The following is a 144,179-nucleotide window of genomic DNA, read 5'->3' as shown; positions in this document are numbered from 1 at the left end:
GTACAAATTTTCTCTCCCCGCTTCAATCTATACACGTAAGACTGTATCTGTATGAGACCAAAAAATTCTCTGAAATTTTATTTGTATAAGTACCTGTACCTGGATTTCAGGCTGTATCTTCCATTAACATTAGACGCTGAGGTGCTACTCCAGAACATTTAGAGCCTCGGCAGTTCTGTTCGTGTGTAAGGAGGAATTTCAAGTAGACTGGGACAACAGTAAGAATTTGGATCGAGGAGGGAGGCATGACGGGGTCATCTATGCAGTTGTAAAAGTTTATTTATCTTCCGTATGCAATGAAATAAATGAAAAAAGTTAAAGAAACGAATCTGAAAAGCCAGTGTCATGATCGTGTCTTTAAAAATGAAAGTAAACAAAAATTTGCAGTGTCGTTAGAAAGAAGTGTACATCCAGTCAGACAGTGACAGTAGTGTGGCGTTGAATCATACGTGATAATCGCATTTATTTCTTTTCCTTTGATGATCATATAAGTTTAGCATGTTACTTGAAGAATCACTAGAGATGAACTCACAACAGTCATGGAACGTTTTCCATGCTGGTCCACTGGACTCATTTTGAAACGACCTTTTTATACATAAAAAGGCTCTAAAAACAGCGGTGGTCACTTCTTACCACCTGTGTGGTACAGTTGACGATTGATGTGAAGGGGGTGATGTTCTGAGTGACTACCGTGCTCCAATCGACCATTATATGTAGTGCCACGTAAAACAAACTGTATATGCACAAGATCCAGCGGATCCAGATCTTATTCCATCTTTCATCAAGTCCTAACGATGCACCAGTGTGAGGTTCTCCTCAGTTTGGATCAAGCATATCATTGTGCTTAGCACATACTCATTAAACGACAGAGTTAATGTTGCTCATCTACACGAAAAAAACACAAAAAAACCTCAGTTCATCGATGAAACAAGGAAGTAGAAAAATGTTCAAGGAAATTCGGGATTACAAAAATACAATTCACTGACGAAATGACTGCATAAAAATATGAAGGATTCGAAAAAGGAATTACTGTCGGCTGTCGGAAGGAATGGCTCAGCATACACAAAAGTCAAAACAACTTTCGGTGAAATTAAGAGGAAGGGTGGTAACACAAAGAGCACAATAGAAATTCCAAAGTTCAATGCAGAGGAGAGAGGAGATTGGTGGACAGAATTCATTGAAGACCTCTATGAGTGTTATGATTTGGTGATGTGACAGAAGAAGTAACAAGGGTGCATTTAGGAGGTATAGGGGATCCATTATTAGAATCTGAATCTAAGAGAGCTTTGGAGGACCTAAGATCAAATAAGGCAGAAGGAATGGATAACATTCCATGAGAATTTCTAAAATCATTGGGGGCAAGTGGCAACAAGACGACTATTCACGATGGTGAGCAGAAAGTATGAGTCTGGTGATATACCATCTTATTTCTGAAAAACGTCATCCACACAATTCCGAAGACTGCAAGAGCTGACAATTGCGAGAATTATCGCGTAACAACTCGTGCATCCAAGCTGCTGATAAGATTAACATACAGAAGAATGGAAAAGAAGATTAAAGGTATGTTTGATGACGATCAGCTTTGCTTTAGGAAAGCTTAAGGCACCCGAGACGCAATTCTGATTATGGAAGCAAGACTAAAGAAAACTCAAGTCACGCTCATGGCATTTGTCGACCTGGAAAAAGCGTTCGACAATGTAAATGTTGCATGATGTTCGAAATTCTGGGAGAAGTAGAAGTAGGCTGTGTGGAGGGAAGGGTAATATACAATATATACAAGGGTCAAGACAGAACAATAAGAGTGGACGGCCGAGGACGAAGTGCTCGGATTAAAAAGTGTGTAGAACAGGCATGTAGTCTTTCACCCTACTGTTCAATCGGTATATCGAAGAGGCAATGACGGAACTGAAAGAAAGGTTCAGGAGTGAAATTAAAGTTCAAAGTTAAAGGGTATCAATGATACGATTCGCTGATGACATTGTTATCCTTGCTGAAGAAGAATTACATGAATATCAATCACATTCCTTAAATTAAGGACGAAAGTTCTGAGAATATACGTCTAGAGTACAGCATTGTATGTTAGTGAAACATCGACTGTGGGAAAACCAGAACAGAAGAGAATCAACGTATTTGAGCTGTGGCGCTACAGGCGAATCTTGAAAGTTAGGTGAACTGATAAGGTAAGGAATGAAGATGTTCCGCGCAGCATCGTGCAGGAAAGGAATATGTGGAAAACAGCGACTAGGAGAAGGGACAGATGAGAGTACATCTGCTTAGATATGAGGGACTTATTTGTACGTCACTAGAGGGAGCTGTAGAATTCAAGAACTGTAGAGGAAGATAGAGATTTGAATACATCCTGCAAATAATTCAAGGCGTAGTTTTCAAGTGCTACTCACAGATGAATAAGTTGCCACAGAAGGGGAATTCGTGGCAGATCGCATAAAATCAGTCAGAAGACTGATGAATCAATGAAAAATAAACTGAAAAGTCCAGAGGAGCTCCAGTTCTTAGAAACGACACAAACAATCTTTTCGAGGTCGAAATAAATGGAGCAGTCTTCAGAAAAAATTGTGATGCCCAATCATATCGAAGATAATAGTAATAAAAGAAAGACACACACACTCGTGCACACTGTACCTACGTCTGACTGAAACTACCTCACGGTTGGGCAATGTGCGCCACAGCATCTAGGAATATGCCTCTGAAAAATAAGTTGTTATAATGTGTGGGTTCCATTCGGCGGGCATTTTGTACGTTACTCAAAAATTTTGCTGTGTCGAAGTCCGAATCCTCACTCAACCCATGGAACTAATTCATTTGTGGAGAAGAGGAGATTACAGTTTGACTGTAAGCAGGGATAGGCCATACTGTACATATAATATTTTTGAAGTTTTACTTCTTAAATGTTGTCAGAAGTTTCTTTTGTAATTGCAGTAGTGATTGTACAGTTTTTATGCCTTAGAAATAAATGTTAGAGAGAGGGAGGCCTAAAGAAAAATGGCATTAAAAATAAAAATGTTTGTATCTTTATATCTTGCTAGCTTGATACAACTACACAGACGAAAGAGTGAAAGATATATTGAAAGCGGGATGTAACTATAGATGGCGGATAGTACTTGCTGGACTACTGTTTAAAGGCCAAGGCTGTGTTACACTTCGCCATTGTTCCAAAACCTGGAAAGTTGTGGATTATATTTTCGCTTTTTATGACAAAAATGAGGTCTCCTGCGATGTTTAACAAGTTTGCATAAGGTAGTTAGAGTCGTACTGGGCTTTCAGAATTCTGCGAGATCCAATAACATAATTTAATCGAAAGTGAAGCTTTTTAGAACTTTGTTGCAGAGCGTAAACTGTGAACCAGAACTGCACCGAAGAACTATCAGAGGTATCAGTTGCTGAGAATTCTTCCGGGTTGTATGGTCGTGGTCCATGGAACTCTTCTATCCCGACTTGCCGACTGTGGGCAAAACTCAGCACAACCAGGAGTACCTCTGAAGATGTCCAACGCAACCTTGGACGAAACGTCAGGGATAGAAGAATTCCATTTACCACGGCCGTACAACCCGGAAGAATTCCCAGTAGCTGGAACATTCTGTATTGAAAACCTTCACTCTATATCAGAGGTATTCTTAGGATACTTTCTGAGTAGGTTTAAGTGGCTCCCTTCCCCCTGGTAGGTAGTTCATACTATTAATGGATTTATGCTTTATTCTGTTAGCTATCGCAGTCATCACGGTTTGAGTAAAAATACTGATAGGTGTTTGCAGAGAACATTGTTGTAGGATTGAGTATCATTCCCATTTAAGGATACAATATAACAACACCGCATTTACTTCCTTTATTTAGCAGAACATAATAGCATAACAGCACAGCACACTGGTATTAGCACAGATATTGAGACTACAATAACCGGTCCATAGCAGGTAAATTTTATTTAAATAAAATGTAACAATCAAACGAAATACTGAAATAGACAGTATACTGAAATATAACACGCAATAAATGAAGTATAACAAACAATAATTAAAGGCGTAAGTTCTTAAGTAAAATAGAATATTTAGATCCGATTACCTCAGTGTGAACCGTAAACACTCTTGTAAAATGAACAAATAGCCATGGCTAGTGGAATTACACCTCAACCGAATTTAAATTCAGATTCCAGAAAATCGCAGTTCCATAAAAAATTTATCAACACAAGAATAAAACCATTTCTTGTTAAGGGTAGTATATGAAAGACAGAGTTTCACATCATTTAAAGCAACGGATATTAGAGAAAAATAGGAAAAACAAAATCCTTCGAACAGCAATTTTGGTTTGACTATTCTACAGCCTGATGGGCCCAGTACAATCAGTACCCTGCACTCCCTCTTACTTAAAATAGCATGATTGGCAACTAAACTTTTTTCTTAAGGATGGCGGTTTCTCATCAATACTTTGTCGCATTACGGCCTCTTGAGAGAGCGTAGTTCCCACTGACTGCGCCCGACTGCAGAAACACCTAAGACAGACAAACACAAACAAGTTGCACTGTACAACATATGAGAAGACCAGTAAATTTATAAACAAGCGTTGTGGCTCTTGTGAAGTCGTCAGTCTTTTACTCAGCACTAATATAAGACAGCAAATATTGAATTAACCGATCTAATTTCTTCGGTAATTACCACACAGCTCATAATTTGGCTCATATAGATAAACTTTCAGATACGGAAGTAAAGTTCAATAATGACTGTTTACATAACCACAGTGCAAATGGGCAGAATACACAACTCAAGTTATAGAAACACTGTGCGATTAAGAGTCCAGTCTCGGAAATTGACATCGGCCGGGAGAGCGGTGTGCTGACCACACGCCCCTCCATAACCGCAACCAATGACGCCTGTGGGCTGAGGACGACACGGTGGCCAGTAGGTGCAGTTGGGCCTTCATGACCTGCTCGGGAGGAGTTTAGTTTAGTTTTATGCTATTAAGAAGCGTAATTAATCCAAGCAACGCCTTATACCAGTAGCGTGCAGCAAACAGATTTCAAATTTATGGTGTTTATAATGACACCTCACAGACTGAATTTAGTTTAAGATTCATTAACAGAACTATAGGAGCATAGCTTGTTTCAGTGGCTTTAAGTCAAAACATGTAAAATGTACGTACCTAGCCCGACCATATAAAACTCATTTTGAAGGCACTAAAAACGGATTTAAATATGTAGAGCAGCATAGAAGGGTAGAACTCAGGCACTGCTGAGCCAGAAAGTGAAGTAGTCCAGTCACAACATGGAACGGTTTCCAACAAAAAAAAATAAATGCAAAAGCTCGGTATTTCGGAGTACAGATCTTGAAACGGTTCACGCGCTAGAATGGACGCCGTCTGTAACAGCAGCAGGCTGGTTGTCATTGCGTGATGCCACAGGACAGGACACAGCCAAACCCAGGCCTAACCATCGACGGACAGTAACGCGGCCCCACGATGTTCCAGGGCAGGCTGCACGCTGCGACCGCCGTAGCCGTAGCACGCTCGGTACACGTTCATACCGTCCTCTCCCGAACGCGCTCGTAACTCCCTCCAACCTCTCTGGGAACCGACGTGTCATCCCGTCTTAGCCCGCTGCTCGTGGCCAGTCACGCCACGCAAAGCAGGCGAAGGCGAAGAGCTAGCGCCAGAGGTGAAGAGAAGGCGCCGCGGTTCAAATACGTTCACAACAGTGAAGAAGCCGGTAATATGCAATAATCGAAACGTGAAACACCGCACATAAACTAGCGCAGCAAACCTCATCTGCTAAAGTACTGTGATGTGGTTGCCTTCGGTGCGGGAACAGCTCAGTATACCAACGTTAGGCAGCTTTCAGAGGTGCTTATCGGCCACCTGGCCACCTTTTCATCGCTAAACCTTTCTGTAATACTGCTGTGTATCACTGATAACGTGCAACTAGCATCGCCGGTACACAGTAGTCTAGACAGAACCGACCAATACCGATTGCATACTTGAGAAAAGTGAGTTATAGAGGGCATAATGTTGCCACCACGGGGCACTGTGAGCGAATGCAAACAAGACACACAGCACATGCCGTCGACATTTCTATTGTTGAACACTAGCTTCAGTGCAATACACGGAGAGAGCTAACTGTGGCAAAAAATGAGACCTCTAGCAATCACTCTGTAAGTCTTTAGCCCGCATCTCGTGGTCGTGCGGTAGCGTTCTCGCTTCCCACGCCCGGGTTCCCGGGTTCGATTCCCGGCGGGGTCAGGGATTTTCTCTGCCTCGTGATGGCTGGGTGTTGTGTGATGTCCTTAGGTTAGTTAGGTTTAAGTAGTTCTAAGTTCTAGGGGACTGATGACCATAGATGTTAAGTCCCATAGTGCTCAGAGCCATTTGAACCATTTTTGTAAGTCTTTAGGTTGGTTCTTGGCGATGTAAACTAGGATGTAACGACAATGAGGCGCATTAAAGTTATTAATTGACATAAGAAATAGCGAAAGTTACTGTTTATCTGAGACACCCTGCTAAACCCGCAGAATAGGATAGGTACTTTAAATTGTGGAAAGGGACCAAAATAAGCGGTTGTCAGTTACACTCAAACATACAACTTTATTTATTTGACCCAACATTACAGGAGCCAAGAAAATTTAAAAAGACACAGCATTAATTTATGGAACTTAATTATCAGCTGAATGCGCCATACAGTCTCATGCCTTAAGGGCAAGACCACTTTAATTTAACATCGGCGGAAAGTGAATAACTTAGGACTCAAACCAAAATCAGAAATTTTAAAGGCATAAGGCCTCATCTTAAGTCACTTCTTTCAATTAGGTTGAATGCCCAAACAATCTCACACCTTAAGAGCAAAACAACTTTATTTTGAAAATCGGATGAAGGCCCAACACTTAAGACTCAAACTAAAATAAATTTTTGAAGGGTCAAAGGCTTTACCTTAAAACAGTTCTTTAAATTACGCTGAAGCCGTCAACAATCTTATGCCTTAAGGGCGAAACAACCTTAATTCAAAAATCGGCTATAAGCCATACAAATACAAACAACAAGAACAAATAAGAAAAGACAGTACACCCAACGGCGCTCTGAAGTTTTCGTGGGTTGCCTGGAATTCAAAGACTAACTCTCGCTTGGGTGATGAGACATGCAGTCGGCCCAACCCTTCTCGTTCCGACGACAACCCAACCGACAGACAGTCAACGGACCCACTGACAAGATAACTTTTGCTCCACCCGATCAGCACACAACAGGGAGTTCAATGGAACAACGCAGCAGGTATTGGCTCACCAAACCAATTACACATTGGCCGGCCGTGCCGGCCGAGTGGCTCTAGGCGCTTCAGTCCGGAAGCGCGCGGCTGCTACGGTCGCAGGTTCGAATCCTGCCTCAGGCATGGATATGTGTGTGATGTACTTAGGTTAGGTGGGTTTAAGTAGTTCCAAGTTTAGGGGACTGATGACCTCAGATGTTAAGTCTCATAGTGCTTGGAGCCATTTGAATTTGAATATTTCTTGTGGGTATTTTCTCATGTGTGTATACGTATTTCAAATTCTTCAAGCATATTCACTGAAAAGACTTTGGTATTCTGTGCATAATCTGGAGTGTATTTTCGATCGCATCAGCACTGTGCTTTTCATTTTTCAAAGGTAGAAAGAAGCTAGACTGATTATTTTCACTCCCTCTAATGTGTTCCTTGTATATCACGTTATAATTTCTTCTTGTTTGGCCAATGTAAAATCTGTTACAACTGCCACATGTGATTTTATATCGTCCTTGGTTATCATATTTCGATGTTCTAGTGGTGGTGGAACGTAATTTTATTGAGAGGTTTATTATTGGTTCGAAAGACTAGTTCAATATTTGTGGCTTTGAAAAGTGCATTAATTGTGTTGAGATTTTATCAAGGTAGACTGCTGGTGCGTATCTTACTTTCTGTGTAAGTGATGTTTCTCGTGTTGGGCATACTGTATCTCGCTAGGCATTGTGTTCTGGTTTGGTGCTTTACACGTGCAGTATAATTTTATTATTATGTTGGGGTCGAACTCATTTCTATAGGCTGTACAACTAAGTGTGGTAAGTTCATTCTGAATTGCCGTTTTTTTAATGGTACTTTATCTAATCTATAAATCATTTAATGGTAAGTTGCTAGCTTTTGAGCCATTGGACAATAGAAATTAGATTTATAATGTTGTCAGGAGTGGAATTCTTCTTTACTGGAAGTTTAGAACAAAAATGGATACATCAGAAGTAACATAAGCAACAACCAAAGTCAATCGTAATAAATTTTAGTTAATCACTATGCATCTGCATGATCTTTGTAAACATATAGCGTCGTAAGAGTGGAACTGTCAAACTACTGCACACCTAATTTACATGTTATTTTCAACATATTTACTTCATTTACTATCTTATCAAAACAGTGACAGTTATAAGACAGTTCACTAACGACGTAGTATGGATATCACATAACTCCAGACATGAGTATAATATACATATTTTAATATAAATAACAACGACATTGATGCATTTTGTCACGGAAATTGTATTTGCAGTTACTTGACAATGGTGATAAATGCTGAAACAGTCTGTTCGAAATAAAGATTAGTTGTTATAAGCAGATATTTTGGTGCATCTATTTTAATAATCATGTCGTTATAACAAACCTATTACGCTGCTTGGTCTAAACAAGACATTTTTGGCGATATAGACTTGTGACTGTTAGGAATAAGTATAAGTCACCATCAACCAGGAACACAGCTTGGCATGACGCAGTCGCCTGGAAGCAACACATTGGAATTTTAGCATAAGTGGAACTAGAAAACAAGCAGACTGCTGTTGCTTCATCCGAGTGGTGTAGTTCAGCAGAGATACGTATGTATCACAGACTGCATCGACGACGCTTGTACGCAAGGTGCCACAGACTATTACATAGCCAGTAAAATCAAACATGACATGTATCAATGGGCCATCTTTCTAACCGGATTCTTACTCAGATTGGAGGAGCTTGAAGCAGAAATCATCTATGTACCGATTACGCGGATACACATGTAGACACATCGGATCATCAGTGAAATAACTGTACACTAGGACCTGTATACACCTCAATCACACTAACAGATCTCGGAACAGTAATGACACCCAAAGCCCTAAAACACCCACAGCAGAGACGCCAAGATTAAGACCAGAATACAATACAACGACATGTAGACTTTGCATTAAGCCAGTTCGCTTCTCTGATGGATATTTATGGAGGTTCTACACATAGTCGACACATTCAAATACCTGTAAAAGACAGCTCACCAATATGCAGGAGAGCTCACCAATATGCAGGAGAATACAAATAAATCAGAGGTACAAACAACACCAATAACAGTTGAAACAACACTGCATTGGACCTGGCGTAGCAAACGTAATTGATTATGATGACACTCAGATAAACCTACGTATCATTAAGCTGGAAAATACGTTGGTTTCCAAAATTAAAGCAACAAGCTAAAACGTTGCAAGTGGCGTGTATTTTGCACAAAACAGTATAAACAGGAGATATTAAGATAGAAACAATAAAAAGAATACAGATCTTAAAGAACTGCATAATGCTAGACAAAAAAGGTTTCTTTGTTTTTTTTCCCAACTTAACGGATTTGTATGACATTCTGACAACTGGGTAATGCGCTCAGTATGGGATGTGAGCACCTCTCGCAGCAATACGGGCCTGACAACGATGAGACATGCTTTGAATGATGTTCTGTCACTTTACTCCTTTTCACGTTCGTCAGACTTCAGCAAAAACACCTTGTGAGTGCATTAGAGTCATTAGAATAAATTACTGGGGATAGGAGGGGACCCTTGTTCTATGACAGAGCACATTGCTGTTCAGCTCTACAAAATTTGTTAAATTTCTATATTGTTGTCAAAGAAGCACACTGATTTACATAGATTGTGACATGACAGTATCAGATCAGTTGTCAAGTATTACGTCCTGATTAACAGAAATAACACTGAATACAATAATATCATATTTAAATAGAAGGTTCTGTACAAGACTTTTCTTACTTATAGACCGTGAAGCACTGTCTGAACTGGTCAATATTACGACAAATCATCCGATTCTGGTTCTAACTTCGGTACTATTTAGGAAGACAATTAAGTCTACTGAGGATGGTTAGTTTTTGTGAGAAGATGAGCAAAGGATTACTCAAGATTGCTCATGTTCACAGTAGTAGTTCTACTTCCAGTTTTGGTCCTCCATTCCTTAATTACTCAGTGTATATCTCGTCTTCACCACAAGCCTTGTTATTCTTTAATTTCTTTATGGTTTGTTGTGTTTCATTTACTGATAGGGTGCTAACTTGTACATCGACTATATCAGGTTATTCAAAGTTAAGGTAAGACTGTGGATCATTGCAGTTAAGTAATTGTGAAAATTATGTCTTCCATATTTTTTTGTATTGGTCAGTATTTTCCAATGCTGATACTTTATGAACTGTTCTCTTTTAGTAAACTTACCCAATTATTTTTAATAGTTCGATAAATCTGCCTTGCTCTGTGGTGCTTGAAATCAGCGTATGCTTCTTTTACCATATTGTTCTAGTATTCCTTTTTATCATGTCTTAGTGTTCGTTGTGTTTCCTGGTGAATATTGTAATATCTTTCCTTCAGTGTCATATTCTTCCTTTCTGTAATCCACACTTTTCTTCTCTCCAAAACTTTTTCTTGGCACTTTTTGCTAAACCAAATTTTGTTAGGTCGTTTCCTTAGTCCTATAATTTGGGAACATACTTCCTGAATACTTTACTTCAGGTGTCTCCATACGATTTTGATATGTTATTTCCTGTAAGACAGTCTAGTTTTTGTTAGGTTGCTTCCCATTTGTTTGGTAAAGTTTTCTTTTGTAGATTCTTCAGCCCGGTTTCCTAAGTTTTATCAAGTGACTTCCGTTTAATTTTCATTTATTTTTCTTTTTAATTTTATTTTCTTTTTTGGCATGATTAACAAATGGTCAGCATCACAATCAGCTCCCCTAAAGATTCTAATATCTTTAATACTCTTCTGGAATCTGTTTTGGATAGCTGCACAGTCAGTCTGTTTCATTACTTCTCAATCTGGTGATATTAGTGTCCCTAAGTGAATGTCTTTATGCTGAAATATTGTGCTGCTTAGGGTGACATGATTTGTTGTAGCAAAATTCATAAGTCAAACCCTATTATCCTAACTTTTCTCGTGTAAGCTAAAATTACCAATGGCTGGTTGTAAATTTCCTCCTTTCCTACTTTGGCATTAAAATCTCCTAATACTACAATACTTTTACATTATGTCTGCTTATTGAATTGTACAGGGGGTCCAATTTACTGTAGAATTCTTCATTCATATCATTATACTTATGTTCTGTGAGTGCATGTGCAATATAAATGTAATATCTTACCACTGAGTCCTGTAATGTATGATATTCGATTACTGACATGCTGGAATTCTCATATTGAGCCATTTGTATATTTATGAATGTAGAATCCAGTTCCAAATTCATGGCGTTGGCCGCAGTCTCCATACACTATAGTCCCATTTCCTATTTTCAGTGAGGCAGCTCCTTGCTATCTTACTTCTTGGATAGCTACCAGCTATACCCTGTATTTCTGTAGTTCATTTATTAGTATCTGGTCACATCCATGGCGGTATAGACTTCTGATATGCCCAGAACCAAAAGAGAAATCCTTTTAGCTTTGCTAACTTTTGTTCCAGTAGAGTCTGTCCTGTTTCCAATGCATGCTTTGAGTCTCCTGACCGGTGAGCATTTGTACTTGAATGGGTTGGTAGCCCTCAGCACAACCCCCAACATGGAGGGCCAGGAGCCTTGATGTTGGGGAGCTCCACCCCTAAGAGCGTTGCCTTCACTATGGCTTGGCGAACCTCTCCTGACCATGCTAGTTTCGGTCCAACGCAGGTATTGTTTTTCCCCGGAAACCTCCACATCTGTAGAGCTTTCCCCTATCTGCCACCTGGGGAGGCGCCCGTTGAGGGACTAACAAACTCCACACGGACTAATATAAGCAACAAGCTAATGGGTACGGGGATTGTAGGCTCGAAGTTTAAGTGCGCTGGTCATGCACACAATAGCACAACATAACAGCACATATACAACATATATAACTACATCTAGTTACAGTTACACAAATAGTGTAATGGGTACACCTTACATAAGCACTTAAAACACGTAATAAGTAGTACTATTTCCTAATGCAGTAGACATAAATGCACACAGAGTCACTCATGATGTATTTCATTTAGTGATGTAAGAAGACATAATTTTGTACGCTACTTCAGGCTCTATGTTCCTGGAGAAACCCTTCCACCAGAAGTAGCAACATGAAACATAATTTTTATGTTACAGTTTACTTCAAGAGTAAAAATAAATTTCCTTTCGTCCCTTTCCTATCTTTCCATTATTTTCTTCCAAATTGCTAAAATTTATTATTTTAACATTCCGTTTCCTACAACTAATTTAATTTTCTTTTCAACTCATTGTTATTACCCTTATTCTATTGCTCAAAACAAATTTTGCTAGTAATGTGGAACAGTATTCTATTACAGGTAAAACTGTATTATGTACGACCTGCTTCTTAAATTATCGGGCAGCAGGTCTTAAAATATACAGTAAATTAAATGAAATAAATGCACGACAGCTGTCTCGCCGCCGGGTTTGGATAGCGCCGTTTTGCCGTACAGGATATTCTTAAACCAAAGTGGCTAGCGAACTGTTTACAAACTGACCGTTTCAGAAATATACCCTTGGACCGAAAGCCAATGATCATGCCTTTCTTGCATGTCAGAAAAATCGCTCCGTTTCCGCGTTACAACAACTGCACATTTTCTCGTGTCGCCCTCACGTGGTTTTTACACCCTCCACTGCTACTGGTACCACTTCACGTCTGTGAGTGATTATTGCACTTTGAAGTCTAAATAGGCGGTTGTCACATTAATGTGACTGGGCATTGTATGCAAGTACACTGTAGAGACTGGCACTTTTACAGTTTCTGAGTAGCTGCAAACTCATTCCGCGATTTGCCTCCAGAATGTGACCAAAGATTTTGAACTGTGCTTGCTTAGATAAAATAAAAAAAAAATGAGAGCGTCGATAACACAAGACATAACCACATTCATGCTTGTCGTTTAGCGAGTCTTTATTATTTCGTAAGTTATAGGTTTTGCCCAAGTGTCTCCCAAACAGCACTTCAAATCGTACAGCAACACTGTTAGGACTCAGGACAATTTAAATACAAGAGGTTCACGAACTTACGACCAACGGATATGTGTTTGTTAGTAACGATCAGATAAGCAATATTTAGAAAGAAGCGCTAGCTAACATACAGCTATAATTGGACATGCAGTTACGTATCAGGAGTGGTTTTACTTAGCCTCTGAGATATATACATAAGTTCACAATCCTGTCAGGTCTCATCGCGATGTGATCGTGTATTGCTTCGATACTGTAAATTAAATATTGTATCTAGCTGGCAATTTCTCAAAATGTTACTTCCCGAAATGTTATTAATAAACGCTACAAAGTACGTAAAAACCTTAGAAGTCCTGTAATCTAAAGCTATAAATAAAGTACCTCTGTACCCGGTTAAATTTAAAATCCTCAAAAAAATTAAAAAAATTATGAGGCACAGACACTTGGAGGTGAGCCTCTGTCACAGGATACAATCACTGACACATGATAAAGACGCGTTAAGTTTCAGAGGGCTCCATACGACACAGAAGTCTGTTTCAATATGAAATAGACATGCCAGGGTTTTACTAACGGCGATAGACGACTAGTGATCTGTGGACCGGCGAGTTGAGCGTATTCGTTTTGATGTACCTTAATACTGAACAATAATATCTCCCAACTAATTCATTGATATAAACAAAATTCATACGCACTCTGAAACGCTCAAATGAACGTACGGGCCGGGCATCAATTTAATTTGCGACAGGGAAAACGAAATTCAAAACTTAAACTAAGTTCTGGAGTTCTCTGACGCCTTGTGTATTGTATGCTTACTGTAGTGTTTATTGCAGCATCAAACACTAGAAAACTAGCTAAACTCTGCCCTAACAGACCACGGAGGCCCAACGGTACCGGCCGTCCACCGTGCTATCTTCAGCCGAGAGGTGTGATTCGATGCGCATATGGGGGTTCATGTGGTCAACACATCGAACTCACGGTCGTACGCTACTTCTCAGTCAACTAGCTCCTCAGCTTGCCTCACAAGGGCTGAGTGCACCCTACTTGCCAACAGTACTCGGCAGACCGGATGGTCTCTCACCCAAATGCTAAACCAGTCCGATAGCGTTAAACGTCGGTGATCTGAAGGGAACCGGTGTTACCACTGCGGTAAGGCTGTTGGCAGAGAAATAGCCTTTACTCAGTTAAAATTACGTTTCCCTGTTACAAGATGATTCCACCTTTCGCCAGTTTTTAAATTTTTGTCTTTGTGTCTCAGAAAAAATAACTGAACCAAAGATATCTGAACACCGGTGATTCTCAGATGTAATTCTTAATCTTCTTTGGAAATATCCACCCAAATTATTACTACTTATTTTTATCGAAATACAATATTTTTAAAATACAAATTATTGTAACTCACCGTCCGCGATGTAACACCAAAGACACTGGAACTGCATTTGGAAAGAACAGAGTTCGGCATCCCGTCCGACCACCAGAATTTTGGTTTTCCATAGTTTCCGTACATCTGTGAAGCAAAACCTGGACCGGTTACCCTGAAAAATTTTCCTCCGGTTTTACATCTCATCGTTGCCCAAAACAGGCTAGTGAACCGTTTCAGGGGTCCATAAAAACGGAATCCTCATAGGATCATTTTGTTGACCATCGTTATGTACGTTGGTCTGTCTGTCTGACTGTTAAAAACCCTTTCTCTCAAGAAGAGAGAGACGTATCTAGAAATTTATGTCATATATCAAGGTCTCTGGTCCCTTGGCAGTAAAAAATTGAATTGAAGTTTGTAAGTCAATGCCATCTAAAAGAAACGGCCATTTATGTCAAATACTTCGATGCACGCAAACTCACTCATCAGAAGCTATAGGATACTTCCTGTTCACCTAGAGTAATGAACATTGCCAAGAAGCAAGATTTCACACACAAGTAAAGGAAAAATTCCGAATTTTCTTAAACTGTAAAATGTTTTTGTCAAATGTTATTCGACTTCAAACGTAATATTGAAATATTCTTGGAATTCTTGGAATTCCTAGGAGCGATATTTTGTCAGTATCACCCTCGATAACAGGAAGAAATCGTACAGATTCTCGATTCCGTGGATGGACGAACTGTCTATATAGGTATTTAAGTCTTGTACGAAACGCTCAGAGCACGAGCCCTACTCGCGCGTCGCCGATTTTAATGTTTCGTACCTCAACTGGTAAAAACGGAACCCGTGTGGGATCACTTTGTTCTCCGTCCGTCTGCATACCTGTCCGTCCTCTTGTTGAAAAACCCTTTCTTCAAGAACGAGTAAACGTATCAATATTAAATCTAGATCCCATGCTAAGGTCTATATTTCTCTGGCGGTGTCAAAACCTTACGCATCTAAGTCAATGCAGTCATAAGATACGGCCATTTACGAGAGCAAACTCACTTATCAGAACTTGCAGCAAGCAGTATTTCGCAATACTTTGTACTTTGTACGGAATCTCACAGCCCAAGTCCTACGGCACTCGGCCGACTTTTTTAATTACCTCGTCACAGATGACATGTTAAAAACTAATCTTGCATCATTCTAATCGCCAACATACATCACGTCCGTTACCAGAGTCGACTTGTCCATTACATATGGGCTTACATGATTGGATCGTCATTTTACCATCTTCATTACAATACTATGTTGTGTTGTGTCGCGTCTTGTATTGAAAGTATGTATGTGGTCTAGGGGTGGGGTCTTTGATAAATTATCAAAATTTCCTTAATTCCATTTCCGAAGGGAGCCACTATGGGTTGCGATAATGAAGTTGCCAACGCCTTCGTCATACTGAGAATCTGTGGGAAAGGAGACAATGGAACTGCAACTGGCATACAAAATTTACAACCGAGACCAGGGCACCTGCGAGACAAATCGCGGAAAGCTCCGATGTGAAGTATTTGATCTGAAATGCTGGTATGAGACTTCGATGGTCTGACATTCCGACACTCATCATCGATTTTAAATAACTGATGACTACTGTGGTTTTCTGGGCCTCTAGTTTGTTTAGTCTCAACTCATTCAACATTTTCTCCTTCTTGCGCTGATTATGTTATCCGTAAGTTATGTGCACATTCGTTTCCAGTAGAGGTGAGTGATATAGTTACGGCATATCAGAGTAGAAAGAGTTACGCTTCTATCCACAGAAACAGCCGTGATGATGGATCTAAGATTCACAGCCGAAGTAACACATCGGAGAGTTTGCTATTTCTTAAACTTGCCCAAAAATTTACGGAATATTGTATCCGCTGAGAAAACTGCAGTAAGTCTGCCAGCATCATGTCTCGTCGATAGAATATCTCTTGGAAGAGCTGACATCAATTCCAGCCCAGTGGCAATGCGTAGGACATCAAGAGCCATACGCAATGGCTGTGGGCCAACGTGATTCAGCAGACGCTATGGCAGACTTACGGCACCATTTCTGACAAAAATAGTGCCTTCTTTCCAAACTATGCTCACAACGGAAAAAGAGGGCGTTTGTACTTAGCCGGCGTTATTCTTCGAACGTCCTTTCCTAAATTGCGATTTTGCCGTTTCGCATCAGTCCCTAAACTCTTTTCTATTTCGTCCCCCCAAATTTCTTAATCAGCCACTGTTGTTTCAGAAAAATCTGCCATTAAACTTATCCTGTTATTTTCTGATCGGAAAAGGAATGCGAAGCGTCAGCGGTAGAATTACTTGCATGTGCATAAGAAATGTCACCACCATCACACTACACTATTAACGATGATTTGACGTCACACTTTCTCCATTAGGTTTCATATTTTAAACTAACATCATAATTTATGAAGTTTAAAATTTTAGTACTCTTAAATTATTAGAAATATTTGTCGCGTCAAAATTTTTGTAGGGTACTATGCGTGTAGACATTGAAAGAAAGTAAAAAAGTAATTTATTGTGTAGGAATTTAGATTTTGTCAGGAGAAATTGCTGTTAAGATCTCTCGTATACGCTGATTGACACGAGTCATGGGATAGTGATATGCACTTTTAGAAATGGCGGCAGTATAGCGTACAAGAGGTATAAAAGGGCGATGCATTGATGGAGCTGTCATTTGTACTAAGGTGATTCATGGCCACACAACGGGAATAAACAGACTATGAACGCGGAATGGTACTAGGTGCTAGACGCATGGGACGTTCTATTTCGGTAATCGTTGGGGAATTCAGTGAGATCCTCAATGTGAAGCGTATGCCGAGAAAAGCAAATTTCAGGCCAACGCCTTCACATAGTGGCCAACGCCTTCACTTAACGAACGAGAGGGGTTGCGTTCGCGTAGAGTTGTTAGTGCTAGCAGACATGCCACACTGTGTGAAATAACCGCAGACAACAACGTATACGTTAGGACAGTGCTGCAAAATCTGGCATCAATCGGCTATGGCTGCAGACGACCGACGCGAGTTCCTTTCCTAACAGCACGGCGTCAACGGCAGCGCCTGTCTTGGAAGCGTGACCATTTCGATAGGACCCTATACGACTGGAAAACTGTGATCGGCTCACATGAGTCCCAATTTCGGATACCTGGAGCCCCATTATCGTCATTCATGTGCTCCATGTTCCCCAAAAACCATGGCATTTTTATGGATGACAATTCGGTATGACACAGGGCCACAGTTGTTTGCTATTGATTTGAGGAACATTGTGGACGGTTCGGGCGAATGCTTTGGCCACCCTCATCACCCGACACGGAACACCTCAAACACCAATAGCACATAATGAAGAGGCCAGCTCGTGCACAAAATCCTGCACCGGCAACACTTTCGCATTTATGGAGAGCTATAGAGACAGCATGGGTAAATATTTCTGCAGAGAATTTCTAACGACTTACTGGTCCATGCTACGTCGCGTTCTGCTCTACCCCTGGAAAAAGGAGGTCCGACACGAATTGGAGGTATCCCATGAGTTATTTTACCTCAGTGTATATTTCTCATGGTCCTCAAAAACATATACCTGAATTATCACAGGAAAGTGCACCTATTGCTACTTGGGTGACATTTAACGTATTATTTCATTTTATCCGGCTATGCTTATACTAGTATCACTGGAACAACTTCCTAGTTCCGGCATGTATTGATCACATGTTTGCAAGAGATTGCATGGGGCATTGCACCGGACATCCTGTGTCACGTTATTTGATAATTTCAGGACCTATCTGTACGTTATCTGTACACTTATGTTATCAAAACAAGTTAAGGAAACGTGCGATACTGCAACGAAAGATTCACCTCTCGAGTTGTTGTTTACTGTATTCTTTTTTACTCGTCCTGAAGTGGATCATATACTCTTGTCAGACGGCTCTGCCGTAGAACTGCCTACAAAATTTGCAAAGTACTCATAAAAGTATTTTTTCTTATCTGACACAAATTTTGTGTTAAACTGTGTCCGAAATTGAGTTTGTGTTATTTGATCTTTTCACTTTGAGAGTCATTAGTGCTTTTGCCTCTTACATTGAGTTTGTTGGATAAAGAATAAATTGTTGACGGCAAGGTAAAATTTGTCCTTTCTTAATACTTCGAGAATCGAATCTTATGAAGTTTCTTAAATAGATGAAGTATTTACCACCTAAATGTTACTGATACGACAGCGCACAGGGCTCAGGTTATAAGACAGAAAACGTTTTCGGTGCCGAGTTTACCTAGAGGCCATTACGAAGTTTCCCCCTGTCCCGAGGGAGTCGTATCAAGCGTTCAGTGTGGCGGGACCGGATTTGAGCCAGCGGCTGCTACTGCCAAGTTTTTTACCGGTCAGACCCTTCTCCTTCCCCTGTCCTACAGAAATGTTAGGGTCGACTATAGACTGCTCGGAGAGGTAAAACATTTGTCAAAGTTTAAGTAATATGTTAAATTTCGATTACACTGTGAAATGCAGTGTTTTAAAGGCTGTCAGCACAACTAAATTCCTCTAGATTACAACTAGGAACAAGTCAAGAACGACTCAAATTGGAACGATTATATGTACAATGTTGTGGAGAAGGCGAAACAAAGACTGTGATTTATTGACAGAGCACCCATAATATGCTAGAGATCTATTAAATGGACTGCCTGCACTACGTCGTCCTTTCTTTTGTGCTGTACTGTTGCGTGGTATAGAATACTTACCAGATAGGACTTACAGAGGACATCAAAAAAGCTTAAGCGTGGCAGCTGCTTTTGTATTATCATGAAGTGGAGGAGAGAGTGTCACGGATATGATACCCGAGTTTCGGTGGCACTGATTTTTAAAAGGTCGTATTTCGCTGCGGCGAGATCTTTTCACAGCATTTCTGTCACCAACTTCCATCTCCAGTTGTGAAAATATTTTGTTGACACGCCACACCTATAAAGACATAAAGGATCACATTCATAAAATAAGAAAATACAGGTGCTGCAAAACAAGTCAAATCACTTAAGAAATGCAAGTCTTCCGGTCCAGATGGCATACCAATCAGGTTCCTTTCAAAATATGCAAACACAATAGCACCTTTCTTAGCAATGATATACAACCGCTCACTTGACGAAAGATCTGTTCCTACAGACTGAAAAGTAGCACAGGTCACACCAATTACACTGAATTACAGACCCATATCACTGACCTCAATTTGCAATAGGATTTTCGTGCATATACTGTACTCGAACATTATGAATCACCTTGAAGAAAATGACTTATTGATACATAACCAACACAGAGTCAGAAAATATCGTTCTTGTGCAACACACCTAGCTCTTTATTCCCATGAAGTAATGAGTGCTGTCGACAAAGGGTTTCAGATCGATTCCATATTCCTAGATTTCCAGAAGGCTTTTGATACCGTTTCTCACAAGCGACTATAAATCAAATTGAGTGCGTATGGAATATCGTCTCAGTTGTGTGACTGGATTCGTGATTTCCTCTCAAAGAGGTCACAGTTCGTATTGATAGACGGTAAATCATCGAGTAGAACAGAAGTGATATCTGGCGTTTCGCAAGGTACAGTCATAGGCACTCTGCCGTTCCTGATTTACATATTTGATCTAGGTGATAATCTGAGTAGCTCCCCTTAGATTGTTTGCAGATGACGCTGTAATTTACCGTCTAGTAAAAACATCAGACGATCAGTTGCCGGCCGGAGTGGCCGTGCGGTTCTAGGCGCTACAGTCTGGAGCCGAGCGGCCGCTACGGTCGCAGGTTCGAATCCAGCCTCGGGCATGGATGTGTGTGATGTCCTTAGGTTAGTTAGGTTTAATTAGTTCTAAGTTTTAGGCGACTGATGACCACAGAAGTTAAGTCGCATAGTGCTCAGAGCCATTTGAACGATCAGTTCCAATTGCAAAATGATCTAGAGAGGATTTCTGCATGGTGCGGAAAGTGGCAATTGGCACTAAACAAAGAAAAGTGTGAGGTCGTCCACGTGGGTACTGAAAGAAATCCGATAAATGTATACGATAAATCGCACAAATCTAAGGGCTGTCAATTTGACTAAATACCTAGGAATTATAATTACGAGCAACTAAAATTCGAAAGACCACATAGATAATGTTGTGGAGAAGGCGAACAAAGACTGTGCTTTGTTATCAGAACACTTGGGATATGCGATAAACCCACTAAAGGGAAAGCCTACATTACACTTGTCCGTCCTCTGCTGGAATAGTGCTGTTCGTTATGGGATCTTCAGCAGGTAGGATTGACGGAGGACATCGAAAAAGTGCAAAGAAGGGCAGCTCGTTTCGTGTTGTCGCCCAATAAATGGTGAGAGTGTCACTGACATGATACGCGAGTTGGGGTGGCAGTCACCGAAACAAAGGCGGTTTTCTTTGCTGCGAGATGTATTTAGGAAATTTCAATAACCAACTTTCTCTTCCGAATGCGAAAATATTTTGTTCAAACCCACGTACGTAGAGAGAAATGAGCATCGTAATAAAATAAGATAGAATCAGAGATCGAACGGAAAGATGTAGGTGTTCTTTTTTCCCACACGCCATTCGAGAATGGAATGTTAGATAAGTAGTATGAAAATGGTTCGACGAACCCTCTGCCAGGCACTTAAGTGTGAATTGCAGAGTAACAATGTAGATGTAGAATTCGCACGGGAAGGTTGAAGTATTAATTTTTCCCGAGATGTAATCTGAGGATGGCTCAATGGACTCTCTGCCAAGCACTAAACATGTCTGGAGATAATTAAGTAGCAGGTACAACATCAGCCACATTTAAAGCTCAAGTAATAATTTATCATCTTTGTCTCAAACGTTCCAGGAGAAAGCTACTGCTAAGCTCCTTCCAGTTTCATAATCAGTATATAGACGTTTTGTATGTAATGAAGAGGATATAACTCCTATTTTTACATTATGAGCTCGCATCTACCTGCATTTATTTTCGGTAAGTAACAGAGCCCAAACGTATTTACTTAATCAGATGGCTCATTTTACATATTACACTGATATAATCTTCTTAGTTAAGGCAGTGTTGTACAGACATGATGGTCCACGGTTTCATTGGGAGTCTGAGGCTATACTACGGTTCCTTACCAAAATGTTCGTTCTACCGCAAATAAAAACATGTGCTCCACCGATTTACTGACTTTTGATACTAGTATGCTGCTATCAACCAGTTATTCAAAAAGATATCTGAAATTAGACTCACTCCTCCGTTTTGATACTAGTATGCTGCCATCAACCAGTTATTCAAAAAGATATCTGATATTAGACTCACTCCTCCGCCCTCTTTGACACGGCCGATAGCATAACGGGGATGATTCCTAATAGCGGTAGTCTCCTGCCGCTACTGCTGATGAAACGGAAACGCAAGCCAGGACCGATGCAGATTTGCAAGGCTGCGGAAGATACATGTACTGTTGGTGTTCGACGCACACTTATTATACAGTACGTGTTGTATGTACTATATAACGAATATCACGCTGCTACCTAGGGACATACATTGCCAGACAAGAAAAGTGAAGGACCCAGAAGACCTGGTCAGGTGTCAATGAAACATCGTAAAAGTACACACCAATGGCAGATATATTATTTATTTATCTTATGGCAACAACAGCAAACAATGTCAGGTACATCAAGTTGAATTTTATATGTATACCTAGTTAAGTATTTACATATAGCTTAGATTTACTTTTTGGCACAAATTTTATACACATTTTTAAATTGTGAAAATTACTAACTCTGTATTACTGACTACTTTAACTGATATAATCGCAAGTTAAAAAAAGTTAAAATTTAATCATAGTTCAATATCTAATGACTGAAGCGAACTAACAGCAGACGGAGTAGCATTAATAAATTCGCTATAAGATCCAGTATACTTCCTCTGAAGACAGTCTCTAACGATATATTGAACAGTTTGTTCTTGGGCCCCACAATCACAAGCTGGAGAATCTCGGAGGCCCCATTTGTGCGTCATAGTGTTGCACCTGGAGAGGCCAGTTCTTCTTCTGTTCAGCCTTGTCCGCCCACTTCTCGACAGATGAAATCCTGATAGGCTGGCAGGTGTGTCTTGGATACCTTGATGTGCTGTTGTTGCATGATTTCCACCTCTTGCGCAGTGGTCGGGGGAGAGTAGCTTAAGACTGTATGAATTGGGAGGTCATGTGGATAGATGGTGCAGTTTCCTCCATTCTAGATATGTAGCTAATTACATATGTAACTAATTAGAAGTGCAATCCTCTGTGGCAGGTAGAGCAGCAACCGGAGTATATTTTGACATGCCCGCTTAACCCGCTGGGCAGAACAGGTGATTAGGATTGTGGAAAGGGCCTAATAATGTTGGGGTCAGTTTCACCTTCCAGCTGTAATTTATTGTAATTTCATAACACTTTTACAACCAAAGCGTCACAAAGCTGGACCTTTACCGAATGCAACTCTTTCACGGCTGAAGGCCTCCAAACAAGAAATCTTAACAAATCAACAAGTAAAAAATCCAATTAAGACAGGAATAAAATAATTAAAAAACATCACAGCAAAACAGATAGAATAAACATATGCAAGGTGCAATGGCAAAGGCTGAAGGCCACAATTAAGTTTCGAAAATTTTAAAATATATTACCATAATCTTTTAATGGCAGAAGGCCACAATGTTTATGCTTGAAAGATAAATTAAAGAATCAATTTTGCAAAAGTTTTAAGAAGAAAGAAAATAATAACAGTAAGCCTTAAATTTCAAGTAGCTGAAAACAGGTCCGGACTGCGATCTAGACGCGTTCCAACTGACTGGCCGACCGGAACTCGCGACCCGAACTCCTCACGACAGACAAAAAAATGGCTCTGAGCACTATGGGACTCAACTGCTGTGGTCATTAGTCCCCTAGAACTTAGAACTACTTAAACTTAACTAACCTAAGGACATCACACACATCCATGCCCGAGGCAGGATTCGAACCTGCGACTGTAGCAGTCGCACGGTTCCGGACTGCGCGCCTAGAATCACGACAGACAACGAACAGGAAGTCGTAGCAGTCGAGCAAAGATGCTACGAGAGGGCATACATCGATACGCGCTGCTAGCGCCGCTCACGATCAAGCAAAGCAGCAACTCAGTGACAGTAGTAACTTAAATTAACGTAGTGAGGTGGAAGTAGGTTAAAAACAGGGTGTAAAATACACGACGTGCGGCAAATGAGCCACGCATGGCTCATGTTTGTGTTGTTCGTGTTTTGTGTCGTTACCAGACATCGTAGGGTATTTAAGGGTCGCGAACATTTTCAGTGATCACTATGAAAGACACCGATTTTCCACGTACTCATTTGAGACGAATTTGCGCTTAACAGAGTTTAATGGGAACCTAATCGTGTGTCCCCATTTGGCCGGATGATCGGATCGTGCAACATCGAGATATTTGATTCATTAAGATGTGACAGTGGCCCGTCGGTCCACTGCATGGGAACGTGCGGGCAGGCACACTCGTCGTCATCGTTCCGGTCGACCACGTTTACCCACCACTTGATAGCGTCGCGTGTTGTGCACCAAGCACATCATATCCTCTTCGCATTCCCGCCTGCCATCTGATAACAAGTAATGGGCTAAAATGAGATTTTCACTCTGCAGTGGAGTGTGCGCTGATATGAAACTTCCTGGCAGATTAAAACTGTGTGCTGGACCTAGACTCGAACTCGGGACCTTAGCGTTTCGCGGGCAAGTGCTCCACCAGCTGAGCTACCCAAGCGTGACTCACGACCCGTCCTCACAGCTTCAATTCTGCCAGTAGCTCGTCTCCTACCTTCCAAACCTCACAGAAACTCTACTGCGAACCTTGCAGAACTAGCACTCCTGGAAGAAAGGATACTGGCAGAATTGAAGCTCTGAGGGCGGATCGTGATTCGTGCTCGGGTAGCTCAGTTTGTAGAACATTTACCCGCGAAAGACTAAGGTCCCGAGGTAGAATCTCGATCCGGCACACAGTTTTAATCTGCCAGGAAGTTTCAAGCAATTGACTCCTTGCTACATTCTGTCATGCCGCGCCCTGGGCGAGAGACTAACGGGACCTGGACTAAGGAATTACCGTCCCATACTTAGTGTGTAAATGGTGCCGTGACCGAAAAGCAAAAGGTACTGATGAATGGAGCCTTATTGTGTTCAGTGAATTGTGCTCCTGACTGTCCTCTGCTAGCATAGCGGCGACAAGCAAAGAGGCACAGTGGTGTTACTTCTGGCATAAAGGTGTGATTTGAGGACACAGGTGGTAGTGATTGAAGGTGTTCTGATGGCACAACGGTACCTCACGGATATGTATCCTCGTGTGATACCTCCCGTACGAAAGAATTATGCAGTCACTTTTCCAGAGGATAATGCTCGTCAACACATGCCACGTGTCTCTATAAACTGAGTGCGTGATATTGAGATTCTCCCGCGGGCAGCAAGATCTGTCGCGATTAGTACTTGTGCATACCTGCTCAAACGGAATCTCCGCCTCAGTGTCCCTACCCAGGACATGAAGGACCAGTTACAGGAGTTGTGGTCCATTTGGCCTCTGCAGATGCACCCTTAGCCACCGAACCACTACATGCATCCAGGCCAGAGGCGGTGCAGGGTCATGCTGATAAGACGGCTCGTATTGGCAAGTTCCTTGTAATTGTGACTCGATTTTGAAATCAGCGAAAGAACCTCACACAGATTCTCAATCCACGAAGTATTATTTCATCCCCTCTAATCCCTCTGATTTTTCTTGTCAGGCAGTGTATGTTCTCACGTTTTGTAGAAGGAATTCCTCATAGTTGTGGTAATTTCTGAAGAAAAATTCCCCACATAGATTAGATAGGAAGTGAATGCATCTCTTTCCTGCTCATTAGGGAGTGTCGTTTTAGACTGCACAGCTCTCTTGAGATAATTTGTATATTTACCTTTCCTGCCCTAATCCGTCCTAAAGGTTGTGATCGTGGGAACTTTAATTTTAAGTACACTTAAAGTTAACGAAGAACCGTGACAGTAGGATGCCAGCAAACATACATCAGTCTGGAAAGGCTGACGCCACATAGAATTCTCTCTAAAGTCATCTTTCATCCATAGCCGATATTGGTCAATCGAGTCCTTCAGCCTCATCCATTTCAATCAAAGGGACGCTTACCAAGCGTGCACGACCCTGTCGTGTTGAGTGTTGGTCTTATGTTACATTTTAGTGACAGGTAACATATGACGGTGCAGGATATCTGACGTAAGCTACAGTCGTTAGGATATGTTAATTCTCTACCAGTTGTGCCCTTTTGTCAAGCACGACAGCTCCTAACACCAGTGTGTTGCTTCCTGAAACGGATGCGTTGTTTCCTCCTTGCGGCCACTGCTATATTCGCAGACGTAGATCATCCGAAGTGATCCCCTACTTGGATTCCTCATTGTACATTATACACACTCACAAAATTTCACGCTTTCAGGGTACGGTGCAACTCCATAACCATTCGTCCATGCTGTGTTGTTAACGGCAGCCTGCAGTGATTCATTAGTCAGACAGCTGGAACATTTGACGAATTCAGCGGGACGATATGGGCTTCTGTTGTGAATTACCTGCGGATGGATGGCAGACATAGATGTCTGTTAACCGTATAACTTGTTAACAATGTAACAGCGATCGTGTTTTGGTGTGGTCGCAACTAGCGAAGTGGAACTTGACGGATTGCCTCACGATCAGTCAGTCAAGCATACTGGATACTCTCGCATGAAAATGTTCCACAGTAACAGATACTCGACTACTCCACTAACAGGCCCCAGCAAGCCCCTAATAGGTCTCTTTCAGACTGAGAGTGTCGCTAATGTTTTCTTTTTCAAAACTTTTCATTGCATTATCGGTGAATCTTCACCGTACACACTGCTTGTTAAACTCTGCGACCACCTGCCCTATCTGATAACAATAGTTTACTCTGTTAGGCTTTTTAGACGTCACATAAATATCTGATAATGCTCACTGATGCAGTTCACGAGTGCGACATTACACCAACGTTGGACCTATTCCTTTAGAATCCTAATTTAAATGCCACCGTTTATTTCTTTCTAGATGACACTGAGAAAGGCCGAAACACTAAATAAGGAACAGAAGCACAACTTTGGATGCCATACACTAATGACAAAGAGGAAACTGATAGGATGCCCTACTGCCCTTCAGACAGTAAAATGACCTGATTCTGTGGAAGATCATCATTCAGACGCAACATCTGCAGTGTTATCATTTATGTATCCGCTTATCCTGTGCTATTTTAGTACACTTACGATAACTCGAAATGGACAATCTAAAAAAAAAGAAACTCTGTAGTGGGGAGGTGCTTTGAAACTGCCAATTTTTAACGTAAAGACTTGATAACAAATAACGTTAATGTATTTAACAGCTGTCGCTGCTATAGCCAAATGCATATTTTATTAAGTTCAGTGATAACCAATGGCGCTCAATTAGAAAAACGATGTCATTGACGATCAGCAATAAACAATGTGTGAGAACATCGGCTTGACGCAGACTTATTTTTCACAGATATCAATGTCTCAATACAATAACGTATGACTTGAGGTGATGAGGCTATTTGAAGTCCTCTAAAATCACCAATAATTCCATCAGGTAACCTCAGGTATTTTCATGGCGTTTGGCAACACGTTTTTATCGTTACATCGCGTTAATAATTTCCGTGAATTATCCTTACGGACATGAAAGGTGGAGAAATGGAGAAGAATGCAGGAGACGACTGATATCTTCTGCATTATGGTGCTATCATTGGTTTGGTAAGGTTGTAATAAAGATGTTCTTTGGCAAAATAAGGGCATCTAGTACCTATGGCACACCATGAAGATACGATGCATTCTACATTTGACTATGTACTTAAGTGCGTAGTAGCTAAAAGTGAAGTATCAGAAGCACCAAAATTGGTTGATAAATATATCTTCACTGGATTCGATCATTTGATCGTTTTCAGATACAATAATATTTTTGGCAATAGACTAAAAATAGACGTTTGTACTGTAGTGTGAACTAAAGTAAAAATCACCTGAGAAAATGTTGTAAAAAAATGGTTCAAATGGCTCTGAGCACTATGGGACTCAGCTGCTGAGGTCATTAGTCCCCTAGAACTTAGAACTAGTTAAACCTAACTAACCTAAGGACATCACACACATCCATGCCCGAGGCAGGATTCGAACCTGCGACCGAAGCGGTCTCGCGGTTCCAGACTGCAGCGCCAGAACCGCGCGGCCACTTCGGCCGGCCAATGTTGTAAAATCTAAAATGCATTACACTTAGTGAACAATAATTGCACTGTTTTTCTGAATGGAGCAATTTAGAAAATATCCGAGAAATATAAGCAAATTTTTTCGGTGGGGATCGGGTTCACGCCTTTTAACCGACATTACGATGTTTTCGTATTGTGAAGTTAACTTCTTCCACAATCATACACGGGTTTTATCCCGGGCAGAGTGGAGTGTACAGTGCACAATGGCCACATTAAAAACGTCGCTATATAGGCCATTGTAGTTAATTTCGTGTTACCTGAAGATGAGCGAATGATCGAAAAGAGTTGTTAATAGATATTTTCCTGTCGACAGCTATTGATGGCTCTAAACTTCTGTTTCTTTTTTCAAACACGTGTCGAGGGACACCACTCACACAAAATAAAATAAGCATGGGCGTTATCATGTCTTGCAATAAAGAGTTCTGCTTTTTCTCAGAACACTAGAGGAAGAACTAGAGTGAATTTTATTGACTGCATGTAGTAACACACAATCTTACACACAATTTTGAAAAGTGACATCTTACTACACTGAATGGCGATATAGAAATCATGTTGTTCGCAAATGTTGCGAAGTGGCATTTTGCTCGTAACAATAATACATACGATGTAATACATGTAAACAAATAAAACAATCACAAGTCAGTTAATGAGCATTGTTCTACAGTCGATGTGCGTTAGGAAATAGAATCAACGAAAGGTGTCTTTACGGGACCGTATTTAAAAGCAGTGTGGGGCCGTGGTAGTAATGCCAACCACTTTCTAGGGATATTGCTGATAATGTGGTAGTACTGCGGTACGGCTGGGCAATTTATTGGTTTTGTGTTGACTGTAGCCAAGGACACATGGCAGCCCGTAGTGGCTTGCACCTGTGTTGCACTTTATTTTAATTGCGACTATCTGACATGACCGCAGCTTTCGTATTTTTGGTACGTTATGCTGTAACATTTAGTTTTAATTTTGTCCGAAGAAGGTGTCCCTTGTGACACCGAAACCTAGGTCATAAATTAATTGTGTTCGCGACTGAGGGCTGTGTTTTTCAAAATTTTGTATTATACAACAGTCGCTGATTGACAGCCATGTTAAAAACCTTAATATTATTGGTGTTGAAGGCTGCTGATGTTGACCGCCAAATGTGAAGAACATTTTGTAAGGCTGGATCGTACCTATCTTATCTGTCCTGATGAGTATATACTATCCTTCGCCGCCTCTTCCTCACTCTGACAGCGCGGGAGCCCCAAGTCACGTGAAACATTTATAGATTCACTTAGGAAGCTGGTACGCTTACGTGCAAGCACTCAGTTTGATTGTTGTCTACAGTACTGTAGGAGTGAGCGAACGAGACAACCGTAAATGAGATACGTACATCAGGTATGGAACACAAAAGAATATACTGAGGTGACCAGTGTCATGGGATAGTGGCGTGCACGTATACAGATAACGGCAGTATCACGTACACAGGGTACAAGAGGGCAGTGCGCTGGCGGAGCAGTCATTTACACCAAGACGGGTCATGTGAAGAGGTTCGCGGCGTGATTGTGGCCGAACGGCGGGAATGAACAGACTATGAACGCGGAATAGTAGTTGGAGCAAGACACATGGGACATTCCATTTTGGAAATCGTTAGGAATTCAATATTATGAGACACAGTGCCAAACGTGAGCCGAGAATACAAAATTTCATGCATTACCTCTCACCATGCACAACACAGTGGGCGACGACCTCCACTTAACAACCGAGTACAGCGGCGTTTGTGTAGAGTTTTCAGTACTAGGAAACAAGAGGCACTGCGTGAAATAACCACAGAAACCAGTGTGGGACATACCACGAACGTATCCTTCGTGAAACTGCGAAGAAATTTCCCCTTAATGGGCTACGGTGCGGACGACCGATACGAGTGACTTTGCTAACAACTCGACGTCGCCTGCAGCTCCTCTCCTGTGCTCCTGACCGTATCGGTTAGACTCCAGACGGCTGGAAAACGATGACCTGGTCACATGACTCCAGTCTTCAGTTGATGAGAGCTGATGGTAGGGGTCGAGTGTGAGGCAAACACGAAGCCATGGACACAAGTTGTCAACGACGCACTGTAGTAGCTGATGGTTTCTCTATGATGGTGTGGACTTTGTTTACGTGGAATAAGCTGGGTCCTCTGGTTATGTTTGGTTACTTGGCGACCGTTCTTGAACTTCGAAACATTGATGGAATTTCTGTCGATGATAATGTGCCAAGTTGTTGAGCCACAATTGTTCGCGACTGGTTTGAAGAACATTCTGGACAATTCGAGCGAATTATTTGATTCTCACAGATCGTCCGACATGAGTCCTATCGAACATTTATGGTAAGTAATTGAGACGTCAGTTGGTGCATAAAATCCTGTACCGATAACGCTTTTGCGTTTATAGACAGTTTATAGAGATAGCTTGTATATATCAGCACAGGACTTCCAAAGAGTTGAATCCATGCCATATCGATTTTCTGCAATACGCCGTGCAAAAGGAGGTCCGACACAATATTTAGAAGTATCCCATGACTTTTGTCACTTCAGTGTATACAGGGTGGTGCAAATATCTCACTAAATAAGCGTCATACGAAAAAAACTACGAAGAACGAAACTTGTCTAGCTTGAAGGGGAAACCTGACGGGGCTATGGTTGGCCCGCTAGATGGCGCTGCCATTGGTCAAACGGATAACTGAGTTTCTTAAATAGGAACCTCCATTTTTATTACATATTCGTGTACTTCGTACAGAAATATGAATGTTTTAGTTGGACCACTTTTTTCGCTTTGTGATAGATGGCGCTGTAATAGTCTAAAACGAATAAGTACGTGGTATCAGGTAACATTCCGCCAGTGCGGACGGTATTTGCTTTGTGATACATTATCCATGTTAAAACGGATCGTTTACCAATTGCGGAAAAGGTCGATATCGTGTTGATGTGTGGCTATTGTGATCAAAATGCCCAACGGGCGTGTGATATGTATGCTGCTCGGTATGTTGGACGACATTATCCAAGTGTCCGGGCCGTTCGCCAGATAGTTACGTTATTTAAGGAAACAGGAAGCGTTCAGCCACATGTGAAACGTCAATCACTACCTGCAACAAACGATGACGCCCAAGTAGATGTTTTAGCTGCTGTCACGGGAAATATTCACATCAGTAGCAGACAAATTGCATGAGAATCGGGAATCTCATAAACGTTGGTGTTGACAATCAACATCGATTGCACCCGCACCATATTTCTATGCTCCAGGAATTGCACGGAGACGACTTTGAACGTCGTGTATAGTTCTGCCACTGGACACAAGAAAAATTACGGGACGATGACAGATTTTTTGCACGCGTTCTATTTAGCGTCTAAGCGTCATCCACCAACAGCGGTAACGTAAACCGGTATAATATGCACTATTGGGCAACGGAAAATCCACGATGGCTGCAACAAGTGGAACATCAGCGATCTTGGCGAGTTAATGTATGGTGCGGCATTATGGGAGGAAGGGTAATTGGCCCCCATTTTATCGATGGCAATCTAAATGGTGCAATGTATGCTTATTTCCTACGTAATGTTCTACCGATTTTACTACAAGATGTTTCACTGCATGACAGAATGGCGATGTACTTCCAATATGATGGATGTCCGGCACATAGTTCGCGTGCGGTTGAAGCGGTATTGAATAGCATATTTCATGACAGGTGGATTGGAAGACGAAGCACCATACCATGGCGCGCACGTTCACCGGATCTGACGTCTGCGGATTTGTTTCTGTGGGGAAAGTTGAAGGATATTTGCTATCGTGATCCACCGGCAACGCCTGACAACATGCATCAGCGCATTGTCAGTGCATGTGCGAACGTTGCGGAAGGCGCAATGGTTCAAATGGCTCTGAGCAGTATGGTACTTAACATCTGAGGTCATCAGTCCCCTAGAACTTAGAACTACTTAAACCTAACTAACCTAAAGACATCACACACATCCATGCCCGAGGCGGGATTCGAACCTGCGATCGTAGCAGTCGCACGGTTCCGGACTCAAGCGCCTAGAACCGCTCGGCCACACCGGCCGGCACGGAAGGCGAACTACTCACAGTTGAGAGGAATGTCGTTACACGTATTGCCAAGTACATTGATGCTGACGGACATAATTTTGAGCATTTATTGCATTAATGTGGTATTTACAAGTAATCACGCTGTAACAGCATGCGTTCTCAGAAATGATAATTTGACAAAGGTACATGTATCACATTGGAACAACCGAAATAAAATGTTCAAACGTACTTGCGTTCTGTATTTTAATTTAAGAAACCTACCTGTTACCAACTGTTCGTCTAAAATTGTGAGCCCTATGTTTGTGACTACTACAGCGCCATGTATTCAAAATCGTGTTTCAACCTCCCGGGAAAGATAGAAATCCACTACCAATTTGCGACATAAAGATCCTGTAGCAATTGCAGACTTGGAGAAAAAGCCATTTGGGAAGCCTGATTACTCTTTTTGTCGTCTTCGTTGCTTTCGCAGCCTTACTGTGGCTCGAGAAAACTCTCCTGGTTTGGAAATATATTGTCACAAACATTGTCAGGAAACAGTGGATCCCAATGTGGCTCCACACGTGGCAGCAGCTCTTATGGCAGCAATGTCACTGGAGAACATTATAGGGCTATACTGTTGGCCATATGCAATTTTTATGTCCGTGTAACCGAAGCTTACGGAAAGAGAAGAGTGCTTCCTCAAGGGTCCATTTAATTCGTACGAGAGGTTCACAGGAATCCCGTAAAAGCTACAGTCGAAGAAGGGAGATATAATTAGGCATTGTGAACAGTAAAGAACCACAAAGCATAGGCAACCGATACGAAAGAGAACTCATCAGTAAGTGTTACTTCAACCAGCTTACAACTCACGTAATGACAATGAAGATCTATTTACAGCCATTCAGACCAGTGCAAGTGTAGTACTGATAATCTTTCCTCCTCACACAAGCAGGATATGGTATAAATTATTCTGATAATTCAGCCTCTGCTACAAGCCTTTTGGTGACTTGCGGAGCTCAAATGTTAATTTACTGTATTTAGCTTCCATCCAGTCAGCATAAACCACTCAGGTACTATATCAGGGTGTAGATTGTTAAACATTCGCGAAGATGCTATCCTGAAAACCGCCAACTTTTGTTCTACGCGTCGTAACCCATGGCCGGTTTCCATTGAAGGAAACTGCTTCTTCGAGTGCTGCACATCCCGCGTCGCCTGCCTACGCATTCCGTGAAGTGCCTCAGGAAACGGCTACCAACGTGCGAACCCTTTCAACTACAGCACCAATTTGACACCAGACAACACTGCTGTTGTGTGAAGATGCAGGTTGTTGCCACAAAAGACGTCGATATCTAGGTCGTGAACTTGGCTCACAAGTTTGCCGCTCTTACGTTGAGTCCGTGTTTCCCTATGTCAGAGACCAATATTTCAGGACATGACATTACATGTCTCATATTGCTTACGCTTACATTTACCCATACCAATAACGTGAGAAATTTCCCACTGAAGTAACAGTATCATTTGTGGTACATCGAAAGCTCTTGAGATTTATAAGTGATTGTATTGCTGTATTTTCGGACTACTTTTGCATTTAGAATAGTGCTGTCAAAATATTTCTCAATGTACGTCACAGCAGTACGAAATCATATTTCCTATGACTTTAGTGTACGGAGATGCCGAAAAATTATTGTAGCGGTTAAGAACGTCCTCTTTCAGTTTCCATAGCGCTTTCTGTCCAACAACTTCATCAGTTTGGGAAAAAGCTGGTCTCACGGGTAATTTCCGACTGCTCTAGCGAATGTTCCACACCTATCGTTTAAAACATCGAAGCAAATCCTTCATCACCGCCGCAGAATGCCGACAGGCGTTACTGTAAAGAAGCACAGTGTCACTGTGCAACAGTCCTATCAGTTTTTTTTGGACGGAGCAGTACGTTAAGGGTCTGAGGACTTGGCCGCCATACTTGTGGTCTCTCTAACAGACATACAGTCGTAAAGGAGGCAGTTCCATTCAAAGATACTGTAGCTATGGTCTTCTTGTTGTTCAAAATTTGTGTGGTTACTTTTGGTTTTCATGCAATTCGTAAATGTTGTCATTCCAATAATTGAAATTTTGTTAATGAACCCAAGTCTCCCCACAATCGTTGTCGTACTGACAATGGGACAGCGCCTACTCGTCATAACCGATTTCATCGAAATTTACTGCCTAGGCAGGACTTGACTAGGAATGAAAGTGAGAAAATCGTTAAGATATATAAACCAAGTGCGAGTAGGCGGCACGCTCTGATGTTTCCGTATAATATTAATTATACATTATCATAGTTTATCCGTCTCGGAAATCGAGAATGTCGATTATTTTCGCCTGTTATCGATATAGATGGTGGCAACATATCGATCCTGGGAATTCCAAAACTTAAACGACTGTTGTAATTTTAAGTTTATATTTTTTGTATAACTTCGCAAGTGCTATTGTAACTTCTGAGAAAATGGGATCTCAACAGACGGGCGGAGAAACAAAAATCCTTTTTTCTTTACACCGCCAAGGAACCGCAGTACGTGACAAAAATGTCAACTTGATGCGTCAATCCATTCCTGAGATAAAGGGTTCATAATGATCAGACACACATAGGAGCAACGACGTGATCCTACAAGGGTTCCGTTAATATTAACGTAGCTGCAGTGTAGCGGTTGGCACTGCGGAATGAGTATACAGCGTTAAAATGAGGGTGATAGGGTCAAATCCCTCTGAGAGAACTATTTTCAGAATTTTAGGTTACTTTCATTGCAAATAAACCGAATTATTTAACACTATACCACATTTAGTAGTATTTTCATGAAAGATACGAAAACTAACTTTTTGATTGATGTGATAAAGCCCTACGTGCAGAACAGATTTCTTCTGCTTACTGTCTCTTGAGAAGGACTAATAAATCCAGGATTCTCCGGTGAGGTTTTTCAACATGAAGAATGATTATAACCGTGTGGTATTTTGATTCCCCACAAATGCACTGCGCTAGCGCAATCCTGCAATGTCCGATTTTAACTTCATGTAAATAATTGGAACAAAAAGTGACAAACTGTTGTGTTGGCTGAAGAGACAACACCGTGTTACTAGAGGAGGCCGAAATGCACGCGCTTAGCTCACGCAGGCTGGCGTGAGGAGGGAAGCACTATACTGACGTGAGGTCTGGAACATGACAAGGAATTAGAATTCAGAAAGCGGACGGAATTAGTTTGATACTACTTAACTTTAATCCATTAATGATGAACGTCACTCTTGAAGGTACATGAGTCACAATATTATCTGTTCAGAAGACATAGTAACTGAATATGGCGCCTTGCTAGGTCGTAGCAAATGACGTAGCTGAAGGCTATGCTAAACTGTCGTCTCAGCAAATGTGAGCGTATGTAGTCAGTGAAACATCGCTAGCAAAGTCGTCTGTACAATGGGGCCAGTGCTAGGGAGTCTCTCTAGACTAGACCTGCCGTGTGGCGACGCTCGGTCTGCAATCACTGATAGTGGCGACACGCGGGTCCGACGTATACTACGGACCGCGGCCGATTTAAAGGCTACCACCTAGCAAGTATGGCGTCTGGCGGTGACACCACACAAACTACTATTACCTCAAAAAGAGGAAGAAATCGTATAAACGGAAGACTATATAAAAATAAATTCCATTGTACATCACCTGCTATCATTGCCGATATTTGTGGAAATGGTGTGCTGTGCGTAGTTTGCTGCCAAACAGGACGATGAGAGAGAATTTTTTAAGAATGTTAACACAGTGTGTATATCTACAGAAACTTTAAAACGACCATGTAAGAATGGGGCGATATATAACATGTGCAAGAAGCCGAGAAAGTCACTGCTTCCCCTGTTTCTGCGATGAATATCACCCCAGTACTCGTAAATCATCAGCTGTAAAATAATAAAAGAATCTAATTTTCTATACGAAGTTCTCGCACACGCCTTACAATCCCTATTTGGAAATTTATCTGCAATCCCAAACATTCCTTAGCCTCTACTTTTCATTCTTTCAAAGAAAGTGTTAGTAGGTGTAAGATATTGAGAATTTTTTGGTTTTCTTTTCAGAGTAAGTAAAGTATAAATTTAAAATTAAAAAAAAGGTTCCGCATAGAGACACGAACCGATTACCTTCAGGTTGTTGTTCTGTACTCACGGCGCTGCAGCAGCCGCCGCATGGAAACAATATGCCTTAGACGACGAGCGCCAAATATGCCATTTTTTATAAAGGCCAGGTGATCTGGAGCTCCAACTTCTGTCTCTTTCAAATCCTGTCTAGTCCATAAATGGACCAAATCGATGGACGTCCCTTTGTGAACGAGAAACGTCAGTCAAGCTGTCATTCGTTGTTTTCTTATTGTTCATCTACCAAAACTACAGCAACCCTCCAGGCATATCCTAAATCGGCACTAGCCATTTGATAAAGAACTGGTCGTGAAATTTCAGGAAATCACAAACTCAGTCCATCAATGAAAAACGTTTACCCTGCTGATTTTTGTCCGCAGTCCTTGATTTAAATTCGCCGGCCACGACTGAAGTGTAGGCGTCATCGTTCTTTATTACGAATCACGTTCGCCCGTCGTCAAACATGATGCTCCGGTTGTGAAGTGAATCTTCGTTCATCAGCTTTTCACAAACGTCCGCGGACCCTTTTGCATTGAGAAACGTTATTACACTAGGAACCTCGCACAGAGCGGGATCGTTAATTTTGTAAAACATTATAAAATGCAGAAATAAAGAATAAATGTTCGATTCTGAGGCCTGTTGAAGTCATGTTGGCACCATCGATTAGGATGGCCAGATACATTGGTGGCGTAGGTGGAGGGAGAATTGCGCGGATCATCAGACAAAAAGTTAATTACTTTTAGAACAGCGGTTTCCTACCTTTCGTAGTCCATGCAATCAGATATTAGCTAGCACCTCCCCATTCCCAGTCGTCTTTTCTAGAATATGTGAATTCCATCGATAAAAATATTCAGTTTACTATTGAAACAGCAAAAGATGTCAGATCTCCTTTCCTCGACGTCCTAGATTAGCGTATGTCCGACGGCTCGCCTGTCTAAAATGTATACCGTAAGCCAACGCATACGAATTTTCATCTCCATGCATCCAGCTGTCACCATCCCTCACAGAAGAACGGCGTACTCAGCACTCTAGTATACAGCGCATAGCCGACGGTGGAACTGAGGCACCGGGAATCATTTTTCCACGAGGATGGATACAGCAGTCGGACAGATTCAGGCGGCCGCTTGCTGCAAAAGCCCCTAGAACGACGTGGAAGACGAAAACACGAAAGAAGGAGACAAGAAGACCGCTTTCATACCGTTTGCTGGAAATGTATCGTCAAAAAATGGAACACTACTACTACTACTACTACTACTACTACTATTAAAACATCGCATAACGACAGTTTTGCGCCAGCCATCTAAAACACAAGGCGTATAGGGACAGTGAAAGACGATCTGGATTTCAGAAGCGGGAGTACCAAGTCCCGTATGAATGCGGAAGAACACATATGGCAGGCCAGTCGCACATTAACATTATTAGAATGTAACAACGATCTTTCAGTTGAATAAAATTAGTAACAAATGACACACTCTCGACCGCATAGTTATTTATTAAACATATGTCGGTATTCGGCCTCCAGCAGTAGGCCATCTTCACATAAAGCATCATCGTCAATTGGATACCGCATTATTTGACCATAGCCAACTTCTAGAGGCCGAAACCCGTCATATCTTTAATAAATAATTAATGGCTATGCAAACGAGAACATTTTTTTGTCAGTCTGCAGTAGCTGAATACTGCATTGAAAATGGACATAAAATTAATTAGCAGCAAATGAAACTGATTAAATTTTGTGACTGAATTTTCTAACAAACAACTGAATTTACTGTGACTGAAAATTTAATCGACAGGGACACTGGCTACCAACTGAGTAAGGTGTGGGTGCCAATACTAAGCTCCATCAAAGCTAAAAGTGTCAGCCGGATGGGAGATGAATCAGGGACGGCCGGTGGCAGGCAACTGATACGGCCCCCCCTCACCGTAGCAGCCGCACCTACCTTCACCACCGAGCATGGCTGAGGGCCGGCGGGGCCTGAACTGTGGACCACGAAGTATAAATACCGAGATCTGGCAGCAACGCGTAACTCCACCAACACCGCCAGGTAGTGATGGGACGGATCTCCACTGAAATACCTTGGAATTTCGGTAATGGGACCCGGTAGCTCTCCCGTAAACTGCGGAAGCAACTAATATAATTAATAATAGTGTGACAAAATCGTGATAATAGTAATGATCTTTTAAAAATTATTTAGTTTCATAACTGATTCACAATAAAACCATTTCGGTCTTTACCCCTCAGAAAATGTCATTTCCCCAGGTTGTGAATCACTGTCTTAAAATAATCCTCGTATTATTTCTGCTCCACACTGATATGACCGATCTAGGGTCCGGGAGGCTCCCCCCGTCGGAGATTAGAGTCCTACCTCGGACATGGGTGTGTGTGTTGTCCTTAGCGATAATTAGTTTAAGTTAGAATAAGTAATGCGTGATCTTAGGGACCGATGATCTCAGCAGTTTGGTCCCATAAGACCTTACCAGAGATTTCCAAATTTTACTGATATGCCTTCACTGTCTAGGCGAAGAGAATATCTCGCAAATTTGGTATAGTCTCTTTAACGTCTTAAATGAAATAAATACAGCAGTATAATACGCAAATCAAGATTCTACAGAATGTAAACAGTTCCATTTGTCGCCTTGAATAGGATTTTGTTATCTAGCTCATGCATATTAAATGGTGGAAACAAATACAAAATTCAATCAGCTTCCGTAACTGTTTCTTCTTTTTCCATCGCTCTCGCAAACAGTTTATTTTGTGCCGAGCCCGAGGACGCTAACAGCGTGCTGCAGACGAATATAAAGCGGAAATTTTATTGTAAATCTATTACGGTACATTCTTTGAAAAAGCATAAAATCTGTGAAACAGTATCTGTAATACCTTCTACTCGGTGCGTGTAAAACCCGTAAGCCTTCTGAATACTTTATTAACAGGTGCGAGTAACATACATCCTCTCTTTGCACATTGGAAGAAACGGTGCTAACTGATTAAAAACGTGGTAAGTTTCCACAGAAATCCGAAGTAAAAGTATATGGCATCGAATCAAAATATATTACAGCACCATCGTGAGCACGTCTTTTCATAACCACATTGTTAAATTTAACGAAATTCTCCGGACGTGGAAATAAGCGTATGGCATCGTTCGAAGGGAGACCCCTATTCGGGGAAGTTCGGCCGCCAGGTGCAAGTCTTATTTCATTCGACGCCACAATGGGCAACTTGCGAGCCGGTGATGGGGATGAAAGGATTTTGAGGACAACACAACACCCAGTCCGCGAGCTGAGAAAATCTCCAACCCGGCCGGGAATCGAACCCAGGCTCGCTATCATGGGAGGCGAGCACGTTGTCACCCAGCTAAGCAGGCGGACTCTCCGGACGTAAAAGAGATGGTTTTCCTTAGGCATGTGAACAATCGCAAGTTTTAGCTACTGTGCAGCTCCTCAACAGTACTTTAGCTTCTGCAGAATAGATTAAAACCTCAAATCCCTGTTGGAATACCTGTAATCACCATCGGCGGAATAACAGTATCACATGCTGTACGAGTGACTTACCCTCTTAGAGCATTTGAAGAATCTGTCACAGGATAATGGAAGCGAGCAGTAAGTGTCAAGTGAATAGAGAGCTCTCATGAATACCACGCTTTGGAGAAATAAATACGTAAATGCGTCACTGGGCTATATACAGGCTGTTTAGAAACAGTATGGAAAGCTTGTAAGAGTGCTGGTATCTAGGCTAGGCTGAGAAATAATTATTAAATAAAAGATTCGCACATTGCACCGTTTATGAGTTAATTACGATTCAAGTCATCCCATCAGACCGTTGCGCTCGCACATTCAAGCAGCCCGCAGAATACGATGACGAGAAACGTGTTCTTGCTAGGGTCTCCTAATACCGGAAAATAGAGCGAAAAAATATTGGATATTAGATGGTAGTAAGTATCGAACCCGAGTCAGTGGCTGAGGAGCCTCGTGTCCTATCGTCTACTCTATGAGAAAAACGGACAATAATTGTATCTGGAGTGTCGCGTAAATCTGAGAGGTAAGGACGTGATTGGCTAACGTTAGTGTTAATTAACTTGGAAACGGGCCGAAGTATCGAAATTTTTTCTTGACAGCTATTTCTCAGAGCAACCAACCCCATAACAGACGAGAATTTCAGACTGTTTCAGACCACTCTGTAGAAATTACTCCACCTAGAACTATGTACGCGAGACCTTCGAAGCTTCAGATTTCCACCAAAATAACTTGCGACCAGATAGACGAAGCGAGTGATGTAGAACAACATGGGTATGTTGCAGATCAAGTTCAAGGCAAGTGCTGCCGATGTGTCAGTAGGTTGTAACGGGTGCTGCTCTTCAGGGCAGAGTTCAGGTTATGCATTAAAACTTCCTGGCAGATTAAAACTGTGCCGGACCGAGACTCGAACTCAGATGGTAGAGAACGTCCCCGCGAAATGCAAAGGTCCCGAGTTCAAGTCTCGGTCCGGCACACAGTTTTAATCTCACAGGAAGTTTCATATCAGCACACGTAGACTCCGCTGCAGAGTGAAAATCTCATTCTGGAAACATCCCCCAGACTGTGGCTAAGCAATGTCTCCGGAATATCGTTTCTTTCAGGAGTGCTAGTTCTGCAAGGTTTGCAGGAGAGCTTCTGTAAAGTTTGGAAGGTAGGAGACGAGGTACTGGCAGAAGTAAAGCTGTGAGGACCGGGCGTGAGTTCTGCTTGGGTAGCTCAGATGGTAGAGCACTTGCCCGCGAAAGGTGAAGTTCGCAATTTCGAGTTTCGGTCCAGCACACCGTTTTAATCTGCCAGGAAGTTTCATATCAGTGCGCACTCCACTGCAAAGTGAAAATATCATTCTGGGGCATTGCATTGTTCTTCAGATGTAGTTCCAAATTTTTAAGTGAAACTATTGTTGATGAAGACTTTCTCCAAAAGAGGATCTGATGCGCTCAACGCTGCAAAGTAGTCTCTTTAGTCCGGCAAATTAGGACAACGGATTTGATAATACTAAGGTTAACTACAACCGATGAAACGTAGTATGCATTATGACTATACACCCGTTGATTTGAGACCCACGTTTGGTGCGGATCCAAGGATATCTTGGACGCTGATTAAATTCAATAAGCATGATTTATAAGTGTCTGGTGTCGTAATATGTGACAAACTTGGCTTCTAAAGTAGCTTGAACAGAAACAACCTGAGATTCGAAACTTCCTGGCAGATTAAAACTGTGTGCCCGACTGAGACTCGAACTCGGGACCTTTGCCTTTCGCGGGCAAGTGCTCTACCATCTGAGCTATCGAAGCACGACTCACGCCCGGTACTCACAGCTTTACTTCTGCGAGTATCTCGTCTCCTACCTTCCAAACTTTACAGAAGCTCTCCCACACTATGGGACTCAACATCTGTGGTCATCAGTCCCCTAGAACTTACAACTACTTAAACCTAACTAACGTAAGGACATCACACACATCCATGCCCAAGGCACGATTCGAACCTGCGACAGTAGCGGTCACGCGGTTCCAGACTGACGCGCCTAGAACCACACGGCCACAACGGCCGGCGGCTCGTCATCAATTGGCTCATGAACAGCACCGACCGTTCCTGTCCTGTATCGCCACTATTAACGAGAAATGATGTCTTTGTGCAGATACAAAGAAAAGAAAGGAAGGAAAAGCAGCAACTCCTCGTACAGAGAGCCACACGCATACACTAAAAGTGTTATGCATCTAGTGGAACAGCGACGGTGTGGTGTACTACGAATTGCTTCCCCGAGGTCTAACCGTCACTGCCGACATTGGAGGACCGTTTTTACAAAACTCGCATTATGCAAAAAAATTTAAAATAGTTTTCTACCTTAACACATACTGTTCGGCTAGCTCTATAGGCCTGTGCAGTCGGCTTTAACAAAAACAGGTAGGTGCTGTGTTTCTTGACTTGCGCAAGACGTACGATACAGTTCTCCATAGTCGTTTAATGAACAAAGTAAGAGCATATGGACTATCAGACCAATTGTGTGATTGGATTGAAGAGTTCCTGGATAGCAGGGCGCAGCGTGTCTTTCTCAATGCAGAGAAGTCTTCCGAAGTAAGAGTGATTTCGGGTCTGCCGCAGGGGAGTGTCATAAGACCGTTGCTATTCACAATATACATAAATTACCTTGTGGATGACAACGGAAGTTCGCTGAGGCTTTTTGCAGATGATGCTATGGTGTATCGAGAGGTTGTAACAATGGATAATTGTACTGAAATGCAGGAGGATCTGCAGCGAATTGACGCATGGTGCAGGGAATGGCTATTGAATCACAATTTAGACAAGTGTAATGTGCTGAGAATACATACAAAGATAGCTCCCTTATCATTTAACTACAAAATAGCAGGTCAGCAACTGGAAGCAGTTAATTCCATAAATTATCTGGGAGAACGCATTAGGAGTGATTTAAAATGGAATGATCATATAAAGTTGATCGTCGGTAAAGCAGATGCCAGAAGAGATAGAGAAGATCCAACGGAGAGCTGCGCGCTTCGTTACAGGATCATTTAGTAATAGCGAAAGCGCTACGGAGATGATAGATACACTCCAGTGGAAGACTCTGCAGAGGAGACGCTCAGTAGCTCGGTACGGGCTTTCGTTAAAGTTTCGAGAACATACCTTCACCGAAGAATCAAGCAGTATATTGCTCCCTCCTACGTATATCTCGCGTAGAGACTGTGAGGATAAAATCAGAGAAATTAGAGCCCACACAGAAGCATACCGACAATCCTTCTTTCCACGAACAATACGAGACTGGAATAGAAGGGAGAACCGATAGAGGTACTCAAGCTAGCCTCCGCCACACACCGTCAGGTGGCTTGCGGAGTATGGATGTATATGTAGATGTAGATTCTGCACTTATAGCACAGAGAATACAGCCCATTTTTGTAAAACTCGTCTCGTGCATATGTTGAGGTCTTTCCAAAACTCGCTTTATGCTACTTTTTTTGGCAAAGATGTTATAGGTAGTGTTGCGTCTTCTCATAATTTGTTTTCTGTGCCATATATGTCAGGCGAAGTACCTTTCTGACTGTGTAATAGCACTCCTGGAGAAATTGTTTGGCTTGGCGGTAGATGCCAACTAGGGTGACAGCTGGCGCAGATGCTGACGGCAACCCCCGTCAGCCGCTGCCGCACGCGTGTACGTACTTTGCACAGGCAGTATTTCTCCGTTTGTTGACGACAGCTGTTATGCGTTTTGGTTACCAGTTACCACCGTTTCGAGGAAGTTGCGTGTAGAAGACTAGACTCGTGTTTAGTGACCATGGAAAGTGATGCTGATTATAATACTCCTGTGAGTGAAAGACTTGGTGGGCGGAAAAGAAGAGGAACAAAGCAGTCTAACGTCTCCAAAGCAAAATCATCACGATATTTACAGCAAAATACTTCGCCTGATATTGACTGCCGGCACGCTGAAAGGAGCGAGTCAAGCAACAATGGAGGGAAAGACTGTCATGCAGGCAAACTAAGTTACGCAGACTTAATATTCTTCAATAATTTGTTATATTAGAGAAAGCAAGATGCATTCCTTCTGTCATTCATGGACATATCATCACCAGCTAGGTACGTTGTGGATCCCACTGAAGCTAAAGCTTCTAAAACAGTGTCCATCAAGTATAAAATAAAACTTCGAGATTGGTCCCAAGTACCAGTTTGTGCTGCTACATTTCAAAAAATAACAGGTGTATCGCGGGATCGCTTAGCCCGGATTCCTCGGCACTATCAAGAACATGGCACTGATTACCGGAACGAAGAGGTGGCTCAAGAGAAACTAAAGCCGACGTAGTTATGACCCAACAAGTGAAAAAGCACATTTTGAGGTATAAGTGTACAGAGTGTCATTATAGCAGAGGGAAACTGGGTAGGTCATATTTGTCCCAAACATTAAATGTAAATATAATTTGGGAAAATCTTTGCAACGGACAAAGACAAGCAGGCAATAAAAGCTGTTCTTTGTCAAAATTCAAGAATGTGTTTTATAAGAATTTTAATCTCGACTTCGGCAACCCTCACAGTGACACCTGTTCAACATGCAAGGAGCCTGAACTGAAAATAAAGGTCGCAGAAACCAAAGAAACTCACGAAGTATGTAAAATTAACTTGCATTTCCATGAAACTCGTGCAAAGAAATTCCACAGTATCATGAACAAGTTCTCTGAAGACATTGTAAAAGTGGCCTTTGACATGCAACAAAACCAACTTCTGCCAAAGCTCTCTATTGGAGAAGTGTTTTATAGACCACAGGTATGGTTCTATAACCTAACTGTGGTGATACATGAACCAAAACAAGATAATGACAACATATTTCAGTATACTTGGTGTAGAACAGAAGCTGGAAGAGGTGAAAATGAAATCGCTTCTGCACTACAATATTTCCCCTTAAATTATTTAGAAGTGAGAACTAGAAACATTGGTAAGAGGGGATTGAAACTTGACCTTTTTTGAGACTCGTGCACCAGCCAGAACAAGAATTCTATAACGCTCTGTATGCTGGCACATTTTATGGAACACACTAACCTGTTCTCTGAACTTACCCAGTATTTCCCTATTCGTGGACATAGTTTCATGCCACCAGATCGTGTATTTGGTAGAGGTGAGAAAGAATATCGGAAGAAAGAAGAGATAATATCACCTAATGAATACAGGAATATTGTTGCAAAGTTTGGAAAGGTGCTTGTGTGGGGAAAAGACTGGTTTTCTTGTGACTTCAAGCAGATTTATAAGGAAATATTGAAGTCTACCTTGCCTTTCAAAATGATGGATGTACGAGCAATAACATACAGACAAACGAGTGGCAAGATTCAATGTGATGTTAAAAGTACTTATTTCTCTGGATCAGAAGTTTGAAGAACAACATTCTTTCGTTCAAAGCCATGAAACATGATGTGATTATTTCCGAGAAAAACCATGTGAGTGCAGAAAAGAAGAAAGATGTAATGAAGCTAATGCGTTTCTTTACTGTTCCTAAGGATGCTGCAAGTTTCTACGACGACATAAAATCTACAGGTGGTGAGGAACGTGAAGGTCATGACAGCTCATACAGAATTTATGAGGACCAAGAGTCCCCTGAATTTGTTTACAAGAGAAAACCAAATATTACTCCAAAACTTTAACGTTAAAAACAGCCGTTTAATATTTAGATAGCACTGATCTAGTTTCACATAAAGCGAGTTTGGAAAAGAAAACTGTTTTTCTACTCACAGTGGTTGACAAACTATCAAAAATTTTATGTATGTGCAAATACTATCCTAAAACATGTTCAAAACTGTACAAACTTTGCTAATAGTAAACAATTTTTCCTTGTAAATTTGCTTGTTAAATAAATAAATTCGATTCCTGTAAAATTTTACTTTTTGCATAAAGCGAGTGTTGGAAAAACGGTCCTCATTTATTGTCAACAACAGAGATGTCTCGCAGACGCAGTCCAAGGAAAACTTATTGAGTTATCATATTTCTGTTCTGGTACTTCCCTGTCAAGCAAATGTTTATGTTGATATTTACAGCATGCAGTCTGCCATATATAAATAAGCGCTGTAGCGAAACTACTTTTCTGTTACCGTGAACAGGACCGTCTAACAAGAAACGCTGTTGTACAAGTATTAAGCGCAACAGAGCTGCAGTAGACAGATGGGGAGCTACGGCCATAAGTCGTATGTGTAAATAAAATAGTTTTGCGCGCATTATACACTTTAACGTTAATCCCACAGCTTTAAAAGCCTACAGTATTTAGTGGTAATTGTCGGACTGGTCTTAGGTAAGATTAGCCAAGTAAGCAACAGGTAAGATTAAATTACTCAGTGAATATACAGCGTACGGTGTTCTCTGTAACCGACAAAATAATACATGAGAGAAACTTATATTTAGATAGGTAAACGTAAGATATTTTACCATTTCAGCAGCGTCATAAACTTAGGTCCCAGATGTTTTCCAGAGTCAGAGTTCCGAGTTGGAAATTTCTTTTGGATGAACACGAAAATACGTTTAAAGTTTTGCTGGCGAATGAAAAATATTGTACACAGTTGTGTTTGGTTGGATGTTCTCTTGATGCAGTAGGTATTCGTGTAAGCTTTTTCCTGAATGCAAACCTCAACGCTTCTTTTAAACAGAACTGCGGGTGAAATTTATAGTTACTGGTGTCGCGGGGCTTTAAGCCTCTTCGATGTGCAGTATGTTAGATTGAGTCATGTTTATTTTAGGATCTGGCAGCAAACCCGAGGAGACTACCAAGAATTTTGGCACCGCTAAAGCATACAAGTCAAAATGTTCAGTTACAATGTATAATGTATCCTTACACTGCCATATACGAAGCTGGTCGGAATAAGTTTGGTCAGAAGAGAAATAAACATGGCACAACAGTCCAGCGCGTTTGTTGAGCGGATGCTGATACTCAGCAATACCGACGCTATGCCAAAGAAGCAGCCATGAATTAATAGCGGATACAGTAATTTTTATAAAAAAAGAAGCTTACGAGAGGGTGCTAAACACACTACTATGAGCCTTACACCTTTGTGGCACACAACATGTTCCCAAAAGTTTCTCTTATACGGCATGTCACTAACATAGGAAGTGCGTGGGAACGACTTCAGTCTAAAAGCTGCTTTCTACGAATGGGCTGCGAATAATTTCACTCTGGATAACTTACGCAGTGTTGTATTCTCGAAGGAATTCACGTTTACTAAATATGGTGCAGTGTAATATCGTAATGTACCTAATTGAGCCACAGAAAATCATGGGTTGGAACATTATGTCGATTTTAGAAGGGGGTGGTCCATTAATGTGTGGTGTGGAGTTGTTCTGACTGAGATCATCGGACCACACTACTGTGCAAGTCCTTTGACAGGCGAGTTTTTGTCATCATCGGTTCATCATATGATCTTGTCGGTCTAGATATTAAAGCTCATATTCAGAGGCAGCACGGTGGTCACACAGCCGTTCTGTGAGAGAATTTTTGCACGAACTAATCATATTTCCAGGATGAAGCTTAGTACTAGGTGGGCCTTTGGATATCCAATACGGTCGCTCGATTTAACACCAGTAAAGTTCTTTTTTGTAGAGACGTCTGAGAAATTGTGGTTATTTCAGTGATTCCAGTATCCCAGACGATTTGAAACAGCGCTATAACGAATTAAACTGTTTCATGACACCAGAAACTTCAAATCTCCCTCGTCATTTACAATGTGAATTGAGTCGTGCAGTCAGAAAAATGGGTACTTGTCTGGAGGCTGCACTTCAATTAACGTCTGGCACCATAACATCCATCTGAATACAATCATCTACAGAAAGTTGCACCTACTCCTAAAATTTAGAACGTTTCTAGCTCAGAAACTAAAGCTGATAAGAATTTGTATTCAGCCAAATGATGGAAAAAGAGTTCAGTTTAAAAAATAATATCTCATTGGTGCCAGTGTCTGTAGAAGTAACTAAATGAAGTGTATTCAGAGCTCCACAGAAAACTATCTAAATAACTGTTGGCTTCACTTAACGTAGTAAGCAAAGGAGATAAATATTTTATTGGAGACAGCACGCACACGTTAATTTTATCCCACCATTAATTTAATACCAAAATATCATGCCCAGAAAGCAATTAAACTTCCACGAGACTGAGAGCGTGAGTTGCATGATTTAAAAGCCAACTCCGATCGCTAAGGTGACTAAATCACTTCGAACGAAAGTAAGACAGAATATAAAACTGACAACAATAACATAACAGGTTTACGCATTCGTGGCAGCACACTTTTTCAGCGTAAGCAGTAAAATACATAGAAATTATAAAAAATTATAAGTTTAATATCGTGATTTGGAACGACAATGCAATGCTGCATTCGTTTTCTCTACCAAAATAAATGATCAGTATAAGGCAAGATGAAACATCGTTTAGTAGTTTTATAAATTTCAATAACACATCCAGCAATATTGTAAACAAACTGCGCAATCAGGTAAGCTTTTCTGTTGGTTGTCAATTTTTAAGTGACCCGCCTTCACACAGAAAACATTTGTTGTAAAGCTTAAAGCATACTCTCAAACACTAATTCTACTTTCATAAACTGACTTCTCAGATATTATTATTAATTTTCACAAACGCAATGAGTGGACAAGATTACCACTCATACTTAACCCCCTTCAGAAAACGGGTACTGGAATATTGTATCAATTGTTGGAAAGCTAACAGGCCCACAACACTAAATCATGGTAAGATCTTCGTATTGTAAATTCGTTTGGTGTTTATATTGAAGATATAGCTAGTTAATTCCAGCTCTGAGTGGAAGATTGCAAATAGCTTTCTTGCCGCTAACAGCCAGGCACTATCTACAGTTCCTGAGGACACCACACAAGTGTACATCCTCTTACTTGAGTTCTGAAGCACAAAGTTAGAGATTCTCAGTAAGAAAGAAAATACGAACTAATTCTCACTCATTCCGTCAAATGATTCAGTTCAAAGTGCCGGCCTTGTAACAGTGGAATAAGTGACACTTGTTAAGAATATGAGGGAACAATATTTAGGAAGCTAATAGGACTTTTAGAATGGTAATACATCTCAAAATATGCGGAACGACAATAGTTTCAGGTCCCTGGTATAGAGCGACTCGTGGTTACCGAGAAGCATCAATGAATACCTGATGAAAACAGCAGAGAAGAGTAGCCATGAGCAGCACAAGAACTAAACGAGGGAACTGAGAATGAACGATAATCTCATAACGCATTATTACTCTCAGGAAGAAGTAGTGTGGAATTGTTTCGACGGAGGTGGATTGTTAAAAGTGTGAGGGGAGAGGTGGGCTTATCCATGAAGCTGTTGTTTATAATATTGATTTACACCTATTACTAAAAATGAGATAAGGTATTCGTAATATTATGAAGGGCAGAATACAGGGCACCAGTAAATGATGGATATTAAATGCTACACCCTGTAAGTAGACAATTGTAGGGCCAACAACTCATACACAACTTCCGATGAGAACGAAGTGTTATCTCCCGTTAAACTTTCCGTTGCGTGCTAGTTAAATGGCTGTGTTTTCGCATATTATGGAAAGTTTATAATGGAGCTCATGCGAAGTGTAATAAAACAGTTGACGCAGCGATGAACACGAGGCTAATCTGGAAGACAGTATCGCCCGTTGCCACGTTCCGGAGGCTCAGCTTAAGTATCTGCGTTCTTATCATAAACCATGGTGTTCTGTTCACTTTTACTATAGAAACGTACTGCTGGCGTCAGTATACTAGAAAAAACTTCTACAAACACCCATTTTTCGTACAGTTGTTGGCATTTTTGTATTCCAATGTCTTCTGTAAATAATATTAATACACAGAACTTTATTTGACAAAATGTCTTATTTTAATATTCACTTGAATTTTCACATGGGGTCACTTTGACACAACAGATAATTTTTAATTTACTTTGTTACTTAATTTGCCGTAACTTGGACATAATTACTTAAATAAATATCGACGAAATGGCAAATATGAAAGAATTTTTTTCCGATACGTGTACATATTTTTGAAGGTGTTCACATTTTTTTCTAACTTTTGTTCTTACTCGCTGCAGCCTGGACAAATAGGTGATATGTGTTATGCAGACATGTTCGTTATTTTTCCACGCAATAAGTTTGTTTCATTGTCATTGCTTGGTGAGCCGACAGCCTGTGGCCGAGCGGTTCTAGGCGCTTCAGTCTGGAACCGCGCGACCGCTACGGTTGCAGGTTCGAATCCTGCCTCGGGCATGGATGTGTGTGATGATCTTAAGTTAGTTAGGTTTAAGTATTTCTAAGTTCTAGGGGACTGATGACCACAGATGTTAAGTCCCATAGTGCTCAGAGCCATTTAAACCATTGCTTGGTGAACTGAAACTGATTCTGATACACGTGTCACACTTTCAGGGCTATGGATGCTCTTGCTCAGTATTAGGCAATCTTCTATTCTTGGGAAATACATCCTTGACGAAATGTACTGTACTACCAGAGACTTTCCAAATTTCTCCGAGAATATTGTTCTTCTAGTCAAACTTCTTGCATTCCAATCAGGGTCTTTCGAAGTCTCCCAAAAACATTATGCGTTACATGCAGAAATATCAGGAACGTGGAGAAAAACTATAATGGGCCACCTGTTGGTTTTTCGTTTGCATGTGTATGTTAGCTGGTCAAGACTGTCTATAGCCCGTTTCGTTGAATTAGTCCAATATCATATCTGGCTTTTAATCAGGCCTGTCATTGATTTCATCGTCATAGTGGATTGTGCTCGGTAGTACACCATACTTATTTCTCTTAGGAATGTGAGTGACCACAGTAATGTCATTTGTGAAGTAAAGTGAAGAACGTGAAACTCCTTGTTGGTCATATTTTGCGGAAGCTCTGGCTTATTTTTCCGTACAGATCCCTAAATTTATAATTTGCTTTTCAGGCACAGCAGTTTCAAACTGAATGACGCGAAATGTGGTCTCGTGATCTGATATCTACAAGTACCCTCTCTCGTTGTTTTTCTTCGGATTCTGCTCCACTCTTCTCTTACAGTAACTATGAAGATTTGCTGTCACACAAAGTCCCTACTTGGACCTCATATTTTGCCACTTTCCTGGAGGTACAGGGGGGGAGGGTCCATTGATAGTGACCGGGCCAAGAATCTCATGAAATAAGCATCAAACTAAAAAAACTACAAAGAACGAAACTCGTCTAGCTTGAAGGGGAAACCAGATGGCGCTATCGTTGGCCCGCTAGATGGTGCTGTCATAGGTCAAACGGATATGAACTGCGTTTTTTTAAAACAGCAACCTCATTTTTATTACGTATTCGTGTAGTATGTAAATAAATATGAATGTTTCAGTTGGACCACTTTTTTCGCTTTGTGATACATGGTGCTGTAATGGTCACAAACGTATAAGTACATAGTATCATGTAACATTCCGCCAGTGCGGACGGTATTTGCTTCGTGATACATTATCCGTGTTAAAATGAACCGTTTGCCAATTGCGGAAAAGGTCGATATCCTGTTGATGTACGGCTATTGCGATCAAAATGCCCAACGGGCGTGTGCTATGTATGCTGCTCGGTATCCTGGACGACATCATGCAAGTGTCCGGACCGTTCGCCGGATAGTTACGTTATTTAAGGAAACAGTAAGTGTTCAGCCACATGTAAAGCGTCAATCACCACCTGCAACAAATGATGATGCCCAAGTAGGTGTTTTAGCTGCTGTCGCGGCTAATCCACACATCAGTAGCAGACAAATTATGCGAGAATCGGGAATCTCAAACCGTCGGTGTTGAGAATGCTACATCAACATCGATTGCACCGTTACCATGTTTCTATGCACTAGGAATTGCATGGCGACTTTGAACGTCGTGTACAGTTCTGCCACTGGGCACGAGAGATTTTTTGGATGCGTTCTATTTAGCGACGAAGCGTCATTCACCAGCAGCGGTAACGTAAACCGGCATAATATGCACTATTGGGCAACGTAAAATCCACGATGGCTGCGACGAGTGGAACGTAGCGACTTTGGCCGGTTTATGTACGGTGCGGCATTATGGGAGGAAGAATAATTTGCCCCCATTTTATCGATGGCAATCTAAATGGTACAGTGTATGCTGATTTCCTACGTAATGTTCTACCGAAGTTACTACAAGATGTTTCACTGCATGATAGAATGGCGATGTACTTCCAACATGATGGATGTCCGGCACATAGCTCACGCGCGGTTGAAGTGAAATTGAATAGCATCTTTCATGACAGTTGGATTGGTTATCGAAGCACCATACAATGGCCGGCACATTCGCCGGATCTGACGACCCCGGATTTCCTTCTGTGGGGAAAGTTAAAGGATATTTGCTTCCGTGATCCACCGACAACGCCTCACAACATGCGTCAGTGCATTGTCAATGCGTGTGCGAACATTACGGAAGGTGAACTACTCGCTGTTGAGAGGAATGCCGTTACATGTATTGCCAAATGCATTGAGGTTGGCGGACATCATTTTGAGCATTTATAACATTAATGTGGTATTTACAGGTAATCACGCTGTAACATCATGCGTTCTCAGAAATTATAAGTTCACAAAGGTACATGTATCACATTGGAACAACCGAAGTAAAACGTTCAAACGTAACTACGTTCTGTATTTTAATTAGGAAAGCTACCTGTTACCAACTGTTAGTCTAAAATTGTGAGCCATATGTATGTGACTATTATAGCACCATCTATCACAAAGCGAAAAAAGTGGTCCAACTAAAACATTCATATTTCCTTACGTACTACGCGAGTATGTAATAAAAAGTGGGGGTCCCTATTTAAAAAGAGTCTGTTGATATCCGTTAGACCTATGGCAGCGCCATCTAGCGGACCAACCATAGCGCCATCTGGTTTCCCTCTTCAAGCTAGACAAATTTCGTTCTTTGTAGTTTTTTTCGTTTGACGCTTATTTCGTGAGATATTTGGCGCGGTCACGATCAATGGATCACCCTGTATACTGTTTGAATGGACAAAAACCTCGAAATGATATTAACTGTTTGTCGATAGTAACATTTCCTCATAGATATATCTCCCATATACTAAGAATTGCTGAAAGCTTATCGGTGCGTCCTCCATCATCTCTAGAGGATTTCGCTAGATACGCGGTATCTTACAGTCTTTCATTGGAGGTTGCTTCTCGAAATACGTTCTGTCCAGTATCCTTATCTCACTATCTTTTTTTTGTAAATTGGCCTTGTAATCAGTATACAACCACGAGGAATAAAGGGCCTAGGATTTGCTAGAAATAGGACCGTAAGGGTTGGTCCGTTGTTGACCATAGACGCACTGCCATCACTATTTGACATCTCAATTACTTCATTTTGTGTCGGTGTACAAAACTCCGCAACGAACGAAAATTTTACGTCACTATTCTACTAGTGACAAACCTGGGAATTTCTAGGATAATCTTGATGACGTTCCAAATTGACAGGCAACTGTAATGCTAGTAGGAGTAATTTCCAGTCTCTACTACTATATTTTTGAGAAGAAAGGATTGTACACTATTTCGTACAGGACGTGATCCGTCTTCACTGTCATTTGAACACTTGGTTTTAGATGAATTACTTTAACGATCTTCAGACTCAGAAAGTGTTCCTTCATATGTAAGGAGGTTACTAGTTCTACCAACTCAACATGCCAATGACCCAGTTGCTGTGGTGTCACAATTCTGACTGAGCAGAAACATTGAGAATTGCTAAATAATTCCTTGAATAAACGAGAGGAAAGCCCATTGTTGTAAATGCAATAGCTTTGTTGATTGTTCCGAGTAAATTGGTATGATAAAAATAAATAGTGCCATAAAGTATAACTTCTTCTTCGTAACTGTCACTTTGGTCTGGTACACTATATGCGTTTTTTTACATTCCTCCACCAATCATTTCTCTTCTTCGCTTTCATGGCCCATTCTCTTTTTCTCAAACCTACCGTCCAGGTATTCCTGTTCAAATCATCCTTTTATCCGGTCAGTGGCGCTCCTCAGCCCCTTTTGCCATCCAAGCGTACTGAAAATACTACTCGCGGTAGTCTTTCGTCTTCGATCCTGATTAAGAACTCAACCCACAGTAGTCTTTTTTCCAGTTCCTGGTTCCAGTTCCTGGTTTTTAAATATTCTCCATTCCTATGACCAGGGGTCCCTCTTGGGACCAAACATGTTTCTTTATGTTTTTCGCTTCATGACTAGCAGGTCTTGTCCATCTGTTTTTCTGAAGTTAATGTTTCAAAAACTTAGTGAAGGGTATAGATTAAGTTAAAAATATCTAGAAACTGCTATACTGCACAGCGCGCCCCGTAAACTAAAACATGCTGTATTTACTGCTGCGATCTCGCTCGCTAAAAATGCTTCCCTTATTTTTAAAACGGTCTCTTCGTTTAAAGTTACTTCATGAGCTGTGAATTGGGTACCACCATTCGATACCTTGCTCATAACCATGTACACAGTTTCTCCTCATTAATTTTTAAACCTGATTTAATCGAAATATTTCCGCAAGAGGTTGTCATGAGCTGCAAGTCATCTTTGCTATCACTTATTAAACAAAATCGTGAGATGATTTATAATGTTATCAGCTAGTTTTATTCTAAATTGGTTTAATTTTAGGTGTTTTCTGTTTATCTTTTCCAAAATTAATTAAATGGTATTACAGAAGTTGCTTCTCCTCGTCTAAGACAAGTTATGAACTGTAAGTATTGGCCCTCCATTCTTCATTAGTTCTCTTGAAATTTGATTTCCAGCGGAGGCCACACTGTCTTTATTTTGATTTTAATTATTTTTCGTATTTATCTTCACTTAGGGGATCTACTTTTCTCTGTCCAGTGTCCGGTACCTCTCATAGAAGAAATTCGGAGGGGTCATGGCAGTTCGGAAATTCTGCGAATTACTCTACCAATTGTCGTTCTACTTCAGTGTCATTCGTGTGCTTTTAATAAATGTTTCTTTTTTATTATAATTATACGTAACTTTCTTTCCTTTTCGATGTAGTTCATTTGCTGTGATGGATACAGACCTCTTCAACTTCTTTTCTTAGCTCCTTGTAATCTTTTTGTTCCTCCCGGCCCTCATAGTTTCCATTTCCTTACTTGATTTGATTTACCTGTCTTTTAACTACATCTGAAACAGGAAATTGAAGGATATATGACGTTAGACTAATCATATTTATGTCTGGTCATTGTCACCTAAAGGTGGGATATGTTACTTACAAGATATATGACCAAGTTACTAAAAATGATTTAAAACTGCACAAACATTTTCAGACTGGTCACAGAATTTCATGGAGTTATGCTAGTATTTAAATAATGAGAAACGAATTGTATAACAATTTCGGGTGATATGTTCTCGAACACAACAGCAGGGTCAAGAAACAAAAAGTTACTTGTCTGAGAAATTACAGTCGCTTAGAATCTATTTAACATACAAAGAGACGAACGAATTACTTAAAGTAAACCAAATGTACAAAGATATTTATTTGCTTCAACTGACTGAAGTTAGTACATTCTGTGTTCTAATTGAATTTGTGAGCAGAGAGAGTGAAAAAGTAGGAAGTCAAACTTGGATATTAATTTTTGAAACAGTCTTGTAGTCAATCTTCACGATTTGACATATATTATACGTAGTAGACTGAACAATTTGTGCAAAGTCCTGGAAACTTTTCAGTCTTCTCCACTTTAAGTCTGACAAATTTATTCCTTTGTTCCATTATTGTTTTAGGAAAAAATCAAAAATTGCTATTTACGCAGGAAGTACTTATATTCATAATACACACCAGTTTTTGTGTAAGCTAGGTTGCTTTTTCCTTGATCCCAAGGTAGCATCTCATGGAACGAATCCGTTATCAGTTAATAACGTAATGGTCATTTAAATATACCAACTTGCTGTTCACTAATAGATGAGTTTATCTAAGAGTATATACAGAATTTTATATCAGAAATATGTGTGTATATAAGCACCAGTACATAGGATTGGAGGATTCTTGTATGGAACAGAAGTACTTCGATCAAGTCCTTTTTCAGATAGCTTTCAAATACAGCCTGTCTGTAATTCCAATATTTTGTACCATTAGGTAAGTGAACAAATCATTTGGTCCTGCATTAATCAGCCGTTTATAAAATATCGATGAAGAGCAACTATGGACCTGAACATATATTCAAAACTATAAGGGATCATTTACTGTATAGTTCATTGGGAAAAACGTTTTCTGTGAATCTGCAGTTAATTGCATTACCATGTTTACAGTAAGTCTTCAAGATACTCGTAAAGTTGAAACAGCCCATACATTAATTATTACAATTATCATTTGGTTCGTCACGACCTTTTAGGATCGCAGGTGGCTTGTTATTCCCCATTACCATTTGGCTTCTCAGATCTCCAGGTTCTCTCTGCTCCCTTGATTCTGATACCAATCCCCCTACATCCAACCACTTTTCTGCGATAAGTTGAACTGCCTTCCATTCTTGCGAACGGCTTTTCCGCTTATTCCAATTTTTTCAATACCCTGTGACTTCTTTTCGCCGGTCGCTGTGGCTGAGGGGTTCTAGGCCCTTCGATCCGGAACCACGCTGCTGCTACGTTCGTAGGTTCGAATCCTGCCTCCAGCATGGATGTGCGTGATGTCCTTAGATCAGTTACGTATAGGTAGTTCTAAGTCAAGGGGACTGATGACCTCATATGTTAAGTCCCATAGGGCATAGAGCCATTTGAACTTTTTTTCGTCTACTTGTTCCATGTTAAGCATGTTACGTTCCAAGTCTTCTTGGTATACGAGTTGTCCTCAATCTTCATGATATGTCCGACAAACCTCATTTTCTCTTACGCATCTTTGAAATTGGGCAACACTCTTATACAACTCCTGCCCTAATATATGTTAAGTTGTTTTGATTCTTGCTGTATCAATTTTCGGTGATCCTCCTCCAGGCGAAGGTATATTTTCTTGCCCGACGTGGCCATCTCCGTAGAGTAAGATGATTGGTTGTTTCCATTTATCATAATTTTGCGCCTATGTAGAGGCGTAACTCCTACTCTATCGGGAAAATATATAACTTGTTTACATAGAAATGAGCTCTTCACATTAAAAAAAGTATTAGCCACTTCATAAAGAGAACGTCATGGAGAAAAGAGTCATACAATACTTTGGGCTTTTGCCACTTTTTTTGAGTCATCAGTCTTCTGACAGTTTTAATTTTGCCCTCCACGAAATCCTCTCCTGCGCCTACCTATTCATCTCAGAGTAGCATTTTCAACCTACGTCCTCAATTGTTTGCTGGATGTATTACAATTTCTGTCTTCCTCTACAGTCTTTGCCCTCTACTGTTCCCTCTAGTAAAATGGAAGTCATTCTTTCATGTCTTAACAGATGTCCTATCATCCTGTCTCTTCTCCTAGTCATTGTATTCCACATATTCTGGTCTCTGAGATTTTGCGAAGAACCTCCTCATTCCTTACCTTATCGTTCCACCCAACTTTCAACATCGCCTGTAGCACGACATCTCAAATGCTTCGATTCTCTTCTCTTCCAGTTTTCCCACCATGTTCCACTACCGTACAATGCTGGGCTCCAAATGTGCATTATGAGAAAATTCTTCCTTGAATGAAGGCCTAGATTTGATACTAGTAGACTTCTCTTGGCACGTATGCCATTTTTGCTAGTGACAATCTGCTTTTATTGTCCTCCTTCTGCCTTCCGTCATTGGTTATTTTTCTGCCTATGTAAAAGGACTTCCCAGACTTCATCAACTTCGTGACCGTCGTTCCTAATGTTGAATTTTCTCACTGTTCTCATTCTTGCTACTTCTCATTACTATCACCTTTCTTCGTTTTCCTCTCAATCCATATTCTGTATTCATTACACTGTTCATTCCATTCAACAGATCCTGTAATTCTCCTTCACTTTCACTGAAGATAGCAGTGTCGTCAGCGAATCTTAACAATGATGTCCTTCACTTTTAACTTTAATCCCACTCTTAAACATTCATTTCCGTCATTGCTTCTTAGACATATAGACTGAACGGCAGGGGCGAAAGATTAAAGCCCTGTTTTACGCACTTTTTAATCCATGCACTACGTTCTGGTGTTCCAACCTTGTTGTTCCCTCTTAGTTCCTGTACACACTGTACATTAACCGCCTTTTCCTATAGCTTGCCTCTATTTCTTTTTCCAGGTCGACAGAACTTATGAACGGGTCTTGATTTTTCTTTAGTCTTGCTTCCATTATTAAACGCAACGTCAGAATTGCCTCTCTAGCGCCTTTACTTTTCCTAAAGCCAAACTGATGGTCATCTAGCGCATCCTTAACTTCCTTTTCCGTTCTTGTGTATATTATTCTAGTAAACAACTTGGATGATTCAAATGGTTCAAATGGCTCTGAGCACTATGGGATTTAACATCTGAGGTCATCAGTCCCCTAGAACTTAGAACTACTTAAACCAAACTAACCTAAGGACATCACACACATCAATGCCCGAGGCAGGATTCGAACCTGCGACCGTAGCCAACTTGGATGAATGAGCTGTTAAGCTGATTGTGAGATAATTCTCGCACCTGTCAGCTACATCTACATCTACATTTATACTCCGCAAGCCACCCAACGGTGTGTGGTGGAGGGCACTTTACGTGCCACTGTCATTACCTCCCTTTCCTGTTCCAGTCGCGAATGGTTCGCGGGAAGAACGACTGTCTGAAAGCCTCCGTGCGCGCTCTAATCTCTCTAATTTTACATTCGTGATCTCCTCGGGAGGTATAAGTAGGGGGAAGCAATATATTCGATACCTCATCCAGAAACGCACCCTCTCGAAACCTGCCGAGCAATCTACACCGCGATACAGAGCGCCTCTCTTGCAGAGTCTGCCACTTGAGTTTATTAAACATCTCCGTAGCGCTATCACGCTTACCAAATAACCCTGTGACGAAACGCGCCGCTCTTCTTTGGATCTTCTCTATCTCCTCCGTCAAACCGATCTGGTACGGATCCCACACTGATGAGCAATACTCAAGTATAGGTCGAACGAGTGTTTTGTAAGCCACCTCCTTTGTTGATGGACTATACTTTCTAAGCACTCTCCCAATGAATCTCAACCTGGTACCCGCCTTACCAACAATTAATTTTATATGATCATTCCACTTCAAATCGTTCCGCACGCATACTCCCAGATATTTTACAGAAGTAACTGCTACCAGTGTTTGTTCCGCTATCATATAATCATACAATAAAGGATCCTTCTTCCTATGTATTCGCAATACATTACATTTGTCTATGTTAAGGGACAGTTGCCACTCCCTGCACCAAGTGCCTATCCGCTGCAGATCTTCCTGCATTTCGCTACAATTTTCTAATGCTACAACTTCTCTATGTACTACAGCATCATCCGCGAAAAGCCGCATGGAACTTCCGGCACTATCTACTAGGTCATTTATATATATTGTGAAAAGCAATGGTCCCATAACACTCTCCTGTGGCACGCCAGAGGTTACTTTAACGTCTGTAGACGTCTCTCCATTGATAACAACATGCTGTGTTCTGTTTGCTAAAAACTCTTCAATCCAGCCACACAGCTGGTCTGATATTCCGTAGGCTCTTACTTTGTTTATCAGGCGACAGTGCGGAACTGTATCGAACGCCTTCCGGAAGTCAAGAAAAGTAGCATCTACCTGGGAGCCTGTATCTAATATTTTCTGGGTCTCATTAACAAATAAAGCGAATTGGGTGTCACACGATCGCTGTTTCCGGAATCCATGTCGATTGCTACATAGTAGATTCTGGGTTTCCAAAAACGACATGATACTCGAGCAAAAAACATGTTCTAAAATTCTACAACAGATCGACGTCAGAGATATAGGTCTATAGTTTTGCGCATCTGCTCGACAACCCTTCTTGAAGACTGGGACTACCTGTGCTCTTTTCCAATCATTTTGAACCCTACGTTCCTCTAGAGACTTGCGGTACACGGCTGTTAGAAGGGGGGCAAGTTCTTTCGCGTACTCTGTGTAGAATCGAATTGGTATCCCGTCAGGTCCAGTGGACTTTCCTCTATTGAGTGATTCCAGTTGCTTTCCTATTCCTTGGACACTTATTTCGATGTCAGCCATTTTTTCGTTTGTGCGAGGATTTAGAGAAGGAACTGCAGTGCGGTCTTCCTCTGTGAAACAGCTTTGGAAAAAGGTGTTTAGTATTTCAGCTTCACGCGTGTCATCCTCTGTTTCAACGCCATCATCATCCCGGAGTGTCTGGATATGCTGTTTCGAGCCACTTACTGATTTAATGTAAGACCAGAACTTCCTAGGATTTTCTGTCAAGTCGGTACATAGAATTTTACTTTCGAATTCACTGAACGCTTCACGCATAGCCCTCCTTACGCTAACTTTGACATCGTTTAGCTTCTGTTTGTCTGAGAGGTTTTGGCTGCGTTTAAACTCGGAGTGAAGCTCTCTTGCTTTCGCAGTAGTTTCCTAACTTTATTGTTGTACCACGGTGGGTTTTTCCCGTCCCTCACAGTTTTACTCGGCACGTACCTGTCTAAAACGCATTTTACGATTGCCTTGAACTTTTTCCATAAACACTCAACATTGTCAGTGTCGGAACAGAAATTTTCGTTTTGATCTGTTAGGTAGTCTGAAATCTGCCTTCTATTACTCTTGCTAAACAGATAAACCTTCCTCCCTTTTTTTATATTCCTATTAACTTCCATATTCAGGTATGCTGCAACGCCCTTATGATCACTGATTCCCTGTTCTGCACTTAAAGAGTCGAAAAGTTCGGGTCTGTTTGTTATCAGTAGTCCAAGATGTTATCTCCACGAGTCGGTTCTCTGTTTAATTGCTCGAGGTAATTTTCGGATAGTGCACTCAGTATAATGTCACTCGATGCTCTGACATTATACTGAGTGCACTATCCGAAAATTACCTCGAGCAATTAAACAGATAACCGACTCGTGGAGATAACATTGCTCTTGCCGTCTTCGGAAATGTGTTGTTGATGCTTTGCCGAAAGTCAGATGTTACTTCGCCAGACTCATGTATTCTACACACCAACGTGGATAGCCGTTTTGTCGGTACTTCCCCCAATTATTTTATAAAATCTGATGGAATTTTATCTTTCCCTTCTGTCTTATTTGATCTTATGTCCTCCAAAACTCTTTTAAATTCTGATTCTAAAATTGGATCACCTGTCTCTTCTAAATCGCCTCCTGGTTCTTCTTCTATCACATCAGACAAATCTTCCCCCTCATATATTGGCTTTCTTTCCACATATCCGCTCTCTCCTGTGGATTTAACTGTGTAATTCCCATTGCACTCTTAATGTTATCACCCTGGCTTTTAATGTCACTAAATTCTGTTTCGACTTTCCTGTATGCTGAGTCTGTCCTTCCCACAATTATTTTCTTTTTTCGATGTGTTCACATTTTTCCTGCAGCCATATCGTCTTAGCCTCCTTGCGCTTCCTGTATTTTTATTCCTCAGTGACTTGTATTTCTCTAATCCTGAGTTTCACAGAAAATTTTTGTACTTCCTCCTTTCATCGGTCAATTGCATTATTTCTTCAGTTACCCATGGTTTCTTCGCAGTTACCTTCTTTGTACCTACGTTTTCCTTCCCAACTTCTGTGATGGCCCTTTTTAGAGGTGTCCATTCCTCTTCAACTGTACTACCCACTGAGCTATTCCTTATTGCTGTAGCTATAGCTTTAGCGAAATTGAACCGTATCTCGTCATTCCTTAGTAATTTCGTATTCCACATCTTTGCGTATTGATTCTTCTTGACTAATGTCGAAAGCTTCAGCCTACACTTCATCACTACTGTACTGTGATTTGAGTCTGTGACTGCTCCTAGGCACGCCTTACAACTGCGTATCTGATTTCGGAATCTCTGTATGACCATGATGTAATCTAACTGAAATCCTCCCGTGTCAGCTCGCCTTTTCCAAGTATACCTCCTCCTCTTCTGATTCCTAAACAGAGTAATCGCTGTTACTAGCCGAAACCTGTTACAGAACTCAATTAGTTTTTCACTTCTCCCATTCCTTGCCCCACGCTCCTATTCTCCTGTAACCTTTTCTTCTACTCCTTACCGTACAGCTGCATTCCTGTCCCCCATGACTATTAGATTTTCATCCCCCTTTACATACTGTGTTATTCGTTCTCTACCTCTTAATCTTCAGCCTGTGATGTCGGCATGTATACCTGGTACTATCGTTGTTAATGTTAGTCTGCTGTCGATTCTGATAAGAACAACCCTGTCACTGAACTGTTCACTATAACACACTCTCTGCCCTACCGACCGATTCATATTGAATCCCGTGCGGTTCTAGGCGCTACAGTCTGGAACCGTGAGACCGCTACGGTCGCAGGTTCGCATCCTGCCTCGCGAATGGATGTGTGTGATGCCCTTAGGTTGGTTAGGTTTAAGTAGTTCTAAGTTCTAGGGGACTGATGACCTCAGCAGTTGAGTCCCATGGTGATCAGAGCCATTTGAGCCATAACGAATCCTACTCATGTTATACCGTTTTCTGCTGCTGTTGATATTAGTCTATACTCATCTGATCAAAAATCCTTGTCTTCTTTCCAGTTCACTTCACTGACGCCTACTATATCTAGATAGAGCGTTTATATTTCACTTTTCAGATTTTCTAGTGTCCCTGCCACCTTCAAGCTTCTGACATTCCACATCCCGACTCGTAGAACGTCGTCCTTCCGCTGATTATTCAGTCTTTTTCTCATGGTAATCTCCCTCTTGGCAATCCCCTCCTGGCGATCCGAATGGGGAACATATTCCGGAATCTTTTATTAATGGAGAGACCAGAGACCATCATGACACTTCTTCAATTACTGACCACATGTTCTGTGAATACACGTTACGTGTCTTTAAATCATTGGTTTCCATTGCCTTCTGCATTCTCATGCAGCTGATCATTCCAGATTCTTCCGCCTTTAGGGGCAGTTTCCCAATCATCCAATCGTAACACAAGAGAGTGCTCTCTATGACAAGACCATTCTCAGAATGAGGGTGACTTCTTACGGCAGAAGTCTTCGGCGGCCAATGCTGTTTATTAATCAAAATTTAAGCCGCGGCAGGATTCGAGCCCGGGACGGTCGACGTTTCGAGTATGAATCGAAGACGTTGCCGGCTTTCATTTTTCGATATAGTTCGTTGCGTTTGGTGTGGGCGGACGTTACAAGACATCCCTTAAGTTGACCGTTGACTCCTATACTCACTTTTTTGTTACAGATGGCGAACAGCCTCTGACCGAACACACAACACCCAGTCCCCTGCCGGGAATCGAACCCGGGCCCCCTGCGTGGTAGGCGGAATCGCTACACTACGGAGGTGGACGCTGCTAGACCACGTTCAGAACGTCAGATTTTCTGCAGATCCGATTGTTAAATTAATGTAGTTTAGTTAGGTTTCCTCCTGCAGAGTGCTTCATGTTTTTTGTCAGGTAATGTACATGTGTAATTAATTTTTAAAACTCGCTACACAAGTGTCCTCTAATAAAGAAAGCCCTAGGTCAAATACATTGTAACGGAACTGGTACCAGTAACGGGCCACCTTCACCAACGCATTTTTTCTGCTATTAACTTACACCTTTTCTATGCCAGTAAGATGCTTTAATGTCGTCAGCATGCTTACGCACGAAAATCTTGCAGTTCAGTACTATTCTTGATGTTTTCAGATAACTATGAGTTTGAAAGCAAAAAACATTTTTAGAAAATGCTATGCTTTCTTTCTCAGTATGTAAGTCTCCCTACAGCACGGCAACAAAGTTAACGGAAATGTTGGCCTACGAGAGCGTGACAGAAATGACAGATGAGAAGGGCCGAAACTCTTCGTCCTTCGGGATATGCCGATGCACGTTCCTTTTCTGAAGTTTTTTCACTGACGCCTCTCAGGAATTTTGTGATGCATTACTCATGTACAGCTTCGTGAGGAAACTAGGGAATTTTGTGACTTCATTAAAAGAGGTAATTGCAACCTAATGTGGGAAGACAAGTACCTTTAAAACAGAGGTTCTTTAGAGTGTGAGTAACAATGTATTTGTATCGTACAGATGGTTGTGATACTACAGTAGTACGTGGTCCAATAAGAGTACTGATTTACGTAACAAGTAAACAATAGTGATATACAAATTGTAGATACCTGACGAGATTTTTTACTTTTTATAATGAAAATTTTCATCTTCATGTCAAATTGAAACAGTATTTTTCTGTCACTTTATGACGATCAGTTTGGCTTTACTAAACATAAGGGCGTGAAAAATGCAATTCTGACGTTGCGGTTAATAATGGAAGCAAGACTAAAGAAAACTCAAAACATTTTCATAGGATTTATCGACCAGGGAAGGAGTTCGACAGTGGAAATTGGTTCAAGATGTTCTACATTCAGAAAAAAAGTAAGGGTAAGCTATAGGGAGAAACGCGTCATATACAGTATGTAAAACAGATAAGAGGGAATAATAAGACTGCACGACCAAGAACGAAGTGCGCGCATTAAAAAGGGTCTAAGACAAGGATGTAGTTTTTCGCGCCTACTTTTCAATCTGTACATCGAGGAAGCAGTGATGGAAATATAAGAAAGGATCAGGAGTGGAATTAAAATTCAAGGTGAAAGGATATCAATGATACGATTCGCTGATGACATTGCTATCCTGAGTGAAAGTGAGGAAGAATGACATGACGACCGGAATGAACAGTCAAATGAGTACACATTATGGACTAAGAGGAAATCGAAGGAAGACGAAGGTAATGAGAAGTGGTAGAAATGAGAACAGCGAGATGCTTAACATCAGGACTGATGGTCACGAAGTAGATGAAGTTAAGGAATTCTGCTACCTAGGCAGTAAAATAACCAATGACGGACACAGCAAGGAGAACATCAAAAGCAGACTAGCTATGGCAAGAACGACATTCCTGGACAAGAGAAGTGTACTAAAATTAAACATCGAGCTTAATTTGAGGAAGAAATTTCTGAGAATGTGCGTCTGGAGTACAGCATTGTATGGTAGTGATACATGGACTGAGGGAAAACCAGAACAGAAGAGAATCGAAGCTTTTGAGATGTGGTGCTACAGACCAATGTTGAAAATTAGGTGGATTGATAAGGTAAGGAACGAGGAAGTTCTACGCAGGAGGTGCTCCATGTGAATACATTTACCAGTCTGTTGTTCACATCAAAAATAACAGTGGTAATTATTGCACAAACATCTCTGTTCATGACCATGCACAAGGAAAAATAAACATAAAGCTCAAAACAGAATTTTCTACCAAGGAATAAAAGTGTACAATAAATTACCAAAAGATATTAAAGAATTTGCAAAAATACACATGTTTAAAAAGGTAGCTGAATAGTACCTGTTATGCAATACATTTTATACATTGAACGATTACTTGCGAAAAACAGAGTACGGGTCCGACATAAAATGTTACACAAATAAATAATAATAATGATTATAAAATATCCAACATTCCACATAACACCTTCACTTTACGTTTTTCTCTTTCTTTTTTTCCTTTCTAGAAATACTCAACCCCCAGCTATCCATACCACAATACCAACGCCTCTTCCTCTATCTGAGCTCAACATCTCACACATTATGGAGGGATGCTGACTAAGTTTTTCAGGATAGCAAATGGGAAGTTGTGGTAGTTGTGGTACAGAAAATGGCCCAGAGATCACCAGCGTGTGTGTGTGTGCGTGTGTGTGTGTGTGTGTGTGTGTGTGTGTGTGTGTGTAGCTAGTGAAGTGTTATGAAACAACGTGTGTGTAGTGTGTGCAGTGGCTGATAGTGAGATACGAGTGAACAGTGTAGCATTACAGTATTTAATAGGTTATTTGTAAAAAAAAATATTATATATCAGGAGTAAATCTAATGATTGTCTCTAACTAGAAGTCTGTAAATATATGTGTATACGAGTTAGCTTATTTTAATTTGATCTAAATTTGTAAATTCTTTGACATGTCCTACATCCTTGCAAAAAGAGATCCATGGATGAATAAAGCTACTACTACTACAACTACTACTACTATTCGGAGAGGAAAGGAATATGTGGAAAACAGTGATAAGGAGAAGAGACAGAATAATAGGACATCTGTTAAGACATGAGGGAATGACTTCCACGGTACAAGAGCGAGTCGTAGAGGGCAAAAACTGTAGAGGGAGACAGATATTGGAATACATATGAAACGTCCCCTTTGAACAATTGTACATGACTGTGTTTAACTGACACACAATATTTTTAGCGCAACGCAGTCTGACTTTCAATAATCCCTACAAAAGAATGGCCCTGACTAACATTAACCTATACCTTTCACAAATCACTTACCTCACAAAAATCTTCGTTACTCGAACTACTGCAATACAGCGAGCGCCACTACTGCCAGCTCAATAAAAGATTCAAACTACGGAAGGCACTAACTACTGATAGGCATAGTTAGCAAATGAAAGATTTTGATAGAGAACAAACAATGTATTTACCTTAATAGTCATAATATATATAGCAGTTCATGACATCCAGTCTTACAAATTTCAAAACTCCGCCATCTCTCTCCCCACGTCCAGCACTGCGGGTGGCTCACCTGCAACTGCTCAACACTACGCGCTGCTCACATCCATCTGCCCAACACTACAATAGCAGACAACAATGCAAACTAGCCACAGACTACACACAGCACAGCCAGTGATTTTTCATACAGAGCGCTACGTGGCGTTACCAATAAGAAAACCTAAACAGCCTACTTACATAGCCCCCATATTCCCCACAAAAAATTTTACAAAATGTTTTGGGCCACTGTCCAATACAGATTTGAAAAAATTTATCATAATTACAGTAAGAAAGGTATCAAATGCACACACTTATTAATACAATGTTGGTCAAAAGCTAAAATTTTCTCACAGTCCATAAAGACAGTCCTGATCATTCATCAAAGTAAAACTGCCGTTTCTTTTCTCAAAGTCTGAGCAGTAAAAGACAATGCACATGGAAGTAGTGGATTTCCATGCAGTCTTGAAGAAGTAGTGTTGTCCTTCCAACAGAAAGACAATGCTGGCTCTTGACATGCAGACAGGTAATGGGTCACAACAGACCAAACACACAGCAGAGTCATTCAAAGTTTTGAAGAATATTGGTAGGTAGGTGATCACAGAGTAGACCCACTGTAGTCCTGGTAGAGATTACGGTATTGGTGGGCCACCAGAGGTGCAGACCCACTGTAGTCCTGGTAGAGATTGTGGTATCAAAGATGCAGCCACATTGTGGTCCTTATAGAGATGGCCAGCAGCCATCTGTTGTGACTGTGCAGGTGCACAATCACCATTGAAGAGTCTTGCAGATAATATAGCAAGTCCATAACCACCACTTGTGCACTCACAAGGTTTTTGGAATTGTCCTTAGAACCAGCAATGCTGTTATCCAGTCCCTTGCTAAATTAGTAACACACATGCAAACACTAACAGTCCCTATCTCTCACATATTGTGCATTACTAAGACCAACAGAAATGTGTGCAGTGAAATGTAACTTAATTTTAAGAACTAGTGTCTTTTCCAATTTTAGAACATAAGAATACAATTACAAAGGTACAAAATACATCATTAAAGAACATAACAATACAGAGAACATTTGTAGTACAAGCTTTACAAAAGAATCGAAATAACATATACATCAGTGATACAGGAATTATGACATGAGTACATACATAAAAGATCAGAATAACTTTCGAAACATCAACTTCACCCATGAGCATTACAGCAGAACAGAATAAATACTGTCTAAACATCTTTACAAAGAAAATAACATATTATCAGAAAAGTTCTACAACATAACTCTTATTAGCTATACACATTAAGACAGGAAAAACACTAATTCACATAGTGTAATAACAAAAAAATAAAGGACAGGGTTTGTTTTCAGTGTGACATTTGGTACTGCAGTCCACCCCAAAACTTTATTCCATATATCTTTCCTCTTATTTCACCATTTGTTTCCACCAAAAAAAATTCTATCCAAGCATGCTTTCTGTATTTATATGTTCACATATTTCTTACCTTTATTTCCAAGAAAATCCTACCTAAACCTGTTGTCCCTAAACCCTACTTTTTTGTTCATATCCTCTTTCAAAATACTTTTTTGGCCAAACCATTTTCTTATAGCTTCTCAATGCATTTCTTCCAATTCATCACAACTTGTTCTCTTATATGGCCTACCCCATCTTAAGCTAACTTAAATCTATTGAGCTCAGATGCTAAACTAAGGGACGAGGCAATGCAGCAGCACAAAACAATTAACACAAACAGCAATGACAAAAAAATTCAAATTGGCAAAGTAAGCAACAATATTACAACTAATATAAGGCAATAAGCAGCAAACAAGAAAAATAAATCAGTAGTAATCTGGCTTAGCAGAGTAACACAAAGTCAAATTCAGTAACACTATGCCTGGCAAACAGCAGCAGCAAATGAAACGACTTATATCTAAACATTACATAGCTCAAGCAGAAAAAAATATTACACTAAAGACAACAATGCAGACAAGGGAAATGTATATTCACATCTTAATGTCTATGTAATTAAAGTGGTGCACCACAAGAAGTTATTCTACCAAAAAAATTACCAAGTAGTTGAAAAGAAAATTCCGTATGCAATTCCTGTGAAGGGAAAAGTCTTTTTATGCTCCTTCGTTTTTTTGAATAGATCATAAAATTATTTACTGGATCTGTAGGCACAAAATATTTACATTAGTACATCTATTAAATTTTATTTTAACCAATGCTGCAGTGCAGCTAGAAACTAGATATTAAACAAAATAGGCAAAGCGAGGCATGAAACATCATTCACTAGCCATATGGCATTGCATAATTCAGTAAACAATCTTTCAACTAGCAAGACAATAGACATGAAATGTTTCTCATCATTTCATTTCAGTAAATATCATAAATTAAGAACTCTACAGTGTAATAATATTTTCAAGTTTGAGGGTGTCATATTTATGATGCTTTCTACAAAGGAATGTCAATAGCGAGGCTTATGGCCTCCCTCTTTTTTTTTTCACCTAATGGCTTTCTTTTGTCAGACGCCTATCTCTCAGCTGGGCGCCCAAACGCATTACGTCAAGGTCACTTACCATTCTTACTGAAATATTTACGACAGCACTTTCCGCTACAATGACAGTCTCATATAAAAATGTTTTCACAGGTTGATAATTTGCATTACAAATGTGTAGAAACAAAATCCTATTGATATAACAGAGTCCAAAAAATTTTCGTCGGCATTGTAATATATTCACGCATTTACATTCATTTCATAACTCTTAAAGTACGATTCTTGGTTTCCAACAACCTTTTTCACAAACCAGAGTCCCTAACCACTACTCATTATTCCTTACCTTATTTGTCGACACTTCTTCAATATTTCATCATAACAGATACGTAGCATACTCAAATAACTCATATAGCATCAGTTTATTGATCATAAACATACCGCAACAGCACAATATACATAGTCATCGTAATAATATCATAACACCTCAGTCAAATCTCAAAAACGTTGTAGCTTTCTGCAATAATGTCAAAATCTAAATAAAATTTCTCTGCTCATGTCAAAAGTGTCATCTACCTCAAACGTAATTTAAAAATCGTGATCCCATACCAAATATATCATTCAAAGCTCTCATAGTATCAGAATGGTTCCGAAAAATATGAACAATTCACACAGTACAGACAAAATACAATTTCATACTTGTGAAGTTATCCAGCTGTGTAATTCCATAAACATCTGTTATGGACGTAGTAAAAAAGACATGTTTGTCTCTCTCAGTTAAATGATCAGATAGCTGTGTAATTTATGTGTTAGAGAAATATGGTTCCGATGTGTAAAGTTGTATAAGCAAATACCACATTAGCTAGGGCTCCTTGTGTTTGCCGGACACATGGTACACAAAGTAAGTGTGCACCCCCATGAGGATTAATGTAATTATACCCTCAGGTGTTACAGATTACAGCAATGGAATGAAATGTATCACAGAAAACCTTTCTATCATTGTACTTCAAAAATCTTTAAAAATAAATGATTTAAGTGAAATTAATCACTCAAATACGTGTACTGTAGCGCTAAACTGTGCGTCTTGTTGTAAGATAATCTCTGTGGAAGTGTCGTAGTTATCTTCCTCCGAAAGCTAAGTTCTGCAGAAGTCAATGTACTTACCTCATGATGAACAAAAGTGAAATGCTTTACGTATAGATATCTTAGTTATTACGCTTATTGCCGTGATGAAGAAAGTACTGTCCTGTAATATATTGTTATGCTACAGAAAAGGTTGTCTCCTTGTAGCTATACCACAAAAGTTACTACTAAAACGTGTTTTACTTTCCAGAAGAATTCAGAAAACTGTGCAGATATAGGACAGATACACCGCAAAAGCAACATTGTAAATTGTCACTCATTAGTAGCATCGTGATAAAATCGTGTAGCTGTTAAAGGAACAAAATGCTAAGTCATCTTTAATCCCACAGAAAGTACTTCAAATAAAGAATGTCTTTGCTAGTAAACCAAAATGTTGCATGAAAATCTCATTAGCAGTGCCGGTATATGTTCTAAATATTTGAGCCTTATAGTCGTTACGTAATCATGCAACTAACAAGCAATAACGTACACACACAATAACACTGTGTCCTCTGTTCACTATCACAATACAGTGGTAATTACTCTCTAAATATGTTCCCTAGGTTCTAGATTGGATAGTTAGCTTCAAAACATTGTTGCATGTTAAGTTTCTCAGTGTGACAAATTGTACTAGTAACGTGAAGATAAAATTTTTATAGCATAGACTGTGAAGTAAAAAAAAAAAAAAAAAAAAAAAAAAACAGATTATCTTTCAGTAAACGGTTTTACATGTGAAATGTAGGGCAATCCTTTACCTTTTCTCAGTACGCAGCAAATTAACTTGAACGCAATTATCATGCAGCATACGTCGGTAAAGAATACCGGAACTTTTCGCAAGGTTATCGTCTATGTTATTTTTTCTCTGAGCCAGCCGGCGCACGCGGCTGCCTGCGGTGCGAGTCATTGTCTGTCTCTTTGTTGGCATGCGTCATTATTGGGATTAGGAGACCAAACTTCTACAATTCACCTCGCCGAGAAGGCCCCGCCCTGTTTAAATCCCGCCAGTTCTGATGCAATTCAGGTCTGTCATTACGAATATATCGTCTGTCGTCATGTCGGTAGATTCCGTAGTTTCTTCCTTGTCTGTCACGTGGTGGAGAATTTCTCCCTGAATCGTAACTGTGCGCCGAACTGTTGCGTCTGAGGTTATTCTGTCTCCATTGATAATAATTACTTTGGTTCCCATATTGTCTGTTTCTCTGATTGTCTCTGTTATAGTCACAACCACAGAGAGGTGATCTTTCCCTGTAACTATTATTCTGCCAACGATTGTCATACGGGTGGTGTCTGTTTTGGTCACGATTTACGCTGTAAGAATAGCCTTGTCGTGTATTATTTCTGTCATCGTGAAATTATGACAGATGTGACCTGTAATTGTTGTGCTCCTGTTTTCGCGTTCCGCGATTGTCAGTGTCAATTTCCAGTTCTCGTAACAGTCCCTGAAAGTCTTCAATGTCGTCTTTGCAACGTCCTGCTAAAATAATATGTCGTAAATGTTCATGCAGTTTGATTAAGCAAATGCGGAAGAGTTCTGAGGGGCTGTATGGGTTTGAAAGATACTGATTCTCATGCAACATGGCTTCAAAATATTTCATAAGACTGGAAAATTCAGATTGTTCGAAACGTTTCATCATTATGATGCTATGTTTTACTTGGTCTTGTGTAGCTTGAGACCAATACGCTGAGAGGAAGGCATGATAAAATTCTCCTTCACTTTGACAATCGCGAATGAACGATCGCATTCTTACAGCTGGTTCATTCTCTAAATAGCCACATATAAATTCTAGTCTGTGCTCTAATGACCAGTTGGGAGGAAAACAATGAGTGAATTGATGGAGCCACGCTTGTGGATGAATGTCGTTGCCAGAATTCTTAAATGTTTTAAATTTGCGTGTAGTAATGAACAGCTTATAGTCAAAATCCTCATGTCGCGAGTCGCATACCGGTCATTGTTACGTCGTTTCGGCGGTTCCATTTCAAAATTCGGTGCACCTTGCCAATTTCTTTCATAATTTCCGAAATGTCCTGTTTTATTATTTTGTGGTTGTTCCGTATTTCTACGTCCCTCTTCCCGTACTGGAGCGCGAGCGTCCTCTGAAATATGTAATTCTTGTATTACTTGTGCCAACTGATCTTGTACTTCCCGGATTTCTCTTTTGTACTGTGTATTGATTTGATTTTGATTTTGTTTGAATTTTCTAAGTTGTTCATACTCTTCAGTGTCCGTGAAGGCTACAGGTCTTGTGTCATTCAGATCGTCATCTTTCTTTGTAGATAAGTTAGTGAACTGATCTGAAAGTTCGGCTACTTTATCCAATAGTGAAATTATTTCCCCTGTGTGATTTTCTGAACCAATTTTCAGAGTATCTACTGTGTCCTTTAAGTTTTCATAAGTTTTTGCAAGTTGCGTAACCGAATCGGTAGATGCAACTGAGTCAATTTTAGCTTGCAAGGTCTCATGATTTTCATGACCAATAGTTTGCAGTTCCTTTCGTGATTCTGTAATGCATTTTCATGCCGTGAAAAAATAGGTTGAAAATGCTCACAAATTTGTGTTTTCACGTCATTACAGACTTTTTGACATTTCGATTCAATGTTATGTAACTCAGTAGTTAAATCTTCACGTGTTTGTTCAAGCATGGTGTCCAACTTCCGAAGATTTTGTTCCATTGTGTCTAACTTTTGAAGATTTTGTTCCATTGTGTCTAACTTTTGAAGCTTTTGCTGTGTTTGTCTCTGATTTTGTTCCATTGTGTCTAACTTTCGAAGCTTTTCCTGTGTATGTCTCTGATTTTGTTCCATTGTGTCTAACTTTTGAAGCTTTTGTCCCATTTGTTGCATTAATTGTAATAACAATGCACTGGTGTCTGAAACATGTTCGTGAGTGCTTTTCGGAGTGAATTTGCACCGGCAACATTCACATTTTGACAAGCGGAAAATGTGTCTTGACTCATTTGAGAAAACGGTGAGAACCCAAAACCTGAGTCTAGAGTAATTGCAATATTGTGTTCTGTCATTCCCGATTCCTGAGGCGAATTGTTGCCGACCGATCGATCGATAATGCTTCCCTGTTCACTACCTGTTTCTCTGTCTACACCATTATTTGACGCCAGCTCCATTTCCCTATGCACAGTTACCAAATTACTACTTTGAATGTCTGTTAATTCATTACACAGTGGTGTTGGTAAGCTACGCTCGTCGTCTCTATTATTTCTCAGTTTACTTTGGAGCCTATTGTTACGTTTTTCACACGCCATTATTGTCACAATATTTCACACGATAACACAGAAAAGCACAATTTGAAGAGCAAAAATAAGAGAACACATTAACATAGCGCTGATAATAATAACTAGTTAATTGCAAGAGCGGCGGCGAAATACTTGGTGCAAATCTACATGCATGCCACAACTGTTTTACTGTACAACAGTGAAGGACTGCAACTACAAAGGAGATTCTCTCTACAATTACGCGCTAGCAATAAACAAAGGCTACACTAATTACACAAACTACAAGAAAAATCAGAAGATTCCAGTGAGGTATCCTCGGCTAAGTGTCGACATATGAAACGTCCCCTTTGAACAATTGTACATGACTGTGTTTAAACTGACACACAATATTTGTAGCGCAACGCAATCTGACTTTCAATAATCCCTACAAAAGGATGGCCCTGACTAACATTAACCTATACCTTTCACAAATCACTTACCTCACAAAAATCTTCGTTACCTGAACTACTGCAATACAGCGAGCCCCACTACTGCCAGCTGAATAAAAGATTCAAACTACGGAAGGCACTAACTACTGATAGGCATAGTTAGCAAATGAAAGATTTTGATAGAGAACAAACAATGTATTTACCTTAATAGTCATAATGTATATAGCAGTTCATGACATCCAGTCTTACAAATTTCAAAACTCCGCCAGCTCTCTCCCCACGTCCACCACTGCTGGCGGCTCACCTCAAACTGCTCAACGCTACGCGCTGTTCACATCCATCTGCCCAACACTACAATGGTAGACAACAATGCAAACTAGCCACAGACTGCACACAGCACAGCCACTGATTTTTCATACAGAGCGCTACGTGGCGTTACCAATAAGAAAACCTAAACAGCCTACTTACACTACTATTCGGAGAGGAAAGGAATATGTGGAAAACACTGATGAGGAGAATGGGACAGGATAACAGGACATCTGTTAGGACATGAGGGAATGACTTCCATGGTACTTGAGTGAGTCGTAGACGGTAAAAACTGTAGAGGAAGGCAGATATTGGAATACATCCAGCAAATAATTGAAGACGTAGTTTGCAAATGTTACCCTGAGATGAAGAGGTTAGAACAGGAGTCGAATTCATGGCGGGCCACATCAGACCAGTCAGAAGACTGATGACCAAAAGGAAGAAAAAAGAAGGAAAGTAGCTACCTTCGGTTCATACAACTCGCTTCGGGCAGTCGTCGTATTCGAGGGGTCTGTCTGTGTGATCTTCTATCCGTCACCAGTGTTCTACACACACTACGGCGAGGAATGGATCGGTGAACGTGGTTATTGAGACTATCACATGGAGCCATGTGCCGCGTGGCTGTACCGAGAATTGAGATTACTGGAGGTTTAAGCTGCACAGCAAAACTCGACGTCTTTTAATCTCGAGCTCCCATAGGACAAGTAAAATTAAACAAAAGTTGTGGAAAGTGGCTGAAGCGTCTATTGCTGTTCTGCTAGTCAGTGGGTAAGTGCTTTGAGGACCACATGCAGTTTTCCCTTGGTTTCGTATCATTTATATAAAAATCTGGGCCTAGAGTTGAACCCCACTAAGGGTATGCACGCTTTTATACAGGTGTGCTAATACATGTACCTGTGTCCCAAGTGCTGCACAACAATAAAACCCTAGCCTGGAGAACGATTACCTGAGACATACACCTCTCATGAGTACAGTGGCCAGAGCGCTTGGAGGATTGAACTCTGGTGTTTATGGCACACTCTTTGGACTGGACTACACACGACTCGTCATTGAGCAATGCTGACCTCCAGAGAGTCCATGTCCAGCAATGAAACAATGGGGGAGTCGTGCAAACTGCATTGGCATGAAAAGTTATGTCATAGCTCCTGGACATCTCAGTATACGCAGAATGGAGAGCATTCTTCATCAGTGTCATTCGTGCTCAGGGCCTGTATTCTGTTAGAGCTTTTAAAAGTGCATCGGCTGTCATTGAACGAAGAAAAGCAGTGGTATGGTACCGGACTCTTCTTTTAGAGGGCAACTGTTTAGATTTAAATTTCCCGTGATTTCCTTAAATCGCCTAAGGTGAATGTTCGGACGGTTCATTTCAAACGGCATGCCCGATTTCATTTTCCAGCGTTTCCTATTCCCAGTTAGTGCTCATTCACTAATGGTCGCCACAATGACGTGCGGTTAACCCTTAGTCTTATTTCCTTCTATCACGTTTCATGAAGTTCGCAGAACACTTTATAGTGCACGTGTTATCGGTATACTTCGTGTAATTTGATAGATCTGAAAAACAAAGTATGCACATGAGTGGTGATCAAGCATCATTTTCTCTAGAATGTTTCAGAAATCATCCCGTTGCAACGTTGCGAAAGGTGGAAAAAAGAAGGAGGAAGGACCTAACAAATAAGAAACAGGGTGCATGCCACGTTTGCTTACTCTGGTAAACAAACACAGTGTGACAAATCCTATTTTCTTCTTTCGCTGAAGTAACAAAGCAGCATTATGCTCGTTAAAAGCCTTCAGATGCAGGGACGTACAGTTCCGGCGAGTAGCGTTGTAGAGCCAGGACGTGTTTCCAAACATAAGACCTGTCAACTTACCGTCTCATTATACGGTTCAGGAGAGTGCCTAATTTAAATATAAAATTTTTCATGTTTTGCAATCTTCATGTTTCGGCTGAATTAACCGTATTGAACAAATAAATCCAAAAACTGATTTCTGTGTTATATGGGTACTACTGGACTTGCCTTTTGGCACAGATTAGTGAAATGTTTACGAATTCCCTTACGATGTACTCTTTTCTCAGAAAACCTAATCACTAATATTTCTTTACTTATTAGTTTCACGAACCTGTAACCACACTGCGTTCTACTTCATGTTCGTCTTCTATTAATGCGAAATTATATCGATCGTTTCCTGCATGAGATATCTAAATGATTACAGCACTTCAGTACAGTTACTATACAGTTAGTAGTTTTAGTTTTGAGATCCGTATATGTGAGTTTCATTAGTTTTGATTATATTATTTTTGGTTACAAAATGCCGGTCAGTGCCTACACTAAACAGGCGAATCCAGACAGGAACACCATAAACGTGTCTCCTAGTTTTTACATGAAGTCAAGTCGATATCAGCTCATATTTTATTTGACGGTAATTTAATGAAATGTTATTGAATTCAAATTATGTACGTTCGAAGCCATCAGATTCATTTAGAATAAGTAATTAACCTTTGAGGCAATTAATTTCTGATACATCTTTTGGCTGTACCATATAAAAATTAAAACAGATGTATGCCGCAGTGAACATTTTTATCGTTCCAGTTGTCTCCAAAAAGCCGATATGGACTCGAGTAACTGTGTGGAACCAGTTTTTGTAGGGAAATTACCAATGCCGGTAAACCACAGCGCAAGTGCAGATGTCGACGAGAAAAAATGATACCCCTAGTCTACTACGGATGACTTGTACGTTTGACAATAAGAATTACGCAAAATATATATAACACTGCCATTATTATTAACGTAAAAGTTGTTCAGAGTGTGTCTTGTAGCAACAACTATCACGAACATAATACGTGTTTGTGTGTCCACCTTGAAGCAAAAAACTTTTCTTTATCTTTTTCCTGAAACTATTTTCTTCGGAAATATCACCCTCATCAAAGGATACGTTTATTCTAAAACATCCAAAAATTAGTACCGTTGCGAAAGAATAAGGAAACGTTATTACGTTTTTTCTTGTTTGATTCCTGATTCTGCACTATGTGAACAGTTTTTTCCTTTGAGTTGCAGCATAAATTCTATTTTGGCTGTCGTTTTTACGACATATTTTCTATCTTTGTTATCACTGTTCGGCGTATAGAAGGTTATTTGCAGTGATATTAATGGCTGAACTTCATACTCCAATGTTATACTATTTGGATTTGTGGTAGTTTAGTAGATACAGTTTTGGTGTGTACAATGTTGTATCGTCGTCTGTGATATTCTCATACGTTCATTGGTCGGAAACCACAGAAAAATATAGCACCTTCACTGTGATTCAAAACAATTCGCCAGCTAGCTGTTTGTGTGTATTGGGAGATATATCGCATATCGCGAGAAGTTTTTGAAAGCAATGGCTGGAGTCCTGACTAGTTGTTGACAGGATGTTATTTTGTGTGTGTGTGAGTGTAAGAATCGTCTTCCATTTTTGGTTTACAGTGTCAGTTTTTGCAGAGTTTCGGGATGTGTAGATCAGTTTCGGTATTTGTGGGGTGCTGTTTTTATTTATTAAAATGTCCGCGAAAGTTGAAAGTATTTTGTCACTCTTCAGAGCTATCATATGCTCTGTGTACCTTGTTTGGAAGTTTCTGCTTGTCTGTCCTATGTACTGGGGTAGGCAATACTTGCATTTGATTTAGTATATTTCTGCGTTGCTGAATTTGTCTGGAGTTACTTTGATCTTAGTCTCTGTTGTACTATGTCATTTGTACTGAATTCTACTGCGATTATTTGCTTCTTCAATATCTTTCAGATTCTATATTCTGTTTTATTGTTGTCAACTGTGTTGATGTTACTGTTTAGCTCTTCTATACTACTCTTTGTTTCGTGTATGAGACAGATTATGACATCCGCATTTGGTTCAATTATACTGCACCCTGCTTATTTCACATTGTTGTTGAGTATTATGTTTTTTACATAATAGAATAAAATGTTTGGTACAGTTTCATTGATGTAGGACATCCCCCCCCCCCTCTCCACCCCCCATGTGTAGCCCTTCTTATGCAAATTGTTGTTGTTGAAAGCAAAATAATTTTAAAATTGTAAAGCCGACACAACTCATATATAACATTTTCTTTATTTTTCGTGTTTCACCCGACCAGTGCGAGCATCTTCATAAATTAATTTCTCAAGATTCTCGTGTTGCTCGAGTGAAACAAGTAAAACTAAGAAACGTGTCATAGAGTGTCTACAGTTTTAATTTCCAGGAGTCGCTGTTCCCCTGCAGACAAATGCCTGCTTTCGCTAAAATAGTTTTGTTCTGTGATGACCCTTAGGACGGATAATACTTCATTTACTCTGTTGATATTCCTAATTTTTCCTATTATATCTCCTGTGTTTCTGAAGCTTATGCTGTTTGTTTATGTTTATGTTTATGATTTATGTAGAACTTCCGGGTAAGCAAGATACAGTTTCTCTGAATTTAGCTACTGGTCTGGCTGGAACACTAGCATATGGATCTTTGGAAGACTTATTAAAAGAGGAACTTAAGAGTTCTGTTGCGCTCTTCTCACTATCTGGTTTTGTATGAGAGAGAGAGAGAGAGAGAGAGAGAGAGAGAGAGGTTTTTATATTGGTAACGCCATGTAGCGCTCTGTATGAAAATCACTGGCTGTGCTGTGTGCAGTCTGTGGCTGGGTGGCATTGTTGTAATATTCGCTATTGCAGTGTTGGGCTGTTGACTGTTATCAGCGCGTAGCTTTGCGCAGTTGGAGGTGAGCCGCCAGCAGTGGTGGATGTGGGGAGAGATATGTTGGAATTTTGAGAGCGGATGATCTGGACGTGTGTCCATCAGAGACAGTAAATTTGTAAGACTGGATGTCATGAACTGATAAAATCTTTCATTTGCTAACTATGCCTATCAGTAGTTAGTGCCTTCAGTAGTTTGAATCTTTTATTTAGCTGACAGGAGTGGCGCTCGCTGTATTGCAGTAGTTCGAGTAACGAAGATCTTTGTGAGGTAAGTGGTTTGTGAAAGGTATAGGTTAATCTTAGTCAGGGCCATTCTTTTGTAGGGATTGTTGAAAGTCAGATTGCGTTGCGCTAAAAATATTGTGTCATTGTAGTGTTGATCAGAATAGGTAAAGAGCGAAATGCGAAATGTCTGCTCAGCTGTTTGAAAATCAAATAACGTAGGGGCTTACCAGCACAGTAACTCATAAATTTTTCTAAGGGGACGTTTCAGGTTGCAACTTGAATAGTGGTAACTATTTATTCACAACCGATACAAAAGACTTAAATGTTTGCACCAGTTACCGCCCCTCAAAGTAGTCACCAACGTTGTGTCGAACCCCGTTGTCAGAGGTATGGAAGACGTAGTATACCGATAGCAGAGGCTGTTCTGTTGATGGTGCGAATGAAGCGGTCTACTGCCTGTCGAATCTCTGCAACAGCTCTGAAGCGAATGCCACGAAGTAGTTCCTTCATCTTCGGAATCAAATCAAAGTCACATGGAATTAAGTCAGGGGGGTATGGTGGATGGTGCAGTACTTTCCAGTCCCATCGACGTAACAGAGCAGCCACAGCTTGCCTTGTATGCGCCGGAGCATTGTCGTGCAAAATGATGGGTGGCTTGCGTAGAAAGTGTCGCCGCTTCTTTCGTAAGGCTGGTCAAAGGTGATGCTCCTGAGCCTCTGTATAGTGAAAGCTATGGTGTGCAGTCTGGAACTGCGCGACCGCTACGGTCGCAGGTTCGAATCCTGCCTCGGGCTTGGATGTGTGTGGTGTCCTTAGGTTAGTTAGGTTTAAGTAGTTGTAAGTTCTAGGGGACTGATGACCTCAGACGTTAAGTCCCATAGTGCTCAGAGCCATTTTTTTGGGCTGTGGTGTGTACGCCTGTGATGTTGTTATCCTAACGCATTACGTTCCTCCACGCAGACCGTCAATGCAAAGTATTACTGTTCGTTTTTGATTCCGATTTGGTTTCGGAAGATGAAGGAACCACGTCGTGGCATTCGCTTCAGAACTGTTGTAGACATTCGATAAGCAGTAGACCGCTCCATTCGCATCATCAACAGAACAGGCTCTGCCGACGGTGTACTACGCCTTCCACATCGCTGACAACGGATTCTACACAACGCTGGTGACTACTTTGAAGGTCAGTAACATGTGCAAACATGTAACTCTTTTGCAACGGTTGTGAATAAATTTAAGTTCCAACTCTCGTAGGATGTCATCAGCTTCCTTTGGTATCGGTATGTTGGGTCATTGGTTAACTTGGTTGTATTTTTCTCTTCAAAAATTTTTTCTGTTTATGCTCTTGCTATTAAGAACGAGTACCCTTTCTCCGTCTTAGTGTTGCACGAATTATGTTGTTTCAGTTTTTCCTGTACAATTTGTGTGATTTGCTCATCAGATGCTTATATATATGTATTTGCGGACTGTCCGCAGCTCGTGGTCTTGATGTAGCGTTCTCGCTTCCCACGCACGGGATCCTGGGTTCGATTCCCGGCAGGGTCGGGGATTTTTGCTGCCTTGAGATGACTGGGTGTTGTTGTGTCGTCTGCATCATCTTCATCATTCATCCCCATTACGGTCGGGGGAAGGCAATGGCAAACCACCTCCAGTAAGACCTTGCCTAGTACGGTGGTGCGGGTCTCCCGCATCGTCCCCTACGCTGCTCGGAGTATGGGACATCATCATCATTTACGAATTGTTTGTTCCTTCAGATAATTTGTTTCATTGCATCGGCCACTAGTTATCTCGTTAAACCTGGTTGTTACTTTTCTCATGTTGCCGTATGATGTAAGCTCTCTCAGTAATGAGATTTTCTAGTCTTATGGGTTAACTGAGTGCTTTGGTTTTATTTCGGGCCTTTCTCAAGTGTAGTGTGTTCAGTTTTTGTGACACTAGATACTGAGAGACAGTGACAGAGGGGAGCAAAGATCATTATTTTGTCAGGATTGGTGGGAAGTAAAGCGACACTTTATGGGGTTTGAGTGTGTTCTTTCCATGTCTGGGTGGGTGACGTGTGAGTGAAACATTGGTGGTTCCACTATCACTCATTTATTTACACGTGAGACCCTATAAATAGAATAATACAGTGTGTTTTAATTCACACAACTCCTTTTGGCAGTGGTACGGCGTGGAGTCGTAGCGTGCATATTCCAGTGACCGCTGATGCGGCGACAGATTGTGTTGCAGTGGAGCCCCAGGTGATGTACGCTTCCATTCAGTTCTGTACCCGTGAGCCACTGTGGCGGCGGCGCCGTCTCCTCCTTATGTGTTCTCTCGTTGCATAATGACAAGCGGCTACAACGTGGCGCGCAGTGCTCTGTCCCGAAATCGATCCAGCGGCCCTCAGGTTCGGTGTCTTCTATGGAGCTCAACCCCTTGAGTCACTGGTGACCTATTTGGTGAGGCCACAATCCCTTCGTTCTCACAAGCTACCTAGGTAAGTGCCGTCTGGGATGGAATCTTCTATGTTGACCTACTGGCGCGGTGCTGACCTCTTCTTCTGCCGAGCAGGACAGCGGCTAAGACGTTTCAGCGATGTATGGCGTCTGCTGAGTAACCATCTGTCCGTCCGTCCAGGCGACGTTTCTTCGTGTCGTCTTTTTCCTCTCAGAGAACCAACTCATGCCCGTTTGTCATTGTTTTACCTCTATGCTGGCGCGGTCAGGCAGTGCCCTGTCTCCCTCTTCTCCATCGCCAGACACGTAAGGAACGTGAGTTCAGTATGATGACAGTTCCTGGAGCACTGACCCCTGATGTGCTAACTGCGCTGGTCGTTGTTCTCCTTGGAAGCATTGCCCATCTGCTCGCTCGTTGATATGTCGACGTTCCGACTGCTGTTGCACAAACCCTACTGGCCATCGGCCTCTTTGTTCGACTGCTGCCGCTTCCGAATATTGTGGCTTAACGTGTCACTCTCTAAAATGCTCACTTAACCGATAACAAGTCTTTGCGTATTTTTTGGTCTGATGTCTGCTTTGAACAACCGCGAAGTATTATACACTCTACACAAGTGACTGTTGCTCTTATTCTGGGAGTTTATATCAGTTAAGATAACCAGGTGTTCATGGAAAGAGTGTTGTGCGTGCCTCAGTTTCAGCTGTTTTTGTTCATGAGTTTCTTTGGTTTTTCCTTTTCCTGCCATTTCGTTCCCAATATGGACTGTGTGGGGCTATTTTGTATTTATACTGTATCATACAGCACTGTTAAATTATAATTAGCATCCTGTGCTTCAGGTGTTCTTCCTACATTAATTTCAATATAGTTAACAATGATGCCACTTGATGACCGGCTTTATTGAACTTAACGTTCTTTTTTCTTTGAAGTAGTTTCAAACACATTTACTCAAGTTTATTCAACAGCTTTGTAGGAAAAGCCTGGCAGGATGTAAACACAATCATTTTGACTGGAAACCTCTTACGTTGGTCCGTATTTGTGTAAAAACACTAGCAGAACTGTAGCCAACGTTTTCTTGGATCTCACATAAATATGTAAAAATATTATGAACCAAGATTGATACAAAGTGTGAATGATATAATGTGCCTCATACATAAAACAGAGAGAATGGTAGAAGAGCTATACAGTAAAATCAACACTGTTTATCCACCAAAACACTTCACAATGGAAGCTGACGATGAAAAGAAACTAAGATTCCAGGACCTTAAAGTAACCAGAAACATCATGAATTTTCCATCTACAGAAAACCTACAGCCAAAAGCACTGTTATCCATAGCTCATCCAACCATCAAACAGCTCATAAATGTGTCAGTTTCACATTCAAACCTCACAGAAAAAGTAACCCCCTCTTAAACATCAAACTTACACTCACGAACTAAATACAGGCAAACAAATTGCTGTTGAAAATGAATACCAAACGGACACCATAAACATGCTCAACACGAAGATAAGAATGAAAGGTAATGATAGTGGTTACCCACTCATGTATTACACAACCAAATAACCTGAAAACACAGAGGCAAAACACACAGACAACACGGCAGACCACATCAAATCAGGAAACAGTAACAAATAGTACACACTAACGTACAATAGTAAAACACTGCGTACAATTGGAAAGGTACTGAAGAAACAAGGGATCCCAAAAGTAATCAATACAAACTACATAGTATATCGAACACTAAGATCAGACAAAATAACTCAGGACAAATGCAGCAATGCAAGAGCGTACAAACTCACATGCAATTCCTGTCAACTCCATTGCATAGGACAGAGAAGCAGAATCTTTCTAACATGGTACACAGAGCACATGAGAGCTCTGAAGGGTGACAGCAGACATTCCACTTTTTCAGAAAACTCAATACATAGAAATCAGCACCCCAAAAATATATGAAAATACAGCACTTTGCTACATTACACTCTGTACTGTCTTACGAAAACTGAGGCATGACATGAACAGATATAACACTCATATATATATATATATATATATATATATATATATATATATATATATATATATACCAGGTGATCAAAAAGTCAGCACAACTTTGAAAACTGAATAAATCACGGAATAATGTAGATACAGAGGTACAAATTGACACACATGTTTGGAACTTGGAGTAACATGGGGTTTTACTAGAACCAAAAAAATACAAAAGTTCAAAAAATTTCCGACAGATGGCGCTTCATCTGATCAGAATAGCAATAATTAGCATACCAACGGAAGACAAAGCAAAGATGATGTTCTTTACAGGAAATGCTCAATATGTCTAACATCACTCCTCAACAATAGCTGTAGTCGAGAAATATTGTTGTGAACAGCACTGTAAAGAATGTCCGGAGTTATGGTGAGGCATTGGCGTCGGATGTTGTCTTTCAGCAACCCCTTGAGACGTCGGTCGATCACAATACACTTGCGACTTCAGGTAACCCCAAAGCCAAGAATCGCACGGACTGAGGTCTGAGGACCTGGGAGGCCAAGCATGACGAAAGTGGCGGCTGAGCGCACCATCATCACCAAACGACGCGCGCAAGAGATCTGTCGGACATTTTGTGAACTTTGTTTTTTTTGTGTTCTAATAAAACCCCATGTCATTCCAGGCATGTGCGTCAATTTTTACCTCTCTATGTACATTACTCCGTGGTTTATTAAGTTTTCAAATTTATACTGACTTACATATTACACAGAAACCTGACTAAGGAAGAGAATATGTCAGAACTCCTGCTGCAGCTCCCAAAAACTTCTCGCGGTACGCGATATATCTCTCGACGCACCCAAACACCAAGGTGGTGAGTTTTTTTTAGTCACTGCGAAGGTGCTATGTTTTTCTGTGTTTTTAGAGCACCTACAAGTCGATGAGCGAACGTGAATATATCACAAATTACGTTACAACAGTGTCTACCAAAACTGTCTCCACAATACTATCGCCATTTGCTGTGATGTAACATTGATATACGTCAGTTTAGATTTTAATATTTGTTAATAACAGCTGCTTTCAACATTGGAGATAGCACTCTGTGTGCCAAGAATGGCACAAACATAGATACTGTGTAGTAAGAATGTATAATACATCTATTCACACAATATAGTATCTGTAAACAACCAAAACACATACAATACCGTTTTTCGTAATGTTTTGTAACGATACCAATATTTGCATCTTTTAGAATAGGTACTCACTCATGATGGTGATATGTTGGCTGAAAATTGTTGGGGGAAAAATTGAACAAAATTATTTTGCATCGAGGCAGAGCCTAATTCCCATACAGACTGACAGTACAGGTTTCACTCACAGTGGTTGATTACTACTAGCAAATTCCGGAAGTACTACGGAAAACATACCGCTACAACGACGAGTGTAACTGAGCAGTTTTAATAGGTGACTCATGGCTGTAGAACATCATATGGGGTTACAGTCTTATAGATATTGCATTTTGTATGTAGAAATTCCATGCAGCATCTGACAACTGGAGCTCTATATCATCAATATTATCAATATTTACGATCTAAGGCGGAGTACATTTGGTAGCTTAAGGTGAAGTACTCTTTGCCAACCCCCGTAAGAGAATCACGAAGTATAAATGTGGGAGTGGAATTAATCGTTTCTTCAGTGTTATAATTGCCATAAAATCTTCATGGAGATGTCCGTCGTCATTACAGATGATTATGTTTCTTTCTCATCTAGGTTTTTCTTTTCACATGTTCTTGGCACTGTTGTTTGAGAATAGTATCACTGTATTCACTTTTCTACAGTCTTTGAACAGAAGCGTAACTCCATACTATAGATCATAATACGGTTGTAATTAATTGCAGTACTAGATGTGCTTTCCGTGGCAAATTTTTAAGAGAATTAGCGTTAAGCGAAATTTATCCAGCCACTTTTTTAACTGTTCTTGACGACGTCAAAGACACCTACTGAATCATAAACAAAACTATGCTAGGGTATTCCATTAATCAAATTTATACATTTCAAAAGAACGCAAACAAAAAAATAATTCAAAACGTTGCATAAAGAAAGCTATTTTAGTGACATTTTAATTTATTGTGCAACATGTACTTAAAAAGAAACTTTAGTTCATATCAGATCCATTTCTGTGCGAGGTTGACGGTTAGCTTCACGTCGAGTTAGATGGATGCATAGTCGAATTTCGTTCACAGTGCATAACTCAGCTCCTTAAAAGTCCACAAATACTGGATTATTCTTGAGAACTTCTAAAATTTCACTAGACCCCTATATGAAAATAACAACACATAGAGAAAACTAGCACGTCAGTGGAAAGAGCATCGCTCAAAGTTTTTAACTCACATTGCTCCACATGTACACAGTTTGTGACACAGTTAACGTCAATACGCCCATGAAATTCACGTAAGTCGCTTGACAGGGCTCCCGAAAAGCTGCAGCCACGACAACGGCTTCGGATATCTTTTCATTGGGTCACCTGTCAGCTAAATTTATGTGACAATACAGAGCAGACGTTTTTCTGAATGTTCCAACACTGACCTCTACTGATTCACTGTCAAACTACACGACAGCGCGCATTACATATCGAAATTTGGAGAAATGACCTATCCATTGATATGCATCATTTTTCCGTACAGCTTGTAGTTTTCACGCAGTCGCTCTGTGAAACCACAGAGAGATTTGGGAATAATATTATATTTCACCATTACTGAGTGCGCTTGGGATGCTCTGGAGTTGCATATAGCCTCACAGACGTTCTCCTTAAACATTTTCAACGCACGAGAGCTGAGTATCATACAGAAAACACCTTGTATGATGACCGTATATACTGGCATTAAATGCAGCGTGCATACCTGTTTATGTTGTACCGCTCATCGAAATCATCCCAGACCGTAGACTAATTATACACGGTCCTCTCACTTTAATGAGACTGCCGCCTAAGTTCGGTGTCAGTGTCCAATAACCACTCACAGATAGCCGGTGGCAGTACACAAAGTGTAAGGTATATAAGACGTGTATATATGACGTGTCGCAGAAGGTAAGAGGAGAGGAGAGAAGGGGAGGAGACAGTTATTCGGAAACGGAACGATTTATTTGAAGTCCAAAAGAGGCATGACCCTCACTTTTTGGGGCCAAGGGCGGAAGCATCTTCGAAACGGTTGTCTGCAAAATGTTAGGCCGTAGTTAAAGTTTCCCGGACGTGGCAAAATGGAGCCATGCAAAGCCATCGCCGAGGCAAATGTGTTGACGGGCCAAATGTGACAGAGAGGAACAACGGCTGCAGAGATGTGTACGGGTCTATACGCGCGCACCTGACCGCCCAGATGAACGTAGAGACCTTTGCAACGAGCGCGTGATACACGCATCAGGTGAATCACGATTTATGCTCCATCGGACATGAGACCGTTGGCGTTTGCGGCGTGAAACGTCTGAAAGCAAATACCTTGCAACAACCGTCGGAAGGGTCCAGGCCGGACGGCATTTTCTGGGTGATAGCTCATTCTAAGAGGCACAACGTACCAACACAAGCATGCATCTACCCTGTCAGTCACGTTCATTCCTACAAGCAGTTTGTTATTTCTTGGCACTTAAGCATCTACGAGCAAGACGATGCAACGTGTCAGACAGCTCGCAATGTACGTGCGCAGTTGGAACAGCACACGGCTGAGTTTGCCGTACTTCCCTGATCACTGAACTACCTGGATTTATACCCAAAGAAGAATCTGTGAAACCACCTTTGTCGTCGGACTGTTCGCGTCACAGATCCTCAGCTGATAAACTCAGAACAGCTGACCACGTCACGTGCGGCATGTATCAACATCCCTGCCGGCACCTTCCAAAAAAAAAAAAAAAAAAAAAAAAAAAAAAAAAAAAAAAAAAAAAAAAAAAAAAAAAAAAAGAGGTTCGAATGGCTCTGAGCACTATGGGACTTAATTTCTGAGGTCTACAGTCCCCGAGAACTTAGAACTACTTAAACCTAACCAACCTAAGGTCATCACACACTCCTTGCCCGACACAGGATTCGAACCTGCGACCGTAGATGTCGCACGGTTCCAGACTGTAGCGCCTAGAACCGCTCGGCCGCACCTTCCAGAACATCACTGTCTTACTTCCTGCACGTCTCGCCGCGGACCGCGCTTTAGAAGGTGCCTACTGAGGCTTTGCGGCAGGTATGCATATAATTAGAACGCCACACTGTTCCCACTGGATGTGCCTCTTTAACAACAGTACCGTGGAGTATCACTGAGGAGCGAAAGTAAATACTGGCTGAATACTCTGTAACGTATTTTATATTAAAATCTGGCCCACTACTGATGTTTTTATGAGCCTAACCCAAGTATGCCATTTTAAAAATGGCAAAGTCTTCCAATATTGAAAGCAATATATTGGGATAATGTAACCCATAAACTGACATTCAGTGTTATTTAATGTTATCATTCAGTGGTAGTATTACTTGCTCTATACCAAGCCGGCAGTTTGAAGTCATACATTTAAAAATAGCATGGCGAATTTTGAAAAGTAATCATAAACACTCTCAGCTGTAGCTAGTAGTAGTAGAACTGGACATAATTGTCATTACAAAATATTACAGTGCACCCAGCGTACTATTAAGTAATTCAGTAACTCTGGAAGATCTATATTATTGCATATGTTTCCTTACGTAACACAAAATATAAAAAATATATAAAACGTAATTGCAACATTATTTCTAAATGATACTGCTTTCACCATTTGACTATTATTTTGCGTCTTCTGGATAATAATTGCGATTTCAGCCATGCAGCCATTTGTAAGTAATGCTACAAGTAACACATACATTCTAGAACTATTACATTATCAACAATACAGTTTACAGCATGAAGAGTTCACTGCATGGCAATCGGAGTGAAACGCCCGGAAAGGGGAGGATACGTGAAGTTTTTCCGTGATTTCGACTCAAATTTACGAAGGACTTGAGTACGAACCCACTTATCAGTAAGACATTTCACTCCTCCTGGCCTTTAATCGTGCACTTATTCGGTTTGAAATTGTGCCATAAAGCAGTTGCATCTTCTCCTGATGCAAGGTGGTCCACAACTGTTTTAAGTGGTCCTTGATATCCTGCAGCCTGGTACTGAGGCGGAGTCAACGTCCATCGGGGATGGATCAGGGACTCTTGCTGCCACGGGAGCATATCAACATCATGCTGCAGGTCACAGGGACACGCGTCATGTGTTGACTATCATTATCCTGCTGGAAAATGGCACAACAATACTGTCGCTTGAGAGGTAAGACATAAGGATGCTGGTTGTCCGTGACGCACCGTTGTGCATCCAATCACTACGAGCCGTGACATGAAGTCATACCCGACGGCCCCACACGCCATAATGCCAGTAGTAACATCGCAATGCATCTCCTGCATCTGCATCGTACTCCGAAAGTTACCTGATGGTGTGTGGAGGAGGGTGCTTCCGATTTCCACAACTTATCCCCTCTTAACCTGTGCCAGTCGCGAAGGTTACGTGCGAAGAATGGCTGTCGCTACGCCTCGGTACTGCTATTGATTTATCTAATTTCCTCATCGTGGTCATTGCGTGTGATGTGTGTGGGAGAAAGTAATATGTTGTCTGACTCTTCCTGAAAAGTGCTCCCGCCGGTTAAACGATCCCGTGGACCTTCTCTATCTCTTCTAGAAGTCCAATCTCTTAATGATCCCTTATTGATAAACAACACTCAAGAATTGGTCGAATAAGCACCTTGTAAGACACTTTCTTAGTGGATGATGTTCACTTGCTTAATACTCTTCTCGTAAATCACTTACTGGCATCTGCTTTCTCCTACAGTTTTAGCTTTATGTCAGGAATCCACTTAAGGACACTCTGTATAATTCCTCCTAGATATTTCACGGTAGATACTGTTTGCAGGAATTTATCGTGTGTAGTGTAGCTGTACAGCACTGGCTTTCTTTTCCTATGTGTGGGCATCATCCTAGATTTATTTACGTTCTACGTCAACTGTCGCAGCCTGCATCATTCATCATTCCTTTGCAGGTCATTCTGCAAATATATACTGTCTTCTGGCGTTGCTACTTTGTCCTAGGCAACTGTATCACCTGCTAACAGCGGAGTACCCCGATGCTTTCTACTAGCTCATTTACACATACTCTATTGTCAACAATAATGGTCCTATCACTCTTCCTTGTGGTATTCCGGAAATTACCAAGACATCCGTCGATTTGTTCCTGTTAAGAGCGACAGTTTCAATTCTGTCTGCAAGGAAGTCTTGAATCCCGTTCAAATCAGCTCGTTAAGCTTGTATTTTCTTTACTAAATTTCAGTGCGTGTGTGTGTCATATTCCGTCCTGGTACTATACTCGATAAGCTCGAACATTTTTCACTGTATGGCAGTGTGGGATGGGAGTAAAATTCCTTCCTGAAACCAGGAAACAGGTCATAAATCTGAGCCCCATTGTCTACGGCGTTAAGGGTCTCGTGGAGATACAGAGCGAGCTGAATTACGCAGGATTTATTTGCGGATCCATGTTGATTTTTACGGAGGAGATTTCGTTACCCAGAAACGTCATACCTCTTGATCATAAAACATCTTCTATAATTCTACAACAGACTGACGTTAACGATATAGGTCTATAACTGTGTGCGTCTATCCTGCAGCCCTTCACGAAGACAGAAGATGCGTTTTTTTTCTCCACTCGCTAAGTACCACTCATTGCCCAAGCGACCTACAAGAAACTGCAGCTAGAAGGGGAGAAGTTCATTCCGGTAATCTTTGTAGACTCTTACAGATATTTCACCTGGTCCTGATGCCTTTCCGTTATCCTGATGTCCTTCCGCTACTAATTGTAGTCGCATTTCTGTTCCACAATCTGTTATCTCGATACCCGCCGTTTCGACGTTCGCACAATGATAGAAAGGAAGGACTGTGTTACGAACTTCCACAGTGAAAGAGTTTCAGAAGGCCGAACTCAGTATTTCGCCCTTCTCGTTTTTATCTTCCGTTTCGCTTCCACTGTGGTCTGTGAGTGAATTAACGGATGATTTCGAGCACTACAGGAATGGGACTCACCAAAACGCTGGCATATTCTCCGACGATGGTCATTCTCGATATTACAAACCAGAAATTCATCGCTGAATACGCCATTCCTGGTCACAGAACGACTCCAAAGGCACACGTTTGTGTTGTAACGTTAACGTCATGAGTTGTATGAGACGATAATCTAATTGTTCGGCTTCTAGTAGCTTCTGAGCAATGTTGTGTGATGATGCAGTGTCTGGCAGCCACGTCACGGATCACGCGGCCCCTCACGCCAGAAGTTCGAGTCCTGCCTCGGTCCTGGGTGTGTGTCTGCTGTTCTTAGCATAAGTTATTTTAGGTAGTGAATAAGTCTAGGGATCGATGACCTCAGCAGTTTGGTCCCTTAAGATTTCACACATATTTGAACATTTTGACAGTGTGTACGTGTACTAAGATGCACTGACATTCGACCATGTCTTCTAGATGCTTAACATTTTTGTCAGGCAGTATTACTATCAAGTACACTCTCAGATAAATAATCTTTGTTGTCGCTCCCAAACTGGTGAATTTGGGTGCCGTAGTACAACTTAAGAACATCATATCCATTAAATGCTATCTGACAGTATGAAGTCAAACTATCATGTATCTAGTCAACATTTTTACACAAACTGCAAAGATACCTCCTTCGAGAGATATTAAAGGGCATTTCAAGCCGTTAGGCAAGCAGCAGTGTTACGGGTACTGTGTTCTTCACATATTCTAAGACATGCAAGGTAATTAATTGCGGAAGGGCAGTAATGGTATATTCGCTCTTAACAGTACACTCGATGTAACTTTTAATGTCATGGTAATGCACAGCAAAGCCGAAATGTGTTGCGTTAAGTAGCGAATAAAATTCAAAGTAGTTACGAAGCCGAAACTGCTATAGTGTATCCCGAAGACATAAAATAAGTCAAATGTGCGAAATCATGGAATTTACGTAATTATTTATGGGACAGTCAAATGAAAACGAGATAGCCGGAAAAAAGTAAGTAAACTGTTATTTAAAAGTAATCACTTAATTGTTAACACATGTAACCCACTGGTGGAGAAGACGATCAGTGCCTTCCTGTAAAAAATTTTTGCGATTGCCTGAAGAACCATGACTGTGCCCGGGCCTGCACCTCTTGGTTCGAAGCAAATCGACGGCCACGGATGTCTTTCTTCACGGCATCGAAAACATGGAAGTCATATGGTGAGGCGTCGGGTCTGTGTGGAGGATGTGTAATGGCTTTGCAGCGAAACTGCTGCAGCGTGACTCGAAACAACCTTGGCGACATGTTTCTGCAGGTTAGTCGAAACAGCTTGGTAACATAGGTTCCGGCCCACATGTTGCCAGAGTTGTTGCGAATACGCTGCAACACTTTCTCTGGGAAGCCGTTACATATCCTCAGTACGGTCTCCATCTTGAACCAACGTGATGCCCATACTTTTGGTGCCCTGAAGAGAGACGTTTGTGACCATCGATTTAATTCTGACGAAGAGGTTCACGTCTCAGTACAATCGCGGTTTCTAAGTCAACCGCAAACATTTTTACATGGAGGCAAAAGATTATCTTGTCTCACAATGGGATACATGTATTAACAGTTATGGCGATTTCCTTACTTTTCCCATCTGCCTCGTTCTAACGGCACAATAGATGCCATTATCCCGCCATGCACGCAATGTTTGACCGAATACCATGGATCAAACATCATCAGGCCTGTGTAATAATATGGGACAATGTTTTTTTCTCTCTCTCTCTCTCTTCCCTGCAGCATGTGGTCAAGTACGAGTGACTTCGGATATGAAAGCAGACGGACCAGGGAGGTGTAGCGGAAATCAAGGGTTGTATCAACTTCTGTTTAGGGAGGGCAAAGAACAGGAACAGGGTGGTCAAGCCAAAGATGAACAAAGCTAACGGTTCATCGTGCAGACGTTGGTCAGGGGCACAGGCTCTGTTCCCACCACCGTTTGTGCTACACTGAGAGTGGTTCTCGAAGCCGTTACTACGGAGAGTGCAAAAAGAATATTCAGGGACCAGGCGTTCCCTCAGGATGCCTGTGACAGATGATTTGACAATCGTATCGGAATTATTAGTAGCTTGGCCTAATTATTTCTTCTTTCGCAGGTCTGTTGCCGACGAGCAAATTATCGATTTTTGTCAGCTAGGGTATTTGCTGACTTGCTCAATATGGCTTGTGTTGGGCGCGACAACGTGATTCTTTCTTTCCATTTTCAGTATTTGTCCTCCATAAATTCATATGGTTGTTCAGTTCTTTAATTACCTTGTAGGCAAGTGATTCAGGTTTATCGTGTGAGGAATTCTGAGAGCGTTTTGTCAGATTCTACGAATTTTTCCTTGTCAAGATGAAGTCCTTTGTGAGTCACAGTGAGTGCAGTTGTGCCTCACACAGCTGTACAACCTTCAGATAGTTCATAAATTTACTCGAGTTGTTTACGCGGCTTGACAGAAAATACTTAGTCACAATCCTAGTCCCCTTATTTGTGTAATGTCTTTGCGTTCTGCCGGTTTGTAAGTAGGTTGTTTAGGTTTTTATGTTGGTGACGCCACGTAGCGCTCTGTATTAAAATCGCCGACTGCGCTGTGTGCAGTGTGTGGACTGTTTGATTCATTGTTGGATTATTCGCTAGTGTAGTGTTTGGCAGTTGGATGTGAGCCGCCAGCAGTGGTGGATGAGGGAAGAGATACCAGAGTTTTGAGATGTTAGTATGAGCGGACGATCTTGACGTGTGTCCGTCAGAAATAGGATATTTGTCACATTTGGATATCACGAACTTATATATATATATATATATATATATATATATATATATATATATATATATATATATATATATAAAATAACTTTTGAACACTATTAGGGTAAATACATTGTTTGTTCTCTATCAAAATCTTTCATTTGCTAACTATGTGCCTATCAGTAGTTAGTGCCTTCAGTAGTTAGAATCTTTTATTTAGCTGGAAGTATTGGCGCACACTGTATTGCAGTAGTCGACTAACGAAGATTTTTGGGAGGTAAGTGATTCATGAAGGGTATATGTTATTGTTAGTCTGGGCTATTCTTTTGTAGGGATTACTGAAGGTCAGATTACATTGCGCTAAAAAATTGTGTGTCAGTTTAGTGATGATCAGAATAAGTGAAGAGAAAACGGTTTGAGTGCGTTCAGTTTTACTCAGATGTTTCAGTACAAAATAACGTAGAGGTTTAGCAGCACAGTTTTTCTTTACATTCAAAGGGGAAGTATCAGGTTCCACGTTGTGGAAAGCTGATGCAGAATCGACAGCGTTTCCCTTGTCTGAGTTAAAACATAATGTTACCCCTAAGAGTTGCTGATAATTATTTGCCGTATCTGATAAATTTAAAAGGGGTAAAATGTGTTTAGTGACTCTTCTCTCTAAATCAACCAACTTCTAATCGATGTGGGTGCATAATTCTGGGTTTCACCAGGTCAGCATTTCGGGAAATCAATAATCTATAATCTATAATACTTCCACTTCCTCGTGTGTAATGATCTCCAAAAACTCAAGCCATAAACAAACCAGTGATTTCCGAAGCACTGCAAGGATGTAACCACCCCTGTCTAGTCATGTTCGTGCCTACGCAACAGTCCTCTTAATATCTGTCATTAATTACTATTCTCAGGTCTCTTTTCTTTCAGTTTTCCATACAAAAATGCATGAGAACGTACTTCAGCGAGTCCGGATTGAAACCACACGCTGTCGCTGGTTTACTAGCCTTTCGCCGCTCAGAATGGTGTCGGAATAAATGAACAAAATGGCTTGGTTCAAATGGCTCTGAGCACTATGGGACTCAACTGCTGAGGTCATTAGTCCCCTAGAACTTAGAACTAGTTAAACCTAACTAACCTAAGGACATCACAAACATCCATGCCCGAGGCAGGATTCGAACCTGCGACCGTAGCGGTCTTGCGGTTCCAGATAAATTAACATGTTTAATTATTATAAACTGAAACAGCTTAAGAAATATGCAGGCAATCTGCGAGCCACCACTTTAAAAATAAATAGCATTATTTGAACTTCAATGCTTCAAAGAAAACCATTTGATCATTTCTGAATAAACAGGAAAAGTAGAGATCATACGCTGGCCAGGCACCAAAGTATGGCACTGACTGTGCACCATATACAATCAAATGGCAGGCAGTAATTCATCTAAACTAATACGTCCCATTCTCCGACACGCAACCCCCCCCCCCCCCCCCCCCGCGCAATCCGCCCTCTCACCAGATGCCTATTTTGCGTTTTATGAGTATGCGTGGCCTATTTTCCTCTAAAAACAGATAAGCATTCGAATCAAACAAGAGTGCGCCAGTGACAAAGACAGGTGTCTACAATCTTCACAAGGCAGGCCACGTTAATTTTTAAGTAAGGAACCATAAAGTAATATAACCAATAGCCTGCGACAATACCTCAAACCATTTTAAAATAAGTGTGTTAAAAGATGAATCCTAATGATACGGAAATAATCAAATGTCTCGATCAGTCGGGCGCTCTACGTCAACTGTTAGCACAATCTCAGGACGTGTTGAAAAACAATTTATTAAACAAATACCTCTTGTCAATAGACAGCATCATCGCCCACTCCATTTTCAGAGCTATTACCAGCCTCTAGTCCAGGCCAGGCAAGAGCATGCATCCCCTCTCGTGTATGCGCTCTCTGTGTTAGGGAAGATGGTAGCGCAATCGAGGCGTCGTTACAAATTCAATTAAGACGGCTGGGAGCTCTTAGCGTGCTAGCGGCCGGACGGCCGGCGCAGCCTGCTGGCCGTGTTAAATATTCACCAGCGTCCCAGACCGCGCCCGCTGAACACGGCCGAGCTCTCCGGAAAGCTGTGTACGACGCCCGCCGGAGGTTGCGACTGGACACTCGCGCCGCTAATGGGGAACATTCCTTGTCCGTCTAACACGAACTCGTTTTGTCTCACTGTTCTAAAACAGCTCCTCACCGCCCAGGATGGTATGCGGCACGTATAGCCGATGTAACTTTCTCTGTAATCACTCTATGTCCACCTTTATATAGGATGGTTGAGGACGTAGATTGTCCAGCTGTTAAGTATATAATGTCTAACCAAAACAACTTCAGCTGTGTAGATTTCAAGTTTTATTTAATTTTTTCTATAAGTTACAGTGTTACATTACGCTATCTACGCGCCACTGTCTTAAGACAACAATGATAACAGGGCAAAATACATAACAAAGTACCGATGTAAAATTTAAAAAAATCGATTTATATACAGTGGTAATAGGTAGTAAACACATAACAAAAACCAAACTGTACAGGGAGTGATATCAAAGTTAAAGATAAATTAAGGAATAAAATTAAAGAACTTTTGTACAGTCTACGAATACAAACCAGGGAACAAAATACATGTTCCGTATTACAGTAAAAGGAATATTTGGTATTTTGTCCGTATTCAGCAACTGTAGTCTTCTAAAACGAAATAATAAGCAACTAGTTTTGTGCAAGAAATGGATTTCTTGTCCAGTTTTGGGCAATTAGTGTCTTTCTTCAGAAGCATATGCCTGTCACAGTATTTGCGAGGTTTAATAAAAAGTGTATAAAGCCCAATGTCACGTTCCTAAAAAATATTTGCAGGACCAATAAGTAATATATTTTTTCAGGACCATGGCATTGTGTGGGGCGGCGAATATATTGTAAAAATAATTGAATCTGTTGTATCCTTGTTTGAATGTTGTAACATTCCCGGCCGATGCACCATATGTGGGGTGGCAGATAAGTTTGTAATAATAATTAAACTTGTTGTATCCTTGTTTGAATGTTGTAACATTTCCCGGCCGATGCACCATATGTGGGGCGGCGGATGAGTTTGTAGAAAAATAAACTAAAATCTGATTGCTGGATAAACACTTGCAAGTTCAATCAGTTTCTGGCTTTTAGAATGTTGTTAATGCTGTCTTTAGCCTTTCTCAACACTGGCTCTCTATTTACTTTTTGGCACCCAGAAAGAAATTTAATAAAACATGGAGCCAGTAATTGGAGATCCTAGTGCCACTTCAATTGAGATACCATTATAGCTGCAGCTTATAGCTCTGAGGAATTAGGAGATTGTCCGGGATTTCTAATCAAAAACGGTTTTCCAAAATAGTTGAGTATATTCTGAAATTCACTGATAAAAAACACAAGTATCCCTACAACCTAACTAACAGAGCAGTTCAGAGTCTAATGCGCTGATGCAACTATAAATGTCCGAATTAAATGTCAAAAAGAATGCTCGCCACAATTTGATGAAAATATTTCATCAAACGCCACGCTAAATATTTGGTAGAATGTCTGTCCCGCGACGGCACGTGAAAATACGACAATACGCAAACTGAAGCTAGATAATGAAAATCATTCCAGAATTAACACTTCACATAAAATGTTTTCATGGTTCCGCATATCTCTAGTAACTTAATACGGCACCCGTGGCTGTTTGTAGCAGTGACACTGATGCGACGCGACTCCCGACACAGATGGCGTGTCATTCAGCGTCTGGAGAGAACTGGGGCCTTTCTTCCTCGCGTAGCGTCCTTATATATAAAGCCGCGGTGCGGACGGCGAAGGGAACGCCTGATCTTTTCGGCTCTCTCGACTAGCCGCTGGGCTAGTAACGTACCACTTCAAGTTACATAATAATTTATAGCTTCTTTTGCTGATGGCCGATGAAGCTCTTAATTTAAACGTGCATTCAGCACGCAGGTAAGTATTGATAATAAAATTTTGACGTGGCTAAGTTAAATACTTTGGGCGAGAGAATTAATTAAATTACACTGCACGCAGTAGATGAGCTCTGAACTGGCACTTTTGAGATCCGCTATCGCTATAATTTTATAGGTATTCAAAAGAAACTTTTCACATCTTCATAGTCATAGCGGACCTCCAACCTATTTAAATCTAAACATCCTAGCCTTATTTATTAACCTACTTAATCTATCTTGCTTCCTTCAGTTTTGAGATGAAAACCAGAAAATCATGAATTTCCACTAAAATCTTAATTTGTGAAATCCAAAGTACTGTTTTTATTAAATCATTATGAAAGATGAATCTAAATATAAATTTTGAAATCTCTAGCTCTTTTCTGTTGCGCCAATGATTTTTTCAGAAAAACGTCCAAATTTCGAAAATGCCTGAAGTTATCGAACTGATATTTAACACACATTAATGTAGTATTATTCCTGACAAGCCAGAAAAGTTTTAGGTCATTTGCTTGATTTTTAAGGTATTGCGCAACATTTATGACGTCAGAGCTAGTTACAGCAGACTGGCTGGCACACAATGGAAACTGATGTGAATTTACTACAGCGTGAGCAGGCTGCTTCCCTACATCACCCTCTACTTAAATTTTTTGTTTATGAATGTTAATGAATGGAAAAAAAATTTAATTACAAAAAGGGAAGCAAGAGTACAGTTTAACTCCCTATGAAAAATCAAAATTGAAATATAAACCTGTAGAAACATTAAAGAAAACTGATTACCTAGATTAATTATTTACATTGTAGGCATGTTCACTGTCTTTTTAAACAATGTCATTACTCAAATTTTTAAGCCAAGTCAATGAAATATTTTGGCATACATATTGCCTTAGACAAACAAACACATACAAATTGAAAAATTATGAAAATCTTAGATCCATTAAATACATTAAATACATTTTTACATACACAAATTCAAAGAAAATAACATGACACATAAACAGATGATTATCTCTTAGCAGTCTTTTCTAAACCTGAAAGAAAAGTTCACCAATAATTTTTACACACGTGGTTGTAGCCGCTTTGGCTGGCGTCCTACACTTCCATTCACAAGGGTAGAGGAGGGGAAGTTGCTATGGTGTGCATCCTTATCGTTCTCTCTAAATTACATGGGGGAAAGGGGAGGGGTCACTGTGAGTTGTGTCCAAGTCACTCCACGCTTTCACGCAGCTACCAGGCTGCCATTATCTGGTTTGTCCTGTAGAACAAACAAAAAGAGTGCCTCAGACTCTGTTCACTTAATATCTAAGGGTGGGTCACAATGAAATGGGGATATATACATTTTATCCTTCAGTATGTTGCTGGAACAAAGTTAACAGAGCTTTTTCAGTATTACTCTCACGGTTACTTAATTGTCATAAAATCGTTAAACAAATGGCTCAAAACGCCGTTAGTCACGTACTAGATAAAATTAATGCTCAAGGCATACAATCATGAATCCGACTTAATCTGAATTTATTATTTCTGGGCCGGAACACTGAACCAATGCTCGGTACATTCCTGATACATTTGTATTTTAAGCACTTAACTGACTCATCTTTGATTACTTTATTCTTAGAGATAGTATGAGTATGATTAGATTAGTAGTTTTCTCAGCTTCTTTGTACATATGAGTAACTTTTGGTAATAGTACCGTTGTGAGTGTTCAAAACACACTACGTTTAGTTGACTAATAAATCCACTTATTGGTCCTCTGCTGTTGTCAGTTCCACATCTGCAATTAGGTACTTACTTACTTTGAAGTGTATTTATGCTGAGCTAAACTAATATTTCACGTCTGTCAGTATGTTATTTATTTACTTTGCTAGTGTATGTACTTATTTAAAACTCACTCTATTAATATTTAAAGCATAGGATAGCACATTTATTTCATATTCATAGTGTATTGCAGCTGATTAGTTTGCTCACGTGGCAATCCATTTCCACTCGATCGGACGCTGAAACCTCAGGTAGTCTCTCTCAGACCTACCACTAAAGTGCATCAAGTAATTATGGACGAGCGTAATGCTAAATTCCTTAAACCTATAGGACACCATGAGCTGCTCTGTCTCATCTAACATAAGGGTACCTATGGTCGCATTCACGCCTCCAACTCATAACCTCAATACGTGTAGGTGTATCCTGTCACACACTACACTAAAATAATGGCCAGCTCCAACCATATAAATACTTCAGGGACGTGTTCTTCACGTCTCAACGACAAACACTGCTCAATTCTATTACACTACCTTTCCTTGCTACACCAGGTGAGTTTAATCTTACAACTTATCTGCATATTTTTCCTAACACTAAGCAATCTCTTTTACTATTTCTTAGTTAGCTCTAATGCATACACTAGGTTTCACTACCACTTCAGATCCTGCTTGTACATGAATGCATATATCTTTTTAAATTACTCTTGGTGGACCATTTCCAATAAAATAACACTTTGTACTTACTATATTACCAGGGTACTATACATAATTGTTACTCAAACACATTTTATATCTTAATTACGTCATACTTCTCTATTGTTTGTCACTATTAGGTTTGTCACATTAGGTATTTTGTTTCACTGATCGGTGGATAGAATGGTTCCAGAACTCATGACTTGATAGCCATGACAGAAAATTTTCATGTCTGGAAAGAAAAGGTCGAAATTTTTGAGGACAGGAAAGAGGAAGAATGAGTGAGACCTGAAAGGGAAAGAAGATCTCACACAGCTGGGACTGCACAGCTGCCACACTGTGTAGAGGTTACAGAACAACCTCCTCCCTACAGCATTCATTGGTTTAATGCTGTAAAGAAGAGTTAGAAATTTTAGGAGGATAGAAAAGATGAAGAGTGAGTGAGACCTGAAAGGGAAAGAAGATCTCACACAGCTGGGACTGCACAGTTGCCACACTGTGTAGAGGTTACAGAACAACCTCCTCCCTACAGCATTCATTGGTTTAATGCTGTAAAGAAGAGTTAGAAATTTTAGGTGGATAGGAAAGAGGAAGAATGAGTGAGACCTGAAATGGAAAGAAGATCTCACACAGCTGGGACTGCACAGATACCACACTGTGTAGAGGTTACAGAACAACCTCCTCCCTACAGCATTCATTGGTTTAATGCTGTAAAGAAGAGTTAGAAATTTTAGGTGGATAGAAAAGATGAAGAGTTAGTGCGACCTGAAAAGGAAAGAAGATCTCACACAGCTGGGACTGCACAGCTGCCACACTGTGTAGAGGTTACAGAACAACCTCCTCCCTACAGCATTCATTGGTTTATTGTTGGTTTGGTAACCATAACGGAAAATTTTATGTGTTGGAAGAAGATGTCGAAATTTTTGTAGATAGGAAAGATGAAGAGTGAGTGAGACCTGAAATGGAAAGAAGATCTCACACAGCTGGGACTGCACAGCTGCCACACTGTGTAGAGGTTACAGAACAACCTCCTCCCTACAGCATTCATTGGTTTAATGCTGTATTGATAGTAATAACGGAAAATTTTAGTATTTGGAAAGAAAAGGTCGAAAATTTTAGTGGATAGGAAAGAGGAAGAATGAGTGAGACCTGAAATGGAAAGAAGATCTCTCACAGCTGGGACTGCACAGCTGCCACACTGTGTAGAGGTTACAGAACAACCTCCTCCCTACAGCATTCATTGGTTTAATGCTGTAAAGAAGAGTTAGAAATTTTAGGTGGATAGGAAAGAGGAAGAATGAGTGAGACCTGAAATGGAAAGAAGATCTCACACAGCTGGGACTGCACAGATACCACACTGTGTAGAGGTTACAGAACAACCTCCTCCCTACAGCATTCATTGGTTTAATGCTGTAAAGAAGAGTTAGAAATTTTAGGTGGATAGAAAAGATGAAGAGTTAGTGCGACCTGAAAAGGAAAGAAGATCTCACACAGCTGGGACTGCACAGCTGCCACACTGTGTAGAGGTTACAGAACAACCTCCTCCCTACAGCATTCATTGGTTTATTGTTGGTTTGGTAACCATAACGGAAAATTTTATGTGTTGGAAGAAGATGTCGAAATTTTTGTAGATAGGAAAGATGAAGAGTGAGTGAGACCTGAAATGGAAAGAAGATCTCACACAGCTGGGACTGCACAGCTGCCACACTGTGTAGAGGTTACAGAACAACCTCCTCCCTACAGCATTCATTGGTTTAATGCTGTATTGATAGTAATAACGGAAAATTTTAGTATTTGGAAAGAAAAGGTCGAAAATTTTAGTGGATAGGAAAGAGGAAGAATGAGTGAGACCTGAAATGGAAAGAAGATCTCACACAGCTGGGACTGCACAGCTGCCACACTGTGTAGAGGTTACAGAACAACCTCCTCCCTACAGCATTCATTGGTTTAATGCTGTAAAGAAGAGTTAGAAATTTTAGGTGGATAGGAAAGAGGAAGAATGAGTGAGACCTGAAATGGAAAGAAGATCTCACACAGCTGGGACTGCACAGATACCACACTGTGTAGAGGTTACAGAACAACCTCCTCCCTACAGCATTCATTGGTTTAATGCTGTAAAGAAGAGTTAGAAATTTTAGGTGGATAGAAAAGATGAAGAGTGAGTGAGACCTGAAAAGGAAAGAAGATCTCACACAGCTGGGACTGCACAGCTGCCACACTGTGTAGAGGTTACAGAACAACCTCCTCCCTACAGCATTCATTGGTTTATTGTTGGTTTGGTAACCATAACGGAAAATTTTATGTGTTGGAAGAAGATGTCGAAATTTTTGTAGATAGGAAAGATGAAGAGTGAGTGAGACCTGAAATGGAAAGAAGATCTCACACAGCTGGGACTGCACAGCTGCCACACTGTGTAGAGGTTACAGAACAACCTCCTCCCTACAGCATTCATTGGTTTAATGCTGTATTGATAGTAATAACGGAAAATTTTAGTATTTGGAAAGAAAAGGTCGAAAATTTTAGTGGATAGGAAAGAGGAAGAATGAGTGAGACCTGAAATGGAAAGAAGATCTCTCACAGCTGGGACTGCACAGCTGCCACACTGTGTAGAGGTTACAGAACAACCTCCTCCCTACAGCATTCATTAGCTGAATGCTGTATTGATAGTCATAACGGAAAATTTAATGTGTTGGAAGAAGAGGTCGAAATTCTTGAGGACAGGAAAGATGAAGAATGAGTGAGACCTGAAATGGAAAGAAGATCTCACACAGCTGGGACTGCACAGCTGCCACACTGTGTAGAGGTTACAGAACAACCTCCTCCCTACAGCATTCATTGGTTTAATGCTGTAAAGAAGAGTTAGAAATTTTTGAGGATAGAAAAGATGAAGAGTGAGTGAGACCTGAAAAGGAAAGAAGATCTCACACAGCTGGGACTGCACAGCTGCCACACTGTGTAGAGGTTACAGAACAACCTCCTCCCTACAGCATTCATTCACTACCTATGAATTTCTTTAGGTCGATCACGTTCCTGAGACCGAATAGCTTCTTACTTTTAGGGTACTCTAGCCTATATGCATTGGCATGTGGTTTTCCTATTATCCTGAAAGGTCCTTGGTATACAAACATGAATTTCTTTGTTTCTGCATTTACTTTCTTTGATTTTTCTTTGGTTTTGACAAGGACTAATTGACCTATTTCGAAGCTAGTAGGTACAGCTTTTGCGTCATGACGCTTCTTCCTTTCCAACGCTCTTTTTCTCATATTAACCCTAGCCTTTAGTTTCTCCTCGTCTGTGGATATTTGCGTTAGAATAGGGAATTCTACCATACCTGCAATCACATTATGCGGTTCTTGGCCAAACATCAATTCGCAAGGTGCAAAACCAGTTGCATCATGTCTTAGGTTGTTAATTACATTCTCAAAATACTTAATGTGCTCTGCCCAACTTGAGTGTTTCCGAGCACAATAAGTTCTGCAAAGCCTATTCAATTCCCTCATAATACGCTCACTCATATTTCCTTGGGGGAAATACGCAGATATTTTCAGATGTTTCACGCCGGCCTTATCTAGACATTCCTTAAATCTATCAGAAGTAAATTGAGGCCCATTGTCTGACAGCAAATTCTTCGCAACGCCAACGTTCACGAAGAAATCTTTTTCCAACTTTTCAACCAATGTTTTTGCATTTGCTCTTTTAATTGAGTATAGCTTAACATATTTACGGAATCCATCCACCACAACAAAAACATAGGTACAACCACCTCTCGAAACAGGAAGAGGGCCAAACAAATCACAAGCCAGTAATTCTAGGGTTTCAGTTGGCTCTACTGCATGCATATCCCCTTGTATTCTAGTGTTAGCAGCACGAACTTTCTGGCACACTACACAGGATGCTAGACGCTTGGCCACACGGCGGTACATGTAGTCAAACACAACCTTCTCTTTTAATTTTGCAATGCACTTCTTTGCACCGTAGTGCCCATACCTCATGTGTACATAGTCGATTAGTAAGTCTACATGTTGTGAGGGAAAGCACAGCTTCCACTCAGAAACACCTATCTTTTTCCTCCTAAACAGAATACCTTTATGCAAACAATAGTATTGCGAAACCTTAGGATAGTTCGCATTTCCTAAATAGCTCTTCACTAATTTCAGTTGGTCATCTGCATTCTGCTCACGTCTCAAGTTCTTAATCACTCTCTTTAATGCATTTTCTTCCTTTACTTCGTGCAATGCAAACATTCGAACTTCATTTAGGTCTGTTGCTGTAATTCCCGCGTCATCACAGAGCTCCGCACTTCTAGATAACCCATCAGCTACCAGATTGTCTTTCCCTTGAATATATTTAATCTCAAGGTCAAACTGCTGGATATACAATGACCATCTTACCAAACGAGAATTCCTCAACTTACAGGTCTTTAAAAAGGTCAACGCCTTATGGTCACTGTAAACAATTATCTTGTGACCTAATAATTACTGCTCAAACTTCTGTACCCCAAATACAATTGCTAATGCTTCCAATTCTGAGATGCCATAATTTCTCTCTGCTGCCTGTAAAGATCGACTGGCGAAAGCTACAGTCTTGTGCACTTCTTGTTCGTTCTCTATTTCTACTTGGAATATCTCCACAGCTATACCATACCCACTAGCATCAACAGACATACAGAATGGTTTCTCAAAGTCAGGATGATGCAAAATTGGACTATTAATGAAAGACTGTTTAAGCACCTCAAACGCCTGTTGACATTCTGCTGTCCAAACCCAAGGGGTATTCTTTTTCAGCAAGAGGTGAAGACAGGGAGCATTAAAAGCCTGATCACTAACAAAACGCCTATAGAAGCCGAAAAGACCGAACATTGATCTCAACTGCTTCTTGTTTCTGGGAGCCTCAAATTTTTCAATGACTGCTAGCTTGCCTGGGTCAGGCAGAATACCTTTTCCACTTATCCTATATCCCAAGAAACCTATTTCCTCTTTAACGCACTCTGTCTTTTCAATCTTTAGTTTCATGCCACCTCTCTCAATTGCCCGTAACACTTCCTCTAATAAAGCTATGTGTTCTTCCCAGGTAGGAGTTGCTATTAACAGATCATCTACGTAGACAGTTATTTTATTACTTAAAGCTGGTCCTAAAACATGGCACATCACACGTACGAAGGCACAAACAGAGATATTAAGTCCGAAAGGTACCACACGGTATTGGTAACAAACTCCTTCGTACAAGAAAGCTGTGTACTTCCTTGAACTTTCCGCCAGTGGCAGATTCCAATATCCACACGTGATGTCCATAGAAGTTAAGAATTTTACTCCCCTGAACTTTTGCAATAACTCATCCATGTTCTGCGGTCTATCACTTTCCCTAACCACTATTTCATTCAACCAACGAGCGTCCAAGACCAATCTGACACTCCCGTCTCTTTTTGGTACAACAACAAGAGGATTATTGTACTCACTGACCGCTTTTTCAATCACACCCCACTCTAGCATTCTCTGTATTTCCTTTCGAACTGCCTCCTTCCTAGCTACATGTATTTGGTATGGCTTCCTGAAAAACACTTGGCCGGGTTTCACCTTTAATTGACATTCATAACCTTAGACTATGCCGGGTCGATCCGAAAATACCTTATGATGCCTCTTTAGAACCTGTCTCAGTTCTTCCCTCTGATTGGCGGAAATTTTATCGATTTCCTGCAACTTAGCTTCTATCTTGTCTAAAATAATTGCTTCTCCTTCTTCTTCTGTGTTTAGCTTACTTGTACCAAGATTAACATCCTCGTCCCAATACCTCCTATTTTTCAGAACTCGTATAGGCAGCTCCCAAGTTCCATCATCAGTTACTACATGTTTATCACTAAAAGGGACTGTAATTACTCCGGTTATTGGCAAGACCATTTTTAACTGGCTTCTTTCAAAGTCAACAACACTCTGATATTTTGACAAGAAATCTATGCCAATTAAAACCTCAATACTGAGATTGTTTACAATTAAACATGGATGATCAATTAAATTACCATTAATGTTAAAGGGTAGTAAAGCTTCTTGCTTTACCGTTTTTGACACCTTGCCAGTAGCACCTATTATTCTTAGTCCTGATCCCCTTATTACTGTAAGCTTGTCTTTACCAGGTAATGCATCAAAGAAGGACTGCGATATTGCACTCACCTCACTTCCACTGTCTAAGAGACAACGTACATTGATATCCAACATATTCACTATTATTATAGGGTGGCTTATTCTAGATTGTACAGGTGGCTCCTCACATTCATCTAATAGTTCCTTTTGGATTTGTCTCCAACTAAAGTGATCGACATCTGTCTTCATTACATTTAGGTCACAGTGTGTAGGGGTTTGCTGAATTACATTTTCCGCTGCCTTTTCCAGTCGGTCTATTAATTTTAAATCGAAACACCGCACGACTTTATTACATTTAGTTTGCTGAACATGACCCAAATTACTGTAGTCTGAGCGATTCTGCGTCTCCAGACCGGGCATAACATTAGTTACAGCTAAACCACTTTCACCATTATCGTCGGTTTCCTTCTCAAGTGACAACTGGTCACAGCTACTGGGTTCATTGACCCTCAACAGCCTACCCTCTACATTCTTACTTATCTCCTGTCCTAAATCTATTAGTACATTATCAATATCCTGCACAGGCACTTTAGATAAGAGCACATCATTCTCATCGTAAATATAAGCATGAATGTCTTCTGCTTCTTCACCTGACAATTCAGTATTTTGTAGCTCCTCCCTATCATTACACAGCTGCGTCTTCTCTTTCTCTTCCCACTTAGAAAGCGTCTCTAACACGGTATCTATCAAATACTGTGAGTGATCTAATATTTATTTTGTATCCTTAGATGCTACCGACACTTCATCCACATGTTCAGTTTGAGTATTCTGATCTGTCTTACCAATTCCCGTAACTACTGGCATAGGAAAAGTAACCGCCTGGTGAGCGCCAGTGTCCTCATAGACGGGAACTAGTTTTCCTGCCTCGGCCTACTACTGTTTCCTTTATTTTCATTATAGTTGACTGGCACAGCATTACTTTCCGTACTGTTGTTTACATGCATATTTCTGTTTGGAACAAAATTATTATCCCTTGGACGCCATTGTTGGTTCTGATAATTATTTCCCCAATTCCCACCTCTCTTAGGATGGCGAACACCTACTGTTCTGATGTTTACATTGCCATTTTGCTCGTTCCTAAAGTTACTATTATTATTATTGGCATTACGGTTATTACATGCTTGCTCCTCATTGGCAGCAACACGTTCTACACGTTCCAAATATTCAATGAAACGATCCAGATTGTCTCTAGGGGCTGATATAATTCTAGTTTGCCAGTACCATGGCAGTTTGGCTTCCAGACCTAGTATAATCATTTCTGGTTTTAGCTTTTCCGCCTAATGTGACAAACGTGAAATCCATGACCTAGCAAACTCTTTAATTGATTTCTTGCCTGCATTGAAGCGTTTTCCACTCCAAAATTCTCTCAACACTTCATTTTGTTTATTGCTAGACCAATACTCATTAATGAAAGCTGTCTTAAACTCTGCTAATGTTTTACACTTTAACATAACATCAGCTGACCAACGCATGGCGTCACCTGCTAAATGGCTTTTAATAAATGAGATTTTCTCTCGTTCAGACCAAGTTGGAGGAATCACATCTTCAAAATCGTTCCAAAAATCTAGCGGGTGGATATTTTTATCTGGATCGAACCGCAAGAACTGCCGACACCCGATAAAAGCGGCATTTGCAGCTACAACTTGTTGTATACTACCATTACCAGAAGTTACTGAAGGTACTTTACTCTCAATGTTAGCAATGTTAGTACTGATATTTTCTACTTTCATTTCAACATTATCTACTCTTTGCACAATATGAGTAGCGTCAGTTTTGATTGCATCTACATCTGCTTGACATATGTTTACTTTAATATTAACATCTTTAAATCTATCTGAGCACAGTTCAGATTCCGCCTCGATCTTTTCTGTTAACTTGTGCTCCAGCTTCGCATCTTCCATTTGGAAGTCTTTGCGAACCTCAGCAACTTCGGATTTAACTGTTTTATACATTTCAGAAAACTGTTGAGCAACCTTTTTCTTAATATCCTCATGGTTGTAATCAATTTTATAATTCAAACTGTCCAGATCCTCTTTCTACTTATTGCAACTAGCCTTGAAAGAATTTTCTAATTCAGCTTTATTGGATTCTAATTTATTGTCCATTGCCTCAAATCGTTTATTAAAATTGGTTTGGCTGGCCACAATTCTGTTATTTACCTCAATTATATCAGATTTTAACTCAGCTGTCATACTAGCATTACTGGCTGACATTTTTGCATTACTGGCAGCTATTGCTTGTAATATAATATTTAAATCAACAGCCCCAGCATCTTTGGGTTGCTCAGTAGCTGGCTTTTTATCACACTCAGGTGACGAAAAACTAGCTCCAACACCAGAATCATCAAAACTAAATGAACCTTCTGCTTGATTAGTCATCTCTAACTTCTCCTTCTTAAACTCTACCATCTCTGATGACTGTTTCATTTTTAATTCATCAGAGAAACTATCATCCAATAAATTTACAATTTCTACTTTCCGCTTTACTACAGAGGTCTCTATTATTGAATCATTGCCCCTTCGCACACTACTGTCGGGAGACAATACTTCATATTTCACTTTAACATTACTACTTTCATGCATGTTTACACATGAAACGTAGTCTGAATTTACAGTTCCCTCAACAGACATAGGTTCTGATTTAAGTTTAAACTCAGTTTCTTTTGGCGGTTCCATCGCCGACAGTCTTTTAGTGCAGGTTAGTAAAATTTTTAACAGCTTTTCACTTAACTTAGTTCCTTCTGCACGACGTATGGCGTTGCCGGCGCGGCGTACCAGGATTCCTGATGCGACGTGGCACGTTGAACTGCAGACGGCTCTCCGACGGCTGTTGTGTGTTTGCGTGGCCCGCAATTGCAGGCTCTGCGCCGGCTGCTCCAGCGGACGACTGCGGTGCGGCGAGACTGGCTTCTCGCGATGCCGGCAGCACCGCTAGACTCAGTGCCAGCTCCGTCAATCCAGAGGCGTTGTTAATCCAATTGCGTCGTCCACATACACACGTAACACATTCACTGTTCTATTCTCAGTTGCGTGTCGCATTTCACTCGCGAATCCAAACAGTTAAAAATCACTTTCACTTAGTTAATTTCCCGGCCGATGCACCATATGTGGGGCGGCGAATATATTGTAAAAATAATTAAATCTGTTGTATCCTTGTTTGAACGTTGTAACATTCCGGCCGATGCACCATATGTGGGGCGGCGGATAAGTTTGTAAAAATAATTAAACCTGTTGTATCCTTGTTTGAATGTTGTAACATTTCCCGGCCGATGCACCATATGTGGGGCGGCGGATGAGTTTGTAGAAAAATAAACTAAAATCTGATTGCTGGATAAACACTTGCAAGTTCAATCAGTTTCTGGCTTTTAGAATGTTGTTAATGCTGTCTTTCGCCGTTCTCAACACTGGCTCTCTATTTACTTTTTGGCACCCAGAAAGTGATTTAATAAAACATGGGGCCAGTAATTGGAGATCCTAGTGCCCACTTCAATTGAGATACCATTATAGCTGCAGCTTATAGCTCTGAGGAATTAGGAGATTGTCCGGGATTTCTAATCAAAAACGGTTTTCCAAAATAGTTGAGTATATTCTGAAATTCACTGATAAAAAACACAAGTATCCCTACAACCTAACTAACAGAGCAGTTCAGAGTCTAATGCGCTGATGCAACTATAAATGTCCGAATTAAATGTCAAAAAGAATGCTCGCCATAGTTTGATGAAAATATTTCATCAAACGCCACGCTAAATATTTGGTAGAATGTCTGTCCCGCGACGGCACGTGAAAATACGACAATACGCAAACTGAAGCTAGATAATGAAAATCATTCCAGAATTAACACTTCACATAAAATGTTTTCATGGTTCCGCGTATCTCTAGTAACTTAATACGGCACCCGAGGCTGTTTGTAGCAGTGACACTGATGCGACGCTACTCCCGACACAGATGGCGTGTCATTCAGCGTCTGGAGAGAACTGGGGCCTTTCTTCCTCGCGTAGCGTCCTTATATATAAAGCCGCGGTGCGGACGGCGAAGGGAACGCCTGATCTTTTCGGCTCTCTCGACTAGCCGCTGGGCTAGTAACGCACCACTTCATGTTACATAATAATTTATAGCTTCTTTTGCTGATGGCCGATGAAGCTCTTAATTTAAACATGCATTCAGCACGCAGGTAAGTATTGATAATAAAATTTTGACGTGGCTAAGTTAAATACTTTGGGCGAGAGAATTAATTAAATTACACTGCACGCAGTAGATGAGCTCTGAACTGGCACTTTTGAGATCCGCTATCGCTATAATTTTATAGGTATTCAAAAGAAACTTTTCACATCTTCATAGTCATAGCGGACCTCCAACCTATTTAAATCTAAACATCCTAGCCTTATTTATTAACCTACTTAATCTATCTTGCTTCCTTCAGTTTTGAGATGAAAACCAGAAAATCATGAATTTCCACTAAAATCTTAATTTGTGAAATCCAAAGTACTGTTTTTATTAAATCATTATGAAAGATGAATCTAAATATAAATTTTGAAATCTCTAGCTCTTTTCTGTAGCGCCAATGATTTTTTCAGAAAAACGTCCAAATTTCGAAAATGCCTGAAGTTATCGAACTGATATTTAACACACATTAATGTAGTATTATTCCTGACATGCCAGAAAAGTTTTAGGTCATTTGCTTGATTTTTAAGGTATTGCGCAACATTTATGACGTCAGAGCTAGTTACAGCAGACTGGCTGGCACACAATGGAAACTGATGTGAATTTACTACAGCGTGAGTAGGCTGCTTCCCTACAATTGTTCCGTAAGAGCACGGGCACCAGTACTTCTACGGATCTCGCGAAAAAGAATTGTACTGTTCCTGTCCTTCAAAATTGAATTATGTTTCCTGTGGTCGGGCCATTCCACTCGTATACGGTGACGCACACGAACAGCGCTTTCAAAAAAATTTCAACACTTAGTCTCTTCTGACAATGGGCGATGCTATTGCGTTACGGTCTTACAGCCGGACGACCCGTGCAACTTACTTTCTAAAGGCCTTACCTGCATATACTTCACAAATCTTCATGGTCTCTGCTTAATATATATTTTAGTACACGTCATTTCGTTTCATTTCAGTGTCTAAAGTACACTTTTACTTTAAACGTTGGAACTGACTTCTTCGCTGTTCCCACCAATCACTCGGGTCCTTGGAATATTTGCCGAGCGAGGTGAGTGAGTGGTGAGCACACTGGTGTCGTATTCGAGAGGACAACGGTTCAAATTCTCTTCTGGCCGTTCTGATTTAGGTTCTGCCTCATTCCCCGACACAACTCCAGGCAAATACCGGCATGCTTTCTTCGAAAAGGGCGCGGCCCATATTCTCCACCGTCCTTTCGTATTCCTAGCTTGTGCTTCGTTTCTAGTCACCACGCTGTCGACGGTACGTTAAACTCTGATATTCCGTCCTTCTTCCGTCCCAAATATTTTATTATTTGGCATCCCCAATAGAGACACGCTTCTGTTTTACATGTGCGCCACAAAATTCCGAAACTCTTGATCATCTAAAATTGCACTACTGGCCATTAAAATTGTTAAACCAAGAAGAAATGCAGATGATAAACGGGTGTTCATTGAACAAATATATTATACCACAACTGACATGTGATTACGCAGCTTGGGTTCATAGATCCTGAGAAAACAGTATCCGCAACAACCACCTCTGGCCGTAATAACGGCCGTGATACGCGTGGGCATTGAGTCGAACAGAGTTTGGATGGTGTGTACAGGTACAGCTACCCATACAGCTTCAACACGATACTACAGTTCATCAAGAGTAGTCACTGGCGTATTGTGACGAGCCAGTTGCTCGGCCACCATTGACCAGACGTTTTAAATTAGTGAGAGATCTGGAGAATGTGCTGGCCAGGGCGGCAATCGAACATTTTCTGTATCCAGAAAGGCCCGTACAGGACCTGCAACATGCAGTCGTGCATTATCATGCTGAAATGTAGGCTTTCGCAGGGATCGAATCAATGGTAGAGCCACGGTTCGAAACACATCTGAAATGTAACGTCCACTGTTCAAAGTGCCGTCAATGCGAACAAGAGGTGACCGAGACGTGCAACCAATGGCACCCCATACCATCACGCCAGGTTATACGCTAGTATGGCGATGACGAATACACGCTTCCAATCTGCGTTGACCGCGATGTCGCCAAACAGGGATGCGACCATCATGATGCTGTAAAAAGAACCTAGATTCATCTAAAAAAAATGACGTTTTGCCATTCGTGCACCCAGGTTCGTCGTTGAGTTCACCATCGCAGGTCCTCCTGTCTGTGATGCAGCGTTAGGGTAACCGCAGCCATGGTCTCCGAGTTGATACTCCATGCTGCTGCAAGCGTCGTCGAACTGTTCGTGCTGTGGTGTTGCAAACGTCCCCATCTGTTGTCTCATGGATCGAAATGTGGGTGCACGATCCGTTACAGCCATGTGGATAAGATGCCTGTCATCTCGACTGCTAGTGTTACGAGGCCGTAGGGAACCAGCACGGCGTTCCGTATTACACTCCTGAACCCACCGATTCCGTATTCTGCTAACAGTCATTGGATCTTGACCATCGCGAGCAGCAATGTCGCGATACGATAAACCACAATCACGATAGGCTACAATCCGACCTTTATCAAAGTCGGAAACGTGGTGGTACGCATTTTTCCTCGTTACAGAAGGCATCACAACAACGTTTCAGCAGGCAACGCCGGTTAACTGCGGTATCTCAGCATCTTCCTCCTGTCGGTTAAATATCGCGTCTGTAGCACGTCATCTTCGTGGTGTAACAATTTTAATGGCCTGTAGTGTATAAATATTTCAAAACATTAACGTAAGCCATACAAAGAAAATAAATTAACAAACGCTAAATGCACGTAGGGAGAAAATCATTATTTTACCTCAAAATATGTCTATATTTTGATTATTGGTCCGGTCTTCACGTATTCCATCTTTGCCTAGTAATATCAAAAAAACTTGTCATTCATCATTATGTCTCACAAATCAGGAATTCATACATTAAAGCAAATTCGTTTTAATATACATGAATATTATGATTTCTGCTATAATATGACAAGAAGGCAAAAAGGTGTGTAGTTAGTTAAAAAGAAAATGTATATACTTCGACAGGCTAATGCTCTTGTATGCCATATGCAGCCAATAAAAAAAAAATTACAAAATTTGTCAGGAATGTAAGTCATACGAGTTGTACCTGATGAACCAAAAAAATTGCACATAAAGAAAATAACTGTGTTGCGTCTTACCATATTTGTGTTGCTCACCATTTCAGATTTATGTCCTCCTGCTAACCATGTAACTGCCCACCACGTTCCTTTTACTAAACGCAAGATAATGAAATGCATCAATACAAAGAAAAAGTCATCTCGCAGAAAAACAGGGTACCTAACATATGACCTAACCATTAGCTATAGATTCGTCATAATACTTCATAAATCCCACTCACTGCATGTTCCCATCATGTTATCATCAGTATCCTCATAATCATCGTCATCAATAATCACTAATACCGTCAATATATTTTTCTGTATTATATCATCGTCATCATCATCGTCATCAGCTCAAAACCCATATTATCATCATATGTCGTAAATAATCAGGAGTAACTATTCCCTGTACTCTTTCATTAATCAACACTTTCGTGAGAAACACACCACTGGCTCACTTCATAACTAACACTATTGAGCAAACATACCTTCATTACTGCACAAATGATCAGGAAAGGAAAATCTCCAGAAAAATACATATACCATAGACACCGATAATTTCGTTCAGACAACACAATCTTACCTTTAACAACCTACAAATATTCCTTGAACTGGTTGAAAATCATTCATAAACTTGTAATTCAAAAACACCTCAACTTTTTTTGAAACTGAGTCTCCATTTGGACAACACAACTATAATCTCAATATTATGTATATCTCATCATAACTAGTACTGTGATTTTTGTTGTTGTGGTCTTCAGTCCATAGATCCATGCTACTCTATCCCATGTAATCCCCTTCACGTCCAAAGAAGTACTGCAACTCACACTCTTCTGAATCTGCTTACCGTTTCCAACTCTTGGCCTTCTTCTACGATTTTTACACTCTACAAATTCTTCCAATTGTTGATCCCTTGGTGACTCAGAACGTATCCTACCTACCGAGCCCTTTTCGTCTTGTCATGTTGTGCCACAAATTCCCCATCTCCCCAATTCTATTCAGTAAATCCTCATTAATCTTCAGCATTCGTTTGTAGCTCCACAATTCGAAAGCTTCTATTCTCTTCTTGTCTAAATTGTTTATCGCCCATGATTAACTTCCATACATGGCTACACTCCATATAAATAAATTCACAAAAGACTTCCTGGCAAATCTGTTCTCGATGTTAGCAAGTTTCTCTTCGTCAGAAACGCTTTCCTTGCCGTAGTCAGTCTACATTTTATATCCTCTGTATTCCGACCATCATCAGTTACTTTACTTCCTAAATAACAAAACTCATTTACTACTTCATTTGTCTCATTTCCTAATGTAATACCCTCAGCGTCACCTAATTTAATTCGACTACATTCCATTATCCTCGTTTTTCATTTAATGATGTTCATCTTATATCCTACTTTCAAGACACTTTCCATTCCGTTCAGCTGCTCTTCTAGGTCCTTTGTTGTCTCTGACAGAACTACAATGTCGTCGACATACCTCAAAGTTTTTGTTTCTTCTCCATGGACTTTAATTCCTGCTCCATATTTTTCTTTTGTTTCCTTTACTGCTTGCTCAGTATTCAGATTGAATAACATAGGGGATAGGCTACAACCCTGTCTTACTCCGTTCTCAAACACTGCTTCCCTTTCATGCCTCTCGACTCTTATGACTACAATCTGGTTTCTGAACAAACTGTAAATAGCCTTTCGCTCCCTGTGTTCTACATCTGCCACCTTCAGAACGTGAAAGAGAATATTCCACTCAACATTGTTAAAAGATTTCTCTAAGTCTACAAATGCTAGGAACCTAGGTTTAACTTTCCTTAACCTATCTTCTGAGATAAGTCGTAGAATCAGTAATGCCTTGCTTGTTCCGGCATTTCTACTGAATCCAAACTGATCTTCTCCGAGATCGGCTTCTACCAATTCTTCCATTCGTCTAAAAATAATTCGTGTTAATATTTTCCAACCGTCACTTATCAAACAGACAGTTCAGTAGTTTTCACACCTGTCAACACCTGCTTTCTTTGGGATTGGAATTATTGTATACTTTTTGAAATCTCAGAGCATCTCGCATGTCTCATACATCTTGCTCACCAAATGGAAGAGTTTTGTCATGACTGGTTCTGCCAAGGCCATCAGTAGTTCTAACGGAATATTGTCTACTCCTGGGGTCTTCTTTCAAGTTAGGTCTGTCAGTGCTCTGTCAAACTCTTCACGCAGTATCGTATCTCCCATTTCATCTTCACCTGCGTCGTCTACCATTTCCATAACATTGCCCTCAAGTACGTCGTCTTTGTGTAGAGCCTCTAATACTCCTTCCATTTTTCTACTTTCCCTTCTTTGCTTAGGACGGGTTTTCCATCTGAGCTCTTGATATTCATGCAGGTGGTTCTCTTTTCTCCAAAGGTCTCTTTAATTTTCCTGTAGGCAGTATCTATCTTACCCCTAGTGATACAAGTTTCTACATCCTTACACTTGTCCTCTAGCCATCTCTGCTTAGCCAATTTGCACTTCCTGTCGATCTCATTTTTGAGACGTTCGTATTCCTTTTCGCCTGCTTTATTTGTTGAAATTTTGTATTTTTTTCTTTCATCAGTTAAATTCAATATCTCTTCTGTTATCCAAAGATTTCTACTAGCCCTCTTCGTTTTACCTACTCGATAGACTGCCGCCTTCACTATTTCATCTCTCTAAGGTACCCATTCTTCTTCTACTGTATTTCATTCCCCTGTTCTTTTTAATCCTTCCCTAATACTCTTTTTGAAACTCTCTATAGCCTCTGGTTCTTTCAGTTTATCCAGGTCCCAACTCCTTGAATTCCTACTATTTTTTGCAGTTTCTTCAGTTTCAATCTACAGTTCATAACCAATAAATTGTGGTCAGAGTCCACATCTGGCCCTGGAAATGTCTTACAGTTTAAAATCTGGTTGTTCAATCTTTGTCTTACCAATATATAATCTCTCTAAAACCTTCCAGGCCACTTCCATGAGTACAACCTTCTTCCATGGTTCTATGACTGAGTCATGCTCTGTGCAAAATTCTACCAGACGGCTTCCCCTTTCATTCCTTACACCCAGTCCATATTCACATACTACTTTTCCTTCTCTTTCCTTTCCTACAATTGCATTCCAGTCCCCTTTTACTACTAAATTGTTGTCTGCATCATACATTTCTTCGATCTCTTTATCATCTGTGGAGCTAGTTGGCATATAAACTACTGTGTTAGGTCGGGGCTTCGTGTCTATCTTGGCTACAATAATGCCTTAACCATGCTGTTTGTAGCAGCTTAACCGCATTTCTACTGTTTCATTCATTATCAAACCCACCTCTGCATTACTGTTATTTGATTTTGTATTTATAACCCTATATTCACCTTAGCAGAAGTCTTGTTCCTCCTGCCACCGAACGTCCCTAATTCTCACTATATCTAACTTCAACCTTGCCATTTCCCTTTTTAAATTTTCTAACCTATCTACCTACCTACCTACTTCCCATCCGCAGAATGCCATTTTTGTTTCTCCTGATGACGGTGTCCTGAACAGTCGTCGCCCGGAGACCCGATTGGGGGCTATTTTACCTCCGAAATATTTTACGCAAGAGGACGCCATCATAATTTAGCCATACAGTAAAGCTGTAGGCCCTCGGGAAAAATTAACGGCTGTAGTTTTCCCATGCTTTCAGCCGTTCGCAGTACCAGCACAATGAGGCTATTTTCCTTGATGTTACAGGGCCTGATCACTCAATCATCCAGACTGTTGCCTCTGCAACTACTGAAGAGGCTGCTATCCTTCTTCAGGAATCACACATTTGTCTTGCCTCTCAACAGATATCTCTCCGTTGTGGTTGTACCAATGGTACGGCTATCCGTATCAATGAGGCACGCAAGCCTCCCCGCCATCGACAAGGTCAATGGTTCATGGTGGAGAAACTGGTACTGAATCTCATTTCATAACTCATGAGTGCTACTGATATATGTAGAAAGGATAGTGTTCAAACTTGTATACTTATTTCACTAATATGTGTTCCTCTTCCAAAAGATTCGTATTACTAAATGTTTACTGAGATACAGTTCCTGTTTTTATGGGAGGTGGGCAGTTTAACATCGTTCTTTGGACTATCAGTAAGATGTCCCAGGCATTTCCTTAAGCGAACAGGGTTTGCTGCTGTAGGAACAGTACATTTTGTGTGTGACGCATTGTTTACTGCTGCGGAATATTGCACGTCGTTGTTCGGTTGTGCATTTCTGTCGGGTATTGTCACTAATGTGACAAGTTAAAAGCTTCTAGTTTTTCTGTACGTCTTTTGCTAACGAGATCAGACATTCACGAAATTCGAGAAACTTTGTATTTTAACATTTCTCAATTTGGTCGAATTTTGCTACTGCCACGATTGTGTGTAGTCGAAGTTTTCAGTAGTCAAAAGGACACATAGTTAATCATAACTCACAAGTCACTAGAACTGCTTTCAACATATTTAAATTGGGATAATAGAAGAAATTTCCTTGTTCTTATCGTTTAAAACGGATAGTAGGAGAAGAATAAAAGGATAGCAGGGGAAGACGAATGTACTAAAAAGTAGCAAAACAGTGAAAACTCACCTCGGGAAGGCATCGTTCGCCAGTCTATGTATGCAGAAAAGTGTAACGGATTCCCTACCTGCATTTAAACGCAGTAAAATGCATTTAATCCCGACTGTCACTTCTTTTCGTAGTACTTTTGCTCCAGTTCTCAGTGTAACAGCCCGCGGATTGTTCACTGCCTTGTGCGTTGGTGGATTTTTGTGCAAGAATATAATCACCTAAGCTGACTGCATGAAAATGTTTGTAATATAAGTGTAAGCGTTCTATATCCACAAAACGTCTTTGGTATGCTTCCAAGGCTCTCACGGTTTCTACTGGAAAGACACTCTGTTCTCGCGATAAATCATCGAAATGCCATGAACAGATACAAATACAATGTAACTATGTAGGCTTTTCTGGCGTATTAAGACATAAAATTCTTGTCGAGTTTTCGGCCGGATCAAACTGTCATCTGCATACAATGTTTCCGCGGGCCACCTGGGCGCCGTTATCAGCTGAGAAGTGGTTGAGCCGCCGTCACCGATAACTGATTCAAACCGTGAAGGGCGGAGCCTTTGTTTGCGGCGAAAATACGAAAGCGCGTGCGCTAAGGTAATGGGCAAGGGCTCATATAGTTGCCGCTGTCCTCTGCCGCTATTTCTAGTGGCAGCGCCTCCAGTGGTGAATACTGTCGAAAAATTATACATGGCTGAAATTTTTACTCACAGTCGGCTGATTCAGATGCCGTTATTTCTTCATATCTGGCAAAACAAGCTTCCAAGTTTTAGTTAGCGTGTATCCATTATCATAGTAATGATATTATCTGTTCGGTTGTACAGAATATTTTGAAACCCAGTCCCAGCAACGCGAGGAGTTTGCAACCACTTGTCTCATTGTATGCCATCCTGTGTCCGTCTGTAAGACAGTGATCAGCCACAATAGATTTGTCATGTTGTAATAACCGCATATGGCGATGATGTCCAACAGATCTGTCTCTGATAGTACAAATAGTATGGTCAATGTATATTTTACCACACTCACTTGATATTTAGTGAACGCCAGGCTTCCTGAACCCTAAATCGTACTTAACGGAGCCAAGAAGTGTTCTGGAGAACGGAATCGACATTGACTTCATGTTTCTTCGAAACCCGTTCTGTCCTGGTAGACATGTTTCCAGTATATGAAAGGAAAGCCATAGAACTAAATGTTTCTTCAACTGGTTTAGGTAGTGGTTCAAACTAAAAAGCACGTCAAATGTGTTTGTCTGTATATCCGTTATGATTAAACATGTCCTTAAGGTATTCAAGCTCTTGTGGTAAATCTTCAGCATCCGAGATACCACATGCTTTTTATACCAAGCATCGTAGGACTCGCACACGTTGAATCGGTGGATGACAGGTGGTAGCATGTAAACACTTGTCAGTATGTGTCGATTTTGTATAAACTCTGTTTTCAAGGGTTCCGTCATCTTTTTTATAAGCCAGTACATCCAAAAAGGGGAGCGTCCCCTCCTTTTCAATTTACATCGTGAATTTGATGTTGGGATGAAGACAATTAGAAAGGTTCAATAATCGGTGCAATGTATCTATTCTATCTGGTCAAACAAGAAACATATCGCCCACATACCTCAAAAAACAAGTAAGTTTTAAAAAAGTCTTCAGGACCGTGTCCTCAAAGTCCTCCGTAGAAAGACTTGCGGCAATGGGGAATAAAGGACTCTCCATTGCAATACCATCAGTCTGTTCAAAATATTTGTCACTGAATAAAAAATAAGTGGATGTCAGTACATGACAGCAGACTTTCGTCATTTCCATATCTAGTTTTCCATTAATTGAAATGAATGACTCTTCAAGAGGGTCCAGACTAAAGAGAGGCGCCACATACAAATCGACAAGTAAATCAGAGGCACAAGACGAAGCGACTTTAAACGCTGAATAAAATCCATGGACTTGGAAATACTGTGCTCACAGCTAACCACATGAGTACTGAGGATCGATGCTAATTGTTTTGCTAAGTTGTAAGTCGCCACACCCAAATTACTAACAGTCGGGCGTAACGGGACCCCATCTTCATGGACCTTCAGATATCCGTTCAATCTAGGTGGAACGGTCGATACAGGACGACGTTTTTTCATAATGTCCTCAGGTAGTGAGCTCTTCTTCAGAAGTGAAGTTGTTGTCCGTTTTATGCGATCAGTACGGTCCTTCTGTATCATACGATACGACGGACCCTCAAGAAAACATACATCTTATTCATGTAATCGGCATTGGAGGATAGTGTCGCCTATGTCTCCTGGTAAAATTAATTATTCAGGATCCTCTCTAATAAACCCAATAGCTGCCCATTCAGCCGAGGATATGTTACTCTGTGGAGGCTGAGTCAGACGCAAAAGGTGAGAAACCTCCTCTCTGATCTCTTCTGCACGTTCATTCGGAAGATGTGACGCTGTTTGCTCAGCAGGCAGAAGAAATGAAATCCAAGGTGGGAACACTTCTAGGCGTGGGTGCAAAGTTTAAATCTTTATCCAATACTGAAACCATGGTATATCAAGTTCCTTGCTTACAAGGTTTATCACTGTCCACCGACAAGTGTCATTTACACGTATCAAGAATTGACGACAAAGACGTTGAAATTTAGAGAACTGTCCACCAGCAGCACTCCTATACACGCAGTCTGATAATGTTCGTGTTCGTCACAGACTTAAACCCATCTGGGTGATTGTGTGTTCTTTTTTAATGTACAAAGTTGTTGTTTTCGTTCATCGGGGTTCAATTTTAATACGCCTAACTGTTCACTCGTTGTTTCAACAGCTTTATTAAGGCGATCATGACGTTCTGTGAGTAGCGAAAATGTTGCGCTCGATACAGTGATATTTATTTTAGCGAGCAGCTCTTCTCAAGGCTGTGTAATATTGTCTGTAACAATAGATTGTAGTTCAGCTCTAATCTCGTATCTAATTTCTACAGACAGGTTTTGCTGTTTTTTCCTCAAGGTTCCTTAGTTTTCGCAGTTTTGATACCTTTTGAATCTTGTTCTGCGTTTTGTTCTAGCATTTTATTCATCTTTAGTAGCAACTTTAGAGTTGAATTACTGATCTCCACATTCCTGTTTACTGGATTTTTCAGTAACTAAAGTTGGCTCGGAAATAAACGGAAGCAAAACCCGAATCGACTGTCTCAGTAAGCTGTTTCAAAATTTCACATATCTGAGGTAACTTCCTACCTGCTGATTCATCTTCTCAGATTACCCGTTTATTGTTGGAAATCTGTTCTGTTGCATTCCATTATAAAGAACTCATATGTGCTGGATAATTATTAAAATTCTGCGAAACCTGAAATAGATCGTTTTTGTGTAACGAGTGTTCTGCTTCTGCTTCATTAATAATTGCTTCATTCTTCGTGACGTGGTTTGCGATCTCGTTGCACGACGAAATATTATGTCCCTAGCCATGATGTTGAAATGTAAAAACTGAAACACCAAACAATATTTCTATTTGTAGTTAAATAAATGAAAGTAATAAATTATCTTGCGCAACAGAAATATCAGCGAAAAATCTTTGTAACACTAAAATGTTTCACACTGTTCTACACTACTGTGTGCCTACGCAAAAGAGATCTTCACACACAATATTTTTGCAGAAGAAGAAGAAGAAAAAAAAATCACACAAAATTACACACAAAGAAGGCAATGAAATTACAATATCTGAAAGAGAAAATACAAATGTTAACACATGTACGCGTAGAGCTGATTTGCCACCTATCGCAGGCGAAAACAGCGACATGTGAACGCTTTTTATAAAATATTGTCTGTATGTGAGAGAACTGAATACATTGAGCTCGAAAACTTTCTCCTCGTGTAACAAGTACTTTAGTTAACATGGCGGAGTGGCCGTGCGGTTTGAGGCGCCATGTCACGGACTGCGTGACCTCTCCCGCCGGAGGTTCGAGTCGTCCCTCGGGCACGGTTGTATGTGTTGTTCTTAGCATAAGTTATTTTAAGAAGTGTGTAAGTCTAGGGACCGATGACCTCAGCAGTTTGGTCCCTTAGGAATTCACATACATTTGAACATTTTTAGTTAACATGCTCCGTTGCGGAGCAAAACTGACTGTTGGTTGGTCCTGTGTTGCCTATGTGAAAAGTGTCGTGAAAGAAAACTTTAAACTTCATGAATCGCAAATTTTGAAATAAAGAATTTCGTACTCAGTGTAAACCATATAACTAAAACTCAGTACTGAAGCAAATTATGAAAGATGCTTAATATGAAATGCAATGTTTGACTAATAATAACCACAAAATTAAATTACTGCTCTACTCGGAAGAAAATACCAGTTTGAAATAACCAACAATGTTAACTAAAAATTAATGTATCTACTAGTACGAAACCATATAATACTGAGTACAGATTGTTTTCACAGGAATGAAAGTTGAGATCTGCCCTGAAATAAAAGTGACTTACCTGTTCCTCATTATGTCGTTTTGGTGTCTGGAGTACTGAAGTTCTCGAAACCAAATACAAATCACTGGATGCAGCACATGAAGATAAAAGTCTATTTCTTTTTTCTTTGTCAGAAATAATCTGTTGCCACGCAGACGTCATCGCTCAATTAATTATATTGGAGGTGCCTGGGTCTCAAAATTTACAGTTGCTTAAGCTGTGTAATTGGGTTTGGCAGCCCAAGTGTAGCGGCACCACAGTTTAAGATAGGGAAGTTAGATTTGGTGCAATATTTCGGACTGCACAAATTACAGCCAGGTGTGGCCAGATTGCAGTAAGTTACGCTGACCAGTGGTTGCGAAGTGGAATGGAGGCCACAGGGCCAACGAACCGCTGAAAAGCGTAAACGCAGCGGTTCACATGTCGCAAGCTATAAGCAGAGGGTCCCACTGGCGCAACCGGTGTGTGGGGCGTACGTGACTCGGAGCGATGCGTTAGCGAAACAGAGGCGCGCAGCCGAGTATAGATAGGTGTTATTTTCTAATGAGATTCATTGAAGTGTGGCAGCTCTCCTGGACGGCGGCGCGTGTCACACCGCTGGGCTACACGCAACAACACATGGGGTGACAGCGTCCCAGTCCACGGCAGGTCGGTGGTTCGACCCTCTGAGGTCGACGCAGGGTATAACTTAGGGTGACCAATATTCAAGCAATGTTCAGCAATAGCAGATCTCCTTGGCTGCAGAAATCGTGTGTGCCGTTTATGCTCTGTACATAGTTTCACCAATATATGCAATGCCACAGCTACAAGGAAAGCGATATACACCTGTCTCACGCGAACCAAGATCATCCTTAACGGAGCCCACAAGCACTATAATTTTAGATGGAGGTCGGAAAACACATTTCACATCGTATTTCCGTAAAATACGACCCATCGTGTTGGAAGTGCTTCCTGCATAAGGCAAAAGTCTACTACCTTTTTGCCTTCATACTAATAGGTTCAGTTAAAAAAGAGGCTTCAGTTACGTAAGACTGCAAAATAAGAAACAGGCAGGACTCCAATTATAACAGCTTCAAAAATTTCATTTAACTGAAGCTGTTATCATTGGAGGACTCTCTGATTTTTATTCGGTAATTTTGCTTATCTGGAGTTGTTATAGTTGAAGGCTTTCATGTTTTTTATTTGGTAATTTTGCTTAACTGAATCTGTTATCATTGAAAGTCTAACTGTTTTCTCTTTGCAAATTTTACTTAAATAAAGCTGTTATTAAAGAAGGCCAACCTATTTTCCATCTGGTTATTTTATTTAACTGAAGATGTTATTAATGGAAACCTGCCTATTCTCGATTTGGTAATCTTACTTAACAGAAACTGTTATCATTGAATGCCTGCCTGCTTTTTATTTTGTAATTTTACGTAACTAAAGCTGTTACTATTGAATACGTGCCTGTTTTCTATTTGGTGATTTAACGTAAGAGAAGCTGTTATTATTGAAGGCTTCCCTGTTTCTATTTCACAATTCTATTTAGATGGAACTTTGATCACTGAAGACCTGCTTGTTTTGTAATTTCGTAATTTTGCTTAACGTAAGTTGTTATTATTGAAGGCCTGCAAGTTTTCTATGTGATGATTTTACTTAATTAATGTTGTCATTATTGAAGGCCTGTCTGTTCCCTTTTAAAAAAATTAAGAGATATTTCATAATTTTGGTCAGATGAATCTCTTAATAACCAAGACATACCTGTTTTTATTGCCCTCTTATTGAGATGTGATATCAGTATTCAGTCTGTGTTGTAATTAACTGAGATTGTGATTGCCAAAGGGCCATCTGTTTCAGGAGGATTTATGTCAAACAGGCTGTAACAGGAAATGACACATGATGGTTCATGGGCCCTAACATTTCGCCTTACATCCATAATTCTAGGTTTCAATTTTAAATGACTCTCCATCTACAAAATAAGCTATTCCACATAGTTTCTCCCAGAATCGCAATAATAGATCTCATTCTATAAAAAGAAACCCTCATCTGCACGCTACTATATCTCACCTCAGAAAGTCTCAATGTTGCACAACAGGTTGACTAACCATTCAACCACAGATACAACACAGAGAAAAGGATCTTATTCACTACTCCTACAGTGCGCTCACTCATCTGTGTTCCAGAACAGTAATGGACAATTAATTCTAATAGCAGAAAACATATGAGAACTGTCACCGTCTGTGAAAGCGGTGTGAATGTGACGACCGTTGTAGTTGTTATTGGTACTTTCATTGACATTTATGATTAATGTGCACTTTTAATTTTTCTTCAGGTGCTTATCTGGTGAGATCTCTTAATATAACGGGTGAGCTGCCGGAGAGTTGTGAAATTTTCTTTGTTACCACCCCTGGGTGTTGTGACGCGTGACTCATTGCCTGTGTTTTGGAGCCTGATTGGGTCTGCTGGCTCTCTTGTAGTACGAGTATCTGACCGTTCTGTTATTAATGAAACCGGAATATCAACTGCCAAGGGAAATTATAAATTGTTATTTTAAATCTACTTAAAGTACGTTTATAGCCTGATTGTATTAATATACATAGTCTTTGTTCTTGGCAGTGTTAAAATTGCAATCCGTAGTTAATTCTGTTAATCGCTCTTTGTTGACTGTTGTACTATAGTCTGTATTGCTTGTTCAGGCAGCTATTTGCAGAAAATGTGTTATCACACTAATTGCCCTGTTGGTGTTTATAGGCATCTTCTTCTACATCTACATCCACATATATACTCCGCAAGCCACCCAACGGTGTGTGGCGGAGGGCAGTTAACGTGCCACTCTCATTACCTCCTTTTCCTGTTCCAGTCGCGTATGGTTCGCGGGAAGAACGACTGCCGGAAAGCGTCCGAGCGCCCTCGAATCTCTCCAGTTTCACATTCGTGATCACCTCTGAGGCTATATGTACAGGGAAGCAATATATTCGATACGTCATCCAGAAACGCACCCTCTCGAGACCTGGACAGCAAGCTACACCGCGATGCAGAGCGCCTCTCTTGCAGAGTCTGCCACCTGAGTTTGCTTAACATCTCCGTAACGCTATCACGCTTACCAAATAATCCTGTGACGAAACGCGCCGCTCTTCTTTGGATCTTCTCTATCTCCTCTGTCAATCCGATCTGGTGCTGATGCCACACTGATGAGCAATACTCAAGTATAGGTCGAACGAGTGTTTTGTAAGCCACATACTTTGTTGATGGACTACATTTTCTAAGGGCTCTCCCAATGAATCTCAACCTGGCACTCACCTCACCAACAATTAATTTTATATGATCATTCCACTTCAAATCGTTCCGTACGCATACTCCCAGATATTTTACAGAAGTAACTGCTACCAGTGTTTGTTTCGCTATTATATAATCATACAATAAAAGATCCTTCTTTCTATGTATTCGGAATACATTACATTTCTCTATGTTAAGGGTCAGTTGCCACTCCCTGCACCAAGTGCCTATCCGCTGCAGATCTTCCTGCATTTCGCTGCAATATTCTAATGCTGCAACTTCTCTGTATACTACAGTATCAGCCGCAAAAAGCCGCATGGAACTTCCGACACTATCTACTAGGTCATTTATATATATTGTGAAAAGCAATGGTCCCATAACACTCCCCTGTGGCACGCCATAGGTTACTTTAACGTCTGTAGACGTATCTCCATTGAGAACAACATGCTGTGTTCTGTTTGCTAAAATCTCTTCAATCCAGTTACACAGGTGGTCTGATATTCCGTAGGCTCTTACTTTGTTTATCAGGCGACAGTGCGGAACTGACTTACGCCTTCCGTAAGTCAAGGCAAATGGCAACTACCTGAGAGCCTGTATATAATATTTTCTGGGTCTCGTGAACAAATAGAGCGAGTTGGGACTCACACGATCGCCGTTTCAGGAATCCATGTTGATTCCTACAGAGTAGACTCTGGGTTTCCAGAAATGACATGATACTCGAGCAAAAAACATGTTGTAAAACTCTACAACAGATCGATGTCAGAGATATAGGCCTATAGTTTTGCGCGTCTACTCGACAACCCTTCTTGAAGACTGGGACCACCTGTGCTCTTTTCCAATCATTGGTAACCTTCCGTTCCTCTAGAGACGTGCGGTACACGGCTATTAGAAGGGGGGCAAGTTCTTTCGCGTACTCTGTGTAGAATCGAATTGGTATCCCGTCAGGGCCAGTGGACTTTCCTCTGTTGAGTGATTTCAGTTGCTTTTCTAGCCGCATGACACTTATTTGAAAGCGCCCTGGTGTTGCGTGATGGGTCATCCACTGCTTCTGCAGTCTATGCGTGCAGTTTGCCGGCCTGACAAGGGTGAGGGCACCGGCAGCACGGTATTACTGGTCAGCATTTGGAATTCGCCACTTGAAGAGGTCCATGACTAAGGAATTTATTGCTAGCGCACTCGAGCGGATGTAATTTCGATGGATTGCTCACGCGCTGCCTGTGATAAGTATGCTACATTAGCATCACAGACCAGAGAACAGTGTAGGCAGCAGTAGTAGGAATAGCTCGCAGTCGTGCGGTTTGGTCAGGTCGCTCGTAGAGAGCAGTTGTCTAGTTGTGAAGCTTACAGAGAGCACTTGTGTCCTGTATGAAATTACCAAGGCCGGTCGTGGAGAACGATGGCGGTGCCTGACCGATATAGTATAAGATAAAGGCCAAAATTATTATTATTTATTGCCGCGCGCATATGTAATTTGCAACAACTCATTTTGTACTGTTGTTATATCATAGTCACATGTAAATAATTTTTCAATAATAATAATTTTCCAATAATAATAATATTTCTTATAAAGATAACTTTTGACAGTCATTCATCTGAATTTCAAGTTTTCACTAGTTTCTCCTATCTATAGTCATGCAAATTATTGTAAATAAAATCAGTTGTTTTTCATAGATGACAAAATGTAGTGGCCAGCATTGCACTGGGCTGTGCCAGAAAAATTTCTTATAGGAGCAGATATATACCCGTTATGCGGCGACTTAATTGAGGTAAGAGTTTTCAGTTTATTCAGAATGAGTTTTCAGGGCCATGACGCAGCATTGCTGACGTCCATATTTACCAGTTTAGGTTCACAGTCACTTGATTATTGGAAGGTTATGTGTGAGTCATATTTTCATTTTTAGGTTAGTCACATAATTATTGCGTGGTTTCGAAAATAGAACTGTTGGGAGGTTACACGCTGCCGTGTATGAAGCTGCTCTATGGCACGGTGACTAATGCTTAAGCAAAGTCTTTTCTTCACTTGTTCGCATGGATCTAAAGCTCTTGAGAGAGCGTGCATTTTTTTTCCTTTTGGTCTGAGTTCCTTTTGGTGCTGTGCCTTTTCTGTATCAAGTTATCTCCAGTTAGCTGGGCATTTGCTGGCCCTTGTATTTGCTTAAATCTGGCAGCTCTCTCAAAGGGCCGTGTTAAGTAGTCGTCTATAATATAAAGCTATTCGGTCTCTTGGGACATTTAAATTTGTTTCAACTTCTGTAGTGTGTTTGTACATGTCTTTGTTATAATTGACCTTTAAAAATCTTGCTTTAAATTTCTCAGGTCTCTTAAAGGACAGTGTGAAATTTTCGCCTGTAATTTAAAACCATTCTGTTAGCTTGTACATTTAAATTAATTCAAATATTTTATATGTTACTAAATTCATACTAGTCGTTATATTTGATCTAAAAATTTACCTTTAAATTTGTCAGGTCTCTGAAAGGACCGTGTCAAGTCTTGGGTCTGCAATTTAAAACCACTGTGATAAATGAGATATTTAAGACGTGACATTTGTTAAACATTTTGCTATCATTGTTATATTGGTTAAGTCATTGTGCTCCTATGAATTCAAAGCATTCCTCAAACTGTTTTAAGAACCTCTGATTTCTAAAACATTTCTAATTGTATTTCACAACTGCTGCTTTTCTTTAAAAAAAATTCATAAATGTGAATCACTTAGCAAATAATGAATGATATCATAGCCTGTGGCCTAGCCCTTCTATTAATTCCTGTTAACCAGGGCTGCTGGAGCTCACTCCACATGGGATATGGAGGTTCTCACACTTTTAACTAAACGTCTTCCAAACCGCTGAAACGGCCGTACCGAATGTGAAGACCTCCTCATTTGCTGTTGGCCTTATAGATCTCCAGACCCTACTTCATCCACCATCTCTGTTGTATTGTGATCATTATTTCGCACTATTTCAGCGATGTGTCAATTTCAATTGCTCATTGATTGTAATGCTACACTGTCTTTTATTTAAACACCGTATTTAATCGTTGTCGCAGTAGACTCTATCGAGAAAAGTTCCACGACAGAAGTACAGGGCGTTTCAAAAATGACCGGTGTATTTGAAACGGCAATAAAAACTAAACGAGCAGCGATAGAAATACACCGTTTGTTGCAATATGCTTGGGACAACAGTACATTTTCAGGCAGACAAACGTTCGAAATTACAGTAGTTACAATTTTCAACAACAGATGGCGCTGCGGTCTGGGAAACTCTATAGTACGATATTTTCCACATATCCACCATGCATAGCAATAATATGGCGTAGTCTCTGAATGAAATTACCCGAAACCTTTGACAACGTGTCTGGCGGAATGGCTCTACATGCAGATGAGATGTACTGCTTCAGCTGTTCAATTGTTTCTCGATTCTGGCGGTACACCTGGTCTTTCAAGTGTCCCCACAGAAAGAAGTCACAGGGGTTCATGTCTGGCGAATAGGGAGGCCAATCCACGCCGCCTCCTGTATGTTTCGGATAGCCCAAAGCAATCACACGATCATCGAAATATTCATTCAGGGAATTAAAGACGTCGGCCGTGCGATGTGGCCGGGCACTATCTTGCATAAACCACGAGGTGCTCGCAGTGTCGTCTAAGGCAGTTTGTACCGCCACAAATTCACGAAGAATGTCCAGATAGCGTGATGCAGTAATCGTTTCGGATCTGAAAAATGGGCCAATGATTCCTTTGGAAGAAATGGCGGCCCAGACCAGTACTTTTTGAGGATGCAGGGACGATGGGACTGCAACATGGGGCTTTTCGGTTCCCCATATGCGCCAGTTCTGTTTAATGACGAAGCCGTCCAGGTAAAAATAAGCTTCGTCAGTAAACCAAATGCTGCCCACATGCATATCGCCGTCATCAATCCTGTGCACTATATCGTTAGCGAATGTCTCTCGTGCAGCAATGGTAGCGGCGCTGAGGGGTTGCCGCGTTTGAACTTTGTATGGATAGAGGTGTAAACTCTGGCGCATGAGACGATACGTGGACGTAGGCGTCATTTGGACCGCAGCTGCAACACGGCGAACGGAAACCCGAGGCCGCTGTTGGATCACCTGCTGCACTAGCTGCGCGTTGCCCTCTGTGGTTGCCGTACGCGGTCGCCCTACCTTTCCAGCACGTTCATCCGTCACGTTCCCAGTCTGTTGAAATTTTTCAAACAGATCCTTTATTGTATCGTTTTTCGGTCCTTTGGTTACATTAAACCTCCGTTGAAAACTTCGTCTTGTTGCAACAACACTGTGTTCTAGGTGATGGAATTCCAACACCAGAAAAATCCTCTGTTCTAAGGAATAAACCATGTTGTCTACAGCACACTTGCACGTTGTGAACAGCACACGCCTACAGCAGAAAGACGACGTACAGAATGGTGCACCCACAGACTGCGTTGTCTTCTATATCTTTCACATCACTTGCAGCGCCATCTGTTGTTGAAAATTGTAACTACTGTAATTTCGAAAGTTTGTCCGGCTGAAAATGTACTGTTGTCCCAAGCATATTGCAACAAACGGTGTATTTCTATCGCTGCTCGTTTACTTTTTATTGCCGTTTCAAATATACCGGTCATTTTTGAAACACTCTGTACATTGTATAGATGCACGCATGGCGATGGTGTAAAACTTCTAGAATATGAGCAAGCAGTTGCACATCACCTTGACCAGCTGTTCGCATAAAAGAATGATTGTGATCAAGGTATCGTCCAGGTGAAAAACGGAATTGTTGTATCACATATTTTTGGTTGTAGCACCCGAACTGTAAAACGTCTTGTACCTATATATTTGTTTTTATGGAGTTATTGTGAAGTACGTTGTGTGCGTGCCTCGCTTTAGCGTAAAAAGTTCCACAACTCAAAACGCGCATATCTAACCCATCGGTCACGGTTTGAAGTATATTACTGTTTACATGTGAGGGTTGCCAACGGAAGTCGAAGAGGATACTTATTATGTAAAATAACATGTACTTTCTTTGAATTTCTCTGAAATTCTTAACTATGTATCGCTATATGTTCAACAGTCAATAGCTGTCTGCATTCTGTAAGATAGGGCAGTTCAAAATGAATACAGCGAATACTCATTTTGGATTACCCTGTTATTACAGAATGTGTCAACAACGCCGCCCTTTCTTAAGGTGCAAAAACAAACATAATTTAAAAGATGAAATTTTACGATTGACGTAATTAATTGTCCAAGAGACAGTGTGACATGTAAAATTCCGGAAAGACTCATGCTACCATTAACGTGGAACCATGAATTACGAAAATTAGGAAAACCGTGGTCACTGTTTAGATGAAGAAAGAAAACACCATCTCATTCACTATATCTATGTGAAACAAATTACATACTCCGAAGTGATGAATGAACCGATGTAGCTTAAATTTATGATGATGAAATAAGACGTAATGATAGCACCGTAAACCATCCAGACCAGCATTCGACTACTTTCGTTCTACAGCTCGAACTTGCGACCTTGGAATCTGCCTAAATCGGCGGTCTTCTATGCCGTATTTGTTTTTTCAATAAACGTAAGTGTTTTGAACCTGACGTGAAGATATGTTGGCTCACTATATTTTTATTTCTTCATTGTACTTTTGTTTCTTTAAAAAAAACCTAATCTGGCACCGATTACTAAAAAAAACTCTTCTTGAAAACTGAAATAAGTCTTCCTCGAAAATGTAACAGAGTATACTTCGAAGCACAGACAGAATTCTTGGGCAAACTAATGACTTCTGTGTGAGAAACTAATGAACCTTCTTCGGATTATTAAAACTTGTGTACAGAACTGAAAATATTTATCTAAGAGTTTAAACTTTTTCCGAAAATATGAACTTTACTAGAAAGAACTGAATCTCTAGCTCAGAAAATACTAAGGCTCTTCTTGTAAAAAGAACTAACTCTTATTCAGAAAAATCTAAACTCTCCTATTTGCAAAGTCCTAAAGAACGTTCTGTCATTTAGTTAAAGCTCATCTTAGGAAAATTGACGCTCCTCCCAAAACATAACTTCTTAGATAAATTTAAGATACGTTTTCTAAATTTTGTGACGGTGATTAGAATCTGTGCTTAAGAGAATTTCAATCTTAGAAAAATGAGATTCTTCTTGATAAAAAAGGTTCACTTCATTTTGAGAGAAGTTAAGTCTCTTTGCCTGAAAAAATTGCAAAATTACGTCGATATAAACAAAAACCTCATCTCTGAGATAAATAGGAAACCCTAGTGAGAAACAACTAGAAGCTCGAATCAGAAAGTTTAGTACTCTTTTTCGGGAAAGAAGTCTTCTTCGGACGAAGGAAACCCCTTTCTTTTCAAAAACGGAAACTTTGTTTTTAACAGATGATTAAAATCTCTAGTTGGGAGTGAACTACGATGTGGCGTAGAAAGATATCTAGGGAAATCTATCTTAAAACTGACGCTTGCGCAGCTATACTCGGCGCAATGGTGAACACAGTCACCATTCACTATGAGCTGGAAGTCTGGCTTTGAAAAAATGTGCAAGAACACAAGTGTATGACCCTTTACCTACTGGAAAGAATTAGCAGTCAGGGATAAGATTTTGCTCAAATCACAACACATACAGCGCCTTTAATAGCCAAAAGTTTGTACTGTGGCGCCAGAGAACTCTCGCTCGTAACCCAGCTCTTCCGGCGCTCACTCCCGCTGCCTTGAATGACAGTAGTAGGCAGCGCCTTCTAGTCTAACACATCATTTTACGTACACGTCATACAACATTGACAAGAACAGAGTTTACAAAAAGTCGTATCTTGGAAATCAGCATTACCGACCAGAGATATAATTGTCTTGACTCTATCACTTTCCAAGAGCCGCTATCACCCATCTGGCGTTCAGGACAGCTACCCCACGTCTGGTGTCAGAATGTCCGTCATTCTGTCTGCCTCGCTACGACGACAACCGGCTTCTGCTTGCTCCAGTTACCTTCTCACACATATTCCCTCACGTCTTTTTCAATCGGTATTGTTCTCGCAATTTGTGTTTTCATTCATTCAAGGAATCTTCAGAACGTAAGCTGTATATTATTTCCGTGGCGGAAGTAATTATTGTTGAGCTTTTGAAAGTTGCACTATACATCAAAGTGACACAGATAAGTGGCACTTTTTTTCAACATTAGGTTGTTGTATATCTTACAGCACTCATGTGTGGTCTGGCATTGTCATGCTGAAGGAAAGGATTCTCCTTGAGTGTGCCTTGAGTTTTCTAAGGATCTGAAATGACCTTCGAGAGTTTATGGTGGTGCCTTTACGCATAAATTCCAGATGTGCCACGCCTTCAACGCTCCACAACACAGTGAACTTGACTTTGCTTGCTGATGGCACCGTCGTGAAGTTCTTTGGCGCCGGTGATCCTTTATTGCGAACTCCATTTATGCTCTCTTACTATAGGGGTCAAAATAGTAAACCCAGCATTTATCCATTGTCAGTATGCTGATAACGAACCCGTCCCCATCAGGCTCAAAACGAAAAATTAATTGTTCACAGATATCCAGTCCTCCCTGTTCCATATCAGGGCAACCATTCGAAGCAACCACTTTCTCTCTACCTCAGTTCTTCAGAGATGACTTGTACACGCTTTCGTTATATGCAACACTTCACTGCGCGCTCGGTCTGTATTTTGCGAGGATTTTCTCTCATGAGTTCATGGACCGGTTTCCGATGAGTCTTGTCGGTTGCCAGACGCAGTCGTCTACTCTGGGCTCTGTCACACACATTTAAGTTCCACCATTTCCCTTATTACAGACATGAACAATTAGGAGCTACATGAATGAGCGTAAGAAATACCTTTGTTTTGTCGAATAAATTGTTACTGTTTTTTGAGGCAATCGAAAGCTTCCTGACTGGTGAAACAGCTATTGTATTACCAAAAAGTGTGCAAAGTCTAGAGTTGATTTGAATTCAATGCATTAGGAGATCACACCGACTTACGTTTGAAGTCTTGCTTGTTGACGTCTTTGAAAATCTCCGCACAGTCTGTCTCAAAACAAACAGATTGGACCCAACCTATTATGTGACCTATTGTAGATACAGAGCAGTTATAACTTGTTGAGCACGGCGTCAGAGATCGTACTGTTAATTGTTCCCGTAGGCATGAGTTCCAAACAACAGGTTCAAAGCTGAAAGATTAATGTTAACCGTTTGTACAGATGAGTCATAAGCAATCTCTGATTTTCCATGAACGTCTGTTGACAGTTTTGACACAGTGAGCATAAAGGATCATTCAGACAGATGGCATATTTTAGAAGTAGATCTTGATTATACAGAAAATTTACGCAAACTTCACCCCAATCAGCCTTTACGTTGAGAGAAAATGGTACCACTATCACCAAGCCACGAGTTTGAAAGAAGCTGATTTGCACAATAAACGATAAGAAAAATTGTGTGATTCACTACAGATATTTAAAGCAGTGTCTGGAGAACTATCTTATCCAGAGTAAAGTTTACTACATATTGTCATTCTGTCAGGTTCCCTGGATGAAGCCGTATATCTATATCACTACTGAGAAATATTTGAATTCAGAGTCTTCAAACTCATGAAAGTCTTATTGGCGAAACCATGCAAAACAATTAGTGATGTGGAATTAGTAACAACTTTCGTTCATAGATACTGTTGCTCTGATTGCAACACCGAATGTTAAGTGCAAAGCCGCATTTGATGAAAATATTTTTATAGGTGAGTTAAGCAGACTAAATATTGTTTTTCCTAAGCATACAATTGTGGGAATGGTCATTTTAGATTTTTCCAAGCCACTGAATTTGCATATTCAGTTTGGCTGTGTGTTAAAGAAATATGAGCCAAATAATGTTAAAACGTGTTACACAGTCACGGGTAAACTAATATGTCACGTAACGACCTCAAATAATTATGTTATTTAAAGTAATGAGCGTCGATATTTTGATACTTTGGTTTACTTGAAAACATTTTTAACATCCCATGTGTGAATTAAAAGAACGTGAGTTTAATGGAAGATGACGTATCCGGGATTACAGGATTCATAGAACTGACTACAAAAATATATATTCTCGAAACGGAGGTACAATGCAAAGTGTACGAAACTATTCTCAGTGATGAACTACGGATTCATTATTACCAGCAATGTGTGGGAAATGATACTGAAAAATCGACTGTGCAATACATAATTTGATCTAAGCTGCACACAGCTTTCACTATAAAACACAGGGATTTAGCACATTTCATACTACATCACGAAGTGAGCATTGTGAGGACGACAATTGATTTAGCAATATCCTCCTGTAGTGTAGAAACCAGTTTGGACGCTACAATATCTTTCTTCCTCCATTAAACCACTTTTGACAAGCTGTGTGTGCACACTTGTTAAACAGCTCACTGCCTCCTCATCTAGCCTCACGCGCGTGAAAGAAAACGCTGTTGCATACCTCCTTACCTCAGAAAAATCCTACTGAGAATCAAACGAAGTGCTTCCATATTGAAGGTAACAATGCCAACAAGTCGGCTACATAAGAAGTCGATTTCATTGTGTATATGTGAAAATGTAACTGATGTAGGTACCTTAGACCGAGGGTAACTATCTCGTGAAACATTATAACGATATAAGTTATTCTGTACGTGTGAAAAAATATAAAAATGTTAAATTTAATCTTATTAGGTATAAGTGAAAATTTGTAGAAGTATTTATGTGAGAAATGTAAAAATATTGAGTCTGAAAACGAAGTGTAATTGAAACTATGAATATCCCTTGTCATACTGAGAATGTACTGAAATGTGTGTTGATTGGGATTCGCTAAGACTGTACGCGGTTTACCAAGTGTGCAACCTACTTTCATCGGAATGTAACCCTTTCCACAATAAATTTTGCATGTAGAGTTTTTTCCTTCTGTTTTTTTTCCTCCCATTTTCTCTGTGATATAATGCATAGTTTCTTCTTCACGCACTCAGGGATTAAAGAGAGAGATAAACAGAGATGGGGAATCTGACCTGACGTAACATATCCCAACAGTTGAAGAGAGGGTAAGGGGACAGAGAGAGGAATGGCGTGGGATGGCATCATGCATATAGGTAGCAGCCCTGCCTTTTGATGTAGACAACGGATACTTTTACGCAATTATGTTTTAATGTTGGTAAAACATCCTGCTTCATCTCGAACCCCCATTGTGTTCCCGCTGTAGTGACATATCAACTGGAGAATTCAAAGTGGAAACGGATGTTTCTTCCCTATATGATATTTTGTTATTGAAACACTCTGTCACTAGTGGTGCATTCTATGAATCAGTGATCCATTGCAACCTATAACAGTGCAGATGTTTTGGTGATTACTTTTTCTATGACATTGATTCAATCTTTCACATTTTTTGATATTAAATAATTCTCTTCTGCATACGAGTTTCAAACAAAATTATTAATTGTGAGTGATAGGCCTCTTTATTGTTCTATCCAGATCGAAATATAGTTACCAAGTAAACTTCTTCTTACGGTTTGTTATTCATAGAATTTTCCAACAGACTGACCCCAAGCAAAAATGCACCTAGTCAACTTCTCTGAATTATTAATATCTTTACACTACCCAGAAATACTGCAAAAGCTATTTTTATATTGACTCTTGCTTATAGATATTTCACGATAAGAATAGCGTAATGAACATGTGTAAGTTAAAACTTTACCTCTATACAGCTTAAGAGCTCACTTGTTCCGTATTTCATACATGTGACTTTACTACACTAAAATTTGTTCAGTTTTTATCACGGTTATTGACGTGAATACTTCCTCTAAAGCACGTTGATAGCGATTTTTGGCAGTCCAATATTAATAATTAGCATTAAAATTTTCAATTGCATTACTATTACACAGTTGGAGGTGATATTTAACGTGTGTTCGCATTTCACACTCCATGTGGAATATCTTCTACACTGCTCTTCACTTTTCACTGAAGAGGACGTTATAAGCCAACAGCCTGTTAATGGCTAAATGAATACTATAGAACAATTTTGTGCTTGGAATTTATAATTATGAAGTGATATTGCAAATGGTGATGGAAGAACCAGTCAACATGAAACGTTGAGGATGGTTGTTGAATGATATTCTAACCCTCACACAAGGTGATATGTCAATTCAGTCTCTTCATGTGCTAGTATTTCACACATTAATAAGTGTTGTACTTCAGAACTCCCATAATTAATACAGTTTATAGTATAGTTCATGAGATTCATCTAAGAGTTTGATGCATTGTTACAAGAATTATTAGCTCTGTTGATTGTTTTACAATGTTCATATGACAATGATTGACTTTTCCCATAGTAAAATTTTAACTATTAAAATGATAAAGTAGTTATCACTTGGTTTTCTAAGACTAAACTTTTAACTGGTCTGTTAATGGAATACATGTCTTGCAACTAGATGTATGAGAAGTTATGGAGCCATCATAATACAGATTAGCTACTACACATTTTTTCGCCGCCATATAATGATTAAGGAAAAAACAAATGTTGTGTCTTATGCTACTTAGCATAGAATATTAGTTTATGAACTCGTGTATTTTCTGTGTGATAAAGAGACTGGCAGAAGAGAGATACCTGTGGTGTACTGCATCAAACCAGTTAGAAACTGATGACTCCTCAATTAAAAATTGATAGAAGTATTATCGATACACTTTTTGCAGTTTACTAATGAGTGTAAAACATTTAGAATGAGTGTTTTTTGATTAGTTAACTTCAGAGAAGTTGGGATACTCACACTTTTTTTTTGAGTGCTAATATGACACAAGGTAGCAAGTGTTGGGGATTCAGTAGCCACTCCATAAGGATATGGCAAGTCTGGGAGAGTTGGATAACTTTTTGTCTTCAGCAAGATATTGGTGTGTCTTTCACTTTTTTTTTACTTCTGGCAGCACGTTCCTATACAATGTAATATATACTTATGTACAATGTTTTACTGAAGTACTATCACTTCAGATACAAGGGATGAAATGAAATGAAAAAAAAATGTGGGCTGTCCATTTCACCCATAGAGGTGTGATTGAGATGGACTATTGTACTGGAAGGTATGAACCATATAAAAATTGTATACACAATGAAAAGACTCAACTAAAATTTTATATTTTAGTTTGGGCTATGTTGTAATGAATACAGAATTATACTATTAAATATTCTAGTCTGAAACCATGTTACCGGTTTATTATAACTCTCAACTATATGTCAGCTTTCCTTATGAGTTGCTGGGATTGTTCAACCCACTCATCTGTCTTTATCTCACTACAGCAGTCACATTTGTTAGCCATTATGAACAGCCAACACACTGAACCCAATCATAATTTTCATTAGTTTCATATCAGATTCTGACACAACAAATACATGCATTCTCATCTCATTCATCAATTATTTTCTTACTCTTCTTCAATGTCTGCATGTATGCACCTGATGAAGACAGTGAGCTATTAGCCATGCTTTTCTAACTGAGCTTCTGCAGTCTATTTTTCTCTCCTCTATTATTTCCATTTGATGTTCTTTCTGTGCATTTTTTCTCTTGTATTTCTATTCGTATTCGTCTGTTTCTTTACAGTTTCATTATTTTCAGCAGAGTTTAGCCCTTTGGAAAAAGTTGCTGCCTTCCACTAAGAATTCATGGTTTTATCAATAAATGGAACAGGTGATATTGCTTCCAAAAGATTTGTTCATGTTAGATTAAGAATAGTCAGTTTTGAGGTGTTTATTGTGAAAGTTTTAGGTTTAATAGGACTGGAATCCGAAGCATTGACAGTGAAGGAATTAGATTTGTGCAGACTGCTTTACTCTTTTGAAATGTGTGGGATAATAGGCCTTTTGACAAGCTTTGATGTGACTGGTTGGCCTGAGTGCACTATTCTGTTCTTTCATTTGTTGGCACAGGAATGTGTTCCGAGAAATTAGTATATTCTGAGATAGTCTGAGACTATGGCAATCGTCTGTGGGATTATTGCACATGCCTTGAAGCTAAATTAAATTGTACCCCAACTCTCTCATATTAAAACAAGAGGTCCGCCTCTTCCAATCGTATGAGAGAGATGGACCACACCGACCTCTGTCTGTAAGCAGTGAGGTCTGTGGCCAATTCAGGTTATTTTCATGTCCACATTTTTGTTAAACTCACGAGAAGAAAACTGCATCAATATCGTATAAACCAAACGTCAATACTAAAATTATGTAATTACAAGTTAAAACTTTACGGCTCCCCACATCCAGAATAGAAAATGTGATTTTTCTCCAGAGGTAACACGAAAATGACAGCAACACTCCTTCACCACCTTTGTTCACAAAAGAATTTCCTTGCAAGTAGCGAGAGCTGCTCTCTAACTGCGCATTTGTAAAATATGCCTCTGGTCCATCTCACCCTTTGGTGCAACTCTCGCTGACTTATCATACTTCAAAATGAGAATAACGGAAAGGAAATCTGTAGAAGCACGCAAGACAATAATAAAGGTTTATTCAATAAATACCTGAATTAGGAAACTTCTGGAGAAACGAGAAGCAGTTGCGTAAATATCAAGTGGTCATATGTGATGCCAGTACTAAGCAAAGAAAGGTAAGTTGAAAATCTGGAAGGAAAGTATAGAAGGTCTGTATAAGGGAAACGAATCTGACGGCTTAATTGTGGAAAGAGAACAGGAAGTTGGTGAATATCAGATGAGAGATATAATGCGAGAAGAATGTCACAGGGCACTGAAAGACACAAGAGGAAGGAAGGCAGTTAGAGTAGACGACATTCGCTCAGAATTTTTGGGGTTCATGGGAAAGGTAGCCATGACAAAGTTATTTCGTGTGGTGTGCGAGACAAATGAAATAAGTGAAATACCCTCTGACACCAAGAAGAATGTAGTAACCGCCTAAGAAGGAAGGTAGAGACTTGTGAATATCACGGAACGATCACTTTAATGAGTCCTGATTCCCAAACACGGATACGAATTATATATTGAGTAATCTAAGGACTGATCAAAGTATCGGAGAATGTTAGTTCGGGTAGAAGAGATATGTAACAACGCGCGAAACATTACAGGTAGGCTGAAGAAAGGCAAACCTACGACTATAAAAGTTGTACCTTTAGAAAAAGCTTTTATCACCTTTCCTGGAACTTGTTCTTTGATATTATGGAGGTATCAGGGATAAAAAGCAGGAGACATAGGTTTTTACAACTTGTACATAAACGAATATATAGTTACAAGAGTCAATGCAAGTGAATGGTAAACAGTAGTTGAAAAGGGTGTGACATGTTATTAAATCTGCGATGAAGCAAGGAACAAATAAAAGCAGCAAGACATTTGGAAAAGGAATTACAGTCTGGAAGAGACTTTTACCATGATATTACAATTCAGTCAGAAAGGGAAAAGGACTGGGAAAAGTAGCTGAACGGAGTGGATAGAGTGTTGAAAAGCAGATACAACATGAGTATCTAAAAAAGTATCTAAAAACGTCAAAAAAGGTGAAAAAATGAAATCGAATTAAATTCTCGCGTTTCTGAGCAAACAGGAAGATCAAATGAAACATTGAAGGTAGTATATGCGTTCTGCTATTTAGTTGTCAAAACAACGTAAGAAGATTTCTGAAACTTTGCGCAGTGTTTTATTAAGTGAGAGTATGTGACACTGTTGATGGTGATCGTACAGTTGGAAGGGATCACTATGCTCGGTGGCACTACGTAAAATATGCACACTGGCAATGGCAATAAACGTGTTACTGATAAACAGAAATCTGATGACATCGAAATTAAGTTTAACTGCTAGGAATGTCTGCTGAAGTTATCTGTCTAAAGTCTGTCAGTGTAGCAAAGGGAAACGTCGACTGCAAGAAGGTCAGCAAGAACGTAATTGACGTGGATTAGATGTGTTATAACTGAAAAAAGAAGAAGACTGGATGCGTAAATCGCATAACTAACGAAGAGGTAATCAATCGAATTTTGGATGACGGAAATATGTGGCACGAATTTACCAAAAGAAGACCCGATTGGTAGGACGCAACCTGATACTTAAAAAAATTGTCAGTTTGTTAAAAATGTAAATGTCGTATTTTATTATTGACTGGAATATCCCACGGGATGCTTTCAGCCTCACGTCGGTAAGGATGTTCAGCTCCACGCACACTCACCCCTATCCTTGCGGATGTGTGCGAGTTGTGTCGCATGGACGTCGCATGGATGGGTGTATAGAATAGTTTTTGAGTTTAGGTTGTATAATGCTGATGACAAATGGAAATCGTTAAGTGGGTTATTTACAAAAGTTGGAAAGAAAAACGTAGGTACGAGGAAGGTAGCTGCGAAGAAACCATGAGTAACTGAAGTACTCCAGTTGATCGATGAAAGATAGAATAAAAAATGTTCAATGAAATCAAAGAGCACAGAAATACTAATCACTGAGAAATGAAATAAACAAGAAGTGCAGGGAAGCTAAGGGAAAATAGCTGCATGAATAATGTGAAGAAATCCTAAGAGATACTAATGTTTAAAGGACTGACTCAGCAACAGAAAAGTCAAGACCATCTTCAATGAACAGTTTTTGATGTTGCTGATCAACATTCGTACAGTATTTTTTAAAGGAACAAACCTTTAATGCCATTTTAAAGTATTTGAATTTATGTCTTTAATATGGACTGCTGGAAACGTTAAATGTCCTGCAATGTATGTTGAAGACATAAAATCAAATACTTGAAAATCGCATAAAAGCACTAAAACTGCGTTGTACTTAAATAAACAATAAAACACTGAAATGGCTGTGTATTCCATTAAAATAACCATTCGTGAAATGAAAACGAAAGGTGGTAACATTAAGAGTGCAATGGTAAGGTTAAACGTAGACGACGACTTCATTAGAGACGGAGCACAAGCTCGGATTACCGAAGGATAAGGGAGGAAATTCGGCCGTGCCCTTTCAAGGGAACCATACCGGAATTCGTCTGAAGCTGTTTAGGGATATCATGGAAAATCAAAATGAGGATGGCTGGCAGCGGGCCTCAGCTGCACAGGGCGAGAGAGAACAGTTTGAAAGAGTACACTGAAGTTCTTTATGAGAGAGAAGACGTATCTGGAGACATAACAGAAGAATGAAAAGGAATAGATGTGAAAGAAATAGGGGATATAGTACTAGAATCAGACTTAAGACCAAATCAGATGGAATGGATAGATAACATTACATCGGAATCACTAGGGGAAGTGATAACCATTCGACTATTCAAATTGGTAAGTATAATGTATGAGACTGGCTATATACCATAAGGATTACCAAAAAATATCAACACAGTTTCGAAGATTGCAAGAGCTACGAAGTGCGAGAATTACCGCACAGTCAACTTCTCATGCATCCGAGTTGCTGACAAGAATAAAATCCAGAAGAATGGACAAGCAATTTGAGGATCACCAAGATGAATATCAATTTGCCTTTGGGGAGGTAATGGCCCCAAAGAAGCAGTTCTGAAGATGCAGATGGCAAAAGAAGCAAGACTAGGGAAAGATAAAGACACGTTCATAGGAACTGTCGACATGGAAAAAGAGTTTGACAAGATAGATGGCGCAAGATGTTTGAAATTCCGAGAAAAATAATGGTAAGCTATAGTGAAAGACGGGGAATACATATTATCTACAAGAACATAGATCAAACAATGAGAGTGGACGAACAAGAACTAAATGCTCGGACTAAAATTATTGTAAGATAGAATATAGTCTTTCGCCCATATTGTTCAATCTATGTATTGAAGTATCAATGCAGAAAATAAATGGAAGGTTAAAGAAAAGGATTAAAATTCAGAATGAAAGGATATCAGTGATAAAATTCACTGTTGACATTGCTATCCTCAGAAACATTATGAAGAATTACATAATATATGGAATGAAAAGTCTAATGAGTACGGAAAATGTATTGAGAGTGAATGTAAGGAAGTGGAAAGCAGTGAGGAGTAGCAGAAATGAGAACCATGAGATTGACAGTCACGAAGTAGATGGAGTTGAGGAATTCTACTATCTAGGCAGCAAAATAATCGATGACTGACAGAGCAAGGAGGACATTAAATACAGAGTAGCACTGGAAAAAAAGGATATACCTGGCCAAGAGAAGTCTTCTAGCATCTGACATGGGTCTTGAGTTGACGAAGAAATGTCTGAGAATGTACTTTTGGAGCACAGAATTGTATGGTATTGAAATTTGTACTTTGAGAGAACTGGAACGATAGAACTGGAACAGAAGAGAATCGAAGTTTGTGAGACGTGGTGCGACAGAATAATAATAAAAATTAGTTGGACTCATCTACATCTACGTCTACTGGACACTGCAAATCGCACTTAAGTGAATAGCACAGGGTTCATCGAACTAAGTGCACAATAATTCGCTATTATTTCAATCTCGAACAGCGAGCGGAAGACGAACACTTATTTCTATCCGTGATAGCTCTAATTTCCCTTATTTTATTATGATGAGCGTTTCTCCCTATGTAGGTCAATGAAATATTTTCGCATTCGGAGGAGAAAGTTGGTCATTGAAATTTCATGACAAGATGCCAAAAAACGAATTTGTCTCAGTGATCTCCACAAATATGTGTCTGTCAGTGACACTCTTTCCCCAGTTTCACGATAATGTAAATTGTGCTGCTCGATTTTGAACTTTCTCGATGTACACCGTTAATTCTATGTGGTAAGGATCCCAGACCGCGCAGCAGTACTCCAAAAGAGGCCTTACAAGTTTAGTGTAGGCAGTCTTCTTAGAAGAGCTATTATATTTTCTAAGTTTTCTACAAACATATAGCAGTCTTTGGTTTGCCTTTCCAACAATGTTATATTTGAGTTCCTCCCTGTTTAAGTTGTTCGTAATTGCAATTTCTAGGCATTTAGTAGAATTTACGGCTTTCAGATTTGACTGATTTGTCGTGAGACTGAAGTTTGACGCATTCCTTTCAACCCTTACGTGGATGACCTCACACTTCTCATTATGTTGTGTCTGTAGCCAATATTTTCACCATACATATACCTTTTCTAAATCGTTTTGCGGTTTTTTTGGTCTTCTGACGACGTTACTGGACGATAAACAACAGCATCATCTGCAAATACCTAAGACGGCTGCTCAGATGGTTTCCTAAATCGTTCTTATAGGCAAGGAACGGCAAAGGGCCTGTAACACTATCTTGTTAAACTGCAGAAATTACTTTGGTTCCACCCGATGGCTTCCCGTCAGCTACTACGAACTGTAACCTCACTAACAGGATATCAACAGTACTGTCACAAAATTGAGACGATATTCTATAAGAGCCGGCCGGTGCGGGGCCGAGAGGTTCTAGGCGCTTCAGTCTGGAACTGCGCGACCACTACGGTCACAGATTCGAATCCTGCCTCGGGCACGGATGTGTCTGATGTCCTTAGGTTACTTAGGTTTAAGTAGTTCTACGTTTTAGGGGACTGATGACCTCCAATGTTAAGTACCATAGTGCTCAGAGCCATTTAAACCATTTTTATTATATAACATCGCACTGTCTCTACAATTCACTTATGTGGTACAGTGTCAAAAGCCTGCTGGAATTACAGAAGTACGGAATCAATATAGAATCCCTTATCAATAGCAGTCAACACTTTGTGTGAGTAAAGAGCTAATTGTGTTTCATAAGAAAAATGTTTTATAAATCCGTGTTGAGTGTGTGTCAATAGATCGTTCTTTTCGATGTAATTCATAATGTTTGAACACATTGTTGTTCCAACATACTTCTATATATCGACGTTAATGATCTGGGCCTGTAACTAGCTGATTGCTCCTACTAACCTTCATGAATATTGGTGTGATCTGTGCAACAACCCAGTTATTGGGTACGGATCTTTCATCGGGCGAGCGGTTTTATGAATATATGATTACTAAATGTGGAGCTACTTTATCAGCATACGCTGTAATGAACCTAATTATTACACAGTCTCAACCGGAAGACATGCTTCACTACTTCGAGGATACCTGCTTTTAAGGTACTCATAGTTTCAGCTCATCTTGATTCGAATTTTTGAATATTTACTTCGCCTTATTTGGTGAAAGAATTTCGGAAGGCTGTGTTAGTAATTTTGTCTGCTTTAGCAACACTGTCGTCGATAGTATTTCCATTGCTATCGCGCATCGATTGTGTCTTGCCACCAGCTCTCTTTACACACAACCTGAATCTCTCACGAATTTTTGCCAGGGTTCGAAGCAAATTTTCGCTGTGGAAACTATTATAAGCTAAATTTTGAGCTTCTGTAAAAGATTGCCAACCTTGGAGATTTTGCGTCCGTTTACTTTTGGTG

Source organism: Schistocerca serialis, chromosome 1 (genome assembly GCF_023864345.2).
Source record: "Schistocerca serialis cubense isolate TAMUIC-IGC-003099 chromosome 1, iqSchSeri2.2, whole genome shotgun sequence".
Lineage (NCBI taxonomy): Eukaryota > Metazoa > Arthropoda > Insecta > Orthoptera > Acrididae > Schistocerca > Schistocerca serialis.
This window is presented reverse-complemented; position numbering follows the sequence as displayed.